Source organism: Myotis yumanensis, unplaced genomic scaffold, assembly GCF_028538775.1.
Source record: "Myotis yumanensis isolate MYYU_CA2020_CCGP unplaced genomic scaffold, mMyoYum1.0.hap1 SCAF_16, whole genome shotgun sequence".
Lineage (NCBI taxonomy): Eukaryota > Metazoa > Chordata > Mammalia > Chiroptera > Vespertilionidae > Myotis > Myotis yumanensis.
In genome coordinates, this window is record NW_027223767.1 from 38498312 (window position 1) to 38628314 (window position 130003).

General features: G+C 50.8%; 1 protein-coding gene, 1 long non-coding RNA gene and 2 pseudogenes across 3 annotated transcripts; 2 read left to right on the forward strand and 2 right to left on the reverse strand.

The window, feature by feature from the left end:
- The first annotated feature begins 843 nt into the window (after nucleotides 1–843).
- On the forward strand, nucleotides 844–19571 carry LOC138995015 (geminin-like; annotated as a pseudogene).
- Nucleotides 19572–46841: 27270 nt separating this feature from the next.
- MEOX1 (mesenchyme homeobox 1) lies at nucleotides 46842–65331 on the reverse strand. 2 transcript variants are annotated; one of them, XM_070394514.1, is made up of 3 exons: nucleotides 64457–65331; nucleotides 50014–50186; nucleotides 48670–48879 (listed from the first exon to the last, which is right to left on the reverse strand). In XM_070394514.1, the coding sequence occupies exons 1-3, from the start codon at nucleotides 64923–64925 to the stop codon at nucleotides 48757–48759; spliced, it is 765 nt and encodes a 254-aa protein (XP_070250615.1). In that variant the 5' UTR covers nucleotides 64926–65331; the 3' UTR covers nucleotides 48670–48756. The 2 variants fall into 2 exon arrangements, with proteins under 2 accessions (XP_070250616.1, XP_070250615.1); XM_070394515.1 differs by lacking the exon at nucleotides 50014–50186 and having other exon boundaries at nucleotides 46842–48879.
- Nucleotides 51536–71892, forward strand: LOC138994549 (uncharacterized). The gene is made up of 4 exons (XR_011468448.1): nucleotides 51536–51582; nucleotides 53095–53198; nucleotides 56376–56503; nucleotides 71652–71892. It is a non-coding gene; the product is annotated as an uncharacterized lncRNA (long non-coding RNA).
- Nucleotides 71893–107127: 35235 nt separating this feature from the next.
- On the reverse strand, nucleotides 107128–107839 carry LOC138994255 (ferritin light chain pseudogene; annotated as a pseudogene).
- Between the last annotated feature and the right edge of the window lie 22164 nt (nucleotides 107840–130003).

Here is a 130003-nt window from a genome sequence, read left to right on the forward strand (position 1 = left end):
CCCGAGGTCACACAGCCGGGAATGGTAGTTGGACAATGAACTGCTCTGACTGTCCAGTGTTTTTTCCATTGTCTGCGTGGACTCAATAGACTGAGAATAGGAGATAGGAGGCCTGTCCCGGACACCCCCATCCCGAGGAGCAGGGCAAGGAGGTAGAGAGTCCCAACGGAAGACACCTGGTTCCAGATCATAGAGATGGGAACAAGAGCCAGAGAAAGGAAAGTGAAAAGGAGAGGAACTTCTGATGACGAAGCTCCGTGTTCTCCCCACCTGGAGGCAGGACATCTGGCCAAGGCTTCATGCCTGGTGGCTGCTGGTTCAGGATGCCCTCTGCTGCCTGCTTCCCGGGGTGCAATGCAGGTGGGACGGGTGTTCTGTGGACCCCTTGGAGCCCCATCTTCCAGAGAAAATACCAGGCTAATGGAAACGGAAAACAGGGGCTCCATCTGGGGGGTCTCAAACTTGGACAAACAGGAGCATTTCTGGTTGGGGCTAGGGTGGGGCTAGAAGATGGAAGGCAATGCATTCATTAGTTATTTTATCCATTTCATTCTGTGCCAGGAGATGGGGATACATAGTCAATGACAGCCAGAAATAACAGCACGTCTTTCAGCACTTACCATGGGCCAGGCTAAATGTTTTACACGTGTTACTCATTCCACATCACACACACGTGGGGCTCAGAGACGTTAAGTAACTTACCCAAAGCCACACAGCTGAGTAAGCTCAATAGAGCAGGTCTCCCTCTGTGAGAGGTGCGCTCTGAGTGTGCTGGGGGCGTTGAGAGAGGGAGCTCCACTTGGGGAAGTGGGGAGGAGGCATTTGATCCGGGCCCTTGTGAGGATGAGTGAGATTTCATTCGTGGGGAAGGAAAAGAGTTCCCAGGTCGAAGGAGCAGCATTTGCAACGGTGAAGGGGCCCCAGAGGAAGTACGCGGCCCAGAGTGGTGAGTGTGGGTATGGAGGGTGGGGCCTGGGAGTGTTGACATTTTGGAGACCATATTAAGGAGCTTGGATTGTATCCCACAGACAACGGGGAGCCATGGGGTATGGGAAGGGTGTGTGTGTGGGGGTGGGGGTGGGGTTAAAGCAGTCCTGACACATCAGACCTTGGGCAGGAGGCGAGGAGGGAGGGCACGAGCTTGGAATCTTCAACAGTAGCTCATCCCTGACCCCGTCTCCAGGCTTCTACCTCCCCACCTCTTGCCACATAAGACGTGATGCCATGATTCAACCCAGACAGATGGCAGAGGCGTTACCGCGGCTCCGGGGGCTGACTCTTCTTGCTGTGCCACCAGCAAGCCATGGGGACTTGAGCACGTTAACCTCTCTTTGCCTCAGTTTCCTCATCTCTAAAATGGCAGTGATGACAGGACCTGCCTCAGAGAGCTGGGGGTGAAGATGCAATGAGATGCCACAGGGCAGCACAGTCAGGCTGTCAGTAAAGGTTCAATAAATGCGAGTTCTTGTTATTAGATGTCACCTCCCATCCTGCCCGGGCCCAGTCAGCACCTCAGAGTCCTGGGTGTCAGGAACTTCCTAAGTGTCTCCCCCTGAGGAGGGACCCCCAGCTTCCCCGGAGAGCCTTTCAGGGCAGGGACTGCACTGGGTGTTGGATGTTCCCTACCCTCATCCTGCCCCTCTGATCTCAGGCCCTTCCCTTCTCCCCTCCCCTGTGATTATCACAACCCCTGCAGTGGGCAGGCTTGGCTGGGCCCCGCGGCCCTTTGAAGTCCTCTGCCAGGTTCCCAGCCCCACACACTGACTTCTGAGAAAGCTGCTTCCCATCAAATCCTGCCGCCAAAAGACTCCCCTCTTAGGTATTCCTGCCAACTCCGTTTTATAATCTCCACGCCGGGGAGGGAGGACGGTGCAGGCACTTTGTGCGCAGGAAGGAAGCAATTAAATTATTAGCACTTTGAGAAAATTAAACGACATAACTTATGGTGGAATAAGTTTAGGAAAAAAAAAAAGAGAAACCCTTGTAATGTGAGAAAACAATTAAAAAGAATTATATAAGGTTGGGCTCGCTCCTTTATTGCAATAGAGTTAGCAGTTCATTGATTATCGTCTTGTTATAATGCAGCAGGATGGAGCGGGCTGCCGCCGAGGTAACTCTCAGGAAGCGAGGTGCTTAGCTGGGTCCTGCAAGAGGAGGCGGAGGAGGAGCTGAAAGGCTTTTCTGGAGGGGGAGGGGGAGGGGAGGGGAGAATGGGACCAGGAAAGGATCCACAGAGCGGCTCTTCTCCACGTTCCTTCTGCTTTGGTAGAATTGTCAGTTTCAGATGCCCAGACTCTGTGCCCCAGCAATTCTGCTCCTAGGTGTCCATCCCAGAGAAACGTTCACGCAGCTCCATAAGGGGACAGGGATGAGGGTGATCCCCAAGGCACCCTAAGTGACCCTCCTGGGAGAGTGGAAAGGTAAAATGGGGTGGATATACCCGCCCCCCCCCCCGCCCCCCCAGCAGCAGCAAGAAGCAGAGGACTGGATCTACACAGAGCCATGTGGCCAGATATTTTTCCAGATTATTATTATTAAATTAAAATTTCTTCCAATTACAGTTTACATTCAATCTTATTTTGTGTTAGTTTCAGGTGTACTGTGGCTAGATCTTAAAAGCTGAGTGCTTCACAGCAGTAAAAAAAAAAAAAAAAAGAAAGAAAAGCAAACTACTACTGCCCACACCACATGGAGGAATCTCTCAGACAAGTTGAATGAGAGCAGCAAGACATGAAAGAGGGCCCCCTGTAAGATTTCATTTAGATGAGGTTCAAGAACAAGCTGCACTAATGGGTGGTGACAGAAGCTGGAATGGTGCCGCTGACAGCGGAAAGGGGAAGGGAGAGTTTGCTGACTGGGAAGAGGCCCAGGGGAACTTTTCTGGGTGCTGGAAATGTGTTATGGTTGGATCTAGGTGGTGATTACCCAGGTGTACACAGAGAGAAAAAAAAGAGAGTTTATAGTTAAGACCACTGCAATTACATAGTTCACTGCATGTGTTACACCTCAATAGGAGAGTACAGGTGGAAAATGTTGCCGAGGGGGGGAAAAGTAGAAGACAAGGAGATATGACACAATACCATTTATGTAAATAAAAGACTGCATGCTTATGAAATAACCACCCCTTCTGCAAGAATTCCGCAAACAGAAAGACGCTATCATATGGACATAGGCCATGGGGATAAAAGAGAATGGATGAATGAGTGAGTGAAAACCAAGAGCAGGGCCCTGCAAAGACTAATTATGGTAACAGGCCACAAACAGAGAGTATTGGCTAACTCAACCCTCCGCCTCTGTGAAGTTTGTAGAAAATCGCTAGTTAATTCATCAGGAGGTCTTTGGTCTGGATGTGCTTTGGGTGGGATGTTGGGGTATTTTGATCTGAGGTGAGTGTAGACTCCATCACTGATGACTGCCAGGAGGCAAAGGAGGCATCTACCTCAAGTTTCTTTCATATATATATATCTCCTATATAATAAAACCCTAATATGCAAATTGAACGGCAGAACGACCAGTTGCTATGAGGTGCACTGACCACCAGGGGGCAGACGCTCAATGCAGAAGCTGCCCCCTGGTGGTCAGTGTGCTGCTCAGCCAAAAGCCGGGCTCATGGCTAGCGAGCACAGGCGTGGTGGCAGGAGCCTCTCCCGCCTCTGTAACAGCTCTAAGGACCCCTGGGGGATGTCTGCCTGCTGGGTTAGGCCTGCTCACTAAGCCGGCAGTTGGACATCCCCCAAAGGGGTCCCAGACTGCGAGAGGGCTCAAGCGGGGCTGAAGTTCTCCCATTCCCCCCCCCCCCCCCCCCCGCCCCATGCACGAATGTCATGCACTGGGCCTCTAATATATATATATATATATATAATTGATTTCAGAGAGAAAGGGAGAGAGAGAGAGAGACAGAAACATCAATGATGAGAGAGTCACTGATCAGCTGCCTCCCACATGCCCTACACTGGGGATCAAGCCTGCAACCCGGGCATACGCCCTGAGCAGGAATCAAACTGTGACCTCCTGGTTCATAGGTCGATGCTCAACCAATGAGCCACGCCAGCTGGGCTCAAGTTTCTTTATTTTTCCACAGTTTGCGAAGCCATCATGCCTACTTTCTCAGGGAGCCTCATGTGCAGTGGGTAGACTGGAGCTGCCACCACACTTCACCCAGACCTCCCACTCCTGCTGGGTCTCCCTGGCCGTCTTCTTAACCTCTCTGGATCTCGGCTTCCTTGCCTGTTACAGGGGGATGGTAAAGAGAGTGCCCACAGTGAGGGTGGTTTAGGGTGGGAGTCAGCAACCTTTTAACATAAAGAGCCAGTTCAAAAATATTTTCAGCTTTGCGGCCCGTAAGGTCTTTGTCACAACTTCCCTGGAAACAGTCATGATGTAAATGAACGTGCGTGGCTGTGTTCCAATAAAACTTTATTTCTGAACACTGAAATTTGAATATCATCATTGTCACGAAACATTATTTTCCCACCAAACCATTAAAAAATAGGAGTGACTTTTAGCTTGCAGGGTATATATACACAACCAGGGGTGGGGAGGGGGAGAGAATGGATTGGTCCGAGGGCCATAGACTGCTGACCCCGGGCTAGAGGATCCAGTGAGTTGGAGCAGTGCTCAGCTCATAGTAAGCGCTCAAGAAAGCTTAACAATGTTTTTACTCCCACGCCCACCGTACAGGTGAGAAAGCAGAGGTTCAGAGAGGCAAAATGGCTCACCCAGGCCTCCAGAGGGTTAGTGGCAGAGCTGAGACTCTGACCCAGATCTCCTGAATCTGTGTGCAGTGTGGTAGGTTCAACCCACTTTGAAAAATGCCCCAAATGAGGAGAGTCAGGTTGTATCTCCCTCTCCAGGGCTCACATCTTGCAGCAAGAAGTCTGGCTTCTCTCTGGGCGGCTAGCGGGGCCCGATGGATCAGAGAACCCCTTGCATGTGTGGGGCGCGTTCTCACGCTTCAAAGCCTCCCTCATCCTGCTACTCCGCTCGTGTGTCCTCGTCTCCTCTTGTCTTGCGGTGTCCGTGGCCTGAAGTTCTTGATGTGGGTGTTGCTATGAGGCGTCAAAGTGAACTTCCGATTGCATTGATATAAAGTTCCAAACCAGGCAAAGCTAATCTATGCAGCGAGAGGCCCGGGGAGTGGTTACCCCAGGAAGGAGGCACGTGGGGGCCTCTGGGGCTCAGGAAATGTTCTGCCTCTTGATCTGAGAATGACCTTTGTGAAAAGGCATCAGACCTGCACTACAATCTGGGCACGTTTCTGTGCAGATGTTCTACTTCAATAAACTGGAGGGAAAATAGCTGCAAGGGCACTTGGGCGCAACAATGAGCTCTTGGTGAGCCCAGTTGCGGGAACAGGAGGGCAATGCTGACATCACCCAAGCCCTTTGCTCTGCTGGGCGGCCGGGAACAAGGCTGCAAAAGCTGTGCACACGAGACCAGAAGTTCACTGGCCCATACACATCCTTCACCTTAACAGAGAAGGTGCTGGTCTCGCTTCCCTGGAGCACAGAAGACGTGTGAGTGTCTGTGTGAGAGTGTATGTGTGTGGCTCTGTGAACACGTGTGAGTGGGCGTGCTTCTGTTTGTGAGTGTGTGTATGGCTGTCTGTGTGGTGTGAGATGTTTGTGCATGTGCAAGTGGTTGTGATGATCTTTGTGAGTGCATGAGTGTGTTTGTGTGTGTGTGTGTGTGTGTGTGTGTGTGAGTGCGCGTGTGAGATGTTTGTGTATGTGTGAATGGGTATATTTGTGAGTGAGCGTACGTGTGGTGTGAGGTGTGTGTATGTACAAGTGGTTGCGATTGTGCATGAGTGAGTGTATGTGTGAGTATATGTGTTCTGTGTGTGTATGTGTGTGTGAACGTGTATACCGGTGCATGGGTATGATTGCATTTGTAAGTGAGATGTGGTGTGTGTACCTATGCGTGGGTGTGAGTGCGTATGTGTGTATGATATATATGTGATGTGTGAGATGTGTGTGAACAAGTGAGTGTGGTTGTGTTGGTGTCAGTGTGAGGTGTTGGGGTGTGTGTGAGTGTGAGCACCACTTTACACGGGCCCAGAAGCTCCCCCTCCCTTTGGAGTTGAGATTTGGGACCTAACAAGGGCCCATGTGTACACACGGGTGTAGCATGTGGCACACACGCAGGCGCGGGGGCTCATCTCTCTGGCGAGAGCGTCTGGCACACGCTGCTGCTCCTCGGTGAAGGGCTTTTATGTGTTTTGAAATGCACGGCCCTTGATCGCTGCAGATTTATGCCGAGAAAATGGGTTCTGGTAACTGACCAAGCCTCTTAGCCGTTGCTCATTTGGGTGGATCTCAGGTCATCTATTTGTTTCTGGAGGGTTTGCAGGAATTCTCTCCGAAATGTGCCAAGCTTCCTGCCTTGGAGAAGACATTTATTTAATTTATTTAAATCAGATGATTTAATTCTCTTGTGCACAGGGAGCAAAACACAGATTCTGCATTATAGGAGCCTGAAGAAGAGAGAGGGAGAGAGAGGAGAGAAAGGGAGATAGAGATAGAGATGAGAGAGAGAGAGAGAGAGAGAGAGAGAAGGGTTGAAACGGGGTGAGTTCAGCTGGAGCTCAAAGATAACTTTCCTCACTGGAAGGAGTTTGCCACGTGGACCAAGAGGATAAGTGTCTGTCTTCCCAGCCGCTCTGTGGAAAAGAGCTGATCTTGTTGGCCAGAACTGAGAAAGGACATTCCTGTTTTCCACCCAATGTCACCCTCTTGGACCCCCTGCCCACAGAGCTCCCCTCCTCCCGAGATGCACCCCTGCCTACCGCTCTGTCCCTCCCTTGAACTTGAGTTTTCCAGTTCTGAAAGCACACCATGCCCCTGCATGTTTCTCTCTACTTCCTGCTACATCCTCCCTCTCCCGTGGCCTGGCTGGTGAACCCTCCTTCGTCCTTGACTCCGCTCGGACATTGTGTTTTACGAGGCGCTTTCCCGACTCCTCTCCCTTGCAAATATCCGACTGGGTGCTCACCACACGCAGCTGTAATTCTTTGCACATGGGCCTTTCTCCCACACTCGGCCACAAGTTCCTCCTGGGGAGAGAATGTGTCTTGTTCATCTCTGAATCACCGGATCCCAGTGCAGTGCTGGCCACAGAGGCGATGCTGGGCGTATGAACGCCTTCTGAATGAATGAATGAGCCCACAAGCAGGGGAAAGGACAGAATGAACTCCACAGGCCTCAAGCACAGATGCACAGACATGTACACAGCCCCTCGCCATGCCTCCCCTGATGTGCGAAAGTCACCATGAAACTATTCACCCATGAAACACACGCTCCTCATCCCTAACTCGCGGCTGCTGTGTGAAATCCAATTCTTGTTTTGCACTTTGCCTCCAGAAGGGCTCTGGGAAGCAGTGCCATTCTTTCAGACAAGGTCTCCCCGAGGGAAACAGCACAAGATGAGGGTGAATGTGGAACCGGGGGCGGGGGGCATTCTGATATGGGACCGAGACCGAGTCAGGGGACTTGGGGCATTGGGGTCCTGGCAGAGATGGGCTGCTCTGTCTGTGATCACAGGCTGGGGTGGGAAGGCCTGTGGGGGAAAAGGGTTAGATCAGTGACCCAGAACAGAGAAGGATCACAGGCTGCCTGCACAGATGCTATCTCTGCATGGCTGAGTGTTCCCACAGGCAACGGCGAGCATTCCTCCGCCCTCCGAGATGCTTGCTCTGGTGAGAACACATACAAGCACCTGGCACCAAAAAAATGAGTGAATGAATAAATGAGAGAATGAAATAAGTCATTGTATGAATAGGGCGTGTTACTTGATATCCCTGGGACTCACGTGTTCTCACCTGTAAGATGGGGGTGGGGGGTATTGAATTAGATGGTTCCTGAAGCCTTTCCGGTTCTGCTCCTACTCTGCTCCCCTCTTTCTCTGTTAGTGGCACATGCACTGCACATACATAAATAACCATATCCTTACTTCATATTATATATTAACTTTGTCTTATACATCTTGGTAGCCCCTTGGGCTCTCCACAGAGGATGGAGACTCTGGAGTAAGACAGCCAACAGTTAACATTTTGAGCTGTATGATGTAGGGCAGGTCCTGTTAATCTCCAGTCCTTTCTCCTTGAAGTAGGGATGATAATCACCCAACTTTTGGCTCCGAGTTTTGAACATTGAGATAATAAATTCAAAAGAATTTTGCAAGCTGTGTTACTAAGGCGTTATTCATGATCGTCCCACACAGTAGGTGCTTAGTAAATGCTCACTAAGTGAGCGGGTGACTTTCTGGATTAGCTTCTGTTTTTACCTACATTCTGCTCACATGAATTCCTCTGTGCGTGTGTTTCAGTGGTCTTTACCCCAAGGCTGGAGGCAATGCAGCCAGAAGTCCCCCATCACCCCATCAAGCCCACCACCCAAGTGCTCCAACTGTGTCCCTCCCATAAGTCAACAGAGTGGGTGGGGGCTGGGCGGGGGAAACAAAGGAGCTGTTAGCAGGTAGGAGCAAGTCAGCCCATCTCTGTGCAAGTCACCACCAATAAAACCTAATCAATGCAACCCCTTTTAAGTTGGTTGGATCAGTGACCCAGAAAATAGCTCCCCTGTAGAAAAGGAAATGATAGTCAATAAACTGAGACGTCAATGGGAAAAATCTATTAAAGTGAGTGAGATATCAGGAGACCTCTGGTGTTAACGGAGACCCTTTGGAACGGAGCCATGGAGTGAGAGTGGGCTTTTAACCCTCTCAAGGCCGGAGTTGCCTCAGCCCCAACTCAGAGAGCAGCAGAGGCTGCAGCTACGGTGGCTTTGCTTGGCCCAGGTCTCCCCACACAGTACCCAGGGGCCCATGTTTTGCTGAGCTCTGTGCTGCTTCCCCCTTCAAGCCTGGTCCTTTGGGGGGTGGTGTGTGTGTTTCCTGCTGGATGGTCAGCGGGCCTGAGGCTCTGTCTGGGGTGCTGCCCTTAGAAAGGGCACCTCCCTGGACATTTGGATGTGCTGATGCATCATGAATGAACGTGAAAGTGTTAAAGTTTAAAGGGGGCGTGTTTATGGAGAACTGGGGTGAGCTAGACATAAACTGGCCTGGGGCAGAGGCCTGCAGGGAAAGACCTTGGCTGTGCTCTGCTCCTCTCACTTGCCTTTGCTGGTTAACTCCATGTCCAGTGATCACATGGATCTTTTATATGTTGTTATTATTGTTATTGCTATTGTTTAACCTTTGAGTTTTATAGTCTCTTTTTGGGAGGGAGGGGTAGAGCCAGGGAGCCATAGTATTTATGCCACCCAGAATCAGCAGAGGCATTGGCATGTCTGGGTTTATTTGGGACAGTGCCAGGGTCCATGAGTGGGTGTTTATGCTCCAAGAATCTAAAAGTCCACAAGAATAGGGTAAGATTCCTGGGTGAGACGATTACAGACAATACCTTGCAGTCTCTCCTGATGATGCCCACAGCGCGGAGGCGTGTCAGTCATTCTGGGGTGGCGGTGGTTACATTTTCTGGGGGTCAGAGATGTTCTAATGTGTTTGAGGGGCGAACTGATCAGCAACTCTATGGGAATATAGAGCTGGGCTTGTCCTGTTCCCAAGGCAAAGGAATGTACCAGGAAGAGAATCACTTTTCCTGAGTATCTGAGGACCGGGAGGGTCTCTGTCTTCATTTGCCACCTCAGGTTGGTCATGGCCTCTGGGAGGGGGCAGTTCCCACTAGTGGTAACAGAATAAACTGACAAACATGCACAGACACGAGTCCAGTTTCTGGTTTCTCTGAATTATGGGTTCATGATCAAAAACGTCTTTAGGATCTGGAGATTTCTCTTCGGCATTTCAGGGAACGTTCTGAAAACTTCTGATGTGCCCCAATTCTGCCTGGTGAACCCCAGGCCTGGGGGGAGGGTCCATCTGCTCCCATCCCAGGAACAGGGCAGAGCCGTTCCTCAGAGACCTCTTTCCCTTCTTCTTCAACTCAGTGCCCTCCCCTCCCCCCACCCTACCCCCCTGCCAACTTAAGAGCTTAAGAGGCCTGTGAAAATGAGGCCTGAAATAGCTGAGAAAAGTCACTCCGCATTCCTGAGATGGTAGTCTGAGTTTTGGAAAGTGTTAACGTTGAAAGGAGTTTTGGAGTCCATTGAGCTTTCTCTGAGTTTTGGGGTACTCTCTTCCTAGCTGTGTGACTTTGGGTAATCCACATCACCTCTCTGAGCCCCAGACTTTTTTTTTTGTAAAGCGAAGGCCAATTATGTCTCCCTCACAGCGTTGTTTTCAGGATCAAGCAAGACAATGTGTGTGACATATTTACTGCGGTGACTGGCACATAGTAGGAGCTTGGAAATGGCAGTTCTTTCCTCTCCCAAGTCAGGGTCAGATTTGCAACAAAAGAGTGTCCTGTGATACAAAGTGAAGAGAAGGATTTTTCAAAACGGAGCCACTGCTGGTAAGATGCCAGGAATGGTCTCCCAGGTGGGACGAGGGTGTGATGGGCGGGTTGAAAGGACCCTTCCCACCTTGGCGGCTTTGACCACAAGGGCGAGAACTCCAGGCCTCAGCCGGGAGTGGCGTATGTCTGCCACAAGGTGGCGGTGTTGGCAAACACACCACCTCCCATGCGCTGCAGAGAGGCCCAAAGTCAGAAGAATTTGACTTCCAATTTAAATTATTTTTAGAAGGGGAATGCTCTTAGAGATTACCTAATGCCATGGTTCCATACCCCAGGAAATGGAGGCTCAGAGAGGGAAAGAGTTTCCCCCAAGATCACAGAGCAAGTCAGTGGCAGGGCTGGGTTCGTAGTCCATGTAGGACTCCTGACCAGGTTCATTCATTCAATGTATCTTTCTCATCCGGCTCTTTCCTGTTATTCTTCCGCTCAGGGTTGCGGGTGGGGAAAGTAGGTGAAAGCTTGAGAGTCCTTGGCTGTTTTCAGGAGCCCCCAAAAGGTTTACCCGATCATCTCAAGTACATTTAGGAATCCCAGATCTCCCAAGATCTTAATTCCATATTCCGCGCCTCGCTTAGTATTAATTTGCATCCTAATGAGAGAGGCGATGAGAAAGCCATTTCTCCCCTTTCCTCCCCGCAACGGTCTGGTGTGTTCTTAAATCCAGGGTGAATGGGTGGACTAGCTCTGGTTTAGAAGGACCCCATCTAGCTGTGTTTGTTTAAGGCTCTGGCCTGTAGTTGTTTTGGCTTCTGCTTCATGTTAGGAACTAGGTAATGGCCCGACCCTCACTGGGTGATATGGGAGAGGCTCGGAGAGGGAAGTAACTCGCGTGGTCACGCAGGACTTCCAGATTCGGAGCTTCTGCCCTTTCTGGTCTGGCCCACTGGGTGGGGAGGATGGAGATAGCCCACCTTTTAGGATTTGTGTCCTCGGACCGGGCGCTTTGTCCTGCCACTGAAATCCCTGAGCAGAACGCTCTCTGCCACTCTCCCTCCCTCTCCCCCCCTCCCCCCTCCCCACTGCAGCTTCCCACCAGCGCCTTTCCAGAGCAGCCCTTGCTGAATAGGTTGCTAGTGGAAATGTGGTTTTCAAATTTGGGAAATCTCCATTAAGTCCTTTTATTTAAGGAGGATGTCATTATCACGCCTCCCCGAGGACTATTATGGTTCTATTAGGCAAGCCCGCAGACTTCCTAGGTACTGTCTGGGGTCTAGATTCCTGGGCAGGAAAATGTGAGACAGGAAGAAGGGGAGGGGGAGGGGGAGAGAGAGAGCAGGGGATGAGGAGTGAGGAGGGGAGAAGGAAGAAAGGAGGAGAAAGAATGAAAAGATGTCTGAGGGAAGAGAAAGGAGTGAGAGAAAGAGAGGCAGCGGGTACACAACCTTCGGCTCCCCTTGGTCCGCTTGGTCCAGCTGCTAGTCTACAGGGTTCCAGATTGAACTGGAGGGGATGGAACCGCCTTATTTCCCCTTCTGAGCAGGCGGAGGCTACGGGGGAGTCCAGGTAACTCAGGTCTCATGTCCTCCAGCTGCCTGTCCAGCCTCAGGCCTCCAGGTTCAGACTGGGGAGGGGCCTCTGTGAGGCCGGGAAGAGAAAGAGGAGACCCAGGGAGAGCTCTTCCAGACCCTGGGTCTGCGCTCAGGGCGTTGGCCTTCCTGACCACTCGGGGAGCACCCTGCTTTCTGTTCTCTGCTCCTCCCTTTAGAAGGTGAGCTGCAGAAAACAGGACCTCCTCTCTCTGCTCTTTGCTGTCTCCCAGGCACCCAGAACAGGGCCAGGCACAGAGTAGGTGCTCAATAGGTGTTTGTGGAATGAATAATAAACAAGGGACGAAGAGACAATTCTGCAGGTTCCCCATCTTCTCCCTGTTTGCGTTCGGAGCAGGCCTCTTGTCCGAATGGATCTTCTCTCTGTTCTCAGCAAAGGCTGGTGATCCTTGATGTCTTCGGATCTCTCTCTCTCTCTCTCTCTCTCTCTCTCTCACACACACACACACACACACACACAAGCACCCCCCCCCCCCCCCCCCCCCCCCCCCCCGCCGCAACCCCGCAGGGTCAGGAACCGCATGGCAAGCAGCTGACATTGGTTTGGCCAAATGAGAAGGAAAAAAAAGCCTCTCCTGGGACCTGCCTGTGAGGGGGTTACCCGCCGAAGGCTGGAAGTGGCTTTAGCCTCCGGGCAGGAAGATTGCTGCTCTTCAGACAAACATCCTGGCTGGGAAATCCCCTGGCCTGGGGGTCCCTGGGGCCTGGCAGCCTCACTCCATGCCATCCTGGCCTCTTCAAACCTCCCCCTGGTTCTGGGCTTGAGGCCAGGCCCCCTGTCCCCTCGCCCCCCAGGAGCCCCTGTGAGAACCAGCCCAGGGCCCCGGGAGTGCCCCTCCCTCAGAGCTCCTGTGCAGAGGTGATTAATGAGGCAGAGGAGGACTTTCTTCCCAGCTGTGTCAACATGCCCCTGCGTCCCAAAGTGGCCCCGCTGGCTGTAGGGATGGCCTCCTCCTTGCCTGTTCGCTCCTCACTGGGGGCCTCTTCAGGGCCTGGACCTCCCACTGGGCCATCAGTCTGATGGTGGTGGTGGTGATGATGATGATGATGATGATGATGATTTTATGATGATTACAGCACTTGATATTTGCAGAGCAACACCCTATGTCTTGGCTCCTCTTTCCAGCTGCCTGAGCCAGAGGCTCGGGCATGGCTGTCTTTGGGTCACGGGGAGAACCTGGGCTACAGTTGCAGGAGCTTATACTGCCGCCTCCGTGAAGCCTTCCCTGATCACCCCAGCAGGCTTTGTGCCTACCCCTGCCTTCCAGTCACAGCCGGCTATTGTCACTGAGTGGGGAGCACATCTGGTTCCCTCACTGCTTCCTTAAGGGGGGCGACTGTGTGTTTCTCTGGGCCTTACTCATCTTTGTATCCACAGTCCTGTTCTCACAGCAGCCTAGCTCCGTGCTTGGCACATGCTGTGATAAACACTTAGGAAATGAACAAATGATCTGGAGATCTGGAATGTTCTGGAATTCCGGGGCTCTGGTCTGTCTGTGGTTCTGCAGGCTGAGTCCCTGGTGTTGGAGCTGGCTCAGACCTGCCCATGACCACACATCCTGCCGCTGGTCCCAGCCCATCCTTGTGGGCTTCTAGCGGTTGCTATTCTGGTGGGGCGATGTGAACTTGTGCTGCTGGGAATGGTGGTGGTGGTGCGGAAGTAGAAGGAGAAAAACCAGAGTAACCACATGACTTTTTAAAAATAACCTTTTTATTTTGGAATAATTTTATATTTATAGAAAAGTTGCAAGTGTAGTAAAAGTTCCTGTATACCCTTTACCCAGTTTTCTCTCGTGTTAACATCTTGTGTAACCAATGTAATTTAGTCAAAACTGCAGAATTAACATTGTGCCTTACTGGTAATTAGCCTCCAGTCTGTTTGTATGCCACCGGTTTTTCCATGCATGTCCTTTTTCTGTCCCAGGATCTAATCCTGGGTACCACATTGTAGTTGGCCCACATGATTTGAAGAATGATGTTTTATTTTAAAATGTGCGCACGTGTCACTTTCTCCCTCCTAATCTATCTGGGTTGATTTTATGTGAGAACAAAGGTTCCTCCTGCCAAATATTCCAGTAAACGAATGTCACCATGTTTGTTTCTTGTGGCTCCTCAGGCTCTTCTGCACCCTGCTGTGTGCCTGTGAGGAGCGAAGGGTAGTCCCGGGTCACCCTCTGGATCCACAACATTAAAATCTGCTGACTGAGCCTGGCTGGTGTGGCTCAGTGGATAGCGTGTTGGCCTGCAGACGGAAGGGTCCTGGGTTCGAGTCCAGTCAAGGGCACCTGCCTGGGTTGTGGGCTCGAACCCCCAGCAGGGGGTGTCCAGGAGGCAGCTGATCATTGATTCTCTCTCATCATTGATGTTTCTATCTCCTTCTCCCTCTCCCTTCCTCTCTGAAATCAATTTTTAAAAAAAGTATCTGTATATGAATCTGCTGACTGGGGAGGCGAGGACCTCAGCGGGTGGGCTGGGGGTCTTGTGCCAGGTTCCCTCCAGCGGGTGAGAGCGGTGGCAGGAGGTGTATGTGGGGGGGTGGGAGGGAGGAGGGGGGTGCATGGGGCGGCCAGATCAGCCACTTCACTCCCTCCCACTGGAATCGGCCTCCCATGATCCACCGCCTTGCCGTGCACAGTGAGTCCCGGTATGAAGCAGAAACAAAAAGGGACCCAAAGACATGTGGATAGTCCTGTCCCACGAAGAACCCTGAAGAGGATCCAGCCTCCCACAGCTGGGTCTCTTGTGGGAAGAGAAAATGAGTTGGTTGAGGGCTTGTCCAAAAGGAGACATGGGAATGACCCGTTCACATCTCAGACTTCCAGCTCTGGCGTTATTATCGTCCCAGAACATAGTGAAAACAAAGATCTTGGAGGAGTTGCCCAAGAAGCATTAGGTCTTATGGTTACAGAAGATCCACCCTCTCCATCTTGGAAAGAAGTGGAGAGAAACAGAGGGAGGCGGTCTGTGAAGCACTGAAGGAAAAGGCGAAACTTCATAACAAAATTGAAAAGCCCTGGCCAGTTTGGCTCAGTGGATAGAACGTCAGCCTGCGGACTGAAGGGTCCCAGGTTCGATTCCGGCCAAGGGCACATGCCTGGTTTGCGGGCTCAGTCCCCAGTAGGAGGCGTGCAGGAGGCAGCCAATCAATGATTCTCTCTCATCATTGATGTTTCTATCTCTCTCTCCTTCTCCCTTCTTCTCTGAAACCAATAAAGAAATACATTTTTAAAAAAAGAAATTGAACAAAAGGACAGTGAAACTGCTCATCTGAAAAAGGAGCATAAAGAATTGGCAGGAGCAGCAGAACACATACAGCATATGGCAGGTCATAGAGAGAATGGAAGGAGAACCTGGGTAACTTCGAACCACCCGATAGTTAAAATTTGATTCTGAACAGGAAACTGGTGAGGAATCTGAAATGGAAGACTCAGAAATTGGTCCACGTGCTGAAGAAATTTACCACCTTCTACAGATGCAAAGCCCTGTATGTGAGATTCATGAATATTTGACTTGAGAAATATATGAGCAGAGTTTACCTCCACGATAGTTCTTTGTAGCTGAGCAAGGAACTCTGTAACGCAGACTTGAAATCAAACTTCCTTGTTTGAATCCTGGGACCCTATTATTGTATTAAAACACAAATTCTACGTATTTTTGTCGTTGTTAATCCTCACCCAAGGATATTTTTTCCATTGATTTTCAGAGAGTGGAAGGGAAGGAGGAAAAAAAGGAGGGGAAGAGAGAAAGAGAGAGAGAGAGAGAGAGAGAGAGAGAGAGAGAAACATCAATGTGAGAGAGACAGTGACTAGTTGCCTCCTGAATACGCCCCTACCGAGGGTGGAGAAAAAACCCCACAACCCAGGTCCATGCTGTTGACCAGGAATTGAACCTGAGACCCTTTGGTGCACTGGCCAAAGCTCTAACTAGTGAGCAACACTGGCCAGGGCAAATTCTATATATCTTTAATCTATGGTGTTTTATTCAAATAGCATTTTCTCAAGTATCAGACATGACCCGTGTATATGCTAAGTAAACTTCAGCCTCCTATTGAAAACACACACAAACCCTGCTGACAGCAGTCTGATCTGAACAAGGAACAGTGATCACTGGGCCCGGGTAGGGCTGGGGACGGCAGAGGGGCGGGTGGGAAAGGATGGATGTGAGTGAGCTAAGGGGGTCTCTTGCGAGGCAGAGACATGATGCTTGAGCTGAGAGCAGGAGCGTTTTCTGGGTCCCCGGTTATTTGTCCTCAGCCTTTGTCTCGCTCCCTCACGCCATCTGTCACCATGTGTGTGTCTATTTGCAGCATCACAGTAGGTCTTGGTTTTGCTTGTATTCCTGGTCAGCTGGCGGAGTCATTAGAGTTAATTTTCAATTAAAATGTTACCGGATGTTCTGTTAATAGCAGAGGTGAGCGTTCTGCCTGCTTCAGGGAAGACACGATCTTCCTGTGCAGCGAAGGCTTTGGAGGCTCCAGGGCCGGGAGGGAAAGAAGCCGGAATGCCGGCGGGGCGCTGGGTCAGTTAAGGTCCCTGCTCTTTGGCCCCCTCCACTGAGCAGCTCCCCTCCTGGTGCGCAGGTCTCTGACCAAGGTCCGCTGATGTCGTTTTCCGTGCTTCAGGTTTCTAGCTCCTCATGCTGGGAGAGGTGGACAAGCTGGTGAGGCTGTGGGAGACGGTGGGAGGTAAGGTATTTGGAATTTGGCTTTGGAATTCTTCCCATGTTTGACAGGCTAGCCAGTGACGTCTGGGAGAGCCCTCTCAGGCTGACTGTTTTGGTCATGGGCTGGGTGGAGGTAGGAGGAGAGGGAGAAGGAGGAAGCCTAAGTGACCTTCACACCCTGCTGGGGACAGTACACCCTGCTGGGTGGGCCTGAGGTCAGAGGTTCATGACACACCCTCAGGCTTCCACCCCACACATCTCCCAAGGCCTCTCACGATTAGAAGGCAGAGGCCTGCAGGAGGCCAGCACCAAGTCAGCAGGCAGGAGAGCACTGGGCACCCTAAGACACCGGTGCATTAAGGGGGCAACTCCTCTCATCTCTGGGTGGAGGAGACATGATGTACGTAGGGAGCACGGGCATTCACCCCCTTCCCCTTCATAATGATCGGCTGCAGATCCACTTCCTGGTCCGAATGGGATAACCTCAGAGGTCCCTAATACTAGCAGGTGGTTGGTGCCTTAAAAACCCTTGAATGGTGATTTGAAACCTCATCATTCCCCACCCCAGTCGTCCCTCTGACTCAGACCATGTCAGCTGGTTTAGAGAGGATACAGGTGTATTGTGCTAGATGGGCTTTGGGGTGCTTGTCTGCCCACCCTCATGCCAGCTTTTGTAGGAAGTGCTGGCTTAAATAGCGGAGGTATTTTGGGTCCCTGGGTCCCAGACACCTAGTCACCAAGTCATATAGCTTCTTACCAGAAATCTCTTTAACTCCTTTCCTGCTCTCCATCCTCACCACACAGTCTTGGTCAGGTCTTTACCATTTCTCCCTTGGATCATTGCAAAATACCCCCACTGACGTTTCTATTTCCAGGTACTTACAGCTTTACTCCCTCCTCTCCATGGCTGCCAGCGTTCTCTTTCTAAAAACAGACAGAAAATGCCATTTTCTGCCTGAAAACTTCCAATGGCTTCCCACTGCCAACAGAATAAAATCTAATTTTTTATCTCAGCATACAGGGCTTTTCTTGGTCTATGCCAAGTTTATCTTACCGCCTCCTTCTCCCATCACTGCTTCCCTTGCCCGGCCATCCATGCCTCTCCTCGTTTCTAATCATCTTGCCTTCCTTCATGCTCAGCCTTAGAACATACAGGTCTGCTGTGGGCTAAATATTTGTGTCTCCCCAAAATTCATGTTGAAATCCCAATCCCCCATTTGATGGTGTTTAGGTGGGGCCTTTGGGAGGTGATAAGGTCACGAGGGCACTGCCCTCATGATGGGATTAGTATCCTTTTAAATAGCCCCCACAGAGCTCCCTTGCCCCTTCTGCCATAAAGGACTTGGTCAAAGGCAGCCATTTATGAACCAGCAAGTGGGTCCTCACCAGACACACCAAATCTGCTGACACCTTGATCTTGCCCTTCCCGGCCTCCAGAACCGTGAGATGTAAATTTCTGTTGTTTATAAGTCACCTACCTAGTCTATGGTGGTTTTGTTACAGCAGACAAACTATAAGACAAGAATGTTGTCCGAAGAATGCCAGTCCATCTGTACGGCACAACTCTATTTGTAAAGAATTCAAGATCCTGCTCCGTAAAACCTCCCCTCACCGCCACCTAAATCATTGTCTTCTCTGATTCCCATATTTCTTTATCTCCAAAGAGCATACGTCACTTTGTATGGCAGTTATTTTTCTGTCTGTCTGACTCTACTAGGTTATAAGGGTCTTGAGGCCAAGGGCATGTCTGATTCACCCAATGCCTGGCAGCATCTGACACCTACAGGTACTCAGTGGTTGCCTATTACTGACGGGATAAATGAATGAACAGACAGCGGCAGAATGATTTTGTCCTGTGTTTGGATCTAGCTCTTTCTAATCTGTGGGTGTAAACTGCAGTGGTGGCCAGGGGTTAGGAATACGTTGCTTACATGTTGTTTATCTTCATCTCCCCAAGACAGCGCCCAGCACATGATATGGGCTCATAGGGTTGGTGCATTCGGTGTGGGAAAGATCTGGGTTTGGGCTGACTTAGATTTCTCTGAAATGAAAAACAACACACGAACATTCTATTGTTCTCTAGTGGAGGTATTTTGGGTCTTCTCTTCATTTTACAGATGAGGCAGCTGAGCTTAGAGAGCTTGCAGAACTCTTCGCAGGCGTAAGGCACCATCAGGTTTTCTAAGAGACAAGGTACCAGGATCTCTGGGGCCCTTGGTTCAGAGTTGCTGACCATAGGGAGCCCTCAACACACGTAGGTTCAGAGCGCTCTTAAGCCAAACTCACGTAGCATGTTCTCTGCAGGCAAGAGGTCTTTTCATTGGGGTTTGTGTTCCAGGAAGGGGCCCTCTGGGGCAGGCCCAGGTCTAGAGCGAGGGGAGTGACATGCTGCCAAAAAACTCAGTCATCAAGAAAAATAAAATTTAACACAGTGTTAAAAAATATCAGCAAACGATAGTCCCCAGGCTGGCTGTCTGCTTTTTAAAATAAAGTTTTATTGGAACCAAGGCTGGGATTAAGGTGAGGAGGATGAGGCAGGGCATTGAATAATGAAGGTTAAATCTTGTCTTTTTTGAAGTTTTTGCATTTTGTTCATTGTGAATGTTTGTATTAATTTTGACTTAAAATACTGCATTAAAATATTACCTATCTGTTGGGTAGAGGGGGGGGGCTATGTGATATTGTCAATAATAAAAATATATCATCTATCTTGATTTCTGAGTTTTGGGGACTCCCCTTAAGTTTTGTGCCCCAGGCAAGTCCCTCACTGATGCCTCAGGGCTTCCCCCCAGTGTCCTGGAAACCCTGGGTTCCAAGATGGGCAGCTGTAGGTCCATGCCCGGCCCCTGGGGCTCACTCCCACTGACCCCTGGTGGACCACAGTCTCAAGCAGCCTGTCCGAAGTAGCTGCCGGCCTGGCCACTTTCTCTCCTTCAGAGGCTGTGGCGTGAGGTTTTGCTCTGGGTTCTTCCAGAAGTTAGGTCTCCCCTCGCCCATTAGTATTTCTTTGCCGAACAGCTCCCGTTGGCCTGCCACCAAGGGTAACAGGATTGGGATTCTAAGTGTCTTCTAAACCCTGCCCTCCCTTCCATCCCCACTGCCCTGCCATGTCAGCCCCTGTCTTCTCCTCTGATTGGCCCCCTTGCCTCTAGCCTCACCCCTTTGCACCCCAGCTTCCACAGTGCCGCCAGAGTCACCTGCACAAAATACCCATCTGACCTCGGGGTTATAAACTCTCCAGCACTCCCGATGTAAGTCCCAACGTTCTACCAGAGCTCAGCAAACTGCGGCTCGGGAGCCACATGCGGATCTTTGGCTCCTTGAGTGTGGCTCTTCCACAAAATACCGACTTCTGCGCATGGGCCACGAGGTTTCAATCACACTGTACGTGCGCGCCCGCACGTGGTATTTTGTGGAAGAGCCACACTCAAGGGGCCAAAGAGCTGCATGTGGCTCCTGAGCTGCGGTTTGCCGACCATGGTTCAAAACAGAGAGACCTGGGACATCCGGGGAGGAACTGCCTTGCCTGGCATCAGGGTGAGAATCGGAGGGGCAGCTTTCTCCCAGACAGAAGTGCTGGCAGGGGCCAGCGTTCCTTTGCTGAGCCCTCTGTGCCACAGAGCTGGCAGGCGGAGCACCGTATCTGAGGCTCCATCCACCTGGCTCAAACATAGCCCCTCCTGGGCCAGCCCAGCCCTGGGATCCTGTCTGTGCTCCAGGCATCGCAGACTCCTCAGGATGTGGGCGTGTGTCCGTCCCCCTTCTTGGTCTTTGCGCACATCTGTGGATGCCTCGTCCCCTGTTATCTACCTTCTGAATCAGCCCAAGGGACTTCTCTGTGCTGCACGGCTCTCCCCTGCGAACCGTGGTCGTCCCGCTTGTTCCTCTCACTGTAGTTATTTACAGGGCGGTGCCCAGGGTGGGTCATGCCTGTTTCACATCCACCCCCTCCGCCCCATCCCCACACTCCAGTATGGGGACTGGCATAGAATAGGCTCTGAGTGATGAATGCATGAGTAGAAAAGACATACTCGTTTGCCCTTTAGACTTTGTCACACAGCAAGATTTAAAAAAATATATATATTTTATTGATTTTTTTATGGAGAGGAAGGGAGAAGGAGAGGGATAGAGAGTTAGAAACATGGATGAGAGAGAAACATCGATTCAGCTGCCTCCTGCACATCTCCTACTGGGGAGGTGCCCGCAGCCAAGGTACATGCCCTTGACCGGAATCAAACCTGGGACCCTTCAGTCCGCAGGCCGACGCTCTATCCACTGAGCCAAGCTGGTTAGGGCCCACAGCAAGGTTTTGAACAGAGCCCCAGTCCCTGGCTTCATTGTGGAGCTCATCGCATCAGGTTGGGAAGTGAGGGGTTCCTGGCGCCCAAGCACCAGGGAGGACGAGTGAGAAGGCCACTTTGGGAGAGCTGGGGCACTCCAGGGTGGAAATTAAAACTAAATAGAATTAATTAGTGTTCATAGTGAACCCTGCTTTTTGAGCGTGCTAAGATCTGATTAAACAAATAACAACAAAGATAGAATCACTTTGCTATCTTTTTTTTTTTTTTTTTTAAAGTAAGAGAAGAGAAAAAGACAAAGATGTTGATTTAAGCTGCGGCCCAGGGCTGGAGGCCAAGGGAAACCTGGTGAAGGCTCCTGTTGTTTGGGGTCAGAGGTCGCAAGAGCAGCCGCTGCCTGGGGATCAAGCTCAAGGTTCTGGAGTGATGGAAAAACCTGGCCCGATGCTTTTCCTCAGCGGACCCTTAACTCGCTAACAGGAGCCAGCTGAGTGAACACAAACAGAGGCGCTGTAACCGGCACAGATCCCGGCTTCCTCTGAAATTTCCAGGCCTCTTTTTTCCTGTCGGATTCCAGACAGATGAAATTTTCCTGGCCCCAGCCCTGTTCCTGGCAGCATCTCCCCTCTGAATCACCATAAATCAGGGCTGGGGGTGAGCAGTGGGATTTTCCTGATTGACAAGTGACTGCCCTGGTAAAATGGGGGCTCCATTTCCTGGGCTAAAAATAGCTCTGGGGTTCTCACCCAAGCCCTCCCCGCCGACCGGTCCCTGGGAGATATATGCTTTGAGTTTTAAAATATTCCTATCTGTCCGTGATTCCGATTTCATCGAGAAGGGCTGTGGACGTGCAGACGGGAGCCGCTGGGGGCCCGCAGTGGTCGTAAGCGACACCATTGTGCACGGGATCACTTCGTGGTCTGCGCATTCCTCAAAGCCTTCATCATCTGCGAAGCCCCCAATTAATTTCAATACAAACACCGGATTTGGCCTCCCCCGTGCCTGTGCAGCCATAACACATGAGGTCATGCCGTTCGGGTTAACCAAAGGGGTTTCAGGGACGAGGTGGGGAGCTTCCAGGCCCTTGGAGTTATCTGTCCCGAGTGGCTGCTCTGGCCGGGTTGATTACTGCATGGGGTCCACCGTGCACCTCGACTCTCTTTCTTAGTTTCCTTCTATTAGGAATTCTGAAATCTTTAATTTTTTTTTTCTATCTCTTTTCCCAGCTCCTCTAGCTTACTGGGCTGCCACCCCTCCACCCCTGTAGTTCTTTGAAAATACCCAGAGCCCCTCCTCCTCTGAGCTCTTGTACACACAGCTTCATCCACCTGGAGGGCTCTCTACCCCTTCATGGGGCTCTTTGTTCTTGAAAATTCGCCTCAGGAGTTTCTTCCTCCAGGAAAGCTTCTCCCTCACTCCATTCAGGGTGAAGAACTACTCTGTTCTGTACAGTATTCCTATAGTTCATTGAGTCTCAACCATGAGCCTGCATTGGGATTACCTGGAGGATTTGTTAAAGCACTGATTGCTAGGCCCTCCCCTCCCCCAGTTTCCCAATCAATGGGTCTGGAGCAGGACCTGTAAATTCGTATTTAAAAAAAAAAAAAAAAAAAAAAAATATATATATATATATATATATTTTTTTTTTTTTAATTGAATTTCAGAGGGGAAGGGAGAGGGAGAGATAGAAACATCAATGATGAGAGAGAATCATTGATTGGCTGCCTCCTTCACACACCCCCCCACGCCCCCCCCCCCCCCACACTGGGGACCAAACCCGAATCCCGGCATGTGCCCTTGACTAGAATCAAACCTGGGACCCCTGAGTCCGCAAGCCGAGGCTCTATCCACTGAGCCAAACCAGCTAGGGCTAAATTTGTATTTCTAACGAGCTCCCTGGATTTGCTGATGCTGGTATACTCACTTATGACCATCTCTACTGATAGAACTTACCCTGTTGAGTTGCAACCACCTGTTTATTGGCCTTTCCTTCAACTGAGAGGGCTGGGACTGTCTTTCATCTCCGTAGCTCAATGCTCAGTGCATGGCACGTGGTGCAGTGAAGCCTCCACTGGAGGCTTGTTGATTGAATGAACTGTGGATAGAGAACTGACTTGCAGGTTGCAGAGCTCAATTGAGAGGAGGGGGCAGAGCCTGCCCTGGACCTGGCCGTTATCTTTCAGAGAGGGGCTGCTGGATAGGAGGGCTGGTTATTGGAGTCCTCAGGGTCATGTGTGGGGATCACCCTAGTCAAGGTGAATGGGTGCAACCCTCTCTCCCTGGACGTCTCCCAGAAAGCCTGACACAGGAGGACCATGGTTCAGCTGCCAGCCAGAGATGCCAGAATAGAAATGAGGAGTCAGGGTTTCAGCATGATGTTCTCCTTCTGAGACCTCTGAATGCCAGACGATGAAAGGATACTGGGCACCCAGTCCCTTCCCCTGAACTAGGTCACAATCCCGGCCTCACAGTCAGGCAGGATCTCACCCCCTGCCCTAAACCATGAGGACCCTCCTATGTCAGTCATCTCTATAGCTGCCTCCTCCCCTTCCACATGCAGAACTGCATTTTCTATAGTTTTTTATTTAAATATATATTTTTATTGATTTCAGAGAGGAAGGAAGAGGGAAAGAGAGATAGAAACATCAATGATGAGAGAGAATCATTGATCGGCCGCCTCCTGCATGCCCTGCACTGGGGATCGAGCCTGCAACCCGAGCATGTACCCTAACCAGGAATCGAATCGTGACCTCCTGATTCATAGGGTCGAAGCTCAACCACTGAGCCACGCTGGCTGGGCTTTCCTATAATTTTTTAAAAACACCATTTCTTTCAGAAAAGGGAAGGAAACTAGGGAAGTGCTCTCTCAGCACCCGCCTTGTTCCATCTTTGCTGGTCAATATCCAAATAATCCATTCAAGGCCAAGTCCAAATGTGTCCACCTCTGTGTAGGTCAGTCTCATTGGGCTCCTATATGGCAGCAACATCATGGCCTGTTATGTTAGTTCCCATGGGTTTGGTTCCTGCCCCAGAAGTCTCATTCGTTCCTCTACCTCTGTTCTCCGGCCCGGTTTGTCGTGGGCACTCAGTCAGGGTGCTTTAAACTGCGTCGCACCTGCTCATCTTGGAGTGTACATTGGTGAGGGGGATTGGCTTGGGCACCTCTCACACTTTAATTACCAGGGCTGCTTGGTTGAGCAAGGGGTTTCCTCCCCCAGCCCCGATTCCAGGGGTGTCCCTGTCTGGCCTCATACTCAGCTGAAAGGGATAACAGGTTGGGGTCGAGGGGAACAGTGCCCAGGGGCTGGTGTGGCTCAGAGAGCAGGGACTCCTGAGTCCAGTGGGAGAGCTGGAAGCCTGGTCTGCTTCTTACCACCTTAAGGGTCAACTTAAGCTATTTGTTGTCACTGAGTCTCAGTTTTTTGTTCTGTGAAATGGGGATAATAACAATAACCCTCCTTCCAAGGCCGTTGTAAGGAATAAAGAAGATAACTATCTGCTGGGCGTTAGGCATAGGCCTTGGCATGGCTGCCTGCCCCTCTCCACCAGAGCTTCGGAACAGGGCCCTGAAGCTTTCTCTTTATACATCCCGCAGTGGTCAGCTTTCCACAGGCCCCTGCACCCTCTATTTTCTTACAGTGACAGTGGACAGCAGTCGGAGAGGGGAGTCCATCAAGGCTGGAAGCAGGCTGTGTTACCCAGGCCGATTTCAGCTGGAAAACCAGGCCTCAGACAGGAGGGAGGAAAAATTATTAAAGGATTAAATCCAGAATAATCCTATAAGCCCCAGGAGGCTCAGAAAGCAATAAGCCACAGACTTAAAATCTGATCTGTGAAGTCGTGGGGGTGGAATCAGCATCTGAAGGCTTGAGAGTGGGTTTCAAGTGTACAATGTGGTCAGATAGTTTCTAACAAGTGGCCTCATTTTCGCTGCTCGGACAGCTTTTCTTTTCTTTTTTTTTTTCTTCCCCTCATCTGGTCATGGTTTTTAATAACAATGAGTGAGCTGCAGGACTGGGGGAACTTTAACTAAAATTCCATAAAAATAAAAATTTAATTAAAATACACAAGTTGTGAAATTCCATCCTTGTAAAGTGAGATGTCTTGGGACTCGGCCCCAAGCCCCAGGTTGACACTGGCTTCTCCTTGGGCCCTGATAGATGACTTGCAGCCGGGACTGCGCTGCCAGCTGAGCGAGGCGCCCCTCCTCCACAGCTCGCTCCTGGATAAAGGAGATCCCCAGTGTCTGGCCCAGCAAGGCCAAGAGAGCCACCGGTCGGGCGAGAGTGGGGGGCGTTTTACAGGACGAGAGCCAGGCCCCTGTGTGTGGGCTGTGGAAGGGACTGAGTACTCTGAGGTTTGGGGGCAGAAAGTATGGTTTTCACATTTTCCCCAGGCAGAGAGAGGAGCACAGATCTGGCCACTGCAGCCTGGGATCTTACATGCGAGTCCTGATGAGATCACATCTAGTTGGACAACTTGAGCAACTCACTTCTTTGTGGGCCTCAGTTTCCCCATCTGTGAAGTTAGTTGTTTAGGTTGGATGGGGAGGGGGGATTTTGCAAAGTGTACATTCAGGGGTCTTTTTTTTCTTTTTAATATATCTTTATTGATTTCAGAGAGGAAGGGAGAGGGGGAGATAGAAACATCAATGATGAGAGAGAATTATCGATTGGCTGCCTCCTGCATGCTCCTTACTGGGGATTGAGCCCTCAACCTGGGCATGTGCCCTGACCAGGAATTGAACTGTGACCTCTGGTTCATAGATTGATGCTCAACCACTGAGCCACACCATCGGGCTACATTGAGGAGGCTTAAGGCTTTTACCTTGGGGTCTTCGCGTGTTAAGTCTTCCCCTCCCCCTCATCGCCTTCGCTGCCTCCTTTAGTCTGTTTTCCTATAAGATTTGGTTAGAACACAGGGTGCCAAGGCTGAAAATGTTTGAAATCCCCTCAGGACACTTCTGGCTGGAATAGTGTGTGAGCTGCTTGTAGGGTCTGAGTCCAGCTTTCACCTGGCAGGGTGCTCCTCCCTCTAATGTATAAGGACCCTTCCCTCTCCGCTTCCCCCATCCCATCACCATTTTTTCTATCCTGTTTTCTGAGTCATGGAACTCTTTGAGAAGTAGATGAAAACAAGCAAATCCTCTCTCCAGAAAAATACACATTACACACACACACACACACACACACACACACACACACATTGTAAAATGTAACTATTTTAGCATCTGATTCCTCTGGTGAAAGAAAATGCCTTTGTTTGGGAAAATTACCTGATGGGGCTACAGGTCCCAGGTTGGGGGGCTGAAAGGTGGGAGCAGAACAAAGGAAGGACTAACTTGCTCTGCACCAGAAACAGGTTCAGTTTGGCCATCATTTCATCACCCGGCAGGTCCTGCCCTCATTCTGCTCTGGGTTGACTCAGGCGTGCGAGTCTGCCCTCCCCAAAGCTTCAATACCAAAAAGACCATGTCGCAAACGTGGCTGAGGGCTTGAGGACCAGCAAGGTAGAGTAGATGGCAACCCTGTCTGTACTCAGTCTTTTGGTAGCAAACGATTAAACCTCACCTCAAGTTTTTTAAGAAAAAAAGAAAAAGTGAACTACCTTGGCCCGCTTAGTTGGGAAATTGACAGTGGAGTCATGGTCCCGCTGATTTACAGAACTCAGGGGACACTATTCACAGTGTGGCAGTTCTCACATGGGCTCAAGTGGGTCCAGGGCCTCAAAGGACACCTCCGTTCTTGTTCCCTGTCTCTCTTGACTCAGTTTTTTTTTTTTTTTTTTGTCTTTGCTCCATTCTCTTTCTTGGAGAGAGGCCTCTTCTGCAGAGTTGGGAAGAGGTCCCCACAAGCCCCAGGCCTACCTCACATCAGCTCTGTCACCCAGTCTCTGGGTGCTGGGATGAGGTACCTTCAATGGATTGAGCCAGGCCTGGGCCAATGGCCCAGTGGCTGGTGGGCTGGAATATTGTACATGGCAATATTTCCAGAAACATGGAACTGGGTAAAGACAATACTCTCTTTTTACCAAATGGTGAAATGGACGCGACTGGGCAGATAAAAAACAAACACACAAATACAACAACACCGCCCTGGCCGGTTTGGCTCGGTGGATAGAGTGTCAGCCTGCGTACTGAAGGGTCCCGGGTTCGATTCCGGTCAGGGGCATGTGCCTTGGTTGTGGGCACATCCCCAGTGGGGGGTGTGCAGGAGGTAGCTGGTTGATGTTTCTCTCTCATTGATGTTTCTAACTCTCTATCTCTCTCCCTTCCTCTCTCTAAAAAAATCAATAAAATATATTAAAAAGAGACAAATACAACAACATCAAAACAAAGCGAATGCCTACCTTCCTGGTCCTCGAACCTTTAGCCCAGTCTGCAATATGACTTGATCACAGTGTGAGTGATCTCACATGTGTGTATTGAAGCCACAGAGAGGGGCTGATGTCCGTGTCTGGGTCAGTCCAGAGCATAAGAGTAGTACCTACAGGGGGGTGAGGGGATCCTCAAACTGAACCAGTTTAGAAGACAGTAGAGCCCATGATAATGAGGAAGGTCATTAGTGCGATCCCCAAATCCCGGGAGGGGCTGGAAGGGGTGCGCTGATATTATTGGAACTCAAAGGACCAGGCGTCTTAGCTGACATCTGGATCATACACACGAACTATTGCATACACTCTGGGGAATTCGGGGTCCCCTGAAACCCATCTACTGGAGGGCGTCCACCTTGGACCCTGCCTACCTCGTTCTCCAGCATTTACGTTCTTTCTCCACACTCATTCGTGCACTTCCTCCCAGGTAGCAGATTCCAAAGCTGAGGCCCCAACCCTAATATTCGGCTCCCTCTAACGCCTCTGAGATGGAATACATATGCCCCCCTGGGAGTTTTCTGGACTGTTCTCAAAGGACTACTGGGCAAGCCTGCCCTCTGCATTGGTATCAGTTTTCCTCCCCCTCAGGATGAGGTAGCAATCCCAAGAGATAAGAAGTCCTGCTACTGCCACCCCTCCTGGCCTGTCTGCTGAGAACCCATCCTTCCTGATGAGGTCATCGCTGGCACGTGGGCCTCCGCTAGAATGTGCAGCTATGGGTCACCCGCTGCAGGCAGCTCCCAGCAGGGGAACTGCCGCGACTTGGTCCTGGGCCTCAGCTGCGGTGGGATTTACAGCTACCTGTTTTTTGGAATCTGACAACTGCAGAAAGGGTGGAGAAAGCGTTTTGAATGTGTCCCAAGGAAATAATAAAAAAGAAAAGAAAAAAAAGAGAAAAAGGCAACAGGCAAGAAGGTGTCCATTGGTATGGTAGTAACATGCCAATCAGCAAAATCTGAAAGAACAGGAATGCAAATAACCAGCATTTGCCCTGCACCTGTCCCCTTACTCCCCCCGGCAGGCACGTGGCCCAGGTTCACACAATGAGCAGGAGGCAGAGCCGGGCTTTACGCCTGAGCTCTTTCAACTATGTACCTGCTACAGCCCCCGCCCTCCATCTGGGTTAACCACTTGCCTCACACAAGTTAGGTGAGCTACGGATGCCTTTTATTGATTGCTGTCTTATTTTGTGCCGGGCACTGGACCAGACATGCTACATATGTGCTCCCATCCAATATTTTCCAAACCCTGGGAGATGGATGTTATTTGAAAGAAGATGAGGACATTGGGGCTCAGAATGGGGATTTGCCCAGAGTCACAGATGTACTTTTAGATTGGGTCTGATTATTATAATAATAATTATTTTTTGAGTTTTTTCCCATATATTTTTATTGATTTCAGAGAGGAAGGGAGAGGGAGAGATAGAAACATCAATGATGAGCGAGAATCACTGATTGGCTGCCTTCTGCACGCCCCCTACTAGGGATCAAGCCTGCAACCCAGACATGTGCCCTTGACTGGAATTGAACCCAGGACCCTTCAGTCTGCAGGTCGATGCTCTATCCGCTGAGCCAAACCAGCCAGGGCGGGTCTGATTATTATTACCACTTGTCTGCTGAGTGTCCTCCCCAGGAGATGGTGTCTTTCTGGTGAGCTGTAGCACCTACTACGTGCTCAGTACGTATTGGTGGTTGTTATGAAAGTTCAGTAACTGATTTGCAGCTGCTCCTGTAACACTTCCCGGGGTCTAGCACTCACTCTGGACCAGGCCTCAAGTTTCTGGATGGCGAGGAGGGCTGTGGGTGGGGGCTGGGAGCAAAAGGAAGTGAAGGAGAGCTGTACTTTCGTTTGTTGCAGCATCTTAGCTTGTATCTTAACCCAGCCAAGGTCATTCTCTTGTGGTCCCATTGTCACCCCCCTCCCCCCACTCTAGCCCCTCTGGTCCATCCTTTGTCCCTCATTCACCAAAGTTTGGGCCCAAATCCCTTTTCTTAATTTTCCGTAGCAAAACTGAGACAGCATTGGAGTTTTAAAAAAAATATTTCATGAACTGCAAAGTCAAAGGAGAAGTAAAATCCAGGAAGCTAAACATAGGCCTGCTCTGTTTCTATCACAGAGATACCTCGCCCCGTCACAGCCACAGCCACGACCAGGCCAGGCTGACTGGGGTTTGTGCCCCCAGGGCTGGAAATGGAGAGGATGTGAAATTTCAAAAGAGAATTCCAGAAAGTGATAAAATTACAAATGTTGCAAAATGTACATACTGACCTTCGAAACAAAGGGATTTGGCTCTTCCATAGGAAGCTTCCAGGGGCCCATTGTTCATAACACCCTCTTCGTGACTCAGAGATGGAAAATCAGAGTTGGCCTGAGGGTGTGTTTCGGGCCCTCGGCTGCAGCCACATGCCAGTCAGAGCGCTGTGTCCTCCCACCCGTGACTCATTCCTCACCTCACCTTTCAGAATTTCCAACTGGTACAAGTGTGTGGCCACTTTATGGAGCCTCTTGCTCCCCAACTCTCTGACTGCTCCTGTCCAACTAGTATCATCTTGTTTCCTGCCCTCTCCGGCCTGGGCTCCTGGCCACACCATTTCTCTTTTGTCCAAGACCAGGGAAGTTTCCTCTAGTTCCCTGGAACCCTTCTTCTGAATTCCAGGTTCAGCTCAGAGTGACGTGTGTCAGCCCTAAGCCACGCCAGGACTCTGGCGATGAGCACAGCAAATTATCCGTGACCCCATATTTCCCAGGGTCCGGTGGGAATTGGACATGTGTAAATCCCAAAGTCTTACAACTGCTTCATTATACAACATCCTTTGCTTCCACAGGAAGGAAATACTAAATGAGCATCTACTGTGCCCTGGGTATTTATTTCCGTATTTCCCCATTTGCTTTCTTATCCAGCTGTAAGATAATATGATAACAGACGACACAGCGGAGCCCAGAGAGGTGAAGGCCCTTGTCCAACACCACACAGCCAGGAGGTGGTGGGGCTAGGATTTGAACGGAGGCTTCTCAGACCCCAAAGCCTCGGCTCTTCCCTTCACGCAGTCTCTAAACAAGAAGACACACAGACACTCAAGGGTGTCGAGGAGGAGTATTTGGTCAGAGAGGCAAGAAGATAGAAAGATCAAATGGGAATGGACTCAGAGGAGGGAGGAGCGAGATGATGGAGAAGGAAGGTGACAGACGACCTAGTTGACGGAGGAGGGAGGTGATGGGAGGGTCAAAGGGTTTTGCTTTGACAAGGGATTTGGGATTCCAAGCCTGGAGCTGTTTTCCGCACTGCGCCTTGCTGGGAACACCTCATATCCCCACATGTGATGAGCTCACTCCTCTGTTGGCGCTGACTCGCCTCATCTTGGCCCTGGCAGGGACACACCAGCATTTCTGCAGGAGGAATAAGCAATAACAGGAATCTCATTTTTCTCCCTAAAATAATACCTCTCTGTTCTGCCAGCAAGAAGAGAGCCGTTCCTGCCAGCAGGCCTATGGGAAGCCTGTTCCCAATCCGGCTTCCCAGGAGCCCCCAGCAGGCGGCAAGCCAGCCCTCCGGTGACCTTGAGATCCCTGAAGCCTTTCTCAGCCCTGAGGGCTGCTCCCCTCCCTGCCCCCACCCAGGCTCTCCGCGGCAAAGGGACCCTGCTTTGACCAGTGTGGGCCACAGGCCACCGTAGCTGGTGGCTTCCTTGGCATCTCTCTAGGACCTAAGCAATTTCCTACAAGGAAACGATCATTGGAAAAACTATTTTGAGCAGGAAGAATTTAATTTTTCTGCAACAGGCTTTTCTCCCTAAAAAAAAAAAAAAAGAGTCATCATTTACTTAAAGGTCTAAACGCCTGGAAATTTCTTCCCTGTGTGCACATTACCCACTTCCTGGCTGCAGAGATGGAAGGACTCAGAGAATTCAGAGGATATTAAACAGATTCATAATGGACCCAGCAGTATAAACATGTCTCAAGTGCAGACAGAAACGCCACAAGCTCCTATTTGGTTTAATGTAAAACATACACCCGTTGTGTCTGTGTTCCCATTTTACAAATAAACAAGGTGAGGAGATGGGCTCTGGAATTGTCCTCGGGGAGCCAGGTGCCTTCATTCCTTACAGTTTCCAGTCTTCTCCTGCCCACAAACAACTCAGAAAAGAACGCTTAATGCGGCCTTGCAGACCCCTGCCAAAAGGCAGGCAAATGGGAGAGGCCCCGCCAAATGGGCTGCAGCCATTCCCACCCTTTGCAGTGATTCCCACCCTTAGGGGCTCCAGGCCCCTACGAGGGTGTTACCAGCAGAATAGTCCAGGCATCGGGAGTCCTGGGTTCAAATCCCACCTCTGCCTCCACCACCACCAGCAGGCTGTATGGCCCCAGGCCACTGGGGGCACCTCTCTGTTCTCAGCTGGGTTTCTTGATCTGTGTATCTCTTTAAATTTAAAAAAATTTTTTTAAAAATTGATTTCAGAGAGGAAGGGAGAGGGAGAGAGAGAAACATAAATGGGAAAAGGTCATACAAGTTTAGCATTTGACTGACATTTTCCAGCCACCATGATCATAGTAACAATTGCCTGGTTAACATTTATTGATCCTTTTCTCCATTCTGGGCACAGTGCTAAGCACATCTCGAATTTTATCTAATTAAGTCATTACAACTATTCTGTGAGCAAAACACCTTTATCCCCATTTTACAGATGAGTAAGTTGAGGCTCAGCGAGGGAAGGGACTTTGCCTGAGCTCAGACAGGTGGCAGCTGGGATTAGTAGAGCTGGTCATAGGTCTGGGATCGTGGAGTTCACATTCTTTGTCCTCAAATGCTCACCACCCTAGGAGCCCGACTCTTTTTGTTTCTTAAATATATATATTTTTAATATTTTTTATTGATTTCAGAGAGGAAGAGAGAGGGGGAGAGAGAGATAGAAACATCAATGATGAGAGAGAATCATTGATCAGCTGCTCCTGCAGGCTCCCTACTGTGGACTGAGCCCACAACCGGACATGTGCCCTGACTGGGAGTCACCTCCTGGTTCATAGGTAGCTGCTCAACCACTGAGCCATGCTGGCCGGGTGCAAGCCTGATTCTTTTTTTTTTTTTTAAATATATATTTTATTGATTTATCACAGAGAGGAAGGGAGAGAGACAGAGAGCCAGAAACATCGATGAGAGAGAAACATCGACCAGCCGCCTCCTGCACACCTCCCACTGGGGACGCGCCCACAACCAAAGCACATGCCCTTGACCGGAATCGAACCCGGGACCCCTCAGTCCGAAGGCCGACGCTCCATCCACTGAGCCAAACCGGTCACAGCACAAGCCTGATTCTTGATCTTAGTTCAGACTCCAGTCCTCTCTGCCTTGCTCCCTGAGACCTCTTCCTCTCTACTCCCGGCTCACCAGGGCCTGGGTGTGCTGTCCCACCAGGTATGGGAAATGGGATAGGACAGCTTTGAGTCTGGCCTTGGGCCTGCATCTCCTGTCCAGGTGGACATCACCATGTCTCTCCAAATGTCCTTTCCCACTTTTCATTGTGCTTGGTGCATTTTTTCCCTCTCCAGGTTCCCGGCCATGCACTTGTCTAAGGCCCTAAGGATTCTCTGTTTTCAGACAATAAATTACAAGCCTCTGAGTCTTCCAGGGATGTGGGAAGGGAGATGCTTAGCAGCACTGAAGCGAGTGTATGTATGTATGTATGTATGTGTGTGTGCATGCTGCTAGGCTGGACTGTCCTCATGTGTCTGCACTGAAGCCCTTCTATGCAGAATGAAGCTGGCGGTGGGAAGGAAGAGGGAATGTGCTGTGGGCTTGAGGGCCAGAGGCCGGCTTCCCAACAAGGGGTCCAGGAACTCTGAATTCAGACCTGGCCTTCCAGGTTGTTATTATAGAATACCTGTCAAGGTTGGAAGGAAAAACACAATTAGGAGTTAAACTTGATTTTTAGTTCTTAAATGTTTAGACACCTGCAGGTGAACCTCCATTCTTGCCCAAGGCCCCACAACTGATAGGAGTGGGCCTGGTTTCCAAGCCCCTCTTACGCCCCACCTGACATGATCTTGTCTGGTCATCACGGTGATCCCATGAGCTGGGTCTGATCATTTTCACTCACAGATGAAGATTCTGAGGCCCAGGGAGGTGAAGACACTTGCCTGAGTCGGCATAACTGGGAAGTGGCAGAACTTGGACATGAAATCAAACCCTCCAACCCCTTGTTTGGCTTGTCCTACTCCCTGGACCCCCTTCCTGCTGTGGGGAGCCCCTTCGCCTTTAGGAGGCGACGACTTGCTCCTTGGTGGGTGCCCAGGCCAGTGGTCAGCCAGGTGGAAGGGGGCACTCGTAGGCTGGGAATATAATAGGACAGACTCACCCCAGCAGAGGAGGCTCTAAACAGGTCAACCAAGACGAGTGTCTACTTAGAAGAAGGAAATATGAGAACCTTGTCGCCTGTCAGATTGGTGGTTCCAGACAGCTCTTATTTCAAAACCATAACCTCACCAAGCCCCCTCTGCCCCCCTAAAGCTCCCCTCTCCTAACAAACTTAGAGTTTTCCATTGTAGAGGAGGGAAGAAATGCGGCTCTAATCCCCTTTGTTCCATGATTTCATCTCCTTCTCTCTCTTCCCCAGGGACTCTAGGAAAACAGTTGGAGGAGGGTAGGTGGGTCAGGGAGAGGAGCCAGCACTCTTTTCATGGTCTGGGCTTTGGGCGGGAGCGGGTGGGGAGCCAGTAGGGATAACCCATCCTCTCCCGCGGCAGCCAACAAGAGCTGGAAACCTGGGAGACTTCCATGAGGCCACCCTCCTCATCTCTTCGCCCCAGCCCACATCTTTCCGCCCACTGCTTTCACCTCCTTGACTGCGTCCCCAGTGCTCCACCATGAATAGGCTCGCTGCCTGAGTGCAGGCCTCCTCATTTCTCACGGGACTTTGCAGAGATTCACAGTGATGGCCTCAGTGGTCTCCCGGACGCCAGCGCTGTCCGCCGTGGGCCCATCCTCCACTCAGCTGCCCACGTGAGCTCTGCATCACCCACAGGATAAAGCCAAAGCTCCCGTGTGGTGCTCAGGGCCCTCTCGTCCTTTCCTTGCCTCCTCTCCATCCACAGTTGTCACAGAGTCTGCTTGACACTGCTCTATCCAGCCACCCTGCACCCCTTGGGGTGCTGTCCTTCACGTCCCCCCACCAAGAAGCCCCACATCCTTTCTCTGTCTCTGTGGCTGCACCACCACTGCTCAGAGGGGCTCCTACAGTCCTTTGTGCTTATCTCGATCACGGACTTACTACTTTAAGAAAATCAGCCCCTTATTTCTCACCCACTAAGACCCTTTTCCATATTTTTACTTGTTGCTTTCCCAGGGCCTAGCAAAGTTCCTGGCCAATCAGCCCTGCTCCTATTCCATGTGCTGTAGGGAAGAAAGGCAAGCAATGTACGCCCAGTCCCTCGGTCTCTCATTTACCTTCTCCCAGCCCTTCCTGCTGCCTGACATGACCCCACTTTTCTTCCATTTATAGGTGACAGATGAATGCACACACATCAACTTTTGCTTCTTCCCAAACCAAAATCCCAAAGAAACAACAGATTTTAAAAAAAAGAAAAGCTAAAACCCACAAGAACAAGGAGACCAGGAGAGGAAACAACAACAACTTAGTCACTGAGAACCTATCAGATTTTCATTGCTCACGTTTTGGGAATGGTGGCATTGGGGGCCTGGGGACCCTCTGGGGACACGGGTGAGGGCTCAACTAAGGCAGACGGAAAGTCAGAGAAGCAGTCCCAGTTTCCTCACACTCTGAAGAGCTGGTGGCACAGGACTTCTGAAGGTCTTTACTAAGCTGATGTGCAGTGTATATGGAATCCAGGAAAGGATTTGCTAGGCAGCATTTTATAAACATTCTTACCCGCAAAACATTTTCTTCCCACCTTTTAACAGCTTGAGGGTGTAGCTTGGGCAATGCTTTTAAAACTTGCCAGTGGCTGGGAGAGGAGGCGGGAGCACATATAGGAGGTCATTCCAAGTCACCATTGAGCAAAGCTCTTCACGCAGCACTGTGTAAGCTCAGGGTAGACAGGCAAATAACTCCCAGTCCCTCGGTCTCTCATTTACAAAAAACCTGACTTCCATATATTGTGGGATGATTACTGTATAAGTTGAGTTAGTGTCCATCATTTCGCATAGATACAAAAAAGGAAAGAAAGAAATATGTTTTTTTCCTTGTGATGAGAACTTTTAAGATCTCTCTCTCTCTCTCTCTCTCTCGTGTGTGCGTGCGTGTGTGTGCGCGTGCGTGTGTGTGTGTGTGTGTGTGTGTGTTACATGCCATTGAGTTGGCTCCGACTTCTGGCAACCCTACGAATGAGCGATGTCCACCATGCCCTGTCCTCAACAGTCCTACTGAGCACCTGTAGACTCATGCCTGTGGCTTCTTTTATGGAGTCAATTCAGCTCATGTTTGGTCTTCCTCTCTTCCTGCTGCCTTCCATTTCCCCCAGCATTATCCCACCCGCCCGCCCAAAGAGCCCTGCCTTCTCATGATGTACCCGAAGTAAGACAGTGTCCGTATTGTCATTTTTGCTTCCAGCAATGCTTCAGGTTTGATTTGCTCCAGGACCCATTTGTTCATCTTCCTGGTGGTCTAAGTCTCCATAGAGCTCTCCTCCAGCACCAACTTTCAAATATACCACACAGCAGCGTGAACTATAGTTATCATATTGAACATTTTAACATGATCATGATTAGATTTATTACTATTTTTAGAAACAGAGCTCAGGATTGGAGTTTATGGGGGATAGCCCTGAGGCATGTTCTCTACTATCTCTGACCAATAAAAGTAGAGTCACGTGCAATTCTAAATTTTTCAGTAGGCACACTAAAAAAAATAAATAAAACTAAACTGGTGGAATTAATTTTAACAATATATTTTACGGAACACAATATATCTAAAATATAATTTCAATGTGTGATCAAGAAAACACATTTTAATGAGATATTAAGCATTCTTTTTCTTATTTAGTCTTGGAATTGGTGTGTTTTTCACATGCACATCTCTGTTCGGACAAGCCACATTTCAAATACATGTGGCCAGTGGCACCACATTGAACAGAGTCATCCAGACAGTCCCTCGGGGTCCCTTGTGCAATTGTGGGGGGGAAATGGGGCTCCCTCAAAGGGCATGATGGGGAAGAATACCCCTGGGTCCCCTCAGCAAGAGGAGCAAACCAGATCTCCTGGAAGGAGGGGGGAAAGGCAAAAATATCTCCCATCTGTTGAGTATTAACCTCTGAACCATTTAGCCAAACATTGGCTTCTCTTGTCATTTGATAAGGTGTATCCAGCAAAGGGAGATGAGAAAATTGGGAGGTTGTTCCTTTAAATTACATCAGCAGGGGGTTTGTTTCTGCCGCAGAGCTCGGAGGGTCCCGTCTGGGCCATCACATCACCAGCAGCACACTCAAGGGCAGATTTGCGCGCTTTCCTCTGCCTGGGCGTTCAGGCGCTCACAGGGATATAAAAAAAGCAAGAGGGATTTGAAAAGAAAGCCCGTGCACGGCAGACTGTCTGCCCGGAGCCAGGGCTGCAGCAAGGGTGATTATGGGGGAAGGAATGGTTTGTGTCACCGTCACACGGAAATGTCCGTCGGCTTTTCTGCAGAGACAACACCTCTCAGTCTTCTAGAGACTCTGTGTGCAGACTTCCGGAGCTGTCGGGGACCTCCACGGCCATCCTGACTGCCCCGTACCCCCTTGAGTCAAATTTCTTGGCGACATGGGCCAGTGAGCAGTCTAGACAGAGAGGGACCTACGCGGTGGCCAGCCGGCTTCCGCTGGCAGATCTGACCTGATGAGAGGACATCAGACCCGGGGCAGAGGGTGGGACCCAGGATTTGGCTGCTGTTTCTGGTCCAGCCCTCCTTCCTGCCCTTCTTCTGACCTCCCACTGATGGGAGCAGGTTCTCTTCCCAGGCCCCAGGCCTTCCCTGGCCCCACCCAGGCCTCCTGGGGAGTGAATTGAGCCCTGGAAGGAGTCAGGCATCTGTCAGGAATGAATGCCTTGTATGGTCCTGAACTAGTCCCCTCTCTCTGGGCCTCAGTTCCTTCATAGGTCAGAGGAGCTGGATGAAATGGTCTCTAAGACCCTGTCAACTCTGCCCAGGGTGGTGTTTGCTGATGCCTCAGAACCCTTCTCCGCCATCTTGTTCAGACTCGTCTCGCCTAAGCTTCAGTCCTTTGCTCCAGTCTCCGTGGTTGCAGAGCCAATGTGGTCTCCCCTGGCTCCTCCCGGGGACTCACTAGTCTTGTATCTCATAGGTCACGTCTTCCCTGGGGAAGAGCAAGGCAACCCGCTCTCCCTGAGCACTGATGAAGCCCACGCCCTGGGCTGGCCTCTTTCGTACACGTGAGCTTATTTAATCTTCGTAACAGCTCAGCACGATGGATGAGCCCCATTGCAGACGAGAAAACTGAGGCCCAGAAACTCCGGCTTGGCCAAGCTCCCACACTAGGAAGAGGTGGAGCCGGGGTTCAGACCAGATCAGCTTGACTCCAAAGGCCAGATTCTTCCCACTGAATCTTGTAAAGCCTTCCTGCCACTCAGCCATCTGGGTTCTTCCTGGAAGAGGCTCCAGGTTCCCTGAGGACAGGGGAGGCAGATTGGCAGAGCGGACAGTGCATGGAATCGTGCTCCCAAGACCGAACCCTTTGGCAGACCGGGGAAGAGGAAGGGAAGTGCTCGAGGCTCAGAAACTGGTTCGGATGCGATAATAACTCGCGTCCAAGGCTCTCTGCCTGCCTGTCACTTCACACCAATTCCCTGCCCCATCTCTGGCCGTGCCCAGCTTGGCTGACCAGCCTGGCGCGTCAGAGAGAGCGCTATAAGAAGTTTTGCACGACAGCCCACATGACGCCATGCACAACAGAAGGGGCCATAACGTCCAACACGGAGTAGATGTGGGGCCTTGGGCGAGTCCCTCCAACTCTCAGAACTTCGGTGTCCTCATCTGCATAAAGGGCATAAAATCCCCACCCAGGTCAACAGGCAGCAACGGTGAAAAGACTTCACCGGCTTTGAGGTAATAAGTCGCTTTTTTCTTACTCCCTCACAGCGCCCATCCCAGTGTCACCTGTAGCCCGCGCCTGGCAGGCATTGTTGGATGTATACTAGTCACCAACCTCTGGGCAGCCCTTTAGAATTTACTGAATATGTCCACCCTTTAGATTACTATTATTTATTTATTTGCTTTAAAGAATTGATGTCAGAGAGGAAGGAAGAGGGGGAGAGAGACAGAAACACCAACAATGAGAGAGACTAATTGATCAGCTGCCTCCTGTACACGCCCCCATTGGGGATCGAGCCTGCAACCCAGTATGTGCCCTGACCGGGAATCGAACCGTGACCTCCTGGTTGATGCTCAACCACTGAACCACACCGCCTGGGCTCTGTTATTCTTTAATTTTCCCAATAGACCTTTCCAAAGGCAGGGCTGCCCTTGATCTTGGCTCTAGTTTACAGATGGGGAAACCAAGTCCCATCTTTTATGGCTCCCAGCTGGCTGAGGAGTTGGGGTGCTTTTTGCTGACAACTCTCTGTCTTCTTGTCATTTAGAGAGAACAGGCCCGTCAGGGCAGTTCAGCAGCCAGCTGTGGCCCAGATGTGCAGGCCTGGATGGCCACAGAGGAGGTGGGTGGGAATATCCTCCCACTTCCTCCCTGAAAGACAAATGGCTCCAGGGCCACTGGAGGCTCTGAGGCCTCGGCTGGATTAGGAACCTCCCCGGAGCCTCTGTGAGGCGGGAACTGAGCTCCTCTTGAGAACAGTTCCTCCATGTGAGGTGGCTACTTGGAAGATGAAACCAGAGGCCGGGGCTCCATCAGCCGCCTCCCCTTCCCTCACGGCATAATTCTCTAAATAAGTTCGTTTAGGCGCGAGGGCCTCAGGCCTTCCTCTGGGTTTGAGCAAAGGCAGGCATGAGGGAAGCGGGAGCCATCCTGGCCAGTATTTTGGAGGCAGCACTTTGAATGCTCTCCCTGGCCATGGAGTGAAGACACTCACACATATACACACAGCAAACACACACTCATGCAACCATGTGGACATGCATGTATATGATCCACATACCCATGCACACATGTAGACAAACATGCAGGTACAGCCTCACCTCCCAGGAGCGACCAGGAGCTCCCTTAAGCGCCTGGGGAGGAAGGAAGGAAGCTGGGTGTCATATATCACTTCCCTCCAAATAGGCAGTGTCCTCTCTGCCCAAAGCGGGGGTGGGGGGGCCGGCAGCCGTGAACTGGTCTCAGGAAGGAGCCCCTCTGGCCCATATTTCACAGACACCCCAGACAGAGCCTGCTGTCAGGAGCGCTGTCTAACTTCCTCCCCGACTGCCGGCCGCTCCCCCCAACAAAGAGGGGCATTGTGTCCTCCTCCCCACCCTGGCATCTGCTCCGCAGAGATCCGTCCGGGACGCACAGAGGGGATTTGGGGGCTGAAGGTGCATCCTGCACCACAACCCCCAGAAGGGCCACAAATTCTTGAGCTTCAAGAGTCTGGGCCTGGCCGAGGGTCCCCCAGTGCTGCAGACCTCGGCTGTCCCAGCAACCCCCATCTTCCCAACAATCCTCTCAGGTCCCCAAAGCTCTGGAAAGGGGAGGGGTGGGTGAGGAAAACATTTAGCACGCAGAGGCTGAGGATGAGGAGGCATTTGAGGGGAACTGGGCCTCCTCGCCTTCTCCCAGAAGAAATATGGCCTCAGTCCTTGGCTTCGCCTTCTGTGGGGAACTTGCCAGGGGGCCAGGCGGCCTTTAGGGCAGCCGCTGGGAAGAGGCAATCGTGCCTGCTTTTCCCTGCTTTAGGTTTCTCACAGGTTGGGGAGGGGACGTGGGGTGCAGGGGTAGTGCTGAGGGGAGAGAGAGGGCTGGCGAGAGAGGACTGTGGGTTGAGAACCATTGTAAGACTTCCTGGGAGAATGCTGTCCAGCAGTGTCCTGGGCAGCCACTTTCTGGCTCCGCCCCAGGGACTCCTTTGAAGAGGCGGCTCCTCCCCAGGTATCCTGGGTCAAGGTCCCATGGAGGGGGGTGTTGGGGTGGGAGGAGGGTGCTTTTAACAGCTGAATTGCTATCACAGGTGTGCTTAAAGCTGCTGTGTGTGGCCATAGCGTGGGAGTAGATGGGAGTTCTGCTCTGGGTCAGCACATTAGAAGCAAATCTGAGTCTAGCACCCGCCCCCCCCGCCGCCCCCCGCCCCCCAGACCCTGATCTTCATCACTACCCCTCCTGCTTCTAGTAGTGCTTCTTATCTGGACAGTTTGGTGCTTTGAACACATTTTGCCCACAGTGTCTGCTTATCTTTTGTAATCAAGGTAGAGGAAGGTGTTAGAATGCTTTGTTTTTGTACACGGAGAAATTGGCCCAGAGAGGGTAAGTGGTCTGCTTAAAGTCACACAGCAAATGAGTAAGAGAGCAGATCTTGAAACCTAGGTCTCCTCCTCCTTGCTCTGTGTTTTTGTTGTCAGTGGGTTGCAGCCTCCCTGTGGAAAGAGAAGAAAACTCTGTCTGGAACATGGTGTGTGTGTGTGTGTGTGTGTGTGTGTGTGTGAGAGAGAGAGAGAGAGAGAGAGAGAATATATCTCACCCTACTGAGGGTCCACTCTGAGCCAGGTACTGTGCTAGGCACTCTGCAGATCTGACCCCATTGTCCTGGGGGGCTGGCTCTGTTTCCACTCACCATGCCCAGAACTTAACGCATAGTTGGCACCCAAGAAATATTTTTGTGAAATGAATGAATGAATGAATAAATGAATAAATCTAAGCACCCATCAGCCTATGAATAAATACAATCTCTACTTTTTAGAAGCATTTTTCAACTATTGTTTTCAAGCACCACAACTTCTGCAGGCCGCTGGGATAAGAAAACTAGGCTCAGAGAAATTAATTGACTTGACAAAAGCCACACAGTCAGTTTGTGGCAGAGCCTGGGTCAGAACCTCAGTCCGCCAGTCCCTGAAATGTGAGTGTGTATGTGTGTGTGTGTGCTGGGAGCTGGGAGCTGGGAGCTGGGGGCGGGAAGGTGGTAAGGACTAAGGGGTTTCTCTTCCGGCCGTGAAGAGTATATTAAAAGAAAACAATCCGAAGAGAGCAGGGTCCCACCAGGCAGGCGTTCAGCTCAGACACAGGCGTTCAGCTCTAGCCAGGTGTGCTGGGTGCTTTAGACAGGATTTGTGCTCTTGGGAAACTGGTTTTAAATCATTTTTTAAACACAAATAAAACCATCCTTTGCAGGCCCGGGGAAGCCTGCTGGCTGATGAAAGGCTGCAGCACATTCTCTTCTGTACCGCGAGGAATTCTTGAGAGACTCTGAGTTTGCCCTGCTGGATTTTCTCAAAGCTGGGGAATCAGCTGGATGGTAGAGAAACCCGACTGACGGGCTCTGGCCATAATCAGCATAGTCTCGATGGTGGCCACCCTTCACGGGGGCTCTCGGGCCCAGCTGAGCCTGCTCCCTTCCCAATAACGCTGGAGTTGAGCCCAGCCGTGGGCCCCAGCTCTGGGGACAGGCTGGAGTCCTGAGCCAGCCGCCCTGGTTAGAAAATTAATAAAGAATGAGAAGCTCTTGCAGCCAGGCCCATGGTGAGAGACGAGTTAGGTCATGTCTCTTTCTGTTCAATCGGATATTAGTCCCGACCCTGATGTCACCTTCCAGCTATTAAGCATCACCCTCAGAGACTCGCATAAGCTGCTCACAAGCCCCTTATCAGGTCAGGCGGGCCCTGAACGCTGTTTCTTTGCAACTGCAGGTCAAAGGGAAGAGGCTCATTCAGACTTCAGACAGCACTCAGGCCTCAGAGTGGGGGAGCGAATGTCAGATAATCTTAGTCCTGTGGCCAGAATCAGAGACAGTTCCCTTGGGCTACCAGAGTAAGTGTCCAGGGCCCCCTTTTGGGGCAAGAACATGGCTTGCCAGACCTGGTGGGCTGTAAAGACCTGTCTGGCTTCAAGCCAGCTAGTCCAGTGGTTGGCAAACTGCGGCTTGCGAGCCACATGCGGCTCTTTGGCCCCTTGAGTGTGGCTCTTCCTAAGCCTTAGGAGTACCCTAATTAAGTTAATAATGATGTACCTACCTATATAGTTTAAGTTTAAAAAATTTGGCTCTCAAAAGAAATTTTAATCGTTATACTGTTGATATTTGGCTCTGTTGACTAATGAGTTTGCTGACCACTGATCTAGTCTAACCAGCTTCTGGGCCACAGTAGCCCCTCGGCAGGGGCAAGGGCCCTGTGTGATCCATGTGGCCTGCAATGGGCACTGTGACCTGAGAAGCCGGCAATACCACTAATTTAACAAGTCCCTTATCCATCGATCAATCCATCCATCCATCCATCCATCTGTCCTTCTATCCATCCATCCATCCATTCAACATCCATCCATCCATCCATCCATTCAACATCAATCCATCCATCCATCCATCCATTCAACATCCATCCATCCATCCATCCATTCAACATCAATCCATCCATCCATCCATCCATCCAACATCCATCCATCCATCCATCCATCCATGCCATAACTATCTATTGAGCATTTGTTATGTGCAGCTATCATGCTAGCAGCTGGGAATAAAATGATCAGAGATGCACATCTCCTTTTCTTCCCTCCAGCTTACAAAGCAGACCACAAATGAATAAGCAAACAGCAAATAGAAGAATTGCAAATTGTGGGAAGGGCCATAAAGGAACACACACAAGGGGGAAAGACAGAGATAAAAAGACAGTAGTGGCCAGGGGTGATGGTGGCATTAGAGAAGGGCGTGGGTTTGAGGCATTTCTGAAGGTGTCTATTGATGGTTTGCAGCAAATGGGACTGAGAAGGCAACCACTGAGGGAAGGCACATGGCGAGAGCCCAGTGCGGTGTGGCCGAGAGAGGAGGCAATTGACAATTGCTGCACTGGTAGTGGTGAGAGATTAGTTGGCACAGGCCCCTCTGCCTGGCTGGAGGTTATACAACTCTTAATGGAAAACATTTCCACTCAATGGAAGAAAGAAAGCCGCCCACCATGAGCTCTCCTGGTTACTGGGACTGTGGCGCTTTGGGGGGTCCAGATAGGAAAGAGGGGATCTCTGCCTGACACTGGTCCTCTTTGAACACGAGAGCTGTAGAAAAATACGCTACCCCTGCAGGGCCTGGCCCAGGCAGGTGGGTAGATTTCTGAAGCCCTGAGCATCACTCTCCCTCCCGCCGCCGCCCCAAGGCCCTTTCATTTAGAAATGGATCCCCTGCTTGCTTCATCTCTCTCTTCTCTCTGCCTCTCTCCAAAGGGCAGCCACACACTCGTTCGTCCTTGATGCTCTCTCAAGGATGGAGAAACCCATTACTGACAAGTTACTGTCGGGGAATTCTTGGTGGTTTGGATTCCTACTGAGTCACCATTTCCGGTCATAGTCACTGGTTCACATCAGGGAGTCACCAGTGGGGTGGCCTTGCTTCCCTGGTACAGATGTGCACCCCAGGAAAAGCAGAGGATTTTCACCAACTAGAGAAGCAGCTGGTTCCGGCTGCTACTGTTCAGCCAGCGCTGGTCAATCAAACGGCAACACTGAAGAGTGGGAGGAGCTCAGGGATGATGCATTGGTAGTTGTAAGGGATTAGTTGTAAGGGATTAAACTGGCCGATGGTGAGAGACGAGTTAGGTCATCACTACTATCCGCAAGTGTTCAAAAGAACCAGAAAACACTTGATTGATGTGTGCGTGCACCTTTAATTTCACCATCAGACTCCCCTCAATGGATTTTTAAACTCTGTTTATTGGGGAAATTAAAATCCTCATATCAAAAGAGATTTTTTTCTGTTGGTTTTAGAAATTGGCTAATGGTGCTGACTGATGTCGGGCATTGCCTATTATTGAAAATCAGTTGAGCCTTATTGACACATTAAAACTTCCTCTGTGTTCCTTTTGAATTGGCCCTTTAGTTGCTCCTGAAATGCCAAAGTCCCTTGGTCTGGGAGTCCAAACAGAGGAGAATGAGCAAAATATAGGAGAGAAACCACTTGGGGTGTGCATGTGGGAAGGCAGGTGGCTTGGTACTGCTGGAGAATGGAGTTTGTGGTGGGGGTGGTGGGTAAGGTAGGTAGTGGGCAGAGTGTGGGGACCCTGGAGGCCTGTGTAGGGTTTTAAAACTTTATTTTGTAGGTGATAGGAAGCCATTGATAGGTTTTAAATCAGGGGTGACATGGATTTGTATATGTTTGTGTGTGTCTGTGTGTGTGCGTGCATGTGATTGCTCTAGGGCAGGGGTAGGGAACCTTTTTTCTGCCAGGGGCCATTTGGATATTTATAACACCACTAGAGGCCTGTTTCACGAAGAGATTCGTGCAATAGGCCTTCCCTTCCCCTGGCTGCCGGCACCGGTTTTCCTCTGGCACCCGGGACCCAGGCCTTCGCTCTGGCTGGAGCCTTCAGTCTTCATGGCTCCAGATGGGGCCTTTAGTCTTTGCGACTCTGTATAGAGTCTTCAGTCTTTGCTCCGCTGCTTTGCCCCTACATAGGCAAATTAACCGCCATCTTTGTCGGGTTAATTTGCATACTCTCCTGATTGGCTGGTGAGTGTAGCAGAGGGATGGTTAATTTACATGTTTGTCTATTATTAGGTAAGCGTCTCAGGGCATACAACATTGTCAACTTAAAAATTAGCCTGCTATCTTTGGTCAAACATTTAATTAACTCACCCCTAATGCCTTGGCAGGGCCAGACCAAATGATTTCTTGGGGCTTATACAGCCCTCGGGCCAGACATTCCCTACCCCTGCTCTAGGGGATGGACTTTGAGGAGCCACAACTTTGAAAGATGTTGGCAGTCTGAACAAAGGCCATGGTGGTGCAAAGATCAAGAACACAGTGGGTATGAGAATGATCTACATAAGAAGTGACGTGAGCAGGACCAGGTAATTGATTGATTCTGCAAAGCCAGGAAGTGAGCATCAAGGATGCGTCCCAGGGTTCTAGTACGAGTGAATGGGTAGGTTGTTGTGTTGCCAACTACAATGCAGGATTCAGAATGCAGGCCAAGGAGCCAGCCTCATCGGGGGAATGGAGACTCCCCCTTCAGGTATTTTAAGTTCGAGGTGCCTGTAGCCATCCAGGTAGCAAAGGGAAGTAGGCAGAGGAATATGAAACCTGAAGCTCCCAGGTGGGGTATAGGGAAGTGTTGGCCAGGTGCCAGAATGCCAGGATTCAAATCCCAATGTCATCACTGCAACAGTCAGTTTTCATGAGGTGGTGCAGCAGTGACAAATGGCCCCCAAATCCCAGTGGCTTACAACAACAGACTTTTATATCCTCACTGACATATATGAAGGTAGTAGGTTCTGCAGCCCAGGCTATTGGTGGAATTCCTCTCAGCCACATTCAGAGGGAAAGAGCAATGGCAGAGACACAGGATGGCTCTAAAACTTCTGCTGGCGCTTCTGCTCACTTTCTATTGGCCGAAGCAGGTCACAGGAACAAGCCTGGATTCAGTGACGCAGAGAAGAACCTTCCTCCCCTCGGAGGTACAGCCTCTGGCAATGGCCAGGGGGCTGTATTCCCCTAGTGGAGCAGGAGGAGACTAATTGGGCCCCATCATATGCTCTACCACAGCCACTAACAGGCTATAAAACCTGGGGGTTTAGTCACCTTGGCTCTGCCCTAGTTATCTCGTCTGTAAGACAGGAATACCAGTGCCACCTCTTAGAACAGTGCCCAACACGGAGGAAACACTGTGTGGATGTAGGTAGATGGAAAGGAGGAGGGAAGGGGAGTTATATTTAACGGGCACAGAATTTGTTTGGGAAGATGAAAAAGTTCGGGAGAGGAAAGTGTCCATGGTTGCACAACAAAGTGAAAGCACTTAATGACACAGAACTGTACTTGCTCCGCCGCTTGCCCCTATGTAGGCAAATTAACTGCCATCTTTGTTGGGTTAATTTGCATACTTTCCTGATTGGCTGGTGAGCATAGCGGAGGGATGGAGGGATGTACTTGAACAATGGTTGGAATTTTATGTTTTGTATATTTTACCACAATAGAAAAATGCAGGTAGATGGGATCATCTGGGAGAGCTTGAGGAGGGGGATGGCAGTGGACAGAAGGAGAACCAGCAGGGGGTCAACAGCATTGAGAAAGGGGTCTACCTGGGAGACGTAGAAGGAACATTCTGGAAAGATGAGGAAAACCGAGAGAGGCCAATGTCCTCTGAAGCTACTGGATTGAAGCTAGGAGGGAGTGTTAGAGTCCTTGAAGGGGTCTGTTTTGCTTAGCTTTGGACCTGAACCTTCTCTGTGGCACCTTGATTTTGGTGGGTCTGCTTTCCTCTGCCAGCTCCTGATGATGTCATTTCTGGTCACTGCCCATAGCCTCAAAGGCAATAACTGGCCAGGTCTCCTCTCCTGAATCCCTCCCTCCCTCCCCTCTCGAGCCAGTCCTAGTATGTCCATCGTTGACATCTCAGTGAGACAAATATTTTTTAACTAAAAAGACATAGAATTAGGGACATTATTTTTCCTTGTGTAATTTTTATTACTATTGATGTATATTGTTTTACCCTGAAAAACAAAACCTCCAAACTTTGATTTTAAAAATTAGGGATGGTTAGTTTATGGTCAAGATTTCTTTATTAACAAAAGAGTTCATCTTTTGTATACAGAACTTGGACTATTCAATAAGCCAGAGGATAAGGAAGCTGAAAGCTAACATTTTACAATGGGAAATAAGACAATGCAGTTTGTATGGGGAGAAAGATTTTTGTTTTTAAGGCAACAATTACATTTGCACCCCTGCCCCCATTCTGAAGAACCTAAAGGGGGCTACCTTGTTCTAGATGACTGCTCCCCCTTCTTGTTGCTTCTACACATTGGTCCATCATCACAGGCGCACCAGAGGATTGCACACCGAGCTGTGATTCTTAGCTCCGCAAGGAAAAAGGTGTGGGCGCTTTGCTCTTTTATTGATTTTATTTTTCCAAGCGTTTTCTTACTAAGTGAATTGACCTCGCACAGTTACCTTGATGTAATCTTAAGAAAATAGATGAAGTATGATTTAGAAAGAAATTACGCATGCTCTAACCAGCCATCTCCTTTGGCGATCATTTCCCACCACAGTCGTCCTTTTGGGAGGGGGAGGTGGGGTTCTTTTTACAAGTGAACGATTAAATATACATACAAGAGATCCAAACTCTTGCTGACCTCCCTCTGTGACAGCAGCTGGTTTGGGAGATGGAGCGCTGGGGCCGGCAGGGGGTCCCTCTCCAAGGCTTCAGTTGTCCCAGGCTGTTGGGCCATCAGTCCTGGACTGTCACCCCAGAGGACATGGGCAGTCCACACCCATAAACTTAGCAGCTCCTCCCATAAAAGTAGCATTTGTGTGGAACACAGCGGAGGGGCTCAAATGCATCCCGTGGAGAAAGGGGCGTTGCTTTGTTGACCCCATTTGCAGTGAATCTTGTGAAAGCACAGGACACTGCAGCTGGGGAACCTTGCTCTCCCGGGTTCAACATTTCCAGCCCCTTGCCCAGCAGCCCGAGAACACAGGGGACACTTCCCAGCCCTCGGTTCAATAATGCGAGCATCTGGATAGTTTTTCAATCCAGAAGTTGTGGATTTAAAAGGAATACCTGCTCCATTGTTCTGGACGCTGCTCAACAGCCCCAGCTGTATTTCTGAATTAATTTTGAAAAAGCAGGTGGTGTCCTGGGGTCCATTCTCATCCCCCCCGCCCCCCACAAGTTAAGCCAGTGTGAATGGGCCTGTACAGGACCGCAGAGATGTCCACCAGGATGTTTTCCCCGCTGTCTTCTTCCAGCCAGTGCTAATACACTTGCCCACCTAACAGCCAACACATTCGGAGACAGGGATGGTTTCTGATTTGCAGCAGCTGAGTTTCTGTCCTCAGCCCTCCTCACACTGATTTTCCCAGGGGTTTGGGGACAACTCAGGGCCCCCAAAGGCTCAGCTATAGAGCCCGGAAAGGAAAGGTGGTCTCGGTGTGTGTGTGTCTGTCTCAGTCATTTCCTTTCTTGCGAAGCATTAGCTTTCATGAGTCACCAGCTGGCCCCAAGGCTCCTCTCCCAGCAGGCCAGGTGGTGTTGAGACCTGGAGGAGGCCTGGCCGATGTAGGAGGAGGTGGTAGGGGAAGGTGTGGGCAGCAGCCAAGGGACCCCGAGAAGCAGTGACCCCAGAGTTGCTCACCAGATTCACTCTGGTCTGACCTGGCCGCTGAAGGAGTCACAAGAATTGTGGGAAGAAAAGGCCCTGGGAAAGGGGTAGCTAAGACAGCAATGCTGGACAGAACTTTCTGGAAAACTTCAAGGCTCCCGGGAACACTAGGCAGCTTCATATCCAAGGGTCACTGCAAGATGTGGAAAGGCTGCCCTGGGGTAGGTGGAAGAAGGTGACAGTGGGATTGGGCTGGGGGAGCTGGGTAGGGGCTCTGTCCTCAGTCTTTTATTCTCCATGGAGAACCTCACTCTGAACTTGGAGACGCTGCAGAGTCCCCATCCTCGGGGTCCTGCCCATGAGGGGAGATGGGCTGACCCCCCTTCACACGCTTCCACTTCATCCTTCGGTTCTGGAACCACACTTTGACCTGACAGAGGAAGCAAAGGAGCCGGGTCAAGACAAGGACCACCCCAGCTGATGCTCCAGCTGGCCAGGGGGCAGCTCCCGGGACCCCAGCTCTAAACACTGCTTGTCCCTCCTCACCCCTCCAAAGGCTCCAGGAACAGAGACCAAAGGGAGGACACACCAATCTGCTCAGAGGCCCGCCTTGTGTCTCCAGATAAAAAAAGTCCTAGGCACACATGGGGACAGTTTCTACAAGTCACTCGTCATTGGCTCCACCCCCTCTCCCATGCCCCACCCCTCCTGTGCTACTACCCCCTCCCTCTAGCTTCTGTGACCCAAGGGCCTGGGAGCAAAGGTTGACCAGCCTCATCTTTAGGCACATTTACAAAGCTTAGTAACTCTGCTTTGCACATTTTCTCATCGGAGCTTCATCAAGAGTGGGGTGATGACCTGTTTTACAGATGGAGACCCAGAAGGGGTGGGAGACATGTCCCAAGGGTCACAGGGCTAGGAAGTGGTAGAGGCAGGATTTGAATCTAAGTCTTCTGATTTTAAATCCAGGACTCTGGCAGAGCGCTATCAAATACTATTGTTATTATCATCATTATTATTAGTATACTTTACTCTACGTCAGAGCATGGGTGTGGGTGGAATGCTCTAAGGGAAAGCCCAAACAAAGGGCTAGGAAGTTCTTCTCCGTGTGTGCCCAGGAACCAGCCCCGTACCGGAACCACCTGCAGAACTTATTAGCGATGCAGATCCCAGGCCCCCTCGTTATTACTGCAAAGCCACTCTCTGGAGCTCCCAGATCCACATTCTTTAAACAAGCACCTAGTCCTAGGTGATTCCAATCGCACTCCAGTTTGAGAATAACCAGATCAGAGGCTCCAATGCTGGATGCACGTGAGCATCGCCCTGGGGGACCTTTAAAAAACTCTGGTGCCTGAACTCTATTCCAGTCCCATAAACCCAGTCCCATCAGTGTTATTAAAATCTCCCCGGGTGATTCCCAGGTACAGCCACAGTTGAGGTCCATTGGCCTGGACAGAGGGAGAAGACGTGGAGACTCAGGGAGGGGTGGTGGGAAGGGAGGGGGTGAGAGAGCCAAGGAGAGGAGGGATGCCCAGAAGAGGAGCGGCGTCCCCAGAGCTCCCACCTGCCTCTCGGAGAGGTCCAGGTTCACGGCGATCTCGTATCTCCGGAGCCGCGTCAGGTAGTTGTGGTGAGCAAACTCGGCCTCCAGCTCCCGCAGCTGCTCCTTGGTGAAGGCCGTCCTCTCCTTGCGGGCCTTGCTGCTGCCCTCCGGTTTTCCTCGGTTCTCCTGGTTGTCTGGGGAGAGAGGGCCCCAAACAGGAAGACGTAAACCTCAAGGACCTCGGTTCCCTTTCTTTGGTCACGAAGCAGCCGGGCAGCCTTTTCCTGTCTCTCTTACTTTTAAAGGATGCTGAGAAAGAACCCACGTTGTCCCTTTATCTTTCCTTCGAGTGTCTTAACCTGCTGAGAAATGGGAAGTTTTTTGGCTCCCAACTTTTAGGTGCCAGCTCCCTCACCCCCACGGTTTTCTTCCCAAAGCACAAGAAGCTGCCTTTGGGAATAAAACCCAGCTCACCCCCCAGCTTGGCATTAGTCGTGGGCAAGGTGCTCTAAAACAGGTTCTCTGTCCTCAGCAACATCAACTGTTAGAAATGCAGGTCCTGGGGCCTCACTCACCCCAGACCCACTGAATGAGAGGCTCTGGGAGTGGAGCCCAGTGATCCGTTTTAACAAGTCCTCCAGGTGATTCTGACTCACGGCCAAGTTTACAAACCACTGCCCTGGCCCTGAGATCTTGCTAAAAGGGTGCTCTGGTGGCGGCATCAGCAGGGAGCTGGTCAGACTTGCAGGATCTCAGACAGCGCCCACCCCCATGTACTGAATCAGAATCTGCATTTTAGCAAGATCTCTAGGGGGGCTGTGTGCACCTGTCAGTCAAAAAGTGTTGCTTTAAGCTTCTTTTGCCCTTTGACACCTGGAGGAGTCTGGAAAGTTCATCTATGAAGGAGGCTCACTCCATCATAACTGTTAACAGGGTGCAGGGACCAGCACAGTACATGCACCAGTCACCTCATCCTCACAATAACTCCCCTAGATGAGTTCTAGTATTAGCCCTGTTTTATAGACCAGGAAGCTAAGCACAGCGAAGTGAAGCCAGCTGACCCGAGTGCATCCAAGTACAATCAGCCAGTGAATGGCGGAGGCAGCCATCAAGCCCGGGCAGCTTGACTCACATTCTGTCCAAATGAAATGTATGTAGGAAGGGCTTACAAACTGCCAAGTACTGAACTAATGAAGGGACTGTATGCTGCTACCTCCGAGCAGGGTAAGAGGGGCTCTCCCTTCGCGTTTAGCGGAGGCGGGTGGAGGGGCCGGAAGGAGACGCGCACACCCGCACCGGGAGCCGACAATGGGGGCCGCGTGGCTGGTGCGGGCGCAGGAACCACCCTTCCTGCAGGCTCCGAGGTTGGGAAGTCTCACTTCCTTGTCCTGGTTTTACAGACAGGCTGTGCCTCACAGTCGGTGCTTTGCTGAAAGCTGCACCCCAACCCCCTGCTCCTTCGAGGCCGCATCCCCACCTGGTTGTGCGTGTTGTGGGGAAGATCATCTCTCAGAGGCTGAGTCTGAACAGACCGACGGTGGAGGCCGCCCACCCTCCGGGCCAAGCGGCACCCTCCCGCCCTCCGCAGAGGTGGGGACGTAGAGACCCCGCTTGCTGGTTCCCCTCTCCTGCTTTCCATTCAGTCTCCTGTGTATCAGGATCTTTGTCCTCTGCCCCCTCTTACTCGGCGGGGAGCCGGGCGTGGTGGCCCCCGGGGCGCGGGGAGGCGCCGGGTAAGGCGATTTGGGTGCCGCCACCCCTCACCCTGCGCCCTGAGGCAGGAAGATGAGTGGGCGCTGCCGGCGTCCCGAGAAGGCGGAGGAGGGGCCACCCCAGGGTTCCCCGATGTCCCCATGCCCAAGCGCTGGGGATCTTGGCGCGGGGCGCGCGGGGGAGCAGGCAGGGCGCGCGCTCTCCGCCCGGGATGTCCGCCTGGCGGCCTCTGGCTCCGGGCGGAGGAGGCCGGCCCAGACCCCTCCGGAAGCCGGAGCGTGGGCTGGAGGGGAAGGAGGCGCAGCCCGGCCGGTCCCCCAGGAGCCCTCGGCCTTGGCCGGGGAGGGAGGGCGGGCGGGCACGCAGCGCAGGGACGGCCCCCGGGGCACATGCCGGCCGGGCCCACGGAGAGGCTCACTTCCACCCGCTCCGGTCGGGCTCCGCGATCTCCAGCCCTTCCCTTTCCCACCGGGTGGTGCAAAACCCTCATCTCCTTGCTGGGGCCTCTGAGGGAGCCACTCAGCCCCTCTGGGCCCGAGTCACCTCATCCAGAAATCGGGGCAATAAAGCACCCACCTGCCAGGGTTACTGGGAAGGTCGGAACAGCCAATGTGTGGGAGATGCTTTTAAAATTTGAAAACACCAGAAAAATATAAAGTTTACTCCCAATTTTTCAACTCCACGAGAGGCCACCTGAGGGGCGAGGATGATATCCGCAAGGCTTCCACGCGCTTCCACGCGCTTCCACGCAGCCCTGCTTTAATCCTCCCCACACGTCACCCTCAGGAGGAGGCCCTGTTATTCCTCCCTCTCCAGCCACCGGGATCTGTGATCATTTGATTAATCGCTCTCTCTCGCTCCCCAGGGATGGGACTGTCTTTTCTCACTGGCTACTGTCCCTGGCACAGAGGAGGCAGGTCTCAGTAGAGAGAGGAGGAAGCAGCCTCCGAGAGGCCCCAGACCCTGCCCAGTGTTCTGGGCAGCTGTTAGGTGGCAGGACGAAGATTCGAACCCAGATCCGCCTGACTGGTGCTAAGGCCACCAATCCTGGCATCAGGTTCTCCGTCTTTCCTCTTGCTGCACCCTGGCAGCTCTGCTGGTCTCCGCCTCCAGGGCTCCCAGGGGGCTCATCCTGGGTTGATGCCCACACCCATTACCCCTCCTCCCAGGCCTGCTTATGTGTACACAGGTGCCCGACGGGATCTCAAGAAAACAATCCCCTACCCCAGCCACACCGTCCTGTCCGTATCCTCCTGACAGACAAGGGGAGGTAGGGAGAGGGCCCCTTTGAGTTGGCCTTAGACTGGTTATGTGGGCAGCTGACCACTGCCAGCCAAGCCACGCCACTCCCTACTCACTCTCCTCTCCCGTCTCTGTTACCCGACTTAGGCGCTGGGCCTCAGGATGGGAAAGAAGAGGAAATAGGACAAAGAAGCCTGGGAACATAGTGTCTGAGCCACCGTGTGAAGCTTGGGCACCCGCTACTAGAGAAGGTAGGGTACTGGCACCGGGAGGACACTGTCCCTCATCAGCTTCCCTGATTGGGAAGAACTTTCCTCACTGGTAGGAATGACCAAAGGGCCAGAAGTATGGGAAACTAGCTATGAAAGCTGATGTGGAGATTATGGCTCTCTTTGTTCTCCAACATTTCAACAAGATAGAAGAGAGAGAGAAAAAAAAGACAAAGAAAAACGATGAGCACTTTCAGGCCATTTCTGGCCAGGGGCTGTTCATGCTGCCAGCGCACATGCACAGGCCGATTGCACATCACCCCCAGGACGGTTTGATCACAAGAGTGCACTGTTGTTGGGAAGCCTCCCTCCCTCTCCCTCCTCAGTTTCCCCATGTGTGGACATATAGAGTCCCGCCGGGTCTTCTTTCCCTTGGGGAGCTGGTGTCAGTGTCCTTGCTCAATATGACATCCTCTTCTCCTCTCCCTTCTCCCTCTTCTGTTGAGACCCCCCTGGCCTTGAACTTGAACCCCTTCCAGTTTCAAATATTCTTATCTTGGCCTCTAGTTCCTTCCTTCAGTCAGATCTGGGTTCTTGCCCTACGTTCTGTCCCAGGTCCACCCCCGCACTCCCACCCCCAAACCCCACCCCAGACTTCCCAAGTTCCTCAGCCCCAAGATCCATTCCTCAGCCCCCAGCTATTTCTCCCTCCCTCCACCCTGACATGTAAAGCTCATCACCCCAAGCTGAGTGTTGGCAGCGGTGTCTGCGGGCCCCTTGGAGAGCCTGGGCCTTCTTTGGGCCCAAGAAGGAGCTCTTTGACCTCGGGCAAGTCTCTTAAGTTCTCTGAGCGTCAGTTTCCTCATTTGCAAAATGAGAATAGCTACCTACATCCACTGTGACCAGAAGGCTGCTGAGAAGGTCAAATGAGATGGGCAAGGTGTGTCTACCACTTGGCACAGTACTGGGCGCACTGCTGAGTCTCTGAAAGGACCACTGGAAGAGGTTCTATTGGAGGTGCTGTTGGAGTGATGACTCAAGGTGGAGGTTAGAAGATGCTGCTCCAGATCTGTGTGAAAGGGATGCCTTTTCAGTGTCTGGCCTTTTAACTATTTTCCCTTCTCTACTACTTTTCTATGTCTCTGCTTGGATCTGTGCCTCTGGCCACTATTAGCCACTAATGTGTCAGTCTTCCAGGGGGCCAGGAATCCAGGCACAGTACCTAGCATGGATCAGAATCATACATCGGTCCCCTTGGTCCTGCTTCTCTCTCAGGGGCAGCGGTGCCTCTTTCAGGACGGCAGAGGGAGGACGCTGGTGCTCAGCTGGCTGCTCCAGCCCCTGCACAGCCCTCTGAGCGAGCAGGGCCATGATGGAACAGTCGGCAGTGCCCAGAGAAATGCCAACAGGATGTGTGTGTGATTGCGGTTTCCACCATGAGCGTTAACACCACCCAAACGAAATTATTTCATAAATTGCTGTCACTTTTGGCAGACCTTCCTCAAGTCAGCAGACAGCTTTATCGGAGCTACAGGGAAGTCCAGACAGACGCTGGGGAACATGCCTTTCTGGAGTTCTGTATCTCCAACTCTCACCGCCATTTTACATAAATTTCTACCCAAGACCAGATAGAAAGCCACATGCCATGTATTCGAATAACAATTTGCAGTTGACAACAGTGTATTCCCTGCCAGAGATAAACTTCTTTTGGGCTTTCGTATATACGTACTGCGGAATCATGGAATAATAGAGCTGCAAGGGGACTTAGTGATGATCTAATGTTGCCTTTTCATTTTACAGCTGAGCTCAGAGTAGGTAAGAGACTTTCCTAAAGACACACAGCAAGTTAGTGGCAGAATTGGACCTAGGACCCATCATTTCCTGATAGGAAGCTATTTCCACATATTAGGTTGCTTCCGGTTGACTCCTCTTAATTATTCTGTGAGATAGGTAAAGTGCATACTATCCACTGAAGAGACGAGGAAGGTAAAACCCAGAGACCAAGTGGCTTGCCAAAAGCCCCTGGGACCAGTCCCGGGCTATGGCCACCATGTCACACTGCCCTGGGGAGGAGGACGAGCAGGAGACTGTACTCACTCCGGGGACAGTGTCTGGGCCTGGGTCCAGGTCTGTCTCACTCGGACTCCTCGGGGAGGGATATTCGGGGCATGATGTCAGTAGGTGAGGCCCTGGCAAGCCCTCTGAAAACGGCGTCTGGCTTCCTTCACAAAGCACACCTTTGACATCCTTGTTAGTTTTGATACTTTCAACTTCAGATGGAGGCGTCAAAGCCCCTTAAAATAGACAAGACCTGGAGGGAGTCCCTCAAGGCCAGTTGGCTTCTGGGACCTCCCTGGCTTCCTGGGACTGGCCGGCCTTCCTCACTGGGCCCTTTCCCTCTCCCGTAGGTGCCCGAGAAGGCATGGGTAGCGCTCCCAGCCTCTTGGTTGAACCCAGCAGTGGGTCTGGGAATTCAGGGCGTGTTTTCTGGGAGAGAAGCGGATTCTTCTGGAATGAAAATGCCTGGTGCTCAGTAGTCTTTGCTGAGAGTCCCAGGTGGGGTGGGCAGTGAGGGTGGACGATGGTGATGGAGAGTGAAATGAGTGGGGTGATGAGATGGGGTGTGGGGCCCAGGAGGAGGGGAGCAGAGACGTGAGGAGGAAGGGAGGTGGTGGAAATGAGAGGTGGGAGCAGCAGCAAGCCTCCAAGATGGGCTGGGGGAGGCATGGGCAGCACTGGGCTTTGTTGGTGTTTATAAGTTCCAGATGTCGTCCTTCGCTGTCACCAAAGGAAGTGTGGGCTTCAGGACCCAGGCCCCACTGCTCACACTATACCTCCAGCACTGTGTTTAAGGAAAAGAGGGAAAAACATGAAATATAAAAGGCTAGGGTGGGGGTGGGGAGGAATGCTGGCCAGAGGCCAGGGAAGCCCGATTCAGTGAGTAGATAGGGCTTGGGGAACGGGGCTGGCTCTGGGGGTCTGCAGGGGTCCTGCCCCCCAGAAAGAAAGGGCTGCTCTGGACCTCGCCTGTGTGTTCAGTGGTTAGAGCACCATCCCGTGCATCGAAGGGCCTCGGATTCAATTCCCAGTTAGCGCACACATCCGGGTTACCGGGTTGCATCCCTGACCGGGGCACATACGAGAGACAATAAATCGATGTTTCTCTCTTTCCCTCTCCCTTTCTCTCTCCTCTCTCTCTTTCTTTCTCTCTCTCATCAGTGACAACAACAACCATATTCTTGGTGAGGATTAAAAAAAAGAAGAAGAAAAAAAAGGGCTGCTCTGCCTCTGTGATCATCCCACCTCCCTGGGTCCAGGTGCCTGATTTCTTCAAGCCACAGAGACAGGTGAGGGGGATGGGATCCCGAGCCGCCAGCCTGGCAGGGCAGTAGGCAGGGCTGAGGTGGTCCCTCAACTGACCTTCTTATGGCCCGTGGGCTTTTTGGACCCTCACGTCTTAGAAGCCGGTCAGTATCCTGCTGCCTCGGTGGAAACTGACTTTTTCCAGAACTTCCAGAATGTATCTGGGCGGGGCCTGAGCAGGCCCAGGCCCAGGGGTTGTGCTGACGCCTCTGAGTTCCTGGCTGGGCTCCTGCTTTGGGCCTCAGAAGAGGAGAAGCAGGTGCTCTCACCAGGAGTCAGGGGATGCCCAGAGGATGGAGTGTGGCGTTTCTGTCTCTCCTCCCAGGCTGGCCACTCGGGGGCCTAAGATTTCTTCCTCGCTGGGGGTTCTAGGGTTGGAGTTGGGATGAGAGGGGTGTAGCTGCTGTGCCCACCTGAAACCACACCCTGTCCAGCACTGCTGTGACCCTGGTCCAGTGAACCTACAGAGACAGGTAGGCCCGAGCCTGGGCCACTGCCTCGCTGGCATGTGAACATGGGCAGCCTGGATCAGGGAAGCCTTTGAAAAGATATTTTGTTGTCACCTCCTTTCCTTATTCCTCTGTCAAACAGCCCACTTCTTTAGAGACTCTTTCCTAAAACTGTCTCCACTGTTTTTTTAAATCTTCACCCGAAGATAAGTTTATTGATTTGAGAGAGAGAGAGAGAAAGACAGAGAGAGAGACATCGATGTGGGAGTGAAACATTGATCAGTTGCCTCCCTTATGTGCCCCAACCGGCGATGGGACCTGCAAGCTAGATATGTGCCCAATCCAGGAATCAAACCTGCAACCTTTTTGGTGCACAGGACAATGCTCCCACCAACTGAGCCACCGGCCAGAGCCGTCTCTACCTTTAAAAATCTCTCTTTGTTGGTGTCAGATGAGAAAGCAGGGCTCTGCTCTGAGTGGAAAGGCAGATGGGATGCTGGGCTAGGAAAGCTCTGAGGTCGTGCCCACCTCTGAGATGCTGCTTTCACCAATAGGGTTTTAACAGGAACGTTTGTGCCACTGCTTAGAACCCTGCCCTTGTCCCTGTACCCCCTGTTTATGGGCTGAGTGGTGACCCTCCTCTCCAAGTCATATTTTTGAAGTCCCAATCCCCAGAATGTGACTGTATTTAGAGAGAGGGCCTTTAAAGGGGTGATTCAGTTAAAATGAGGCCGATAGGGTGGGCCCTATGCAATCTGACTGGTGTTTTTATAAGAGCAGTTGTTGATTAAGAAACAAAGACAGACACCAGGGATGCCCATGTACACAGGAAACACCGCGTGAGGATATGGTAAGAAGGTGGCCATTTGCAAGCCAAGGCAAGAAGCCTCAGGAGAAACCAAACCTGCCGACACCTTGACCTATAACTTCCAGCTTTCAGAACTCTGGGAAGATAAATGTCTTCTGTTTAAGCCACCCAGTCTATAGCATTTTGTTATGGCAGCCTGAGCAGACTAGGACACCCCCTAAGCTCCCACAGCCAGTGCTTACCTCTGAGGAGAGAAAGCAAAGGCAAGGCTGATGCCAGCTCGCAGGGGACCTCTCTGTCCATTAGAAAAAGGTGCCCTTTTCTCGACAGTCTGGGCCCTCTAGCAGCCTAGCTGTGGCAGCCCCCCCCGCTCCTCCCAATGCTCTGCCACGGTGGGTTCACTTTATTGCTCAGTCAGAGCAGTTCCACTTGCTTCCCATGGTGGCCCTGGTACTTGGGAGCTGACCCCAGGACCCCGAGGGGATTCCTGCAGAGTCAGCCCAGCCTGCCTGTGGCTGCTCGTCTGTCTTTCTGGCCCCAGCACTCGCCCTGACCCGGGGCTAATCTTATAATTGAAGTCTGGCTCTCTGCACACTTTTTCACGAGTGAGACTGTAAAAGTTCTGACGCATTTTACAGAAGCGCATCACATATGGTGGAAACCCTCAGGCCGGGTGGTGGAGCCAAGCTCAGAGAGAAGGTGAGAAAATGAATGAATGACTGCAGGGCTGCAATAGAGACTACTGGCCAGACAATGGATGAGCTCCTCCTGTGTGCAAATGTTTCAGTAGATTCTAGGGAGACTGCACAGGTGAATCAGGTATCATTCTGGCCCTCCAGACACCTCCATTCCAGGGAGAAAGTCACCCATACGCAGCTAAACTTTTGGGTGCAAGGCCAACTGTGGTTTGATGCTAAAATGGAGGCATAAGCAAGGCTTGCTCTGTGTATGCGGGGAAGGAGGTCAAGAAAGAATGCTCAACAAACTAGAAATAGAAGGAAATTATCTCAACATAATAAAGGGCTTACATGAAAACTTTATAACTAACATCATACTCAATGGTGAAAGACGGAAAGCTTTTTCTTTCAGACCAGGAACAAGACAAAGATGCCCAATATTACCACGTCAATTCAACGTAATATTGGAAGTCCTAGCCAGAGCACTCAGGTAAGAAAAAGAAATAAAAGGTATCCAAATAGAAAAGGAAGAAGTAAAATAATCTCTGTTTGCAGATGACATAATCTTGTGGAAAATCCTAAAGTTTCCACAAAAAAATCTCTTAAAACTAATGAACCAATTCAAGAAAGTTGTAGGATACAAAATCAACACCAGAAATCAGTTGCATTTATATACACTAGCAATGAACAATCTGAAAAGAAAATGAAGAAAACAATTTACATTTACAGAAGCATCCAATAGAATAAAATACTTAGGAATAAACTTGACTGAGGAGGCAAAAATTTGTACACTTAAAACCATAAATCATTGCTGAAAGAAATTTAAAAAGAAAAATAAATGGAAAGATATCTTATGTTTATAGATTGGGAGACTTAATATTATAAAAATTTCCATATAATCCAAAGTGATTTACAGATTCAATGCAATCCTTATAAAAATCCGAATGGCTTTTCTTGGGGGGGGGGAGAGGGGGATAGAAAAAAATCATCCTAAAATTCATATGGAATTCATAGACAAAACAATCTTGAGAAAGAAAAGCTGGAGGTCTCACAATTTATGATTTAAAAATACATTGCAAAGCTACAGTAATCAAAACAGCATGGTACTAGAATAAAGAGAGCCGTAAAGACCAATAGAACAGAATAGATGCCCAGAAGTAAACCCTCACATATATGAGCAAGTGATCTTCAACAGAGGCACCAAGAGGTAGAAGTGACTCAAGTGTCTGTCCATCAACAGATAGATGGGTAAAAAAAAAAAAAAGTGTATACATACAATGAAATATTATTCAGCCTTAAAAAAGAAGGAAATCCTGTTAAAATGCTACTATATGAATGAACTCAAGGACGTTATGCTAAATAAAATAAACCAGTCACAGAAAGACAGATACAGCATGAGTCCACTTATATGAGGTATCTAAAGTAGTCAAACTCTTAGGAACAGAAAGTAGAATGCTGGTTGCCAGGGCTGGGGCCAGGGAAAAGGAAGTTGTCATTCAACGGACATAGAGTTTCAGTTTTACAAGATGAGAAAGTTCTAGAGATTGTTGCACAACAAGGTACATATAATTGACATTATTGTACCATACACTTAAAAATGGCTATGATGGTAAATTTTATGCATTTTTTTGACCGTAATAAAAAGCAAAGCCAAGGAGATTTCAAATACAAAATGTCTCATGATAAGACTCTCAGGAGAGCTCCTATGTGGTTAAAATTGTAGTGGATACTGCAGTTTGAAACTCCTTAACTATAGTTTTCATTGACATGATGTTATGTACAAGTGAAGTCACCAATTTAAAAAAAGAAAGAAAGAATTCTTGAAGGGGATGGTTTTCAAGCTGGATGTTAAAATAAGTAGGACAGCAATGGGCAGCAGAGCGGGGGGAGGGAAAGGTTTCCAGCAAATTGGGTCGAGGAGAAAAAGCGGAGTGTATCTGCAAGGCAAGTGGACTGGTGTGGCTTGTGGCAAGGTCAGTGGAGGTGGAGGTGGCCTGTAAGGGGAACAGGTGGAGAAAAGGCCTAAAGGAGCCAATCTGTGGAGGGTTTTAAACTTCAAGCGAAATGAGAGTTCACGTGGTTGGGCAGGGGCAGGCAGAGATCAGGTCTTGCAGGGGAGAGATGGGGAGGGCCGAGTCCTTGGGAGGCACATGTGTCGGAGCCCAGGGAGGATGGAACAAAGCGAGAATGATGAAGGCAGAATGAGCCCGTGAGAGCCCAGCCAGCAATGCTGAGCCCAAGCCCAGGGGCCTCCTCTTGGGCGATCAGATTCACCTGCAGCCAGGCCCATCACGCGCGACCTTCCCTTGAACCCCGGCAGGAAATCACCGAGAAATCCCTCATCCCCATAAATTAAAGACAACCACAGTAGCCATGACAGATTGGGGGCAAACAACAGCGGCCTCGCAGCTGTCCCTGCCAGCAGGGGTCTCAACACCCACTGGCCCGGGGCTGGGGGTGCTGGGGGGAGAGAACCTCACAGTGGTCTTCTAAATCAGTCTTGTGCGGTGAACCAACCAAAGGTCTCCGAGTGGGGGGCCAGGGACCCCGCTTTCATGATCATTTACTTGAGCAAACCCGCCCACTTCCAGTGGGAGCAGTTGCGGCTGGCAGAGGAAGGAGAGGGGAGAGCAGAGAATGTTCCTTTTGAAACAGACTTACAGTAACTTTCTGTTCCCGGAGGTTTCTCCGCCAGCCAGTAGGGGAGGCATTGACCAGGCACACACCCCCTCCCCCACTCCCCGCACCCCGCTGGGCCCCCCACCCTCTCCAGCAGATCTCTGAGCTCCAAGCTCCTAATTGATGACAACTGGTTTCTTAGGACCAACAATGATTTTAAGAGGTTCCCATGTCGTATACCCCAGACTCAGGAATTTCTGAGACGGTGTATTTGAAATATTCAATTCCATTGACCCCGAGAATAATAGGGAGATTTGACAGAAGGCTGGTTCTGGAAATATGGGCCTCATACCATCCATAGCTGCCATGTATTGAACTCATGGGCCAGGCACTGTTCATCTTGTGGACCGTCGTATTTAACCTTCACCGCCTCTCTCAATGGAAGGTGCTATTGTTATAGTTGCATTTTAGAGCTGGGGAAACTGAGGCTCCAAGAAGTTAAGGGTTTCCCCAAGTCATGCAGTCAAAAGTGGTGGTGCTCACACTGACTCTGTCTGCCGAACTGTGAAGCATTACAGAAAACACATTTCTGATCACCGCTGGTTAACCTTCCAGAGACGGCTTAGCAGGGGCGAAGGGAAGGTGTTTAAGGCGCTCGCTTTGAGTACAAAATGCAAGGGGCGCCTAAAACCTCAGTAAATCGAGAGAAATAATATTTTAACGCAATGTTTTTAAAAATAAAAATTAATGCAAAAAATCTATGCTGAATAAAATATCCAACTTTTAAGTAAGAATCCAACCAGTGACTCAGGATTGGGGGGATGGCGAGGGGGCACTTTGTGGGCGCGTCTCTTGTGAGCAGATTCTGAGAGTGGGTGGTGAGCCTTGCCCACCACTCTCCCCTTGCTTTATGCTCTTACAAAGCTGATCTTTCCTGCCTCCTCCCCCTCCGGCTAAATTCCAAAGGAAGACTTAAAGCAACTAACTGGGTGATAAAGATTTCCACGCTGAGCAGGAGAGTGGGTCTGGAACCCCAGAGAATGAATGAAAGTCCGTTTGCTGTGCTCTGCAGACCTCATGTGACTGCTGCCATTGCTGCTGCTCCTGAGGGGACCCCGAGGGAGAGCCCAGGGCCCCTCCTGGATGGGAACCTCCCCTGCCCCGAGGCTGACCCTATGAAGAGTGCAGGAAGTTCAGTGGAGGGTGTCCATGCCCTCGTGGGGTGGTCAGCTGCTTGGCACACGAGCTTACTCCCTAATGCACTGCCACGGGCCACTGGCCAAAAGGGAAGACGCGTATTTGGGTCTTGCTGAAACACGGAATGATTTTTCCTAAGCCCAGCCCATGGCCTTGCCCGTGCCTTCCCAAGCCTTGGCTCCCAGTTCCCTGGAGAGTGGCTGGATGCAGCGGAGGGAGGTGTGGGCAGAGAGGGTGGCGGGCGCCGCGGAGGGGAGAGCTCTTCAATCAGGCTCCCAGCCAAGTCACTGAGAGCTCCTTGGAGAGGAGAAGCACAAAGTGTCCCATTCTCGGCAAATCTCCAGCGGGGCTAGGAACAGCTCAGGGCTTAAGCGGTTGGAAATTTAAAGGGCCCTGCTGTTGAGCAGCCAGGAAGGCTGTGATCATTATCCTCCATTGTGAACGCGTTGAGGGGCTTCTTCAAGCATGTTTGAAAATCCTCATATTTCAAAATGAGGCTTGTGCTTGACATCGACTGAAGGGTGTGAGATTTGGGGTCTGAAATTCGGGGTTTGAGCTGAATTCTAGGGTGACCAATTGCTCTGGTTTGAGAGGTTTCTTAGGACACAGACTTTCAACGCTAAAATCAGAAAAGTCCTGGGCAAATTGAAATGAGTGGCTCCCTCTGTTTAGACTCCATTCTAGCAAAGCTCCCCACCCTCCTTAAACTTTACGCATCTCCTTTTCCACACATGTAGAACCTACTGATAGGACCTGCTGGGCTTACCTTGAAAACTGGTGGGACTCAAAAGAGCTAATGTGTGTTGCCTGCTGCACCTTGAACTTCCCCGGTTACAGCACATCGCTGTCAGACAGGCATCTGTAGGCCTCTCCTCCCTCTCAGTTTGAGATTTGTGTGTGTGTGTTGGGGCGGGGGGGGGGAGACACGGGGGCGGTGGGGGATGCAGGTTGAGACCATCTTATTCATCTCTGCATCCCCAGGGCCAGGGTCGGGGCTTGGCAAAAAGAAATGCTCAGGAAATCTGTGCTATATCGAAAGTGCTTTGTAAAGCAAAGCACAGAATGTTGTCATTGATTGGTTGGCACTCTCATTTCCTCCCTGACCCTGGTTAGCCCATGAGAAGGTCCTCTATAGGCTCAGATAGACAGACGTTGCTTAAGGGTGGCTGTCAGAGGACATAGTGGGCAGCGGGGGCAGGAGGCATGGGTACTGCCTTGTTCTGGGCAAGGTGGGGTGAGGGACCCAGACAAAAGGTGAGCAGGCAGTGAGGGAAGCTAGGAGGCCCATGGGGAGATGAGGAAGCAGGTCCCTACCACGGGGAGGAGATGGGATTAAGCTGGATCTTAGTAAGAGGACCAGCTCCATGCTCTGGCCTCTGGCTTCCAGCGCCGAGCTGGCCTTCACCTGCATTCTGAAGTCCAGTGCTTGCCCTTGGCTGCCTGCCTCCCTGCCTCTCCCACGGCCGATCCCTCTGGAGGGCCTTCCCTGAGGGTCACCCGGACCTTAGGGTGCTGAACTGCCCCCTTGGCCTGGGCACGGCCCACCTAGGCAGGGTGATCCCTTGCTGGCTGTCTGCTCCAGCTCTCAGCACTCCATCTCCCCTCACCCCTTGCCTCTCCCATCCCAGCCCTAGTCCTGCTTCTCTGTCTCTAGGCCCCTGGAGACACAGGGTCCTGGCTCTGCTTGACAGCCAGGGTTCTGACCTTGGTTCTACACCCCCCCCCCCCGCCCCGCCCCCGCTCCGCAGCCCCAGCTTCTGTCTCAGCTGATTCCCATGGTGAGCACACCCTGTGGCTCTGGGACCATTTGGAGCTGTTGGGGGCCTGGCAGGGAGAAGAAGCATGACCCAGAGGCAGCCTGGGGTCAGGAAAGCCCCTCTAGCCCTTACCGGCCTACACGGAGGCTCCCTCCCACATGTCCTCCAGATCTTTGTGGATTCTGTTTCATTCTCTGGCTCGCACATCCCTCTTGGGGCCCACGAGTACTGGGGTCACAGACATCCCCATCACCAGAGAACCCTAGAGCTCTGAGTAGAAGAAACCCCAGAGGTAACTCCTTCCTGCCTTTGAGTAGGTTAGATAGACTTGTTTGCAATTCACCGTCAGGGCAGTTAGGCTCAGAAAAGGCAAGAAACCTCCCCAAGGTCACACAGTAAGAGCAGGGCCAGCTGCTCTCCAGCCACCTACCTGAACTCTCCTTTTTCCGTCTGGTTGACTTCTTCTCCGTCTCATTGGCAGTGCTCCCAAGGACCTCATAGTCCTCTCCTGGGCCTCCCGCGGCGTCCACCAGGCCTGGGCTGCTGGCCCCCATCTCCCTGGAGCCCCCCGTTGGGCCCGGGTTGAGCCTACGCCGGGCCTCTGAGACAGGGAAGTGCCAGTCGGGGGGCTGTGGGAAGGCGGGGTGCTGCTCAGTGAAGACCCGCTCCTCCTGGGGCAGGCTGTGTGGGGTGGCCGCCAGGCAGGAGGCCGAGAAGTCGGGGTACGCTGCTGTCGCTGTCGCCGGGAAGTCTGGTTTCTGGTGGAAGGAGAACGGGGTTGGCGGGTAGTGGGGTAGCCCTGAGGCCCCACTGCCTTCGGAGTGGGGGTTTCGAAGGCAGCCCCAGACGGGGGCCGGGGGGTGGGGGCTCTGCATGCAGCTGCTGGCCACGGGATCCATCTGCTGTCCGCAGCGCGCCTCAGTCTTTCAAAGGTTCGATTCTTACCCTTTTTTATATTCAAATTTTTTTTTTAAATGCAAAAAAAAAAAAAAATTAAAAAGCAGGGCAAAATGTTCAACAGAAAGTTCACCCCAGGAACCAAAACAAAACCCCAAACTAAAGTCTCTCTTTCAAGTCCACACACACGTGCGTATGTGTGTGCACACACTTATGTCCGACTTCACTCTGGCTTCCTGCCCCCGGACGCACCAGCCTGCCTAGAGGGATCCCCTGTGCGTGTATTTGTCGCCGATGACACTAAACATTTTCACTGTCCCAGCCCAGACGCGCCCGCTGATGGAGTGCTCGCCCCGGAGCCCTCGGCAAATGCCTGCAGAGGGCTGGACCGGGGCTGCGGAGACACACTTTTAAATGCTGCGGTGGGGAGAGAGTGACAAATTTCTGAAGTGAAATGTGAGAGAGGAGAGGGAGGGGTTAACCCGCACCCACACAATCCCCTCCAACCAAAACCCGAGCAGGCAACTATTAATCATCAGAAACCTTATATGCACATCTAATGGGATTTGCAGATGGAGACTTTTAAAGAAACATTGTCTGTATTTTTTTTTTTTTTTTTAAGGAGAGAGAGCAGCTCACCCACACCACTTCTTTAATGTGCCTCCTCTAACACTATGAAGTTATTTTATTACACTGTTAACAAAATTCCCCAAGTCTTGGATTTGGAAAAAGCCTCAAGTCAGATCCAGAATCTGTCAAGTGCCAAATTCCAGGGAGTGAAGCAGGGAATAAGCGCAAGAGACAAGTTTGCTGATTGCATTTGATTTAAAGGCCCTTCCACCGCTGCTTGCGAAAAGGAAGGTGGATTAAGAGGAATCTTTTTTTTGCAAGTCTCAGCGGCCCACTAGGGTCTGTGGTATAAAGAAAGACATACTCCCGGAAAAGATGATTTCTCTCTGTCCAAAGTGACATTCTCACTTTCTCAGTAACTTAAAAAAAAAAAATCAGATTCTTCCTTCCTTTCTTTAACCCTCAACTTAATGCCAATTAGCCACACTCTTCTCTAGAGGGGGTTCAAGTCATTTTTCTCCTTGGCAAAAAAAAAAAAAAAAAAGAAGAAAAGAAAAAAAAAAGAGGCTCTTAGATAAAGTCCTTGAAGTTTCTCCAGGCCTCCCACACCTGCTCCTGGCTCCCTGACCTTCACCCACCTGCGGCCCCCTCCCCAGCCCCAGAGGCCGAATCTGCTGTGAACTCTGGGGCATGGACATAGGAACTGGGGGTCGTCTCGTTCCCAGGGGAGTTCTCTTTGGCCAACCATCACATGGTCTTCCCGGCTGGTGCCGACCCCAGGAGGGCCAGTTGCCAATTCAGCCGGTCAGTCAGTCGGTCAGTCAGTCCACTTCATCACCGAGGCCTGCTGGTCTCTGTGGAGGGTTAATGTAATTCCAGGACCACAGGACAGAGCTCCTCTCCAGCGGCCCAGAGTCGCTGGATCGGGGCTGACCCGGGCCACACAATAGCGGCGTCTCTGCTGGCTGGTTCCGAAGGAGGAGGGGTCTTAGCGCTGCGGCCTGGAGGCTGCACACACGCTCTTCATGACATAGGCACTGCATCTTCTGGAATGGGTGGCCAGGGGGTTGGGGGCCAGCTGAGGAGACGGGGTGGGAGCCACCACCAGGCTCATTTCTCCGCTTTGTCCAGGACTTCGCTGCTGCATTCACATTTCTCCTCTGAACCTCACCACTCTCCCATTAGGTCAAAGTAAGAACTGTGTCCTGCATTTCACAAATGAGGAAGATGAGGCTCAGACAGATAACGGGCGCTGCTCAGAATCACACAGCTGGGAGATGGCAGAACAGAGAGCGCCCTCGGGTGTGTGGACTTTGGGCTTAAACAGGGATGAGTTCAAATCCTGAGTTGGCCACTTCCCAGCTGTGTGCCCTGGGACAAGTCGCCTTACTTCTCTGAGCTTCCGTTTCCTCATCTGGGATGACAGTCGATTCATCCACTGATAGCTGACATTCACCCGCTGATCTTAGAACCTCACACATATTCCCCCCACTGGGTCCCCACCAAAGCCCTCTGAGGCAGGTGCTTTCCTCCTCAGCTCTATTTTTCAGAAAAGGACTCTAAAGCACAGAGAGACTGTGTAACCTGCACAAGGTCACACAGCTGGGAAGCGAAGGACCTAGAATCCAAACCCAGGCAGCCTGGCCCCACTGCATCAGAATGCCTATCCCACGGACATTTGAAAATTTTAAATCCATCGCTTCTGTGAATGGTGAAGTAGGTAAGAGGTAAGCTCAGCTCCCTTCCCAGCCTATCTCATTTGCCTTAACTTGATGATCTGAACGGGGACTGTGGGACCGGGGAGCACGGAGGAAATTCTACAGAAACAGCCTTGTAAAGTCCCTCGAGGGCCCTGGCTGTGAGGCTCTAGAACAGCGGTTCTCAACCTGTGGGTCGCGACCCCTTTGGAGGTCGAACGACCCTTTCACAGGGGTCGCCTACGACCATCGGAAAACACATCTATAATTACATATTGTTTTTGTGATTAATCACTATGCTTTAATTATGTTCAATTTGTGACAATGAAAATACATCCTGCCTATCAGATATTTATGCTACGATTCATAACAGTAACAACATTACAGTTATGAAGTAGCAACGAAAATAATTTTATGGTTGGGGTCACCACCACACGAGGAACTGTATTAAAGGGCCGCGGCGTTAGGAAGGTTGAGAACCACTGTTCTAGAAGGAATCCACAGGAGGCTGGGAGGAAGAGCGGCTGTCGGCTTCCCTAGGAAAACCTCCCTGGGGCCGGCCCCGCAGGCTGTAACTGGATTCCTGCTCTGGCCTCCGCATCTGGCCCAGGGAGGCCCCGCAGCCTGGCCCTTTGCCCCTGGAAGGGGTGGGCCCTGGGTCACGGTGGGGTGGGCGGAGAGGTCAGCAGGGAGGGGGCCCGGCAGGGGTGCTCTGTGCAGGACCCTGGCACCCCTGCGACCTGAGCAGCTGCTGGTGTCTGTCAGACACCCCACAGGGCACAGCTGGGGGCCCGCTGGCCTCTACATCTTCCTGACAGGCCCCTCTTCTGAGGCCAGGAAAAAACAACAACAGTTCCTCCCTCTCGGCAACCCATTTGTTAGATGAAGGCCCGGCACCAGCACCTTTAACCTCCTCAAAGTCAGCATTTCCCCGTCAAGGCCCCGCAGGTCCCAGAGACAGAGACAGAGATGAATAGACGTGGCTGTTTGTGAACAAAAGCCCCAGGCCCTGCGGCCAAGGGGAGCAGGGCTTCAGGAAGGGAGGGGCCCCTGTTTCTGGTTGTTGTTGGTGGGGGGGGCAGAGGGAGGAAGAGGAAAAGCTAGGAGGAGGGTCCCCGAGGAGCCCTGGAGTGGGCAGTTGACTTGGCCACACCTGAGCTATCCCAAAGAACTTGTGGAATTTCCCTCATTGTGCACGACAAGCAGGCGTGTCCTTGGCACCACAGACCCACTTCCACGCTGGGCCACCCCACCCGCCGGTGCCTGGAGTTGCAGGGTGGCTGAGGGAGAGCCTGGGGCCACAGGCAGAAGACTCGGGTTGAAGGTGTGGCCTTGCCTTTCCTCAGCTGTGTGGTCTCAGGCAAACCACACCCATTTTCTGAGCCTGTTTTCTCACTGGCAAATGGAGATGAGAGTACCAGCCTCGGGTGGCTGTTCTGTGGCTAAATGACCCGCTGCTGTGAAAAGAGCTGCTGACTGTAAAGGATGGTGCACGTGGGGGATTATTATGCCTTTTCTTTCCTTACTCTGCTGGACCCCAGGGCATGTCACGTCTCAGTGAAGGATGAGGATGGTTCATCCTTGCCTCCAATACCTTCCCCTATGTCCGTGGTCGGCAAAGTGCGGCTCGAGAGCCACATGCGGCTCTTTGGCCCCTTGAGTGTGGCTCTTTCTAAGCCTTAGGAGTACCCTAATTAAGTTAATAACAATGAACCTACCTATATAGTTTAAGTTTAAAAAATTTGTCTCTCAAAAGAACTTTCAATCGTTGTACTGTTGATATTTGGCTCTGTTGACTAATGAGTTTGCCGACCCCTGTCCTATGGCAACGTAACAGAAGGTTAATATCGTGGCCTTAGAACCAGGAGAGCAGAGGTTCTAATCCCAGTTGCCATTAATAAGCTTAACGGCTTTCAGCAAGTCACTTTATCACTCGAGAATCAGTTTTCTCATCTATAAAATGGGGATAAGCTTTTTCTGCTTTCCCCATGCAGTTGCTGAAAGAGGTGAGTGAGGTGAGCCTTAGAAAAGCTTTTGCCATAACCTGGTATAGAGTGTTTGGTGGTACTAACTAGCTGCTGCTGCTGCTGCTGCTGCTGCTGATACCGGAGAGTTTCATCGTAAGGACAACTCCAGAAGGCCCTGTGAAAATGTATATCCCACCGAAGAGGGGCAAGATGAAGCCATTAGAATTCACTCACATGGTTGAACATGTGAATCGGACAAGACACCTGTTACTGAGCAAGACCTTGGGGGACCGGCCAGGAGACTGACAAGCTTTGAATATGGTAGAAATCACACTGGACGGGGATGTTTACCAACGGGCCTGGCATTTATCTGGAATGTTGTGCGTCCTTTGCTTTTCAGAAGGCTTTGAGGAAGCGGGGTCACTACTGCCCTAAGGGACTTCATGAGGCTCAAATAACAGGGTGACAGGACAGAGTTGAGCAAACCACAGACTACAGTCCTCACGTCTGTCCCAGATGCCCCAAAGGGGGGCCAGACATTCCATTCTAGGGAACCAAGGATGGGATCTTTCGCTAAGCCCCAGAAAACAGAGTTAATAGCGACAGCTTCCTCGATGAATGCTTTCGTTCATGTCTATATATATTAAACTTTAGTGCTGATTGTGGGCAGAGGACTTAAAAACACAATGCCCAGAGGGTCCTGCGTTGGAACCTTGGCCTTGGAAGTCACGTGACCTTGGTTGCCTACACTGAGAAGTAGAAGCTCGCTGTACAGACCACTACAGACACCCGGGAGGTGCTCCGGGAGCGGGCCCTCGCCACCACTACAGACACCCGGGAGGTGCTCCGGGAGCGGGCCCTCGCCAGGGCTCCCGAGCCTGCGCAGTGAGAGGCACGTGGAGCTCAAGGGAAGGTTCTAAGTTAGGGCAGCGGACAAAATCCAGGGCGCCCAGGGTATGTTCCGTGCAATATTGGGGACATCCTTACACTAACAAGCTACTTGTTGTTGATCTGACATTCAAATTTAACCGGGTGTCTTCCCCCCCCCCCCCCATCCCACCCTCCAAATCTGGAAACCCTAATCTAAGGCAAAAGTCATCTTTGAGGGGAAGAAGGCTCAGCCTCACCTTCCAGCCAGATTTGCACTTTGAGGAAGACCCTGGCAGGAAACGCCAAAGGAGGCATCCCAGGGGCAGGTGTGGCCGTTGGGTAGGTTTGCCTCTGGCTGTGGGCTTGCTGGTTGCAGGAGGAGCCCAGGGTCCCCCAGAAAGGTCTCCCCTGGAAGCCTCTTGCGTGAGACAAAGCAGAAGGGAGGAGGAAGAAAGGAGGAAGGGCGTCCGGGTGGAAAAAGTGAGAACAAAGGTGAGTGCCCCTGAGCAGGAAGCGCTGAAAGAGAGAAGGAGGGAGGCCACCGGGGCGGGGGCAGCACGCCAGCCTGGGAGACTCCGGGCCCTGGCTTTCCAGGGTGCACGTTTGCAGTCCTTGCTCGCCAGGCAGCAGTGCCATTCTTTGGGGGGAAACCAGCTAACCAGATAGGACAGCAAACTGGGGATTTATGTGGTGTGGGAACAGCTCGGGTTTCCCTCACTGTTTACCCAGCAGTATTTTTTAAAACAGAAATCAGCGCGCGGGTAACCACAGCTGTGAGTTACTGGCTCTGGCTGCAAGGTCTGGGGGAGGCGGTCCCCTCCGCAGGGCTTTGCTCTGCATCAGCTTGGAAGCTGCTGAAGGAATGTGCCCTTCCCCAGCCAGGGTCCAAGTGGGAAGGGCGGCCCTGGGCAGGCCCTGGGTGGCTCTCTCTCCTTTAGGATGTAGGCCAGCATCCCTAGGGCAGCTGTGATGGGTCAAGGCCTGAAGCCTTCGAGATCACTTCGTTAGGGGTCATGACCCCACATGGGGCCAGGCCCGTACACACAAGCTGGGGAAGCCAGCTGGGAGGGAGACACAGGAGTGTAATAAAAGAGAGTGGGGCCCCAGCGGCGACTTGGCACTGGCCAATTTCACCTTGCGAGAATATGGGCCTAGTTTTACCAGGTATTCCTTGTTTTAAAAAAGAGCCATGACTCCTGATTTTTATAGGTGAATTCTCAAATTTTAAATGTTGGTAAGGAATTGAAAACACTGCTGCTCAATTAAAAGATGCCTATGGGCACAATTCGGTTCTCAGACTGGCAGTTTGCAATCCCTGGTCTCCTCCAAGTCAGCCTGCTCCCATTTTACAGATGACAAAACGGAGGCCCACAGTGGCCTAGTGACTGGCCTCAGGCTGCACAGGTTGTTACTGGGAAAACCATGGGTCCAGGATACCTGTCCTGTGCTCCTTGGCAGCTTTGCTGGCTGAGCCCGGGGTCTCACCAAGCTGTTCTCAAGTGTTTCCCGAACAGGTCTCATTTGCACAGACAGGACACCTGCAAACACACCCATAACCTGCTTGCTCCTGGCAATGACCCTGAGGGAGTGAGGCTGGCAGTAATCCATTTTTTTTTTTTTACAGGCGAGGACATGGAGGCTGGGAGCGGCTAGGTGACTTGCAGAGCAAACAGTCTTAGGAAGGACTGGAGCCTGGTCCTCCAATGGCAGATCTATAATTTTTTCACCTCCGAATTCTGTCATCCTCAGGGACACAGCCTGAGCTGGGTAATAAGCCCCTAAAAGAGAACAGAGAACACTTGGGTAAACGGAGTATTCTTTGTAACTTAAAGTTAATTGAAAATCCATAGGTTATCAATTTTCCAAGCAAGAGAATAAAATAGAAGGTATTTCAAAGAGCAATTATACAAGGCATGGTTTAATCTTCCTTTGATGATTCCGAAGGCATGTCAGGGGAATGTAATGCCTTGGGGCATCATTACGAACACCAGTAATTACTGTGCAGGGCTGCGAGACAAGCTCTCATCAATTCCTTCCTGGAGGTTTGGGGTGTTCTGGGAGCCGATCACCGCACTCGGTGGTGAGCACGTGTCCGTGTTCAGCACAGCTCTCTGGGCCTTTGTCCGTGTCAGGCGGTGCTGCGGAGGAAGCACTGTCCCAGGAGGGATCCTGCCAACCTTCGCCTTCTCCTGCCGAGGGGGGCTGACACCGACTCCTAGACTCACTGTAGAAGGTTCAGGGCCTCAGATCACACAGGCCGGAGCAGGGAGGCGCTTCCAGTCACAGAGTGCACCAGCTTCGTTTTCCAGGGAGGAAAGTCTGAGGCCCAGCAGGGCGAGGGGCCTTGTCCAGGTCACACAGCCAGGGAGAGGGTGCTGGGGTCTGGGCTTTCCGATTTCTAGACTTCCCTGTAACCCCACTGAGGCAGAAAAGACGTTTGGGACGTGAACGTTTAATACAAGCTCATACATGCAAACAGATACACAGGGTCTCTCTGGCCACAGACCCCCCAGCCTCAGGAGAGGGGTGACCCCTGAGGAATCGGGGCTGGGGGTAGCTGGGACACCATGGTGAGGTTTATGGTTTCATGAATGTTGGAGCAGTTTTACTACGTGGTAATTTCAAATGTTCAGGCTCCCAGGGCCTTTCTTCTTTTAATTGAAGACATAAACAACCTCCCCTAAGGCATGCTAGGCCTGGGAGAAAGGCAGGTGCAGTATAAAACGAGAGAGCAGCAGCCTGGAAGGACGCTGGTTGATAGAGAAGTAAAATATCCGGGAGGCAGAGAGCAAGCTGGCCTTGTCTGAGCCCCAGGAGAGGGAGATCACAAGAGGTACACCACTCACAAGCACACGTACACATACGCACGCCTCCTGTCTGGGCCATGAGTGGAGCCCATACACGCAGGCCACACGTCACACACAATCAAATAGAGGCTCAGCACACTGGCACCACGTGTGTGTCCATGACAGACGCTCTCAGAGATGCTGCTGTGTGGACCTGCTCACCCTCATGGCAGAGCCCCTGTCATCTGGGCAGAAATACCAGAGCGGGGCAGGCACACGCACAGCACAGCCACCAATGGTCCCTCCAGGTTCTCCCTAGACACGCCAGGAGGCACCTCCGGACAGAGGCTTCTCCCCAGCCCTCTCCCTCTGCAGGTGCGAATGTTCTCCCTCACCAGGTGTTGTGAGTACAGTTTTATCAGTCCAAACCCTCAGACAGTGGGACAGAGAGATGAGCTCTGAGACCCTGATGTATGGGCTATCTGGTCTCTCTCTCTCTCTCTCTCTCTCTCTCTCACACACACACACACACACATACACACACACTGAGGAATGTCCTCAGCCTCCTGTTAGTTTTTTTAAAAATATATTTTTATTGAGAGGAAGGGAGAGGGATAGAGAGTTAGAAACATCGATGAGAGAGAAACATTGACCAGCCGCCTCCTGCACACCTCCTACTGGGGATGTGCCCACAACCAAGGTACATGCCCTTGGCCGGAACTGAACCTGGGACCCTTCAGTCCGCAGGCCGACGCTCTATCCACTGAGCCAAACCGGTCAGGGCCTCCTGTTAGTTTTGAGAGCTGAATGTGGGGTTCTCTTTTCAAACAGCAGTTGCATTCATCTCTGTCGGCTTTACCCACGTCACAGCTCCCAGTTTGGGCCCCCAGTTAATGTCCCAGGTCTTGGATCTTCAAGCATGTCAAACCCTGACCAACGGGTCCTGCCTCATAGTCTCTGAAGGAGCTTTCACCTGCACGGAGAGGAAGAGTAAGAAACACTGGTCCAAGGGTTTAAAGCGGAAACCTTTGAGCGCTCAGAAGAAGGAGACGGCGGGCGTCTGGGGCGCCATCTGGTGACTACTAACAGAACTGCAGCAATTCTGCAATGAGCCCAGGCCTAAGCTTCTCCCTTTTCCAGAATGTGAGGGTTCTCTTCTGACCCTAGAAGGGGCAGGGAGGGATGGGGTATCAAAACCCCATGACTCCTGTGGCCCCACAGCTGCGTGCAGACATGGAGGCTGGAAAGAGAGCTATCTTCAAGTTACTGAACGCTTCCCCTCCAACACAGCTCCCGGCTTATGTCTGCCTCAGCTTCTATTTTCTGGGTTTTAAATGGAAGATATGTGAAAGCCAGCAGACTGGGTACTGTCCCCACCATCTGCTGTTAACAACAGCCAACAATATTGATTGAGTCCCTGCTGCCCTAAGTTTGGAGTGAACAAAACAGACCAAGTTCCCGCCCTCATGGAACTTACCTTCTAGGGAGGCAGAGGAGCAATACACACACAAACAAGAATGTGTCAGGGTGCTAAGTGCCGAGATGAAACATAAGCAGAGGCAGTGTGGGTGGGGGCTTATGTTGTCTTATGTAGGGTTAGCAGGGATGGCCACTCTGATAAGCTGAAAGAGCAGGGACCTGATGGACAATGAGGGAGGGAGTGAATATGGTGAATGTGATTGTGTACAGTCCAGGCCAAGAGAACAGCAGCATGTGCAAATGCCCAGAGGCAGAGAAGCACCTGGAGAGCGCAAGGAATACAAAGACGCTGGAACAGAGCGAACGAGGTGGAGAGTGCTCAGAAATGTAGTCAGAAATGTAGCGGGGTGGGAGGAGGGGTACACAGGGCAGGCCACTGTACATTGTTACCCCATCTTGTTCCAAAGCGGACATTAAGGCAGCTCTGGGTGTTCTCCATGGAGGAACTGCCATGGGCTCAACACTGCCCCGAACCCCTGGCAATACACAGTGATAAACTCTTTCTGTCTGTCATACAGTCTGATTTCAGGGACGAGACATATTCATATAAAACAACAGCAAAGCCGATAAGACAGCACAGGATGTTAGTGCTAAACAGTGTGGCACCCACAGGCATTCACAGCCCGGAAGGTCATTTGGGGCTGGAGTGGTCAGAGAAGTCATCTTGGAGGACTTGAAGGTGTGAGCCTGGCGTGGCTGCATGGAGGACAGGGGACACGGCAGTCAGAAGTGGGGACAGTCTGGGCCAGGGTCCAGGCTATGGGAGGTGGGGCCTCTGGGACTCCACCCTCCAGCTCCATTTAATTCCTCTTAGAGCAAAGCCCTGTTTCTGGTCACTCGGTTTGATGGCGTTGGCAGTGGGGAGGACACGGAACAGCCAGGCTGAGGAGACTCCTGACAATTTCTCCTTAGGGGAGAGACAAGAAAGAGGGGCTGGGAGAGCTGGAAGGGACCCCCACCTCTGCTGGCCACCAACCCCAACCCCGAACTCTGTGATTTGATGTTCTTATTTACCAAAGTATTCTTGAGTTTAATTTCTTCTCTCATATTGATCATCAGGGACATTTCTTAGCTTTGGATCAGAGACCCCGTGTCTGCAGGGTGGTCAGCCCTCGGCACTTCAGTTACTCTGGGCAGCTTTCTAGAGGGTGGATATTCCCCTTCCGTTGGGTTCCCTGAAATGACAGAGAACGACCCCCCTCGAGACCCCCTCCCCCCCCCCCCCCCCCGCCGCCTGCCTTCAGGGGTTCAGGGGTCAGGGCATACTAACCCTGCAATTTCACCGATGGGGAAACAGAGGCACTGAGAAACAGCCATTCAGCCACCGACTGGGACCAGAACCCACAACGTAGGCACCGGAAAAGCACCTCCGGTTATCTGCAGAGGCCTAGAACTGTTTGGCCCCACCTGCCCACAGAGTTTGGCTCCAGGGCAGCCTCTGAGAAAGGACCCGCGGTTCGGTTCGGATGGTCCAGGCTACCGGTCCTGAAAGCCTTTCCTGAATCAGGCAGAGTCCATCGACTCCCGGGCCCCGCAGCCTCGGAGCGCCCTCTGCTGGCAGAGTCCTGCACTGCAGCCCCGTCGTGCCTCTGCGCAAACACCCCAGAAGTCAGAGGTGGTGGGCCCTCGGAGGCTGTCAGGAGTCCTGTTTCATTGTGGACACCGGCCTGTTTTCCATCTCTCTCGTCTATTTTCTGCTCATTCTGGGGGGTAAGAGTGAGGGGAGGGCATGGCTCTAGAAGGGAGGGTTTGAAGACCGCCTCCCAGCGCTTAGAGAAGGGCAGCTGTCTGTCACCAATAATCTGGCTTTAGCTTCTAACAGACCAGCAAGCTATGCTGTGAAAGAAAACGGAAGGAACTTGTAGTGGAGGGCCCAGAGGGTGTGGGGTGGGACCCCAGGGGAGATGAGGAGGGGAGTAAGCAAAGGGAGTGCTGGTGGGGTCCTGGGTTAAGGACAGATCTGAGGAAGTGATTCTCAGGGCCCCTCTGCGAGTCAGGAGATGGCAGTGGATGGTGAGAAGAACCAGAGAGGGCACTGCCGGAGTCATCACCAGCCAGTGTCCACGCTGAGACCATCCCACGGCCTGTGCTCAAACACGGCCATTGGACCACCCAGTCTATACCCAGTCTGCACCCAAAATGGGACCCTTGCTCTGTCTCCGTCTGTCACCTGGACTCCTCGAGCCCTAAGCAAGCCCTGGACACCGAGGCAGGTGGGAGAGGAGTTCCCACATTGTACTGGGAGGAGGGCTGAGGGGGCACAGGTGTCCTGGAGGGTCTTGTTCAAGGACTGAGTCCCCTGGGAGGAAGGGGTCATGCCTTCATCTGAACTGCTCAGTAAGGAGTCCCATCCCAGGGAAGTCCTGGAGGGTGAGGAGGGCCAGCTGAGAGAGTGGGCAGGGGGAGAGGGAAGAAGACATGAAAGGAGTGGGAGAGAAGGAGATGAAAGGAGGGGGAGAGAGGGGGGGAAGGTACTTATGTTAATTCTTGGGGGGGGGGGGGGCAAGGCCAAGCCAATTTGCTGCTCGTTGACACTGCCTAGCTGTCTGGGTGGGCAGATGGGGCCACACCCGAGTGGCCATCCTGCCCCTCCCCTGCGTCCCTCTGCCTTAGAGAAGAAAGCGGGTGGTGGATGGCGAGAGGCGCCACAGGGGGAAGGAAGGAAGGAAGGAAGCACAGGCCTGCGGCCCTGCGTATTAATATGATTTAGGAGATACACGGGTCAGCCTCGCATGACTGAAAGCCATCCTGGAGTGAAGGTCTGCAGCTATTTCTAGACAAAACTGTATGATGAGCTGAAATAGCTCAACTCCTGACCATTAAGTCATGAAGGCCATGGCCGTCGTAAATCTCAGCCTCTGCGGCCCTCTCTGTAGCCTATGGAAGCAGAGTCCAGCCAGTGCCAGCCGCCTTGGTGGGACTCTCATCCGTCCTGGCAGTGCCTCTGGGGACGGGGCAGGCTTTAGTGCCAGGCACTGTGCGGGCACCTGAAAGCTACCCTGCACTGTCCTTGCTTTTCAGGGGTGATCTGGAGCTCTTCCTGACCCGTATCAGCTCAAACCCTCCACGTCGGACGAACTGGCCCTGCCGCGGGCCTGTCTGGCCAGTTTGGGCGGATACATTTACTTTCCTGAATCATAATTTCCGTATCTTAAAACGTGAGCAGTAACAGCTCCCTGGCAAGTTGTTTGTGAGGGTGAAGTGAGATAGTGAGTACAAAGGGCCTCCTGGTACAACATGCCTTGTGTGTGTCCTTTGCTTATGAAGCGTGGTGTGAGTTCTGTCCCCTCTTCCTCCGGGGTCTTTCCTCTACTGTCTCCTTGGACAATTCCTACCGATCCTCAAGGGCCTCCTCGTCCCAGGGGATCTTCCTGACTCGCCCCAACACAGCTGATCTCCTGCTTCCTGCTATGACTGGACATAGGACCCTTTGGCAAGGTGGCTTCAAGATTTAGAGGCCAGGTGCCTGAAGAGTGGGAACAGCTTTGTGTTTGAGGACCTAGGAAAGGGAGATGGGGTTTAAAACGGTAGTGGTTGGGAGACTGAGGGATTTGGAATTAGGGAAGATGGGATTATTGGAGTTGGGAATGTAGCTCCTCTCCCAGGCCAGCAGATAGCGGGGAGACCCTGTCTGGTCCCTCAGACACTAGGCCTGCAATTCCACTCCTGGCCACCAGGTGTCAGTGGTGTCCTTGGGGCAGCTGTATTGCTAGAGGGAGCCCATGACACACAAAGCATCGCTTTTTAAAAATATTAATGAAGTTAGAGCTGCAGGTTCTTGCTTCTCCTGCCCTGCCACACCTTGTGACGATGTTCATTGCTGTCCCACTCCCCCAGGAATCTACCTTGGGACCGAGCAGGGCTCTGGCCCTGGCTGTTCCTACAGCCCCTTCTCCTGCAGCCAGGAAAGCCAATTGCAAGGAAAATGAGTGGGAGTGACACGACTTAAATCTGCCCTAATTTTTTTTTAAGTTCAATTATTAACAGCTTCTGCTACTTTAAAACTAGTAACATGATAACTGTGACATACTTCAAGATGGTGTGTGTTGACATCGTAGTTGAAAATCTCTGGGCTAGAAATGCCGAGAAGGTTGCCCACCTGGGACAAGCAAAACTTCCCGCCAGTGGCTGCCACGGGCAGGCTTTTCTTGGCCATCTCTTCAGAGAGGCAGCGGTGATAAAAGCCCAACTCTGGACCCAGACTGCCTGGGACCAAGCCTGTCTCTACCACTTATCAGCTTGAGAACTTAGGCAAGACTTACCTGGTCTTTGCCTTAGTTTTCTCATCTCTGAAGTGGGAGTAATAATAGTAATAATAGTCCTACCTCATAGGATTGTTGGGAGGATTAAGTGAGTTAATGCAATGTCAAGTGCTGAATCAGTCCCTCGCACATGGCTACCTGAGCATGAATTAGCTCATTATTATTAGAAAAGGCCCAATCCGCCCACCTACCAATTATTGTTCACGTGTATCAGATGCCAGGTTCAGAGTATGGCTTTTCTTTTTTAATCCTCACTGGAGGATACGTGTTTTTCGCTCCACTGATTTTTAGAGAGAGAAAGACATCAATGTGCAATAGAAACATTATTGGTTGCTGCAACCTAGGTATGTGCCCTGACTGGGAATCGAATCTGCAACCTTTTGGTGTATGGGTTGATGCTTCAACCAACGGAGTCACCCGACCAGGGCAGAGTATTGGTTTTTGGCTTTTGTTTGTTTTTTAAAGATCAGACATGAAGAGATGGGTGGGAAGGGGTTGATCAAAACAGACCTCTCATCCAAGCAGCCGGCTGGCTTCGTGAGTGGGCACCCTGTGTAGGCATAAGGGCTCCGCCTTAGAAGGCCTGCACTTAGTTTAATGCTCTGCTGTCTGCTGTTGCCGTCTTGCTGTTCTTAATAATGTATGAAGAAGGGACCCTGCATTTCCATTCTGCACTGAGCCCTCACATGGTACAGCGGTGCCTACACGCAGATCCCTCTGGATGCAGAAGGCCCCTGCCTTCCTTCTCCCATCACAGGCAGGCCCTCCACCTGGGAGATCTGCCCCAGACTGAGCTTCCCCTCCCCCCTCCAACATTTTATTTTATTTATTTACTTTTAAAATATATTTTGATTTCAGAGAGGGAAGGAGAGGGAGAGAGAGAGAGAGAAACATCAGTGATGAGAGAATCATTGATCAGCTGCCTCCTGCACACCCCATGTTGGGGATCGAGCCCACAACCTGGGCGTGTGCTCTGACCTGGAATTGAACCATGACCTCCTGGTTCATAGGTTGACCCTCAACCACTGAGCCACGCTGGCTGGGCTCCCCCTCCAACATTTTAATGAAAAAGTTCAAGCACATAGCAATGTTAAAAGAATTTTAGAGTGAACACCGTACACCTGCCACCCAGATCCTGCCAAGAACATTCGTTGTATTTGCTTCCTTGAGTATCTACTGGGAGTTTTTTGCAGCTGGGGAAACTGAGCCTCAGAGGCTCCTTCACTTGCCTGCCCAGGGTCCCAGGGCTCAGAGGCAGAGCCGGGGACCATGTCCGGGTCTGGGCCCCCAAGGACAGTCCTCTTTCTTTTGACCCTGTGTGGGAGGGGCCACAGCGTTCCATTCCCCTAGGTCCGTGGTTGGCAAACTGCGGCTCGCGAGCCACATGCGGCTCTTTGGCCCCTTGAGTGTGGCTCTTCCTAAGCCTTAGGAGTACCCTAATTAGGTTAATAACAATGTACCTACCTATATAGTTTAAGTTTAAAAAATTTGGCTCTCAAAAGAAATTTCAATCGTCATACTGTTGATATTTGGCTCTGTTGACTAATGAGTTTGCCGGCCACTGTCCTAGGTAATTCGAGGGGAAAATACCCAGACTTTCTTTTTAGGAACGTCTGGGCTGTGATTTAGCCCTGAGAGTGGGGTTGGGCCTGGAGTGATCACAGTTCAAAGGGTTCGAACTCTTTTCTCGACCTTCTCAGCTTGGGCCCAAGCTCAGAACTGAGTGGGCCTCTCCCGGCCCCTCCCAGCACCCCCACCCCCTCCGAGAGCCGCAGGCAGGTGACATCCGTATTATTGCTAAGGGTTAAAAAGCCCTGGAATCAATAAAGCCCAGTAATGAGTATGGGTACCGTGAAGGCTACAGATAAACCCCTCTACTCAGTGAGTTCAATCCCATAAAACAGCTCTCCCCTTTCGATCCTGGCATTCATTCGATAGAAAATGTGGAGAAATTTTTAAAAGGTGACTTACTAATTGCCTGTAAAATAAAAGGGAGATGGAAGCTTTATTACAGTTGAAGGAAGTCAGGAATATTAAGGTAAAGCGTCAAATAACAATTGATTTTCCTCAGACATAAAGGGGCGATTTATGGCTTCCTAGTTACTACAAATGAGGAATTATTTGAAGTTCTAAAAAGTATGAGGAGAAATAAAGATTAAATAGAAGATGAAATCATAGGGGTTTCTCCGGGAGGTGACTTCAGTGCCCCTGGGGGCTAGAATTCATGTGGCAGGAGCCCAGGCAGCTTCAAGATTTAGGTGAGCGGTGTCTCTAGGGGTGTTTGCTTTGTTGGGGGAACTAGGGAAGGAGATGGGGTTAGAGACGATAGATGTGAGGGGTTTGGCCTCGGAGGAGATGCGTTTGTTGGAGTTGGGAATGTGGGGAAGGAAAGGGTGAGCTGACTTCCGGGGCACCACCGTGGCCTTCTCCCAGCTGGTGGGCCCATCCGGCCCAGCTGGGGCAGCAGTGACTGCACATCCCCCTCCAGGCCATAGCACTACGCAGGGCCCCGTGGTGACTTCGCCTGGACTGGCCTAAGCCCATCTCCTCACTTGGGCCAAAGAGGACTCAGTTCCTGGCTGCCAGACCGTGTGCTGGGCTCATCGTAGCCCGGGGTCCTCAGAAGCAGACCCGCCACAAGGGTTCAAGGGCAAGTTGCTCATCTGAGAGGTGCTCACCGTGAACTCCAGGAGAGGGGGGAAGTGAGGCAGGAAGGCGGTTTGCAAAGGGCGTTGCTATTAGGCAAGTTACCCTGTGGGTGACTGGGGCTTAATCTCCCTGGGGGACTCGGGGTCCCGTGTGGGAGCCACACCTCGGAGTGATCCTGCCTGCAGGAGGGGGGAGCTGGGTACCGACACACCAACTCCACTCCGCCATTGGTGGGCTGCGGGGAGGGAGGGGGCATTCATTCAGGTCCCGGCCCCAGGCTGATGGGCCCAGGCTGATGGGCCCCAGGGGATATGGTCAGGGCACCCACAGCCTCTGCTCTGTGCTCTATGTTTTTATGTCAGTCCTCATACTTCCCGTCACGTGCATGTCAGAGCCCCCACTTTATGGAGGAGACAGTGGGGGTTGGAGAGGTCAAATGACTCTCCCAGCGGAACCAGCAGCGGTCAGCCAGGGTTGCTGGCACCACAGCCCTGCTCACTGTATAGCAGTGGTTCTCAACCTTGGCTGCACATTAGAATCACCTGGGAATCTTTTTAAGGATGAGGCCCAGAAATCAGGATTTAAAAAAGATTTCCAGGTGATTCTAATGTGCAGCCAAGGTTGAGAACCACTGCTCTCTAGTTTCCGTGAGTAAGATCCATCCAGGAGCATATGAAGCTGCAGGTCCCCGGGCCCGCCCTCGAGACTCTGCCCTGGCAGGGGAGCCCCTGTGGGAGGTCAGGAGTGTGAGCTTTAATGAGCCACCAGCCAGCGAGGGGCCACTGGCCAGGCTGCGAGAACAGCAGCCACTGTGGCCTCTTTCTCACAGTTCTCCACCTGCTCTCCCCCAGCTGCGTCCCTGGGAGCTTTCTGAGCCACATCTCTGTCCGGAGGGAGGGGCCGGGATGGAGGGAGGGGTCCTTAGACCGGAGCAGACCCCCAAAGTGGCACAGAGCAGGGAAGGCTTGCTCTTTGGCTCCGCAGGCTGTTGGGGATGGTGGCTGAGAGCAGGAGAGGCTGCAGGGGAAATGCCTCGGCCAAGGTCACCGTTTCCTTAGCTTCTCAGAGGTCAGAAAAGCCCTTGAGAGGAGCGGGTGGGAGAGGGGAAGTGTGGTGCTAACCCCCCTGCAGCCAGCACGAAAGGGTGAGTCACCAAGGAGGGAGGAGCAAGCAGAGGCGATGGTCCGTGGCCTCTGGACAGGAGACACCCCTAGATGCTGGGGTGACCTGGGCTAACCTTGGGGGGTAGGGTCCCTCTCTAGCACCGTTTGCAGGCACTGCCAGCGCCGTGTGCCCTGACAAAGCTCCACTCTAACGCCGTGTGAGTTGACTCCTGCTGCTGCAACAGACCACAAGGTTCATGTCTTCAAGCGGCACAAAGGTCTTCCAGTTCTGCAGGAAAGCAGCCCCCAGGCCACGGGTCAGCCGGCGGCCCTCCTGCTGGAGCTCGAAGGGAGAGGTGTCTCCTCGCTTTTCCCAGCTTCCGGAGCTCACTCGGCCTTGGCTCGTGGCCCCATCATTCTGGCCTCTGCTCTGCCCTCACTTCTCCTTCCCCGGCCCTCCTGCCTCCCTCCCTCTCTCCTTTCAGGACCCTTTTGATCAGTGGTTCTCAGCCTTGGCTGCACATTAGAATCACCTGGGAACCTTTTTAAAATCCCGATTTCTGGGCCTCAGCCTCCGGAAATTCTGTTTCTTTGTTACTAATGCTGTGGCCCCACCCCATAACAAAGAAACAGAATTTCCAGAGGATGAGGCCCAGAAATCGGGATTTTAAAAAGATTCCCAGGTGATTCTAATCTGCAGCCAAGGTTGAGAACCACTGCTTTTGATCATCTAGGCCAGGGATCCTCAAACTATGGCCCGCGGGCCACATGCAAATACAAATATTGTATTTGTTCCCGTTTTGTTTTTTTACTTCAAAATAAGATATGTGCAGTGTGCATAAGAATTTGTTCATAGTTTTTTTTTTTAAACTATAGTCCGGCCCTGCAACGGTCTGAGGGACAGTGAACTGGCCCCCTGTTTTAAAAGTTTGAGGACCCCTGATCTAGGCCCATCCACGACAATCTCCTTCACTGATCCCACCTGGAAAGCCCCTTTGCTGTGGGAGGTACCGTGTTCACACGGGGGCAAGCAGGGGTGAGGGTGTGAACATCTTTGGGGGGTTCTTGTCTCACACCGGCCATAGCAATTCCGGTGACGGGAAGGCTGTCCCCTTTCTGGGCCTTGGTTTCCCTACCTGTGCAGGGAGGGTGGGGTGGGCCCCTCCAGCCCCTTCACGCAGGGCGTGTGTGTGTGTGTGTGTGTGTGTGTGTGTGTGTGTAATTTTCTACATTTGGATGTGGTCCTAATCCAATAAATGCTTAGGAGATTTCTATAGAATAGATTAATTTTCACTAGAAAAAAAATGTAATTGGTTGATGTTAAGGCTACTGCCCTAACAAATCCGCCTTGGCCATATATCTGAGAAAGTAAAAGACACGATCCACTTGCACATAAATATGCCATCCTCTCCGCGGGCCCCAGCGGAGCACTCCAGGGAGGTTCGCCCCGGTGATTTATTCTTCATTAATAAGCTCTATGCTATATTAGGATCAGATTTATGACTCTGTCTTTCCAATATTTCTGACATTTCATCTGCAAAGAATTACAAATGAAATCTTGAAACTTTGCCGCTTCCCCCTGCTGGCGCCTGGGCACCGTGTGTGTGGCGGGGGGGGGGGGGGGGGGGGGGGGGGGGGGGGGGGGGGCGGGCGGAGCTGGCTGAAGGGGAAGCCCGAGGAGCGGGGCACAGCGACGTGTTTCCGATGGGAAGGTACACTGAGCTTGACCTCTGGTGGCCTTAGGTGTGCAAGTAGCTCAGAAGAGGAGCAGTTCAGAGTCAAAGGCTGTGGACCACAACCATGGCAACAATAGTGGAACCAGGAACATTCCTCGAGGCTGATTCGGGTAAGGGACATCCTGATGATGATTCAGGATGATTGGGAAGAATCGATTAGGAAAAATGCTTTCAAAACTGTAAACCACCGTGTGGATTCTGTTGTTGCTCCTGCTTGAAGGACTCACCGAGGCAGTGGGTAGGAGAGTTGGGGAAGTCTGTGGGGTGGTCAGTGGGTGACAAATACCCCCACCTCAGGACAGCAGGGGCTGAGAAAAAAAAAAGATGAATCAGAGGGAAATGCTGGGACCAGGAGACAGGCCTTGTATGGAAGATGAAGGTAAAAACTCACCGATTATAGCGCCAGAGAAAAGAAGGGAGGAGCTGCCATTTGCCGACTCCCACTGAATGCCAGGTCCTGAACAGGTGGGGAAACCGAGGCCCAGAGAGGTTACGTAACTTGCCCGAGAAAGCCCAGTCAGTCAGTAGCAGAACCTGGAGTTGAACCCAGGCAGCGTGCCTCCAAAGCCTTCCTATTAAAGCCAGATGGCCCCAGCTTACCTGGGGGTTCATGACCATTGTACCTTCCCAGGCCCCTCCCTCCGAGCTTCTGAGTCAGTGGGCCTAGCAGCCTCGCCTGTGTCTGCTGCATTCATTAGCTATGCTTCCTTGTTGCTCATGTTCACATACAATGTGGGTGACAGCCTGTCTCTGGCAGGGCAGCAGCCACACACAACCACGTCCAGGCATGAAGAGCAGGAACACCGCTAATAGCCAACATTTCACCAGCACATACAGGGCCGGGCTCCGGGCTAGGCGTTTCATGCACTCGATGCCATGCAACCCTCACAACAACCTGGGAGAAGGCGTGTCAGCCTCACTGTACAGAGGAAGACTAAGACCCAGAGAGGCTGTGTGACTTGCCCAGGGTTGCACAGCTTGGAAGACCTGAGATTTAACCTGTATGTCCCGGGTCTGAACTCTCCGGTCACTCCGCTCTACCCCACCCCCCAGCTGGTATTTGATCTAGTGGGGCCCCGCCCAGCTGGAGAATGAGATTTTTCAGCTGCAGGGAGTCTGTTGTGTAGAAGTGCACCCCGAACTGTGTGCAGGTTAAGGAGGCTTTCAAATGTGTCCACATTAAGTAGTTCCCCTCAGAGTACCTCTCCCTGCACTCTCGCCATTCAGTGTGGACAGAGAACCTGCCCCTGCCAGCGCCTGGTGGGGAGGCTGAAGGAGGCAGAGTCCCCATCCTCGGGGCCCAAAGGTAGGAGCCCCTGTGCACATTAAAGCGGGGCTCTGAGCTGCAGCAATACTGACATTTCGGACAGAATCATTCTCTTTCCCGGGGTCTGCCCTGTGCATTGGGGGATGTTCGACAGCAACCCTGTTGAACATCCTCTGCTCGCTAAATGTCAGCACCCCCTGGTGTGACAGCCAAAAATGTCAGCAGACATTGCCAAGTGCCTCCTGGGAGGCAAAGTCACCCCACTTGAGAGCCACCGCATTAAAGAGAGAGAAGGAGAGAGAGAAAAAAGACTTCTGTATCCTCTACCCATGGATTCAGTTTCATTGACATTGATCTAAAATGACCAATTCCATTTCCATATAAAGTCTTTTATTTCTATCAGCTGCCATTTTATTTCCTAATAAAGCACAAATAAAATTTAAGGTGCAGCTAGATTTTTTTTTTTTTTGTAAATAATGCCTAATGGATTTTGTTTTGTCGGCTGCCTAGAAAGTTCCGGTAACTCAGACAGAAGTGAAAGACCAGTTGGAGGTGCTACAACTGAATTCTTCTGACCAGCACAGGTACCCCTAAAAGCCGTCTCTACTTGGGGTTCTCAGCCAGGCTGCAACAGCATCGCCTGGGCCTAAAAAAATTCAGATTCTCCCCTCCTTCTCCTTGAGTTCTGGTCTACTGGGTGAGGCCCTTGTGCCTGTGCATTTTAAAAACTCTGCAGATAATTTAATGGCCATCCAAATCTATAATATTTACAACATAACGTTTCTACCCACTCTTCATGAGCCTCTAGAGCTGCAGAGCAAACGAAAATTCTGCTGAGGTTCAGTTCTACAATTGGCCACGAGATGTCGCTTTTCAGCCACAATTCCCGGCCGGTGAACCCACAGGGAGGCAGATGCCTTCATGGCCACAGCGGACGGGCCAAGACCAGGGCGTCCTGGCTCCTTCCTGATGGATGTGCGAGGTCCCTGCTCCCTGCCGACCTCTGCCTCAACGCCGCTTGGCAGACGAGAGCAATGAGCTACCAACTGAGCTATCACTAGTTCCTATTGTGTTTGGAGCCACCCAGAGCAGAATCATTAAGGCTGAAAGAAACTTCAGAACATCGAATGCAATGGCTTTCAAGCTTTTAAAAAAACACGATGTGGTCTTGGACTTATCTACTCTCTCTGCCTCAGTTTCTCCATCTGTAAAACAGGGTAAGAATACATCTGCACGTATGGTTGTTATGAGGACAAAGAACGAATATAGACAGCACATGGTGATGTCCTCTACAAATGGAAGCTTTTGTTGTCGTAATAGTTTTGTGTACGGATGAACTGAGGCTCTTTGCAGGGAAATGACTTGCTCGGGGTCATGTCGTGAGACAGTGCTGGGTCTGGGGGTCCATCTCGACATTCCTGATCCTCAGTCCACCACTATTTTCAATGCTCTGGCTCTTGCTTTAGAGAAAACCCAACCCCTGAAGATAGCACAGAGAGTAATGAGGTGGCTTTTTAATGGGTGAGCTCTGGCCCTGGCTTGGGGCAGAGCAGTGGGTTCCACTTGAGCCTTTCCCTGGCTCAAGGGTGAGGATGCATCTACCCCCTGGGGCCACGAGGAGGACAATGGCTGTGCCTCCCGGGAGTGCAGTGCCTATCAGACCAGAACGTCAGAAAGACTGGGTGCCTTCTCCGCTGTCAGCACAGGACCCTGCCCCCCTCCTTCTGAGAGGTGACCCCCCACAGGAGGCTGGGAGCCCGAGACTTGGGTGGCACTAACCCGGGAGCCCAAATGCCTTGACCCAAATCTAGTTCTGAAGCAACGTCCTGTTTGGCTTTTGTCTAATCACTTCCTCATTTGCAAACTGGGGCGGTGGGGGGGGCGGGGGGTGGAGTGGGGGGGGAGGAGGTCGGATGAAATTATTTGGGGGGCTTCCTTCTGGCTCTCGCAATCCTTATGTGCTCACCAGGTCCTCTTCGATGCAGCTAGCACAGTCCAGGGAAGGGTTAAGCAGTAGCTGCCCCTCTTCCTCTGGGTCAGGAAGGTCAGGGGTGAGGCCAATACAGGAGGTGGCCTCTGTCGGTGGAAATGATAATATTTACTTCCTAGACTCACATTTGTCCCCTCTCGCCGAGACCTGGCCTGCAGTGCCCTCGTAAAGACATTGGCAAAGACATTGGCGAGGAGCAGGGCAGTGGCTTGGGCCTCCTCTGAAATGGATACGCTGGTCGCACCCCCTCAAGGCTGGTCTCGTTTGCCTTCTTCATTTTTAGACACATTCCAAACTTTTCAGCAAATTACAGTGTTTGCCAACTGGCCGTCTGGAGCCCAGGAGAGACGCTATTTATAGCGGTGCTGGGACGCTGCCACTGCAGAGTAAGAAATTGGGCCAGGGTAGCCAGGAGTGGTGTCCTTTGCTCTGGGGAGAAGCTGGCGCTCCCGGAGCAGGGTGGCAAAGCCGGGCAGCCTATAGGCAAAGGCTGCCGGCACATGCTCACACCTGGGCCCTCCATGCCCTGCACATCAAGGGAGACAGCAGTACTGATCAGGCCAACGGGCAGAGCCAAGGTTAAGACTCATCAGAGATCAGCTCTTGTTCACGCTGACCGCCGCCCCATTTCACTCCATTCATTCCCTCGCTCATGCACTCCTCGGGCCTGAGTGCTGGCCCCGTCACTCCCTGAGGGAGTCAAGTCACTTTGCAAGCCTTGACTTTCCCATCTGTCTAGAGCAGTGATGGCGAACCTTTTGAGCTCGGCGTGTCAGCATTTTGAAAAACCCTAACTTAACTCTGGTGCTGTGTCACATATAGAAATTTTTTGATATTTGCAACCATAGTAAAACAAAGACTTATCTTTTTGATATTTATTTTATATATTTAAATGCCATTTAACAAAGAAAAATCAACCAAAAAAATGAGTTCGCGTGTCATAGGTTCGCCATCACTGGAGAGGGTGTGTCTGAGCTCTGAGGTTCCTTCTAGTCATACGTGGGGGACCCACAGCAGGTGCATAATAAATGTGCTGTGTTCCTACTTGCCCACGGAGAAGAAATATGGATAAATGTGACCCTTGTCCTCGAGGGGCTCCAGGCCTCAAGGGATGTGGCGTGCAGACCAGGCCCCCGCCCAGGAAAGCAGCGCGCCCTCCATCTGTGCCAATGTCACCGTCCACAAGGGGTTTTTTGTGGCACTCGCTGCCCCCTACAAAGTGTGGTGATGTCTGTTCTCGCGGGGGAAACAGCCGCTCCGAGAGGCTGGGGGCATGCAGTCGTCAGTATGGTCTCCTGGTGGCTCTTCAGGGCCTGCATGCTAACATGCTCTCTTGGGCTTCCCAGCCTCGGAGGCTCCCTCCTGGGGGCCCCCAATTTCCAGGAGGAACTCAGTTCTCTATGTTCCCGCTTCTCTCTTCCCCACCCCTGGAAAGCTCTTCCCGCGCTCAGAAAAGGCTTTGATTCGGTTGTTTGCAGCATAGCTCACGCCCGGATTGCTGTGGGTCCCTGGAGCGGGCCCATCTGCCAGAGAAGGGCAGCCGGGGGAAGTCAAGGCTGTCCTCTGCTAGGAAGGGGGCGTGAAGGCCAGCAGCTGAAGACCCTATTTTTTTTAAGGAAAGGATGCACACATTAGTTTTACAATTTTTAAAAAAAGAAAATATCTAAAAGAATAATCAGACACAAGGCAGGATATACTTGTGTGCCTGACAGCCCAGTGGCAGGGGAGGCATTGGTCCCTGAGGCCCTGAGTGGCCCAGCCTGGAGGGAGGGGCAGGAAGGAGAAGTGTGTGGGGGGGAGGGGAGGCACCCTAGGGGGCTCCAGGGACTGTAGGCTCCATGAAGACATGGCCTGCTGGGCACCCCCTGCTCCTTAGCACCACGGACAGTGCCTTGCACATAGTAGGTCCTAGTAAAAACCTGTTGACCACAAGGTAAGGCAAAGGATGCAAAGTGTGCTTGGGGGCAGGGTAGGGGAATGGGGAGTCCCAATAGGCTACAGGGGAGGGTGTACCTGGGAGCAAAGGTAAACTGAGACCCAATTGGAGAAGCTCTTCAGGGCCAGCCCAGGAGGGTTCCTTCATCCCGTGGGGAAGACCAGCCACCTCAGGCAGGGGCTGAGGAGTGACATTTGAAATCAGAATTTTAGAAAGATAAAGCCAATAGCCCGGCCAGTGCTGACCTTTGAACTTGAATGGACTCCGGGAGGGTTCTCCGAATCTCCTAGGTTCCAGACAGTCCTCTGAGAGCCCGTCCCCTAACGATGGGCTCAGCTTAAACCCAGTTCAGTGTGAGAGGAACACAGGCCTCCAGGGCTCATGTCTAGGGTCCCAGAGACAGGGTGGGACCGGAGAGGCGGGAGTCGTCCCTACCTGGAGACCTGAGCTGGGGCTGACTGACAGGAGCAGAAAGGTACGAGCTGGGTGTGGGGGAAGGTCCAGTTTGGGGGGCAGAGAAGGCAGTGGGGGTGATGGAGAGGTAGGAGGGGAGTAAGCGTAGGAAGAGCCAGAGATCAGGGAGGGGGAACCTCCAGGAAAAGCAGGAGAATGCGGGCTGGCAGAAGGCCTGAGGACCCTGTCCTCACAGATCCCAAACCCAGGGTGGGGGAGCGGGTCCTGACCAGTGACCACCCACCCCAACTGGCCACCCCAACTCTGCTTTTTCACATTTCTCTGGCTCTTCTAGCTAGAAACAAGTTATTCTAGGTGATGTGAATAAAATTCCACACCCTTCCCACAGGACCTGTCCCCAGCCCCCTTCCTAAGCCATCTCCCATCGCCCCCACCCTGCCCCCGGCTGGCTCCTTCTGCTCCAGGCACACAGCCCTGCTCCTACATGAAGCTCATTCCTGCCCCAGGACCTTTGCACATCCTGTGTCCTCTGCCTCAAATTTCCTACCTTAGATAACTGCATGACTCATTCCCCCACTTCCCCCAGATCTCTGCTCCCTTATCAGACAGCCTTCCCTGGCTGCTCTATCACAATAGCACTCACCACTCTCTCGCCCTTCTCCAGCTTCTGTCTGCCTGTTCCTATCACCACCTGACATCATACATCTACTACTTGGCTTGTTTTTATTCCATCTCTGCCCACCTTAGTCAGCTATTGCTGAAATGATGCTGCGTAACAGATCACACTCAGGGGCTTACAACAACGAGCACTTATTCTTCTCATTTATGAGCCTGTGGGTGAGGGGCACTGTGCCTCGAGGCTGTGGCTCAGGTGCAGGTCTGCTCCAAGTATTTCTTCCTTCTCCTTGGACCAGTGGCTCCGGGGCATGTCTTTCTCAGACAGAATGGCAGGAACTTAAAAGCCAAGCTGAACATCACAGCACATTTAAGGGTGCTCATGACATGCCTCGAACATTCTACTGGCCGATGAAGCATCATGACCAAGTCCAAAGTCAGCGGAGTGGGGACTGGGGACTTACACACCTACCCACACAACAGGTGTGTGAATGTGTGGGTGGGGGCGGCTGGGGAGGGTAGAGGAGTGACGATTGTCATAACAACAATCCAAACTATCATATCCCCCAATAGCACGTAAACACCATGAGACTAGGTATTGGGCTGTATCCAGCTTTATCTCCAGCACCTAGAATAGTTCTCTGTTCACAGTAGGGGTGCAATAAACACTTGTTAAGTGAATATACAAATTAGCCACTTAACATTCAGTTGACAGGTTTGTCTTTCTCCTCCCAGTGTCTGTGCCTAAAAGACTGGTTGTTTTTCCATCTTCCCTAACACAGCTCTCCTGCCCCCACGTATCTGGGCCCAGGGATTGGATGCTGTAACAAGAGGTGTGGGCTTCCTGTCTCCCTTGGGCTCCCAGTACCTTTGAAAAACTGTGTGTCCCCCATCCAGGGCTCCCCAAACTTAGGAAGCTCTTAAGTCTGGCCCCACTTGTCATCCACTTGGCCTTGTTCTCTTCATCCCTCTCACCTGACTGTGGTGAATTGGCCAGCAGAGCAGGGGGCTGGGGGGCGGGGGGGGCGGGAGGCCACGGGAGCCAACTCCCTGAGATCCTGACTATTGAAGAGTTTGTCAGGATGGATTGAAAACACACACACACACACACACACACACACACATTGTTACAACAAATAGTATTAGACAGCCAGTGGGATTTGAAAACGAACTGCACTATATATTAGATGATAGTATTCTGTTGATATTCAATTTCCTGATGTTGATTATTCTCCTGAAGAAATATAAGAGGATGTTCTTGAAATATTTTTTCATTGAAATATTCGGGGGGATGGTCATGATCTTTGCCACTTACTCTCAAGTGGTTCGACAAAAAGAGTAAAAAACCATAATGTGTATATTATTATATGAGATGTCCATATGCATAGTGAGGAAGAACTAAAGCAAATGTGAAGAGTGGGTGGCTAGGTGATAGCTATATGGCATTTTGGCAGTTTGTAATCTTGCAAATTTCTGTAGGACTGAAAATGTTCAAAACAGGTTACTAATGCAAGCAAAAGCTGATGGGTGGGGCCTCTTAAGCTCTCTGAGGGGCGGCTGCCTCCCCCCCTTTCCTGTCCCTGTGTTTTCTCTCAAGCATCCCTGCCCCTCTCAAGAGCCAGGGTTTTGTTTACTGAACACCTCAGCCATGAGCTCTCACCCCTGATTTCATCAATTATAAATGTGCTCGCGACTCACCACACGGCAATTTGTGACGGGCTGTGGCTTGCACTGAGAGTAGCACCATCCAAGTTCACCGCAGCCTCGAGTAGAGACGAGGGTTGGGGCCAGACACAGGGCTGTGGGGGTGGCACGGGCACCCAGGCAGCCTTGCCACTTTCCTGTTTGTCAGCCAAGAGAGGCTGCAGAGGACAGCGAGCAACTGGGTCACTCTCAGGCTGGCGGCTGCTGCCCGGCCAGCTGGTCAGGTCTGTGCAGCCAGAGCTGGAGGCTCCCCCAGGACCTGAGGTGTCCCGAGTCCTGGGAACTGAAGCAGATATTTGGGCTACCCCTGCTTGAAGTGCCTTGTGTGTATAAATTCATTTAATCTGCACATAAAAAACGGGGAACAGTTATTATTATTATTATTATTATTATTATTATTATACCCATTTTGCAGATGAGGAAACGGAGTCATAGAGAAGTTAAGCAACTTCCTCAGAATCACTGGTAAGTAAGACAAAATCAGGTTTTACTCTCTTAATCATTATGCCATATTGCTAAGTAATTTATATTAATACATTTAATGTATGTTTAATTGACATCTAATAATTAAAAATCACAAAAAGCAACAGTTTCACTGCTGCCTGATTCAGCTCACTGAACCCCATTTGGGCCATTTTTCCTTGGTAAAAGCATCCATTAGCTCCCGCTGCCAATTTGTAAAGTAGAAATCCTTAATCTGTACAAAGACTTCGTGCCTCTCCAATTTACCATTTCCCCGTCCCCCCTTCTGGTAATAGCCCTTTCCCTAACTGCAATACATGTAGTTCAGGGGGTGCTGACTCCAGTTTGTCTCACATAAAACCAATCATGTGACTTAGGACTGGCCAATCAGGTCACTGAATGCTCCAGCTATTCAGTGATTGGTTCAGGGAGGACAAGTAGGACCCACCAGAGCCAATGAGGCTCTATTCTGGGATTTTCTTCCTGAATTCTTGGGGAAAGAAAATCTCTAATGTTGGGGTGTTGGGAGAATGAATGTGAGCCAGGAGCTGCTGTGGGACTTGAAAACGAACTTCCAAATAGTGTTTTGACTCCTGGGAATGCCAAATCTTACTTTTTCCCGAAGTTCTCCCTCTCACCAATAATACCCTAGCACTTGAGGACTTACATCGTTTCTCAGATTTTTGGAGTTAAAAGCTGCCGTTTGCTTTGCAGCTTCCCTGGTCTGAGCCTGGCGGATTTCTGAAGCTGACGGTGGTGAAGGATTTGGCCTGCCTGCCCTTCCTCCCCGGTTATTCCTCAGGGTACAAATTCCCCGCCTCGCTCTGTTCACACAAAGACCACAAAAGAGAGTCACACCATGGCCCTAAGTGCGCCCGCGGCTGGTGGTGAAACAGAGACATCTCCAAAGTTGGGGCTAGACGACGTTGATTAGACCCTAAACTTTGCCATTCACTGGGCGTCGTCCGGCTCAGTTCCCCCATCAGTAAAATGGGTACTGCTGAAGGTTAAACGAGATATGGTCTTTAGATGTGTTCTCTAGGCTGTAGGGCACCATGCTTGCTGATTGCTACCTAAACAGAGACAGAAACGGGTTTCTTCTTACCCAGGGTTCACTGAGGTTCTGTTCCTCGTGAGATCCATGGCTGAGCACGGATCTCACAAGGAAGAGACAGGACTGTGTTTGTATCTGTGGAGCTCTCCCAGCCGGCATCAGCCACAGACGGACCCTCAGCCAGAGTTTGCAGAATGAGTGAGTAAATGAGAATTGTGTCAGGATACAAATGCAGAGGTTGTCTTATTTTACTTATTGTTACTTGAAGGGACCCTTCTTGCCACATCGGTATTGCACAGACTCCAGAAATCCCAGCGTCTGAACGGATGGTGTTTGTGACTTAGAGTGACGCCAGGACTCTCTCGTCCGTGAGAGTGCGCAGAAAGTCATGGGCCTGTGGGAGTTTTCATTCAGAAACAGGGGAGGTGACGTTCACCGGGGAACATTTAAAGGCAAGTGGGAGACAGGAGTAAAGTTGCGTTTGGATGATACCAGGAGTTGTGCTTGTTCGGGTACCAGTTGCATCTGCCATCACAGAAGTCATGAGTTAGGGAACCCAGGAGTCCGATGGCTAAAAATGTGAATGAAATCCCAACAGCCCTCCCAGTCTAGCGACTTGGGACTTGCCCCGTTTCTAGGGACTCTGTCTTTGAATTTCGCTGCTTCTCCCACAGGCTGCTGGAAGTCTGAATCCATCCCCCAAACCCCCTCCCCCAGGCCCCAGCCGTGGGAAGGGGCGCCCCTGAGCAGCAAGCCGAGCTCTGTTCAGCCTGGGACCCCAGTTCCCATCCGTGGGGTGGTCTGGACGGTGGCCAGCCAAGGAGTGGTAATTACTGTGAGGTGTAGGGCATGCAGGTGGGCCCCCAGACCCCCACCTCCATGTGGGCAGTGAATGGCCCTGGACTTGGATAAGATGGTGTCAGCAGGCGCCTGCCCACCCCTTGCTGAGTTCCCAGGCCCCTGGAGCCCTCTTGTAATAGGAGCCATTTGCCCCATAACCAGTGGGTGACCAGGTTTTTAATCTTGGAGGCCCCTTGGATCTCAGCTGGGAAGTGGGATTTGTCAAACGGGGAGGGGAGAGCCGTCTGGGAATGCCAGAGGGCTTCTCAGCCGAAGGGGGTTGTCCTGGGGCAATAGGTCTCCATCCCAGGCCAGTCCCTGCCATCGCTCCAGCCTCCCCCAGTCCCTGGAACGGTTCTCCTCCTCCCCGTGTCTCCAACATGCCCAACAGCTAAAAATAACCAGAAGCCTGAATTTGCAATCAAGATGGCTCACCAACTGGGAGTGCCTTTGTTTGACACTCATCCTCCCTTCTTTGCGACTTCCTCTCTGGCCTGCTGCCCGTCAGCAACTGTCCTGTAGACACCCTGTGCCTGGCCCCTGGAGAAGCTGCCTCCTGGCTGTCAGGAAGGGTGAGGAGGACGCTGGACCCAAACCTGCCTCCTCTCTGCCACGACTGGCCGTGTGACCTTGGGCACGTCGATCCTCTCTCGGGGCCTCAGTTTCAGGAGGGGACAGACCTGGGACTGCTTGAGGGCCCAGTTCTTGAGATGCACGATCCCGTACAACCTTTGCCAAGGACCCCGCGACACTCATTCTTGTTCTCATTTTACAGGGGATGCTGCCTGAGAGACGGGAAGCAGTTGGCCAGGCCTCACAGCAAGGCGGTCCAGGGCCAGATCTGAGTCAGATCTCCCTGACTCCACTACCTGAGCACTTCCTCCTCCCCTGCGACCTCCAGTGATCCTGAGGGCAGCTTCCAGGTGGAGAGCTGTGATCACAACCCCTCGGGTCCTCGTGTCTCCTGCGTGGCATTCGCTGCCTGACCACCTAGTGCCCCTCCTCGGGGAGGTCTTCCCTGATTGCACCACGTGAACCACAGCCCAGCACTCTCAAAGGGTGAGATTATTTTACGTCTTCACTTGTGTAGCATCATCTGTTCCCCATTAGAATGGAAGTTACACAAAGGCAGGGTCTTGGTCTGATATGTTCACTGTTTTATCCCCAGCACCTTGAACCAGCCCATGCCTGACACATACAGTGTTCATATGTATTTCTCAGTATGTTGTGAAGTACAAATGAAATAAATTTATGATATAACACAGCTACCATTGCTGGAGTGTTTACATGTGCCAGGCACTGCACCAATCTTCATGACCCCATGTGGAAGGTCAATTATCATACCCATTTTACAGATTAGAATACTGAGCCAGAAGGCAGTTAAATAACTTGCCCCACATCCTATGGTTTGGCTTTCAGCCTCTGTATGTCTCACTCTGGTGCTTGTCAGAATGCTTTGGTAAGCCCTGGCCGGTTTGGCTCAGCAGATAAAGCTTCAGACTGTGGACCGAAGGGTCCTGGGTTCGATTCCGGTCTGGGGCACGTACCATGGTTGCAGGCCCCTCCCTGGCTGGGCCCTGGTTGGGGCCCATGAGGAAGGCAGCCAGTTGATGTGTGTCTCTCACATCGATGTTTCTCTCTGTCTTTCCCTCTCTCTTCCACTCACCCTAAAAATCAATGGAAAAATATCCTTGGGTGAGGAATAACAACAACAAAAAGAATGCTTTGTCAACTCCAAAGTGCTCTAAAACTCAAGGGACTTATATCCTCAGAGCTTCTCCCGGTCTGGCTGCGAGCTGGGCCACAGATGTGAGTGGAGCCCCGTGCCCAGCTGGCCTCTCCTAGGCCTCTGGCTCTCGCCAAGGGGAGAAGCTCTGAGGACCCCTGGGAGCCCTGAGGGCAGAGACCTGGACCTTTTCCTTCTCGCGGGCAATGGTCCAAAATGGAAAACAAACACTTTAAAATAAAAGCCATATTAAAAGACAAACTCAACTTTCTGCCTTAAAATATTGTGAGCCAGGGGGGCAATTAGCAATTACGCTGTATTTTATTATGAGAAGATGGAATTCTAATTGGACTGATTTGAATTCCACACACCTCCACAGATTGTTTTGGGAATTAAGGTATCAGTTGTATCGGTAATTATGGTTTACCATTAAATTACCCCCCCACAGAAAACTGTGAAATTGTCTGTGACGGTGCTTAAATTTAGCCCAGACCCATGTCCTAGGAAGACTGCGCGAGTCAATACAAGCCACCCGGAAACCGCTGGGTGCCCTGTGCCAGGCGGTAATTAGGGGTTGAGGTTTCCAAAGTTTTACCTGAGACAGCAGGGACAAGCCCTGGGCTGCAGGGTGCTCACGTGGAGAGCCTGGGTGCTCCCCTCCCCCTCGCGCACACACACTCCAGAACACTGTTCTTGGATCCTGCCCCGCTTTGCCGGGCCAATACCTGAGCTGCAGAAGGCATTCTGGAAGGCAGCGTGGTTCCAGCTGAGGGGCGATGCTTTGGCGAGGCGCCCCAGCACAGAAGGAGCCCTGGGCAGTGCATGGCTCGGGGACATGGCGATCACCCCTATCTGGGATTGAGTCCCTGCTCTGCCATTTAGAAAAGAAACTCAGGAGGGTCCCTTGATTTCTTTGAGCCTCTGCTGCCTCATTTTACAAGCTGGCATGCCACCTGCCTCACGCCCGGGTTATTGTGAAGATGAACTGAGAATAATAATGGTGTCGACAGCCCTCTCCGGCATCCTTGCAACGTGCCCATCCCATGCACTCATCTTTCATTCCTACGACCACCCTGTGAACTGGAGAAGAGCTGAATTGGGAGGATTGTTTGGCGACAAGCCTTAGACCTCGACTCCGACTCCGGCTAATTAAGCAAGCTGGGAATCTACTGGAAGGGCGAGGGGCACTCCAGAATGGAGAGGAAGGTGGGGAAGAGACTTAGAACAACTCAGAAAATTGAACTGCTTATCACATTGTCCCAGATGCCCCACTGAAATGAACAAGCTCTGGTCGCCTCGCCCATCCCTGCCCCTCAAGACCCTGGTTGTGTTCTCAGCCCTCCTGGCTCTACAATGGGGGGCGGGGGAGGAAGAGGGACTTCCCAAAGCGCAGGCACCTGCATTTCCTGTTCCTCAAGACAGTCCAATAGTGGTGAGGGCCGGTCGGGGGAGTGGATACTGGGCAGTTATTACTATTCCCATTTTATAGACCAGGAAACCAAGGGTGAGGGCTGCTCGCCCTTTGACTTAGTGGGCACAGCCAGTAGGGGGCAGAGTTAGGACTTAAATCCACGCCTCTCCTAGAAAATAGCTCTCTCCCTCCAGCCCCAAGCTGGACTTGCCCAGGGCAGGACCAGACACCAGCACCCAGGGCTCTGCTGTGGGTCTTGTGCAGATGTCTGGCTCTGGGGGGCCAGCTGGGGTGGGAAAGCCTCAGGATGGAGGGGCAGCTACCCCCACCCAACTCACAGGACCAGCGGATCAGCGTGGAGAGCTTCTCTCTGACCTTCCACTCGGCTGTCAGGATGAGCTGGGGGTGGAGGAGGCTTGTTGTCATGACACTGAAGAGTGTTAGAGGTTGTCAGATGGTCAGAGGTTGTTTTGATGTGTCGAAGCCCTTCCCCCATCCCTTACCTCCCTCCATCCCTTGGCTTCTGCTGTTTCTTCACCTGGAATGATGCCTCCCCATCACGGTTTTACAATCCTACCCGTTCTTGAAAGCGGGACCCAAATTCCCTTCATCAAAGAAGCTTCCCAGCTCCCCAGCGGGGCAAACGGCTCCTTCCTCTGGCCCCTACGGGGTTTGCTCTGTGGCCGAAGCTTGTTTTGACACCTGCCATCCTGGCAGCCATTCTGAGCAGTCTCACCTACCTCAGCCCCAGCTCTCCGTCTTGGGTCCAGCGGAGATGCAACTAAAGGCAAAACACCTGCTGTCCACGCCCCAACCATTCCATTTGCTGATGTCTTTCCCCCACCCTTGTTCTGGCATCACCCAGCTGACACCATGGACTGTTGTGTTATTTTCCTGGCAACACCGTAGGAAGGAAGCACTTGAAGGGCACGGCGGGGCTAAGGGAAGGCAGACTTGACTTCTACTTCTCTGTAGCCCCTCAGGGAACGCGGGCCCCAACTTTGTATGAGATGAAGTTCTGGGTAGATCGGCCACATCAGCGCTGTCCCGGGGACTCAGGAGTCCTTCGCAGAGTCTCATGTATGCTCCCCAGTCTTCCTCCCACGGCTGTGCCATGGAGACGTGGACAGAAGGTGGCCCTGGCAGAAGGGACCCTGAGGGGTGGACAGTACGTGGGGCCTTGGGAGTGACAGGTCTGAATGCCTGACAGAGGACAGAAAGGGCAGGAGAAGGAGTCCAAAACCCAGGAAGCCTGCCCTTCCAGAAAGTACTGACCCCGGGGTGGGGGGGCTCTCCCAGCACTCACCCCTCCCAGTCACTTTTCCCCCTACCTCCACCCCCACCTGGAGCTGCCCCTGGGCACCTGCTGTCCTGATGCCCAAGGTCATGGTCTTCGTGTGTGGATAGGAGAGCGCAGTGTACACATTTGGTTAGCTCTTCCTTTGAAAACTGTAAATTATCAGACACAACCTTTTTGGAAAGCAATTTGGCAGTAATACCAAGTGACATAAAAATGTTCATAGCCTTTGGCCCAATAATCTTCCTCCTGGGAATTAATCGCAAGGAAATAATTCATCCGGAAGAGAGAACAATTCTATATCCACTGAGACATTTACTGCGCTGTTATTTATGATGGGGAAAAACTGGAGAGCGCTACTCGGGCCAACATAGGGGGATGGTCCTAGGGCCGATGGATGGCGCGCATACATCCCAAGGAGTCCTCCGCCACGAGTACAACGGCCAATTGGAAACTGTGTAACAAGAGGCAGTGTTTAGAAATGAAAAGCCCGTGAAAAAGGGAGCACAGAGTTGTACACATGCCACGATTATGACAAGGCGACAAGTCTGTGTCTGCGGAGGGGTGAGGAGCCGCCAGCGCCGGGGAAATTAAAATAGATGCTGAGCCGCACGCAGGGGCTGGGAAGGTGGGCGGAACCGCGCTTCGCACGTTCTCGCCCCTGGCTGGAGGGGCCTGTTGAGAAATCGTGGGGCTTTTTTTGTGTGTGAAATCCTAATTTGTCACCGCGGGTTCTGCGGTCTTTATTGCCTCTTGGGAGGTGGCCCAAGAAGCGCACCTCAGACCGAGCCTTGGTTCTCCGCCGCCCCGGCCCCCAAAAGAAGATGCCACGGCCTCCCAAGTCCCCCATCGCGGCGCCTGCCACTTTGCTGTGAGCTTTCGGTGGCAGACAGAGCCCTTTGGGGCCTTGTTTCACGATCCTAATTCAAATTACCCGTTTAAGTCGGTCAAATGAGAAAATAGCCGCTCCGCCCGCACGGGGCCGGCGGGGGCGCCGCAGCGCCGGGGCGGCTGCTGTGCGCTCATTTCCTGGAGCGCGCGCGCCGGGGCTATTTCAGCCTGGCGCTGTGCAAACAGGACAATTGACTGCGGCCAAAAGGGGCCCAAATTACAATCGTGTCACAGACAAATATCCGCCACGCCAGGCCTCGGAGGCTGGGGAGGGGCCTCGCTCCCTGCAAAGGGGGTGGCAGGATCAGGCGGGTCCGAGGGGCTGAGCCCCAGCCAGGACCGCTGTCCCTGCTGCCCCGCTGTGCGCAGGTGCCTGAGAGCTGCGCCCGCTCCGGGCATCAGGAATCCGCCCTCCCCTTCCCCCAAATCTTTCCTATATGGGCTCCAGGGCAGAAAACCTTGCCTCTTCCAGGGAGAACCCTGATTTAGGACCCCCTTTTATTTGGCTGCTACTCTGCACTTAGGATGAAAACATACCAACACCCAGCCACCTCCAGGGTTCAAAATTGTATCTCCTTGCTCAGAAGCCTCTGTGCTTCTAACCCTCTCCCTCACTCTTAGAAAAAAGCCCCGAGTTCCTAGCCTGATATCCAAAGCGTCCCACGTCCTGGCCCAGAGTTAGCCCCTCCCTCCTCTCACCTTCCTCTTCCTCCCTCTCCCCACCTCCCCCCACCTCACGCCACTCAGAGCACATCAGGCTTTTTCACACTGTTATGCCATTTACCTTTTCACTCCGCCTAAATGTGTCCTGTTTTCCCTGCCTGGTGAGCTCTTGCACATTCTTCAAGACCCAACTCACATGCCACCTCCTCCGTGAAGCTTTCCCTGCTTTCCAGGCAGGGTCAGCCCCTTTCCCTCCCTGGCACTGTGCAGAAGTCTATGGTACCTCTCCCGTCCTGTAATTAACTTGCTTGAATGCCAGTGCTGCACAGGTCTCTCCGGAAAAGGATGCGACCTTCCTCACCCACTGGCCTCGCTCAGGCGTTGGCCATGTGTCTTGCTCTGGCCAATGAAGTGGGACACGAGTCCGTGGAGAGCAGAAGCTTCCAAAGCCACGCTCTCTTTCCCCTCCTTAGAAGCAAAACGTGAAAAATCCCCGACACTCAGCTGTCTGGTCAGAGGAAACCGCCAGGTCAACGTGGCTCCAAGTGCTTTTCAAAAAGGCAAGAGAAAACAAGTGCAAGGGGGCAGAGAGAAGGGAAGCCTTGTGCACTGTTGGGGGGATTGTAAATTGGTGCAGCTACTATGGAAAACAGTACGGAGGTTCCTCAAAAAAAAAATTAGAAATAGAACTGCCATGTAGTTCAGCAACCCCACTTCTGGATATATATCTGAAGGAAATGAAATCACAATCTAAGAGATATCCTTTCCTCATTGCAGAACTACTCACTCTAGCCAATTCATGGGAACCAACGTCCATTGCCAGATGAATGGATACAGAAAACGCGGTGTGTGTATACACCGTGGAATATTATTCAGCTGCGAAGAGGAAAGAAATCCTGCCATTTGCAACAGCATGGATGGACCTCGAGAGCATTATGCTAAGGGAAATAAGTCAGACAAAGACAAATACTGTATGATCTCTTATATATGGGATCTAAAAAAAGTCAAACTCATAGAAATAGAGGGTAGAATGGTGGTTTCCTGGGGTGGGGAGTTGGGGAGATTGGGGAGATGTTGGTCAAAGGCTACAAACTTTCAGTTATAAGATAAGTAAGTTCTGGGGGTTTAATGTGCAGCATGGGGACCGTAGTTAACAACGCTGTACTGTATACTTGAAAGTTGCTGAGAGAATAATCAATCTTAAGTGTTCTCACCACACACACACAAATGGTAATTATATGAGGTATGGAATCATCACATTGTATACCTTAAACTGACACGTTACATGTCAATCATACCTCAATAATCAAGGGCCCTATAGAGCATCCAAGAGAGGGAACTGGGCAGCCAATGTCATTTCAAAACCCCAAAGCTACAATCTTTTACCTTTTCTTGACATTCGTGGCTTGGGAATTTTGGCAGCTTCTTGAGGCAGCTTCCCTTTCCTGATGTAACGTTGATCATAAAGCCATCCAGTCAGCTTTGAGTGACCACGTGCTCTGTGTCAGGGAAAGCAGAAATGAGTCGGGTATCTTTAAGGGGATCGATGTCTATGGGGAACAAGGACCTGCTAACAAATGAGAGCGCAGTGGTGTGCCGCGCGCCATAAGAGCCGTGTGTGCATGGGCTTTGAGAAAACACAGAGGAGGGAACCCCCGCTCTCATGGGAAGCCCAGGAAGGTGCCTGGAGGACGTTAGAGTGGAGTGAGTGTTTGAGTGGAGCTCAGCCTTGAAGGATGAGGAGAAGTTCTCACCTAGAGGACGGGGAGCAGTGTCCTGAATATGCTGGGAGTCAAACTCAGGCAGGTAATGCTGGATAAGTGAAGGGGGCAGGCGGGAGCAAGGAGCGGGGATTGTTGGAGGCGATGAACTAGAAGGCCCACATCCTGCCCTCAGGGCATCTGCAGGGCAGACGGCCAGGCCTGGGTTCAGTCTCCGTGTGCCCCATCTGCCAGGTGTCTGTGCAGGGCACAGCCGCAACAGCCTCACGTGGCCGCCCTCCTGCCTGAGCCTGCAGTCAGCTGCATGCTGCCTGAGCTGGAAAAGAGGACTTGACTTTTGCCACATCTTGCTTTTTGCAGAAAAGCCAGAAACCCAGATTTTAATGTAAAAATTTCCAATTTGTCAAATACGTTTGAGGCCAAGCACTATCCAACCTCAGAAGGATCCACCCTGGAGTTCTAGCTTCAGCCCCAACGGGAACCAACCCCCAGGACACATCCCACTCTCCCTTCTTCCCGTGTGTACCCCCCAACCCAGCCCTTCACTGACATTTGACAGGGAAAATGCAATCATTGATGAACCTTTGAGGAACTGCTGCAAAGCCTGGCAGAAGGACGAGACGGGCCTCCGAACAAGAGGGAAACATGTGGGACTGCCCGACAGCGGCCACCCCGGGAGACCGAAGGGGAAAACTTTAATTTATGAATGTACCTTGTTTCGAGAGCACCTCCCCTGCCCTCTTGGCTGCCCTTACCCTGGCCCCTCCTGTTTTGCTAATGATAAATGACAAGCAGTGGACGTTATTCATTAAACTGCCCCCAGTGGCCAGTGGTAAGACCCAAGGCCACATGAGGAGGAGACATTCAAAGCATTTCTGCTGCCCCCACCCAGGGTGCAGGCCCCAGGCTCTCTCTTGCCCTGGCTGGGGCAGGGCCCAGTGGCCACAACCTCACACAACGGGGCTTCCTAGGAACTGTCTGGGCTCCGCTCTGTCAAATGGAAATCCACCAATATGGGCCACACAGTAATTAAACTCCTGTCATTCTTTTGACAAAAAAAAAATGTTCCTCTTGGGACATTCCCACAGGCTGCTGAAGGGCTGTCTGGGGCCTGCAAGCTCCCAGCTGATTACCAAGGGATTTTTGAAGTTGGCCTTGACTGGGGATCAAAAGGGGATGAGAACTCAGGGGGTGAATACAGGGGTGGGAAATGCCTTATAATTAAATTTACCCTTCGGCTTGTTCGGCTTGAAGCACCAATAACCACCAGCCCCCCCCCCCCCCCCCCCCCCCGGGATCAAGATGGGCAGAGAGATAAAAACAGACCTTCAAGGCCCCTTTATTTATACTTACAGTGTTTGCTCACAGATTTACCCCAAGCACCTGACAGGGCCTGGCACATAGTAGGTGTTCAATGATCAGCAGGAGATGTGTTGATGCCAATTCAGTTGGAGCGATTCCCAACTGAAGTTCTAGAACCAGTGGCTTCTAATTGTTTGTTGCCACAAGACTGTCCATGTGCTGAGGAGGAGGCCAGTGTCTTATTCCACTGGCTGTCCCTAGAACCAGGCACAGTGCCCAGGCCAGAGCCTGCACACAGCGGTTTCTTAATAGTATCTATTGACATAGATTCAGGGGCAAACCACAGTCCGTGGCCGGGTCCTCGGAGCCCCACTGGGGTGTGATCTGTGTGTATATTCAGGCAGTCTCTTGAGTTGTAGCAGCAGCAGTGGCAGCGACAAGGTCAAGAAGCCCAGGGACAGCCCACAGCGGGATGTCACGGCTGGAAAGGGCTGGGATCGCAGCCAGCCCCTGACTGGACTGAAAGACGAAATGGATGAGTTACAATGTGGGGTTTCTGAACAAAATGCAATTTAATCTCCCCCTCTCTCTCTTTGGGACCCCCATTCTGCCTACCAACAGAAAACGTAATCAGGTTCAGATGAACTAAAAATTTCAGATTTAAATTCAATCTTCTCGATTTTCTCATCTCCCTCCGCAGGGCAGCTCCTTAGTTCCAGGGCCTTCCGTGGCATGGGAGGGGGAGCCGGAGGACAGGGGCACTAAGCCATGGGTATTGTCTCCCCAGCCTTTTGGCATGGTCACCCCACCTCACTGGGGGCTGCTAAACCACTGTCCTTTTTTCCTATGGCCATCAATCCGCACACTCCGCATTCTCCTCACCCTGAACGCGGGGCCTCACCTTGCCCAGCACTTCCAGAGCCTCCTTGGGATGTGGGAAAACCAGCTGGTGCTCATTACCCCAGGGCCCAGCGAGGCCCTCACTGCCCCCGGATGCCAAGACAGAGCAGGGTTACCACCCACTCAGGCTCCTGAGGGACAGATCTGGTTATTTCCCAAACTGGTTGGGTGGGCTCTGCAGGTGCCCTCACCTGCTTTTGACCATTGTCTCTGTTGTGAGCCATGGATCCTCCAAACCACACAGTCACCAGCAACAAGGAAACGCAGAGGAGGGAATCCTGTTGATCTTGCAGCAGTTTATGCTCTGAATGTCACATGGGAATGGAGGTCAAGAGAGCAGAACGGACTACTCAGTCCCACAGAGCATGCGTGACTGGCGGCATCAGGCCAAGAGCCTGAGACTTACACATCACTGGAGTCCTCCTCCTGAACTAGCCCCTGTCCCGGGCAGATGGAAGGGTCCAGTGTGGCCCTCCAGCCTCCGCCTCAGACCCCCAACTCTAGCCTTTTCAGACCCCAGGGGCAAGCCTGTCTTCCTCCTCCCATTGAGCTCAAGGTCATGGGCAGGGAACTCAGATGGGCTGGCCATGAGTGCCAGGTCTGCCATTCACTAGCAGCCACACCCAGCAACTTTAATAATCAGGAAACCATTTTTTAAAAATGAACTTGGATGAACTCCTTAGAGGACTCAAAAGAAGAGGGGCAAATAGTACACTAAGAGATGCAAACATGTGATTAGGCAAAGACACCATTGCTTAAGTTGGCATCAAGCTAATGGTTCCCCTCCATCCATGATAGTGGATAAGTTACTTGTCCATTTCAAACCTCAGTCCATCCTCCCCCACCCCACCCCCCTAAAATGAGGCTAATAAAACCCATGTCACAGTGTTGTCAGGTCGTTGTAAGCCGGGGTGGGCTTCGTGCCAGGTAGATGGTAAACATTCAATAAATTCTCCTTCCCTTCCTTCCCGAGCCCTCGGACCACACAGAGATGTCCCCTGCTCTTGGCTTTGGCTTTAAGGAGCCTGTGGTCTCTGAGAGGATTTCACACTGGAAGTGCATGCATTCCAAACGGACACCTAACTGTATATTTTCTGGTGTAAACTATATGTCGACTCTAACTTTAGCCTGGGGGAGCTTTATTATTTGTTCCCCTTCCGTGAAAGCTGTAATAGAGGAAGGGAAAGCCCTCCCTCATACATTCCAATTCCTAAGCACACAACTTACTATTTTCTGGGATATTATTTACGTTTATTTTAGTTCTGGAGACTCACCATCCCCATGGGGTGCTTCCTTACGTTCTGGGTGGGCTCTGGAAAGGCTGGAATAGCTCCGAGGGAGGGGAGAAGAATCTTCCCATTCATTCAATAGCAGGCTCAGGGTCTTTGCACATCCTAGGGCCCCGGGAGCTCCCCGGCACCAGCTGAGGGGCCCCGGCACCGGGGCTGTGCTCATACCAAGCTCTCCTGTTCATGGCCTGGAGCGTGGACAGTTGGACTTCTTTCTGGTTTTTCCTTTTGCCAATGAGAAGGACATGCTGGGCCTTCGTCCCTCTGGGGGCTACAGCTTCCTCCCTTCTTTCTGGAGATGGCCGTAGGGCCCGGCTGCCAGTACCTGTGCCCCGCCTGTGAGAAACAACCAGCGGACTTTTATCAGGTTCTCCGAAGAATTGGGCCTCCAGGAGGATCAACACCATCGGCCAGATAGAAGACAGTCTACAGCCTCCCCTCCATTTCCTGCCCTAAGCCCCGTTCTTGGGACAAGGCGATCCATGGTGGGCCCTGAGGAAGGCCTCAGCCTCGCTGGACATTCTCCCTTTCGCTCTGGGCCCTGTGGCGAGTGCTGTCCTTGCAGTGGAGGGTGGAATGGGCAGCATGCTGGGGTTCTCCATCCTTGTAAGGGAATAGATTCGTGTTTTTTTAAGCCACCAAGTTTATCATAATTTGTTACAGGAACTAATAAAAGGAAGAGAAGGAACTTTTTAAAAAAATACATTTTTTATTGATTTGAGGGAGAGGAAGGAAGGGGGAGAAAGAGAAACATCAATGATGACAGAAAATCATTGATTGGCTGCCTCAAACTGGGGATGAGCCTGCAACCCCGGCATGTGCTCTGACTGGGAATCTAACCGTGACCTCCTGGTTCATGGGTCGATGCTCAACCACCAAGCCAAACCGGCCGGAGGAGAAGGAACTGTTAAGAAAGATTTTGCACTTGGCTTTGAACAGTGGCTGGAAATAGACAAGGAACCAGGGAGAAGATGCCTCGGAGTGGAAAGGGGGAGAAACCGTCTTCTCCCAGGATGAAAGGAGTGGGGCTTCCACACAGCTCCCAGGAGCTGGGGTCATGATGTTTTCAACATAGAGTAGAAATAAATCAATCTCTGGTCTGTGTCTGTAAGTAAGATATTTGTTAGGGAAGGATTAAAGTGAATCTTTTTATATATACCAGTATATATTTCATTGAAAAAAATCCACATTATTAACTGGCACCCATTATGAAAAAATCCGTATTATTAACCGGTGCACCTGGTAAATATTTCATTAAAAAATCCACATTATTAACTGGCACCTATTATGAAAAAATCCGTATTATTAACCGGTGCACCTGGTAAATATTTCATTAAAAAATCCACATTATTAACCAGTGCAACCGCTAATTGTTGTACGGGCTAATAAGGCAGATTTTTTCATAAATATTTGCCGGTTAATAATGCAGATTTTTGAAATAATATTTACCAGTTAGTAGTGCAGATTTTTAAATAAATATTTACCGGTTAGTACTGTGGATTTTAAAATAATATTTACTGGTTAATAGTGTGGATTTTTAAAAAATATTTACCGGTTATTAGTGCAGATTTAAAAAATAATATTTAACGGTTCATAGTGCCGATTTTTTGTTGTTGTTTGTTTTTTTGTTGCAAAAAGCTTTATTGTCTCATTTGGTCCAATGCATGGGAGAGGGCTCCAGGGTGGTTAAAGGAATGGCTAGTAGTTTCGGGAAGAGGCTCAGGTAAAAGCCAGAGACGCCAGGGGGGTGCAGGGGGGGCCTCGGAAAGGCCTCTGGGCTCCACAGGCTCCTAGCCGTGCTTGAGGGGGAGCCTCTCGAAGAGATACTCGCCCAGCCCAGCCTGGGGGCCGGCCAGCCTGCGGATGTTAGTCAGGCGGTCGCCCATCTTCTTGATGCGTTTCACCTCCTCATCCAGGAAGTGGTTCTCCAGGAAGTCGCAGAGATGAGGGTCTACACGGGTCGAACCCAGGGCATGCAGCTCCAAAAGGGCCTGGTTCAGGTTCTTCTCCAAGGCCAGGGCGACTTCCATGGCGTCCTGAGTTTTGCCCCACTCATCCTGGGAAGGTTTCTGGACGTCCTGGAAGAGAATGCGGCCGCCACGCTTGTTCTGCAACTTTAGGAGATGCTCCGCGCCCTCGCGCTTCTTCTCCGCCAGCTCGCGGAAGTGGCCCACGCCCTCCAGAGCCACATCGCCGAGGTCGAAATAGTAGCCCAGAGAGAGGGAGGCGTGGGAGGCCCGCAGGTGCAGGTTGGCCAGGCGGTTGACCGCAGCCTCCACCTCGATGGAATAATTCTGATGAATTTGGGAGCTCATGGTTGTTCGGCAATAAGGAGTTTAAGGTAGAAAAAAAACAACAACCGGTGTTGGCTGGTCCCCGGGGTGGTCCTGAAGGTGGTGAGTGGATGACAGATCCGGGAGTGTCGAGGGCGCTGCCAATAGCGCCGATTTTTAAATAAATATTTAAAAATAATTATTTCAAAATAATATATATCGGTTAATAGGGCGAATTTTTAAAATAATATTTACCGGTTAGTCGTGCGGATTTTTAATATACTATTTACCAGCCACAATTTTGAGGGGTCCTTAGGTCACCTGAACTTCTGACCAAAGGGCTATAATTTGGGGGGTTCCCATGATCCTGGTGCCTTGAAATCCCCTCTGATTGGTCACTATTCCCCTAAACTGCTAGATCTGCAGATGCCTGAGTTGGACTTTATTGGATTGGTGGCTAGAAGTCAGAAAGTTTATGATAAAATGACTGACAGGATTAGTACCTGGGATCCTGGGAAAATAATCTGGCAGAGACTGATGTTGGCCAGAATTCCCCCTGAGTCTCAGGCCCCCTTGATCACACAATCTCAATTTTGACGTGTAATGCTGATCACCAAAGATGTTTCCTTTCAAAAAATAAAGAGCAGCGATAAAGCAGATTGCATAGATCTACAGTCGAAGGTGTGTGTGAAACACAGTTCATGCTTGTATTATTATGTATTAATTATTGTATGACTTTCTCCTACGACCAACTGTAAAGCTACTTTTGCCCCACCCTGTACCTGGGTGGGGTTGGAGCCCTCCCAAGGTAGGCCAGCCAAGGAGCTGCAGAAAATGCTCGCTCCTGGGAGCAGAAGGTCCGTTGTTTCTTCCCGGTGCACCCTCTGCAGACACTGAAATGCATGTGAGAGGCTTGGATGCACACCTGGCCCAAGCCCTCTCTTCAAAGCACAAAGGGTGTGGCAGCAAGGTCAGGGTGCCGCTGCCCCTTGGGGAGCCTGGAGTCCCTTTTCTTAGCCTTCCTGGGCACTCCAGCTTGCTTCTTCCCAGCAACAGCTAAACACTGGCCAGTGGTATTTCAACATTTCTTTTTTTTTTTTTAAATATATTTTATTGATTTTTTACAGAGAGGAAGGGTGAGAGAGAAACACCGTCCAGTCGCCTCCTGCACACGCCTTACTGGGGATGTGCCCGCAACCCAGGTACATGCCCTTGACCGGAATCGAACCCGGCACCTCTCAGTCCGAAAGGCCGACGCTCTATCCACTGAGCCAAACCGGTTTCGGCTATTTCTTAAGCATCCCTGTAAGCTGCGTGCTCCCTCTCACTGGGTCTCATTCAGCCTTAACCAAAACCCTATCCTGGGTGATGACTTAATCTCTGGGTCCAGTGAGTGGAGCCATGAAGTTCAGATGGATTTTGCAAGACAAAAACCCAAATCTATTTTGTGGCTGCCGATACACATTCTGACTTCACCACATCCGCGGCCATTCCGACCACAAACACAAGAGGTGCTATAAATTTTTGTCCACGCGGTATTTGATTGTTTCTGGCATCATTTATTTCTTGATAAGTCAACCAGTCAAAATAGCCAGTCCAGGGCTGTCACTGATCCCATGAGCCCCTTGTGCTGTCTGTGAGTTACTAACGTGTCAGGTCTTAATTGTCTGCAGCTGTTTCTTCTCATGAACTCTTGTCTCGCTGACTTTGGTGAGAAAAAAAGTTGAGAGATGCTAGTGAAAACATTTAATTGCACTTAAGGAAACAGCAGTCTTTTTTCTTGTTTTAGGATGGTGGTTGCCAGGGGCTTAGAGAAATGGGGAGTTATTTTTTTAATAGGTATAGAGTTTCCGTTTTGCAAGATAAAAGGAGTTTTGGAGATGGATGGCAATTGTGGCTGCACAACAGTGTGAATATACTTATTGCCATTGAACGCTACATTTAAACATTGTTAAGATGGTACATTTTATTTTATTTGTATTTTACTAAAATTAAAAAAAAAAGTAAACCGATTACCAGACATGTATGGGTTTGTAGACGCTTTTAAAGACTAATTTTAAACACTCTTTGAGATGCACAAAGAAGATGCTGTCCTTGGTTCAAAACAAGTCACAAGAACGCATCTCTGAGTGAAGTTGCAGAGCTGTGACGGTACTTGCTAGACCTTCACTTTCGGGGTTGCATTCTTGTCTGCTTCCCAAGGCATTTCTGCTAGAGCCTCGTTGCTTAGAGTGTGGCTTCCAGATGGGCCTCACTCTTCTCACCAGGGAGTTTGTTAAAAAATCCTTGGCTTTACCCTTGACCTACTGAATCAGACTCTCTGGGGTGGGGGTCCAGGAATCTGCGTTTTAACAGCTCTCCAGGGGATGATCTACGATCAGCAAAATTTGAGAAGCACTGCCCGAGAGCTGGGGCAGTGAACTGCTCCTGTGAAGAGTCAGATAGATAAAGGATTGAGTCACATGGTAAATACTTGGGGCTTTAGGGGCCAAGAAGCACATTGGAGATTGGTATGTAGGTACTTATGTGGCAAAAGAGTAAACGAATTTTCACAAAGTGGTTATTGACAAAACGTTCAATATAATCACAATATTTGGGGTGGTTTCTTGTTATACAGGTTTACTACTGAGAATGGAATTTTTGGATCACATTTCACTTCATTGGATTCATCAGATTGATCGCAAATGTTCATCTGTAAAACCATTCTTAGCTCACAGGCTGCTTTGTTTGTTTCTTTGTTTTTTTTAAAGGCCGAGGGCTGGATTTGCCCCAGGCCAAACTCTGGCAACCCCATCCAGGCACCTGGCAACCTCCAGTGTTCTAGCAGCTTGGCTAGTAGCAAGCTGTTGCCTCTACCTTAGTTTCTTTGATCTATTTACTTCTCTCTTGTTTTATCCCGTCCTGATGGGACTCTCAGTTCCTCCCACCCAGGGCCATCAGTGGCTGCTCTCTGATGGGGGGGGGGGGGGGGGGGAGGTTTAAACCCCATGATGTCTATCTCAGCCTTGTGGGATTTTCGAGAATCACCTCATCTGCCCTGCTCTGAGATCCAAAGACAGCCTTTGCCGTTTCCATTTATTGATTCGGTTTGGCAACATCTAGTAATGACCCTTAAATCCTGTGCAAATGTATCTGAAGTGGTCCCCAGGGATTAAAAATCTGGATGTTTCTCCAGCAACGGCACCGGGGCCCCACAGATTTTCTGGTCTGCTTGCTATTAAACATTTATCTATTGCATATTAATAGGCACCAGAAACAGGACCTTCTCTCAGCCTGTTTGGACCAGGGATTGTAGCGTGGTACTTATCTTCTGGAAGGCAATTGAGCAATATACAGAAATGGCCCCCTTCTGGGGGGAAAAAATCCTAAAAAAAATAAATAATCCTAAACCTATTTGGGCAAAGAAGTTCAATGTCCAAAAGGGGGCACAGGCTCAGTCCACCACCAGCAAGCACCACTCAGGATGCAGGAGATCCCCGCGCTTTCAGTTGGGTTGCCTTCCAGAGAGCAGTCTCATGATGCCTAACCACCTCCATGTGCCTTGGTCTCCCTCTTCTCCTTCTTCCTCTTCTAACATTCTTCTCTTAGAAAACCAGCTTCATCCCCTTTGGTCAGGAGCCAGCAAATCTGGGTTGTTCCTTGTGACCCTTGTGCCCAAAGTGGGTACAACTACCTGCCCTGCATTCCCCCCAGGACCCCTGACACAATCCTCTCTGGCTAGGGTGGGTTCTCAGGGTATCATTCTAGTGATTTATGATGGTCAAACACTCCATCTCCAGTGGGGATGAGGATAGGCAGGAGAAAGGGGCTGACAGGGCTGGGCTCCTGGAGCAGAAACCTGGCCCATGATAGGACATAGTGAAGCATGGTAGCAACCATGCTTGGGTAAAAATGGCTGTTTAATATTTAGCCCTGCTGACTTGGCTTCTGTCATTATTTGCTTGCTAAAATAATAGAAAAGTTATTTTGATTTTCTGAACTTATATGTTATCTCATTCGATTGAATACTCCATTGATTGTGGTTTGAAAACCCCCATTGATAGTGATCTTACTGGTCTTTCGAAACACATTCCTCTGCACCTGGAGACCATGGCAGCACAATTACTCTAAATGACCTCAGTGGCTCCAGATAATGTGTTCCCATTGACTCAGTGGTCCCAAGACCCGAAACTATAATTAATCTTTGTAACTAACTTGCTCAATCTAAGCTTCTGTAACAAACTGCTTTTTGCAAAACAGGTTCCTCATTCCAAACCTCGAAATGTAATCAATACCTTTGTGATATTTGCCTGTATAAGTCTGATGTTTCGGCCAAGAGGGCACTACAAGATTTGGAGAGCATATTGCCCCCTCATAGTCCCAGCTTTGAAATAAATGTGGCTCCTTAATTCGACTTCTTGAGGCGTCCTTGTGTGATTCGCGGGGTACAATACACCATTATAGCACTCTAAGGGGGTGTCAGAAGACAACAGACAACCCTTAAGGAAACTATAACCCATCATCTCAATGGCCCAGGCAGCCATCTATATATATAAAAGCCTAATATGCTAAATGTCTGATTGACCTTTTGACTGTCCGACCAGTCGCTATGATGTACACTGACCACCAGGGGGCAGACACTTCGACTGGTAGGTTAGCTTGTTGCTGGGTTCTGGCCAAATGGGATTGGGCAAGAAGGGCCAGACATGCCCTGGAGCCCTCCCATGGTCCCTCCCCAGGAATTAGTCCCTCAGCCTGGCCTGCACCCTCTCGAAATCCTGGACCCCTCGGGGGATGTTGGAGAGAGGGTTTTGGCCTGATCCTCGCGAGCCAGGCAGAGGGACCCCACCAGTGCACGAATCTGTACACGGGGCCTCTAGTGAGGAATAATGGTTATGAAGACCGCAGCAGCATGGAAAATGCTATGTTATCATACAGAAGATATAACTTTATGGACCGAAGGTATCGGGGAGAAGAGGAGGCTGGAGAAATGAGTGGGCCGGGTCCCTATGCTGGTTTGTGTATGTCAGCTTGGTTAATCTGGGAATAACAGCTTCCCGACCCCCTTTTCCATCTGGGTTTGGGGTAGAGTTGGTCAAAAGAGATATTTACGGGAGACCTGGAAAATGAAAGTGAAGCAGCACCATGACTCTCAAGGGGGTTGCTGCTGTCAGATGCTGTGATGGACGAAGGCAGAGGAGTCACTGCTGTCCTTGCTGAGCAGTGGTTCCCCGCGGACCTCTCCATGAGCCCCTCGTGGCCCTCTGGGCAGCTGGACACACTTGGCATCTCAAGTGTCTCTACACGTCCCAACTTGTCGCCCATGGCAAGACTGGTGAATGACACTTCCTCTGACCATCAGATCCCCTTTTAGACTGTCATTTCCCCAGCTCCTCCCACATCTGGCTACATGTAATGCCTATAATATACCCTTATTCCCATATACACTGCTTCCCTGGCAAAACCCTGATCATATGGTCCTTATCTGAGTCCATTTTGAAGAGCAGGATAAACTCAAATGTTGGAGGTGAGTCCAGAGGCCAGAAGAACCTTAAAGGCCAGGACTGGGGAGAGAGTGGCTGGACCTGGGGCTAGCACTGGGGAGAAATGAATGGGCTCGAGAGACATCAGGCAGATTGCAGAAGGTAGAAACCACTTAGGTGATGTTTGGTAGGTTGGATGCAGGGGATGGGGAGCAGGACAAATCGTGGGGGGTTCCAGGTTTCTGGCTGGAGCCCCTGTGGGAGTTGGAGGCACCCCACAGGCCATTGAGCAGAAGCAGCGGTGTGAATGGGCCCCCTACTGACTTCAAAGTGTCTGGTTGGTCTCCACAGGCGGCCAAAAAGAGCAGGAGGACATGCAATGGATTCTGTGAACAGTGCTGCTTGTAAAACGAAGTCCCGAATGAAGGCGAGGCTGCTGGAAAAGAGACGCATAAAATGACAGAGGGCAGGAACGCAGCTTGTGCATAAAGAAACAAGGAATTAGAGCTCAAACTCTTTTTCTAGGTCCAGGGTCTCTTTCTCTCTCTCCAGGAGGAGGGCTGTGGGGCGACCAAAACTCTAAAGTGTTTGGCATCTGGTATTTGAGGGACACCTACAATGGGTGTGTTGATAGCGGTAGTAGAGGGCGTGGTCGGTGCTCTTGTGGGGGCACTCACTCGGCAAACATTTGCTGAGCACCTGCTGCGTGTGCCACACTCCATGGTCTCCCCACTGGGCACATGGGGGGGGCAGGGTGGGCCAGCTCAGTCCCTGACTAACAGAACTCATGACATGACACCAATACAAAGGGACAAATCCTGACAAGGGTTGGGGAAGAGAATGGCAGGATCCTGTCTCAGATGGGGTGGTAGTGGGGAACCTCTGGAGAAGTGACATGGAAGCTGAGGCTGGAAGAGCATGCCAGGCAGCGGGAACAGCATTGCTATGAGTGAGGAGCCTGTGCTTTCGAGGAACTAAAAGGGAGGCAGCGTGGGTGACGGGGGAGCCAGAGCCAGGGTGGGGGTGGGGGGTGCGGATGGGAGGCCAGGCTGGAGAGGAGGTGAGGGCTGACCGTGCAGAAACTGAGGTATTTTGGCCAAGTCCAGACCAAATGATTCCTTGGGGTCCCTGTTACCCCAGGTGTCTATGACGTTGCGAAGAGCCGTCCTGACTGCATCTGTGCATAAAAGGCTGGCCGGCGTCTGTTGCCATCTCCAGCTCTGCTTTGAGGAGAGGGCACCCAGGCTCTCATGGAGCAGGTGACCCAGAAGGTGCCTCTCGGTCCAGCAACATTTTTAGAAAATGTTCCCTTTTAGATTCAGCTTCTCTTGGGCAAATTATCCAGGGAAAAATAAGGCCCTACAAATAGGGATCATTGGCGAATGAGGAGAGTCATTATCTTAAATTGAGGCTGGTTTCTAAGAAAAAGGAGAAGAGAAAAAAACAACCACGCGCTGGGCCAAAACCTCACCCCCACATACCTCCAGCGCATACGTGAGGCCCGTGGCCCCACCACCCTCCCTGCGAGAATGGGGCTCCGGAGGGCCTCTGAGCAGGGGAAGGAAACGGGCAGAGGAAGGAAGGCACGAGATTAGAGGAGCTGACAGATGTAAATAGCCTCAGAGGAGCCACGCTGTCCCGCGCTCCTCCCCAGGGAGCCCTTTGTACCAAGGAATCTGGTTGCCTGAATGAAAAATGATATCATTTATTTCTTTAGTCAGAGCCGAGCTGTTTTCTTCAGACATAGAAATAACCTAACACCGCAACACCAAATTGGTGGCCAAGTGATAGAGGTATCTGTAATTTGGGCGCTTGACAATGTTCTGGGTAAACAACCTTGGGCTTGCTTTCTTGGGAGGGGCCCTTTCCCCCTGCAACACCGTTGCAAAGCTACGGAGGGACTTGAATGAAAGAAATGCTTTTGAAAACGTCTCCGCTGGAAACGCCTGCTGCCCGGCTAGAAAGAAGCTGGACTTCTCGTTCCTGCAGCTCAAATCACTCCCCACTGGCCAAGCATCCATTAATTGAGCAAATAGTGTTTGGGCACTGGCTCTGGCTAAGGCTGTGCAAAGGCACTGGGGTTACAGATGTGCAAAGGCTGGGGCCTTGCCCTCAATAGACTCACAGTCCAGAGGGAACGGAGGCAAATTGGCAGCTCCTGTAATACAGTATGTGGAGGGCACAGTGGTCTGCTCCCACGGAAGGGGCAGTGTTTGAGGTGAGACTTGAAGATGAAGGGGAATTTCCCGAGCAGAGTAGGAGGAGGGCGTCCCAGGCAGATGAAATAGAATGCACAAAAGCACAGAGACTTGGAACTACCCAGACTCTTTGGAAATTAAAACAAATACAATATTATAAAGAATAAAATGCTAAAGAGGCCACTGGTCAGATGTATGCCTGAACAGGTTGGCAGAAACCAGATTATATCCTTCTAAACAAAAGAGTTTAGAGTTTATCCTTTAGGTAATAGGGAGCCATGGAGGAAATTTGAGCAGGGAAGTGACATGATCAGATTTCTGTATTAGAACATTCACTCCTTTCTGTCTTGAAGAGACTCTACCATATGTCATATTAAGAGGCCATACAGGCAACTTCCTTATAGCATTGCTTGTGATAGTGAAAACATTGGAAACGAACTAAATCTCTACCAGTAGAAAAACGGATATATAAGTAAGGAGATAAAACACAATAGGGTTCAATAGTTAAAAATAACCCAGCCTCGCTAGCTCTTAGAGGCATGCTTTTGAGTAAGAAAAGATAAGTATCAGAATATGTACAGTATGAGAGAGTGCAGGTAAATTTAAAATCACACATGTTTGTATACTGGTTATAAATAATACATATGTGGAAAAGCATAGAAACATGGGTGGCTGCCTCTGAATAGGGAGGGAAAGGCATGGGGAAGGGAAGAAATACAAAGAGGATTTTATCTATAATGTTTTATATAGAAAAGAAATAATTAAGCAAACATGCTAGAACATTCAATTTCCTGCATTAAAGTTTTTTTAGCCCTAACCGGTTTGGCTCAGTGGATAGAGCGTCGGCCTGCGGACTGAAGGGTCCCAGGTTCGATTCTGGTCAAGGGCATGTACCTTGGTTGCGGGCACATACCCAGTAGGGAGTGTGCAGGAGGCAGCTGATCGATGTTTCTCTCTCATCGATGTTTCTAACTCTCTATCCCTCTCCCTTCCTCTCTGTAAAAAATCAATAAAAATATATTTTAAAAAAATTTTTTTTAGAAACAGAGAGAGGTCCACCTGGCAGTGCTGTAGAGGACGGGAGGGAGAGACTGCGAGAAGGAACCTGCGCAGCTCCTCCTGGATGGAGCGGAGCGGGACGCAGAGCGTGGGAGGCCCGGAGGGTAAAACAGACAGAAAACCCCCCACCTGAGCTGCAGTCCTGACCTCTTGTCTCGTGTCCCCGGAGAACTTGCAGCTCTGTCTTGTCCAGAACTGGCCACCGCTTCGATCTGGCTTGACTTCTAGGTCTCAGCATCGTTCACGGTTCCCGGATGCCAGTACCATCCTTAGACACCTGCTAACCAAAGGGCAGAAACAGGAAGCTTGTAGAGTACTGGGGGTTTGGCATCGTATATTCAGAGTAAAGATGGTGTGTGCGCACACACACATGCATGCACACACATGTGACTGCACGTGCAAAGCCAAAGAACACAGTGAAAGCATGTCTTCTAGAAGGGAGTTTGCAGTAGATACCATGAGTGGAGCATGCTTATGGAAAGGAACATTCTTACACACGTCACAGAAGTAAAAATGAACCTTTTCAGAAGGAATCCATTTCTACACTCCTTCTCCTACAGGTCTCAGTCCCCTCTCCTACAGAATAAACATGCATTCCTCGATGTGTGTTTATGTGACTGGGCTAGAGCCACTGCCGGAAAGAACACCAACACATTTGTGTCTGCACTTTCCTGGCTGAGCTCCTTCTTGCTTTCACCCCAGCTTGGATTCAGTAGGCACCCAGCAAAGGAGAGCTGCGGACTTTTCTGCAATTATATGCATATTTCGTAATGTATGTGTGTCCTAGGAGAAATGCATCTGTCTGATGCACACAGCCTTACTCAAGCAAACCTATCATGCACTTTAAGAATGAAGGTGTGGCCCGGCCAGTGTGGCTCAGCGGTGGAGCATCGACCCAGGAACCCAGGTTGCAGGCTCGAACCCGAGCAGGGGGTGTGCAGGAGGCAGCCGATGTGGTGTTTCTCTCTCTAAAAATCAATAAAAAATTTTTTTTCAAGAATCAAGGTGTGCGTAGGCACTTATTAATAACATGTAAATTGCCAGAACCGGTTTGGCTCAGTGGATAGAGCGTCGGCCTGCGGACTCAAGGGTCCCGGGTTCGATTCCGGTCAGGGGCATGTACCTTGGTTGCGGGCACATCCCCAGTGGGGGGCGTGCAGGAGGTGCCTGATCGATGTTTCTCTCTCATCGATGTTTCTAACTCTCTGTCCCTCACCTTTCCTCTCTGTAAAAAATCAATAAAATATATATATTTTTAAAAAATAACATGTAAATTACTATTCTCTGGGGACCACATGGTCTTTAACATATAGAGCCAGGAGAACAAAAAGACACTCCTCTCTTACACACACACACACACACACACCCCACACACACCCCACACACCTCCCCACTATAATTATAATTACCATGCTGGCTTCCAGATTAGGGGTTAGCAGACTTGGCATGAAGACGCCTGAAAGACACCCAAGGCAATTAGTGGTGTCCCTCCCCCCCCCCCCCCCCCACGTACTTTCAGGGCCTTTGCACTTGCTGTTCCACCTCCTGGCATGTGCACTCCCCCCCCCCCCCCCCCCCCCCCCCCCCGGTCCTGAGTGGCTCTCTTCCTCACTGCACGTAGGTCTCAGCTTAAATGCCACCTCCTCAGAGAGGCCTGGCCTGGCTCACCAGCTTTATTTTTTTTTTTTTTTTTTTTTTTTTTTTTTCCGCTTAAAGTATTACAAAGGGTATTACATAAGTATCCTTCCCCCCCCCCCCTTGACAAACCCCTACCCTCCCTTACCCCCCAGTGTCTTATGTCCATTAGTTATGCTTATATGCATGCATACAAGTCCTTCGGTTGATCTCTTACTCCCCTCCCTCCTGTCCCCCAACTCTCTCTGGCCTTCCCACTGCAGTTTGACAATCAGTTTGAGGCAGCTCTGCCTCTGTATCTATTATTGTTCAAAAGTTTGTAATGGTCTTTATTATCCATGAATGAGTGAGATCATGTGGTATTTTTCCTTCATTGACTGGCTTGTTTCACTTAGCATAATGCTCTCCAGTTCCATCCATGATGTTGCAAATGGTAGGAGTTCCTTCTTTTTAACAGCAGCATAGTATTCCATCGTGTAGATGTACCACAGCTTTCTAATCCATTCATCTACTGATGGGCACTTAGGCTGTTTCCAGATCTTAGCTATGGTGAATTGTGCTGCTATGAACATCTGGGTGCATATATCCTTTCTGATTGGTGTTTCTGGTTTCTTGGGATATATTCCTAGGAGTGGGATCACAGGGTCAAATGGGAGTTCCATTTCCAATTTTTTGAGGAACCTCCATACTGCCTTCCATAGTGGCTGCACCAGTCTGCATTCCCACCAGCAGTGCACAAGTGTTCCTTTTTCTCCACATCCTCTCCAGCACTTGTCGTTTGTTGATTTGTTGATGATGGCCATTCTGACAGGTGTGAGATGGTACCTCATTGTTGTTTTGATTTGCATCTCTCGGATGATTAGTGACTTTGAGCATGTTTTCATATGTCTCTTGGCTTTCTGAATGTCCTCTTTTGAAAGGTGTCTATTTAGATCCTTTGCCCATTTTTTGATTGGATTGTTTATCTTCTTTTTGTTAAGTTGTATGAGTTCCCTATAAATTTTGGAGATTAAGCCCTTATCAGATATGACGTTGGCAAATATGTTTTCCCACGAGGTGGGTTTTCTTGTTGTTTTGTTGATGGTTTCTTTTGCTGTGCAGAAGCTTTTTATTTTGATGTAGTCCCATTTGTTCAGTTTCTCTTTAGTTTCAACTGCCCTAGGAGCTGTATCAGTGAAGAAATTGTTTTGGCATATGTCTGAGATTTTGTTGCCTTTGTATTCTTCTAGAATTTTTATGGTTTCCTGTCGTACATTTAAGTCCTTTATCCATTTTGAGTTTATTCTTGTGTATGGTGTAAGTTGGTGGTCTAGTTTCATTTTCTTGCACATGTCTGTCCAATTTTCCCAACACCATTTATTGAAGAGACTATCTTGGCTCCATTGTATGTTCATGCCTCCTTTGTCAAAAATTAATTGAGCATATTGGTTCGGGCTAATTTCTGGACTCTCTATTCTATTCCACTGATCTATATGCCTGTTCTTGTGCCAGTACCAGGCAGTTTTGAGAACAGTGGCTTTGTAATACAGCTTGATATCTGGCATTGAGATCCCACCTACTTTGTTCTTTCTCAGGATCGTTGCAGCTATTCTGGGTCTTTTTTTATTCCAGATGAATTTTTGGAGAGTTCGTTCTAGATCTGTGAAGAAGGCCATTGGTATTTTAATGGGAAGTGCGTTGAATGTATAGATTGCTTTGGGTAGTATGGACATTTTAATGATGTTGATTCTACCAATCCAAGAACATGGTATGTTCTTCCATCTGTTTATGTCTTCCTCTATCTCTTTTTTCAACGTCCTGTAGTTTTCTGAGTAGAGGTTTTTAACCTCTTTAGTTAAGTTTATTCCTAGGTATCTTAATTTTTTTGGTGCGATGGTAAATGGGATTGTTTTTCTGATCTCCCTTTCTGAAAGTTCACTATTGGTGTATAGAAATGCCTCAGATTTCTTGGGGTTAATTTTGTATCCTGCTACATTGCCAAATTCATGTATTAAGTCTAGTAGCTTTTTGATGGAGTCTCTAGGGTTTTGTATGTATAATATCATGTCATCTGCAAATAAGGACAGTTTTACTTCCTCTTTTCCAATTTGGATGCCTTTTATTCCTTCTTCTTGCCGAATTGCAATGGCTAATACTTCCAGTACTATGTTGAACAGGAGTGGTGAGAGTGGGCATCCCTGTCTTGTTCCTGTTCTTAGGGGAAATGGTGTTAGTTTTTGTCCATTGAGTATGATGTTGGCTGTGGGCCTGTCATATATGGCTTTTATTATGTTGAGGTATGATCCTTCTATTCCCACCTTTCTGAGAGTTTTTATCAAAAATGGGTGTTGGATTTTGTCGAATGCTTTTTCTGCATCAATTGATATGACCATGTGGTTTTTTTCTTTCAATTTGTTTATGTGATGTATCACATTTATTGATTTACGGATGTTGTACCATCCTTGCATCTCTGGGATGAATCCTACTTGGTCATGGTGTATGATCCTTCTGATGTACTGCTGGATCCGATTTGCTAAGATTTTGTTGAGGATTTTGGCATCTATGTTCATGAGGGATATTGGCCTGTAATTCTCTTTCATTGTGATGTCTTTACCTGGTTTTGGTATTAGGGTGATGCTGGCTTCATAGAATGAGCTTGGAAGCGTTCCTTCCTCTTGAATTTTTTGTAGTAGTCTGAGGAGGGTAGGTTTTAGTTCTTCCTTGAATGTTTGGTAGAACTCCCCTGTGAAGCCGTCTGGCCCTGGGCTTTTGTTTGCTGGAAGCTTTCTGATGACTGCTTCAATTTCTTCCATAGTTATTGGCCTATTGAGGTTTTTAGATTCTTCCTGATTGAGTTTTGGAATGTTGTATTTTTCTAGGAATTTGTCCATTTCCTCCAGGTTGTCCAGTTTGTTGGAGTAGAGTTGCTCGTAGTATTGTTTAACAATCATTTGTATTTCTGTGGGGTCTGTTGTTATTTCGCCTCTATCATTTCTGATTTGGTTTATTTGGGACCTCTCTCTTTGCTTCTTGGTGAGCCTGGCTAGGGGTTTGTCAATCTTGTTTATCCTTTCAAAGAACCAGCTCTTGGTTTCATTGATTTTCTGTATTGTTTTTTTGGTCTCTATTTCATTGATTTCTGCTCTAATCTTTATTATCTCCTTCCTTCTGCTCACTCTGGGGTTTTCTTGTTGCTCTCTTTCTAATTCTTTGAGTTGTAGAGTTAGATGATTGACTACCATTTTTTCTTGTTTTTTGAGATAGGCCTGTAGAGCTATAAACTTTCCTCTCAGGACTGCTTTCATTGTGTCCCAGAGGTTTTGGATTGTTGTGTTTTCATTGTCATTAGTGTCCAGGATGTTTTTAATTTCTTCTTTGATGTCATCGGTAACCCAATCAATATTTAATAACATGCTATTCAGCTTCCAAGTGTTTGAGTATTTTGGGTTGGTTTTATTGTAGTTTATTTCTAACATTATGCCATCGTGGTCTGAGAAGAAGCTTTTTATGATTTCAATCTTCTTGAATTTGTGGAGACTTTGCTTGTGACCCAATATGTGGTCTATTTTTGAATATGTCCCATGAGCACCTGAGAGGAATGTATATTCCGCAGCTGTGGGGTGAAGTGTTCTGAAGATGTCAATTAAGTCCATCTGATCTAGTGAGTCATTTAGGATTGCTGTTTCTTTGCTGAGTTTTTGTCTAGTGGATTTATCCAGTGATGTCAGTGGTGTATTAAAGTCCCCTACTATGATTGTATTGTTGTCGATCTCTCCCCTGATATCTTCCAGAAGTTTTCTTATGTATGTGGGTGCTCCTGCATTGGGTGCATATATGTTTACCAGGGTTATATCTTCTTGTTGTATTGATCCCTTTAGTATTATGAAGTGGCCTTCCTTATCTCTGGTTATGGCCTTCACTTTGAGATGTATTTTGTCAGATATAAGTATTGCTACCCCAGCTTTCTTTTCCTTTCCATTTGCGTGAAAGATATTTTTCCATCCCTTCACTTTCAGTCTGTGTGAGTCCCTTCTAATGAGGTGGGTCTCTTGTAGACAGCAGATGTATGGGTCATGTTTTTTTATCCATTCAGCCACTCGATGTCTTTTGGTTGGAGCATTTAGTCCATTTACATTTAAAGTTATTATTGAAAGGTATTTGTTTGTAGCCATTTCTTTTTTGTGTGTGTGTATGTGGCTGTTTTCTTTCTGAGCTTGATATTTCTTCTTTTTACACCAGTCCCTTTAGCATTTCTTGCATGGCTGGCTTGGTGGTGATAAACTCCCTTAGCCCTTTTTTGTCTGTGAAGCTTCTTATTTCCCCTTCAATTTTGAATGATAGCCTTGCTGGATAGAGTATTCTTGGATTCAGTCCTTTGCTTTGCATCACTTTGTAGATTTCCGTCCATTCTTTTCTGGCCTGATGTGTTTCTGTTGAGAAATCATTTGATAATCTAATGGGAGATCCCTTGTATGTTACTTTCCGTCTCTCTCTTGCAGCCTGTAAGATTCTCTCTTTATCCTGAACATTTGCCATGGTAATTATGATGTGTCTTGGTGTGGGTCTTTTCGGGTTCACCTTGTTTGGAACTCTCTGGGCTTGTGTGACTTTTTTCTTCCCCACCTCAGGGAAGTTTTCTGATATTATTTCTTCGAATAGGTTTTCTAATCCATGTTCGTCTTTCTGTTGTTCTGGCACCCCTATTATTCGTATGTTGTTTCGTTTCATGTTGTCCCAAAGCTCCCTTAGGCTCTCCTCCTGTCTTTTAATTTTTTTCTCCATTTGCCGTACAGTTTGAGTGTGTTTTGCTTCCTTGTCTTCTAATTCACTAATTCGGTCCTCCGCTTCTCCCAGTCTACTGTTGATACTTTCAATGGAGTTTTTTATTGAAGCTATGTCACTCTTCATTTCTTCTTGGGACTTACTTAAGTTGTTGATTTTTTCATCTGTTTCTTCTAGCTTCTTGCATAAGTAGTTGAGTTTTTCATCTGTTTCTTCTTGCTTCTTGAACATGTGGTGCATGTACTCTAGGAACCTTATTCTGAATTCTTTTTCCGTCATGTTGCATATCTCTGTCTCACTTAGCTGCTTTTCTGGGGAGTCCTCCTTTTCTTTCCTTTGGGGGTTTCTTTGCCTACCCATGTTTGATCTCGCTGACATATGTAGATGTTGAGATGTTCAGTGGCTGCTCCCTGGGTGGCAGGGGCTCCTTGGGTTGTGGTTGCTGCTCAGATGGTTGCGGTAGCAGCTGCTTTCCAGTTGGCAGCAGCTCCTCTGGTGGGTGTTGTTCACAGCTGTGTTGGCTCTTCTGGCTGGTAGGGGGAGGCTTCAAGTACAGTTGCTGTTCCACAGACAGAGGGTGTGGTGATCAGGAGGCTGTGGTGATCAGGAGGCTGCGGTGCTCAGGGGGCTGCTGTTGCTTGGATCTGCTGCGTTGATTTAAAGGCACAAAATACAACAGAGCAAGGCACAACGTACCAGGCACTGAACACAAGTATATTCACAATATTAATAACTCCAAATAAAGGTGACCACCCGAATTGAGAGAATTAGGGGATAAGGGAGAAAGAAGAGAAGAAGGTAAAAGAGAGAACAGAAAAGAAAAATAAGAAAAAAACAAACAAAAAAGGAGTGAAAAAATAGAATTGGGAAAAAAGAGGGGGGAAAAAAAGAGAGCGAAAAAAGAGAATGAAGTAGAAGCGTGGAAGAGACTCCCCGTATGAGGAGCAAACTCCAATAGAACTGCCACTAATCTCAACAAATTCCAGCAACAGATCCCTGGAGATGAATGCAAACTACAAACCACCAATAATATCCAGAGGGGTAAGGGAAAACAGAAGCACAAAAATAACTGGGGTGGGGTGGAGGAGGGAAGGGAAAAACCAGCAGAAAAAAAAGAAAAAGAAAAAGAAAAACAACCTCACAACCAGTTCTAAAAAAGAAGAAAAAACACAACACAAAACAAACAAACAAATTAAAAAAAAAAAAAAGCCCAATAAATTCAACAATCAAGAAAACAATAAAGATAAGAGAGAAAAAAATGTTTGGAAAGTGAAGAAGGATAAAGAATAGGTGTATAAGGATTTAGAGCAGTAGATTGGAAATAGGATATATAAGTAGGGTGGAATTAGACAGGGGGTAAAAAGAGGGAATTGGGAAAGTCTGGAGCAGGAATAGGGTAAGAGAAACAGGACACCAAAAGGGGAAAAGTAAGGAAGAGGGTTTTAGCAAAGAGGTGGAATTGAGATAGGGAAAATTAATGCTAAAGGAACGATGAAAATAGAATGGAGAACACTAATCCCAAAAGAAAATAAAGAGAAAATAAAATGGCACTTTAAAAAATGGTAAAATGGTAGCAGTAATAATACTGATTAAAAATAAAAATGTGGTAATTGAAAGGGTAAAATCAGGTGATGGAAAAAGAAGAAAAAGAGAAAAAAAAAATTTGGTTTCTTGGTAAAAAGGTGAAAAAATTAAAAAGAAAAAGAAAAAGAAAAAATTTGCAGTAGTGATGGTCTTTCGGTTCTTCTACTCTTCAGCCTGGTTCGCCTTAGTCCTGCCAGGTATTTAGGAGAGTGTTGAATTTGCCTGCATTACACTCTTCCTCCGTGTTGTAAATCACAGTCCTGATTTTAAAGCAGGCCGTATTTGTGATCCAGTCTGCCTTAATTTGTATTCCCCTAAGAGTCAGTTTGTGGCTCAGCCTCTGGGTGGCAGTGTTTTTGGGTTGGCCTCTGAGGCTATACAGCTTCTCTATCCTTTTTTAATCCTTACCCTGCTCTGTGTTGTTGGTGGGACTGAAAATCCCTCTATAGGCCAGACCCTGGTAACTCCCAGGGGCTAATCAGCTTGTTTTAGTCCTTTATCTCATACAGGGTGGAATCTGGGAGTGGCTGTGCTCCTTGCCTGGGGGGCTAGGGGGAGGAATTCCACCCTCTGGAGGAATGGCTGCCCCAGTCCTGGGCCCAGGGGGGGTCTCAGCACTCAATTCGCTGCCACCTCCTCCGGCTCCCCCTCTTTCCTCAGCCTCTCCCCAGATTCCCCTCGTCTGCACCTTCACCCTCTCTTCAGCACAGGTGAGTGTCTGTATCCGAACTGTCCTATGAGCAGGGTTCAGTGAAAACAAAGAAACAGACAAACGCCGGCCGGCCGCGGAAACGCTCCCCTCTTACCGGTCTGGGAAACGCTCCTCTCTTATGGGCACTGCATGGTCTGATCAGTTCCTCAGGATGCCCCCTTTAGTCTCAGTTCTCCGCAATCACAAAATCCAAATCTCAAATCTCCTGGCGCCAGCAAACCCGCGGAACTCCTTACCCTGGTCAGGGTCTGTGTCTGTCCCAAGAGACGCGGCTGTCTGCCATGCGGTCTCCCTCCGACCCTCTGGGCTCAGGTCTGGCAAACTTTCCTGCCCAGATCCCTGGTTTTTAACCTTTCCAGGGGAGGTCTGCCCTTCCAGGCTGCAAGCCGTCTCACCAGCTGAGTAAATTTGCCAATTCGGGGTGGGTGTTATTAGTTTCAGCTGCTTACTCCGTTTGCTCCGGGACAAGACCTGGGACGCGTCTGCCTATATCGCCGCCATCTTCCACCCTCTCCAGCTTTATTTTGCTTTACACACTTTGCATTCCTGGGCTCTGCATTTCTTTATCTGTCTGACATCGCCTCCCTGCTGGCACAGACCACGAGCTGCACGAGGCTCCACAGCCACAACCACACTCTTGGAGCCTCGGGCGGAGCCTGGCATACAGCTGGCACTCAGTCAGTATTAGTGGAATGATGAATGCTTACCCTTCTCTTCCTCCCCATGTCCATCCTCTCTTTCCTCCTACTTCCTCTCCTGCCCCCATCCTTCCTGCCTCCACCTGAAGCAGGAAGTTGTCAGGAAAATGAGGGTTGTCGCTGGCCCGCTCTCCTCCATCTCCCGTTCCTGCTCTCCCTCACGGGCACCTCTCTCCCACCTGCAGCTGCCCTCTGCCAGCTCTGGCCCTCTGGGTGCACAGGACCCAGGTTCAGGCACCCCAGATGATTGTAGGGAAATTGGGAATCTCAGGGGAGAAAGGTTGTAAGAAAAGCAGGGTTCAGTCTCCAAAGCAGCCCGTCATTCGAGGCCCCTTTCAGCTCCCACGACCCAGCGTCTCCTCTTTCCCATGGGAGTCGATGCCACCATGATGGGACTCAGCCTCTCCCTCCTTTTCACTCTGTGCTTCCTCTCTCCAGCCCTGACTGACAGTATCCAACTCTACCCCCAACCCACCTCCTCTCCTTCCTGGCTTCCGCGGCTTCCTTGTATAATAAACTCGGATAGAGAGCGCCCGCGGCGTGCCAGGTCCCGTGCCGGCACTGCCCCACCCCTGGCGTGGGATCCCCTTGCTCCTTCTCTTCGCTGCCCCTTCTCTCACCCCCTCGATCTTCGGCACGCCTGTGGCAAATGCCCATACAGTCCACAGCGGCACCTGGTGCCCTCCTTTTCCACTTGTCTCCCAGCAAGATGATAAATTGCTTGAGGGTGGGAGCTGCGTCTTATCCTCAGAGACCCAGTAGAAGCTGATCCAGGCAAACAGCCTTCTTTCATAGAGGTCAGACCGCCCCCCACCTCCCACCACTTCCACCTTCATCCATACATCCTATTCCATTCCATCTGCTTAATCTCGAGAGAGAAGAGATCCTAAATGGGTTGAACAATAGCTATGCAACCACAATGCGTGTGAGGCGCCTGCCGTAGACTGGGTATTATTGGTGGGCAGTGACAGACCAGAGTCCCTGCTCTCCAGAACCCCGCCCTCCCAGCTGAGCCTGTCAGAGTCTGCTCCGTTTCTGAAAGGCGCCAGGCTCATAGACCCCATGTAGGTAGAATATAACTTTCCATAAATAACCCCTAGCCTGACCTACAATTTAGCCTTTGAGGTTTTTTCCCCTCATGGTAATGGGATTGTAGCCTGGGCTGATCCCTCCTGGATCTGCAGGTCCCAGAAAGCAGACCCTAGGTGTATCTGGTGTGAAGCATTGCTTGGCATTCCTGGTCCCCCGCACTGCCTGGTGTGCAGGGAGGACTCGGTCCGTGTTGAGAAATGGTGGATTGAGTCTTGTCCACTACAAGCAGCCACACATCTTCAGCCCCAGGGCCTTTGCTTGGGCTGCGTCTCCGCCTAGAATGTCTGTGCTCCCTTCTCCACCTGGTGAGCTTCTAAGCAGCACCCACCTGTGGGAACCTTTCCCTAAACGTTATCCCTTGTCCCCACCACAGGCCCAAGTACTCCCGTCTTCGGTACCATAACACTTTGTACACAACAGTGTGACCTGATCATTTGCCCACGCGCCCACCAGGCTCTGAGCAGCTTGAATGAGTGTCAGGGCAGGGAATTGAGTTCATATCCAGCAAAACATTTAACCCTTTGGTGCCTCAGTTTCCTCAGATTCAAACACAAACGTGGCTCCAGAGCCCGTGTTTCAGCCACTGGACCACATTGCCTCTGGGAGCTGGATAATGTACCCATTTCCTACCTGCTCTTGTGTTCCGGGCTCCGGGGCAGCCCTCACAGAGTATAGATCCCCTGCAGGGTCTCACTGAGGCCTCCTGGGGCCTGGAGGCAGAAACACACAGTGACGCCTACCATGGACTTGTTGATGATGATAATGGATTTGGGAGGGTTCATTGGGAGTTACAGTGGTAAGTCACCAGGGCGGACCTCAGCTTACTTTGGGGGGTAAGGTGGGCTCTTAGGGTGGGGTTACCCCAAGATGGGCTGGACTTGATTTAAAGCTTTGCAATTGATTGACCCTCCTAATGGCAACTGAAGAGTACTTCCTGAGTCTCAGCTAGCATCAGCACTATGAGAGAAGTGCAAGACGTTGTCCCTGCTGATATATTTACTAGAGAGGCATGAAGTTCCTGTTTGGGGAAAAGCTTGGCTGAGCTCCCCGTGAGCTGGTCCTGAATGGGACATGGCTTTGTGTCCATCCCAGTACTAAGCAGGGCGTGGCCAGATGAGGCAGGTGGTCCATGAATGAAGGTCAAATGAAAGACATAGAATCCGAGGCGTGGACAAAAGGGGCTGGACATCTGAGGAGAGAAGGATCAGTGGGGACTGAAACATCTTGTCAGGGAAGAGATGACAAGGAACATGAACCCAATAGAAAAAGCAGGAGTTGCTGGGGGTGGGGGCAGGTGGCAAGCTAAGGAGGTAGGGATCATCAGTACAGCATGTGGCACTTGGAGTCATGAAGGAAGCTTGGCGGAGTGGGGGGTTGGGACTCCAGCAGGCAAAGCCTTATTTGCCAGACTGAGAAGCCTGAACTTGATCCTGGGAAGGAGGAGCTGTTAAGGAATTTTGAGCAAGACTGTGACAGGATGAGAACAGTGTTTTTGGAACAGTGTGAAGGGCAGGCTGCTTGAGGGAGATGAGGCTGAGGGTATTACAATGGCCGAGTGGAGGAATGAGGTCTAGGTTTGGAAAGGAAGGGCCAAACATGACTTTTCAAAGGAAGGTAATTGCCACCAGGGCCACCATGGCGCTGCCAAAGGTGTCACAGCGCCCGAGAGAAGAATGTTAACTTTGACAGAAATGACTGTGTGTGGTTGACAAATTGAGACCACACATCCTCTCCATAACGACTCATTGTCTTTATTAACAATGCCTCTGGACTCTGAAAGAACAGACTGGTATTTCATAAAGCAATATTAACATTGTCATCCTCTACAAGAAAAACTTTTGCATAAATAACTTAAGTGAGAAAATAAATATGTAACTTAACTCTTTTTAAAAACCACAACTTTCATTCCTGTGGACAAATCCCACATGAAAGATTGCAAAAAAAAAATGACCAGCCCAGCAGGCTTTCACATGGCATGTGCTTCTGTTTAAAAATAAAAATAAAAAATTAACAATTACAAACTACACAGAAAGTAAGAGGTGTCTGAAAATGATTTTCAACAAGATTTTTGAATGGCAGCTATTGGCTTAGTGATTTCTCAGCGTATGTACAGCACTTGTCATTTCCCCCCAATAATATTATTTTAATGTAAGATATGCCATCCCATGAAACAGCAGTAAAAAGCAATTTTCTAGACAAAAATGTGTCCGTGACTGGTAGGCAGGAGGCGGGGACTCAGAAGGGATTTGCTGGTCTTTGAAAGGGCGGGGGCTACTCCTTTGGGCCTGCAAGCCCAGTGTCCTGGGACCTTGAGCGTCTTTACAGAAGGTGACTTTAAACGATGGCCATGGGGGGAGGGTGCTGCTCTTTGGGAATAGGAGGGTGATCTCTGTCCCTCCGGCACCCTGGGGACCTACTCCTCTACCCCAGTTTGATGGCGTTTCTGCACCCTTTGCGATGGAGGGCGGAGGTACCAACCACCTGGGGAGGCAGGGCTGGGAGACAGCTCAGCATCTTTCAGGAGTTTGGCAGCCAGAAACGGGCCCTTCTTTTCCCTGCTAGTTTTTCATCTTCGGCTGTCAGGTCAGAAAATTACAACTCGGGGTTCTGGACATGACCAGGCAGGGATTCAAGCCAACCTCTCTCTTCCTGCTCATTTGAAAGCCACCCAAGTCCCTGGAATCATATGGCAGCAGATTCCTTGAGATCCTAATCCCAACCCCACCTGCATTTTACAAATAGGAAGTCAAGGTTCAGAAAAAGAAGAGTGTAGCCCAAGGTCACCCAGAAAGGGAGTGGCAGAACCAGGACTAGAACCCTAAGAACCCAAGTCCTGTGCACTTGGCACGGCATGGCACTGTGTGTCTGATGGGCAGACGCGGGGGATCTTATTGACCTTTCATAACCAGGCCCCAGACTTCTCTCACTCCCCACCGCTCCCTAAACCCCAGGGCTTCCTTTTCTGCCTGCTCGGAAGTGGGACCTGCAAAGGTAGGTGGCCCCGG

Excerpts from the sequence above, each read along its gene's own strand:
- MEOX1 (XM_070394514.1), bottom strand. The coding sequence starts at position 64,925 with ATGGATCCCGTGGCCAGCAGCTGCATGCAGAGCCCCCACCCCCCGGCC. Across the intron at positions 50,187-64,456 it reads ACGGAAAAAGGAGAGTTCAG|ACAACCAGGAGAACCGAGGA; the intron begins GTAGGTGGCTGG and ends CTCTCTCCCCAG. Across the intron at positions 48,880-50,013 it reads TGGACCTCTCCGAGAGGCAG|GTCAAAGTGTGGTTCCAGAA; the intron begins GTGGGAGCTCTG and ends TTCCTCTGTCAG.